The sequence below is a fragment of the Cololabis saira genome, chromosome 14 (genome assembly GCF_033807715.1).
Source record: "Cololabis saira isolate AMF1-May2022 chromosome 14, fColSai1.1, whole genome shotgun sequence".
NCBI lineage: Eukaryota > Metazoa > Chordata > Actinopteri > Beloniformes > Belonidae > Cololabis > Cololabis saira.
In genome coordinates, this window is record NC_084600.1 from 17843372 (window position 1) to 17987550 (window position 144179).

The 144179-nt window shown below is 40.3% G+C and overlaps 1 protein-coding gene across 3 annotated transcripts; it reads right to left on the reverse strand.

Moving 5' to 3' along the window:
- Positions 1-4891: 4891 nt before the first annotated feature.
- Positions 4892-119513, reverse strand: LOC133459752 (roundabout homolog 2-like). 3 transcript variants are annotated; one of them, XM_061740022.1, is made up of 28 exons: positions 118956-119513; positions 111926-112252; positions 58287-58444; positions 58027-58147; positions 57352-57490; positions 53239-53375; positions 50200-50211; positions 49580-49704; positions 46338-46509; positions 43836-44041; positions 41807-41888; positions 41537-41702; positions 40930-41096; positions 40728-40849; positions 36840-37071; positions 23147-23271; positions 22883-23054; positions 21647-21823; positions 18219-18245; positions 18084-18123; positions 16498-16625; positions 15587-15859; positions 14696-14858; positions 13488-13748; positions 12537-12736; positions 9646-9807; positions 9261-9515; positions 4892-6564 (listed from the first exon to the last, which is right to left on the reverse strand). In XM_061740022.1, coding segments are annotated over exons 1-28 (4206 nt in total). In that variant the 5' UTR covers positions 119011-119513; the 3' UTR covers positions 4892-6562. The 3 variants fall into 3 exon arrangements, with proteins under 3 accessions (XP_061596006.1, XP_061596005.1, XP_061596007.1); XM_061740021.1 differs by having other exon boundaries at positions 9261-9518; XM_061740023.1 differs by lacking the exon at positions 50200-50211 and having other exon boundaries at positions 9261-9518.
- Between the last annotated feature and the right edge of the window lie 24666 nt (positions 119514-144179).

Below are 144179 nucleotides of genomic sequence, written 5' to 3' on the forward strand. Positions count from 1 at the left end.
TCATCTGTTTGAGGCCACGTTTACACGTAGCCGGGTATTTACAAAAACGGATATTTTCCCCTCTACGTTTTCATGAAAACGCTGTTAACGTCATGCCAGCCAATCAGAATCCTGGAAAAAACATCAACAAATGACACGTGTAACTTCCAGTTAAGGCTGATTTGTGGTTCCGCGTTACACCAACGCAGAGCCTACGGCGTAGGGTACGCGGCCGGCGACGCACACCGTACGGCGCGCATCGCAGCGTACCCTACGCCGTAGGCTCTGCGTCGATTTAACGCAGGACCATAATTCAGGCTTTACTTCCAAGACGGAACGAGAGTCTTTTATATAGAATATAAAACAGGTAAAATACAAGAAAATATTGACGATGGCCAAACTAATTGTAAACACAGGTCGCACACATGACGCTGGTGAGTTCCTGGTGCATAATGTGACGTTCTGAAGCTTAAATCTCCGTTTTCCTCTGTTTTCCTCCGTTTTCCTCCGTTTTCCTCCGTTTTCCTCCGTTTTCCTCCGTTTTCCTCCGTTTTCCTCTGTTTAGACGCAAACGTGAAAACAGAGTTTTTGAAAATCTCCACTTTGGCCGGAGTTTTCAGAAATTATCGTTTTTGGGGGCTTTGAGCTGCATTTTTGTGTAAACGAACGACCAAAACGCATGAAAACGCCTCAGTTTTTGCTCCGTGTAAACGGGGCCTGAAAGAACCTGAATCATGCAAATGAGCTGATAGGGTCTGTCAACAATGACTAAGTCAAAGATTCTGGCAATGATTAAACACAGTTTTTGAGCAATCCTGCTGCCACAGTCTAGAAAAAGGAATAGATTGGTGTAGTCTTCTGGGAGGATTCAAGAAACTAGAGATGGATTTGGTACTGGGATTTGACAGAAGAACTGAGCTGAGACCTTGAGCGGGGAACAATATTTTCCTTAACTGCCCTCCAGCAGAGACCTCCAGGAGAGGTTACGCCGCTTCTCGTACACGGCACTATGTGTGGTGGCAACGATAAAAAAAGGAGATGAACCATCAGGGTGAACAAGATGAAAATAAATTGGTCACTGAGGGAGCTAAAGGCCAGGAGACCGCTGGCCTTTAGCTTAGCCTCGGGGTATCTGTGCCACAGAGCAGAACCGGCGGTCTCACGTGGGGTGCATGTAGACCACCACACTGTTTGAATGTTGCAATTAGCCAAATGTCATGAGTCAAAAATCCGCCTTTTGATTCAGGGTTACACATAATCATACTGAAAAGGTTGTCCACCACATGTTGGGAAAATTTCATGAAGTGCTGCTGCTCGTGTTCAACAGGGATCTAACAAAGGAAGTGAATAGCTCCCTTTCTTATGGTAATGCCTACATGCAGCCTACTGTGTAATCAGTGTAAAGTCTGATTGTTCAGTACAATACTTCTAAACTTAAGATACATTATAATGAAAGCAGCGAGACTCATATTGAGATATAAAACAGCTTTGTTTGAGATTTTAACTGCAAATAACATTTCAAAATATACTGTGATGCTTTGAAAGAACTGCAGTCAAACACTTCCTGTTTTCTTTGGATGTGTGCCGTTCTCTTTCATGTGTCTACGTCTGATGCAAATAAAAAATAGACGTATGTACCGTATATCCTATTGAAAACTTATTTTTCATCAGTCCATTCTACAAACCCAGTTCCCTCTTCATAGTTTCTTTTTCTTTCAGAAAAATTAAATAACAAACAAATGGTTTCTCAAGGCAGAAAGTTTGAATTTATATATCATATCATCCGAACCCAGAGACTAGCAGACCACCATCCTCAAAGGTGAAGCTGTCTTTTCACATCATTCACATAGAGGGTACAGGTCAGGGTCAGCTACAAAACAGCTCCCTTGCTCCTGACCCCCCTCTACCCAGGTGGTCCAGTCTGAAGAAACAGCATGAATTTTACATGAAGTCTGGGGGTCCAGGCCTCCAGACCTCCAACAATCACACACAGACCTTTAATTTTCATCGTGTTCATTAAGTAAAAATTGCTCTTTCAAAAAAGGGGCCTATAATTTTTCTAAATTTTTTTAGTTTTTATTTGAATCGTATTTACAATCATGTTTTAATGCTTTGTGTTTGGTGTATATTACTGCCAGGAAGAATAAAAAGAAAGGTGCTTTTGCTGCTTTATTGTCATAATAAGCTGTTATTTTTAAGTGGTTGGCTGCAATACTTAAAGAAGTGAACCAGAGGCGAAATTGCTCCCCGAGGGCTAAAAGGTAGCTCAGCAATAAATTTGTTACAGTAAACTGATTTTTCATTGAACCAAAACCACAATCGCCCACAAAGTGAGCACATCTTTCTCCGACCAGTATATTAGGCAATAGCTCTGTAAGACATAAGTGTAGTAATATCAGTGCAAGAAGAGCTCTGTAATTGGGCTCAGAGGGCCCGGCTGTTTGGTTCGTCCTGCAAACAGGGCAAATTAAACAGAGCTACTGGAGAGGTTGGCCTCTGTAACAGAGAACCCAAATTCAGTGGTGATGGGCCGTAGATCAAAACACACAATATTATTTTGTTGTCACGGCACTTCAGGGAACCCAAGTAGCTTGACTATAAGTCTAAATGATCAGTTGCAGTTTAAATCAGCCATATTTTGCATTTTCCATGACTTAATCTACTGCATCCTTATGATTTATATGTATATAAATGTATATATATATGTGTAAACATTAGGAATGGGTGATATTTTACCGTTCAAATAAACCGTCATCGATAAACCGTCAAAAAAATTCCCCACGGTAAGAATTCACGGTCTCACGGTAAAAACGATAAATTCCCGTTGGTGATGTTTTTATGTAAAGTTGATTTATGGAAGGAAGGAAGGAAGGAAGGAAGGAAGGAAGGAAGGAAGGAAGGAAGGGAGGGAGGGAGGGAGGAAGGAGGGAGGGAGGAAGGAAGGAAGGAAGGAAGGAAGGAAGGAAGGAAGGAAGGAAGGAAGGAAGGGAGGGAGGGAGGGAGGGAGGAAGGAAGGAAGGAAGGAAGGAAGGAAGGAAGGAAGGCAGGAAGAAAAGAAGGAAGGAAGAAAAGAAGGAAGCAAGGAAGAAAAGAAGGAAGGAAGGAAGGAAGGAAATGAGCGAGAAAGAAAGAAAGAAATTAGCCTAAAAGGAAAGAAAGAAAGAAAGAAAGAAATTAGCCTAAAAAGAAAGAAAGAAAGAAATTAGCCTAAAAGGAAAGAAAGAAAGAAAGAAAGAAAGAAAGAAAGAAAGAAAGAAAGAAAGAAAGAAAGAAAGAAAGAAAGAAAGAAAGAAAGAAAAATTCCCGTCAACAACGTTTTTGTATTGGTATTTTTTTTATCGTTATCGGGATAAATGCCAGAAATTATCGTGATCAATTTTTTAGTCCATACCGCCCATCCCTAGTAAACATACATAGCCTATATATATTTAGTTATATATATATATATATAGTATATATATATATATACATATGTGGTAAATGTGCTGAAGAATTACTATGATTTTCAGGGTGCTGAGAGCACGTCCTTCTGGAGAGCCTCTCCTACGATTATCTCTCCGTGACGCCTGAGTGCAGAATTTCCCTGAATGGTCAGATTGTGCACACAGCACACATCCACAGGTGCAATAGCTTCAGCAGTCATCTTGGGAGGAGACATTTACGAGTCATGCAACAAGGACTAAATACAATATTCTTCGCATTCATGGTGCTTTTGTTTGCAAAATACCTCCTAAGAAATGTGTTTTTGACTGTGAGGGAAAATTGGCTGATCATGGCTCAGTGGATGCAATTTGATTTTTTCAGAGCAGCAACATAGTAAATGTATTTGTTTTTTCCTGACACTTTATGGAGGACTATGAACAGGCTGCTGGGTTTGCAGAAAGATTCAATTGAAACTTGGTGGCATTCCATCGCTAAAAGCTTACAAGTTATATGTGTGTGCATTTTAGTACACTATGGTATGGCTATGATAATTACAGCCTCTCACACTTGGATGCTTTGACTCCTAAGGATGATAAATAAAGAAATAAATGAATACATTTATTGAAAAGCAGCTCAAGCTGGAGGCAATCAATTGCCCTGATGATCATGTCATTCCCCCAGATCTAAAGCCACTGTCACAGGTGTAAACAGAAACTTATGCAGGTACTTACTGGAAGATGACGTAATTGGCAATATTACACAGTATAGCGCTTACCACACAGACATCTCGGTATAAACTTGGTATTGTGGCTCGTTATGTTATTCATTTTCACATACCCTATTCAATTCTGTCTAAACACATTTTGTAGGATTTGAGATGTTGAGGTCATTACCAGGAAATGTTGAATAAGAAGCATTGTTAGCGCCTTGAAATTGTTGACATGTTGAAAATGTGTGTGTCCAATTAGCAGCAGCAGGTCTAGGTGTTCATGAATCATTAGCTCTGGCCATCGACAAGCCTCCAGGAATCCGAACAATCCAACACTTGGGCTAAATCTGCTCATTTTCAGGATTTTGGTTGTTCATAATAATTTACAGGCTGTGGGAGAATGCGGTGCTACTCTAGAGGTGCCAGAGTTCAAATTAGATGGCTAAAATGGACCATCTTTAGCCCTTATTTCCAATACCGGCATTCTGTACTAATCTCTGTACATTGCACTTTTACAAACTGCACAAAAATCACTTGAAGCTAGCTGGCCTCAGGTTATTGTTTCTGAAACACGGAGCTGGCATGTGGTTCTAAGACAACAATGATGGAATAAAGTTGAATCTGAAACTCTGCATTTCTTTTTTTTTTACCTGAAAAAGTAAGCAATGATAAAGACTGTACATAATTTCAAAACACCACTATATACTTAAGTAGTTTGCTATTAAATGTGTAGAATGGATGCACCATTTTCACATACACGGTTGTGCTTGAAGGCTCCTTTTTAATTGAAAGCATGCCCTATACAATGCAACGTGGACAGTAGCATTTTTAACACAAGCGCAATATATAAAACTGTGTATTGAAAGAAAAGCTTCATGTGGGAAGTGTATTTGTAGCTGGATGTGAAAGCAGTATATGCAAAAATCCACATTATGATTTCATTCACTGCGTAATGTAAAATAAAATACGATTCCCACCCCTAATTTGACCTCTCTCGGCCAATACAAAGAGTGTTGCTGATTTATGAAGAGAAATCTGGTTCATTTTCACACACACATTTTATTTTGCTTTATTTTGGAAAAAAAAAAAAGAAGAGGAAATGCCCCTACTGTAAGTGGCTGTGTATTCCTCGGGGCAAACCAGTCGGTCATGTAAAGATTCTTCAAAGGGTGAGCCATTATAAGAGAAAATAATCAGAACGTAACCTTCCCCACAGTTGTGAGGGCGGCGTGAAGACTTTGCAATTTGAATCTCATAGGCAGGAAATCCTAATTAAAGTCTACACATTGTTGTAAGATAATAGTGTAAATGTAACCATTCAGCAGTGTTGCGACACGTTAGAACAGGACTTGTTTATGTTCGACATCACACATAATTGTTTTAAGTCCTGCATTGTGTTCGTCTGTCTGCAGATAAATTAAGGGCGCTTTAATTAATCTGTCTCCGCCCCCTCCAAGGTGATATTGACTTCCTAAAAGTCACTTTTTATATTCCCATTTCCATTTCCAGTCATATTGTCTCCTGGATATTGCACGATCATCATGTCACTAGAAGTAAGTTGAAAAACCCCACAAAGATGCCATATATTTAGATGATTTTTTTCGGAATGGCAAAGAAGTGTCCGCTGTTTTCTGCCTTTGCTTTGGATAGCACAATTAATGTGTTTGTTTTTTATAAAACATGATTTGGTTATCATTTGCTGAGAACCCTTGTTAGTGTAACGTATAATGAGATTCATAGCATGAAATATGAAACATTGTTAGTTATCATTTGGCATATTAGTTCCAAGCGTGTACCTGTCAGCCAAATATATACTGGACCCTCTGGTTCGGTTGTGGTTAATATACTGTAAATGTCCCTCTTTGCCACCATGATCCTCTTCCTCAGCTCATCTGACCATAAGTTTGTGCTTATTTTCACCAAAACGCTCTGTGCAAAATACACCGATACAGAAGCTTCATCAAAATAAGCTAACAGTTTGAGCATTCATGGGAAATGACTCACGGTAATAAATCACAAAAAGATACAACATCGGGTTTGGCTTGCATAGCAAATGAGAAGAAAGAGAAAAGAACATTAAAAATATATTTACAATTTTTGCAAGTCCTCCTTAATTTCAATGAGTCATTTTGTTGTGTATTTTCTTCTTCATCTCCAGCGCGTGAACCGTTGTACACATGTGACAGAAAACCCAAGCAGACAAAAAAGAAGAAGGTACTGTTTGCTCTTTTGAAGAGGGGGATGAAAATAACACGGTGAGAGTGGCGTCTGTGGCTGTACATGACATTTACAGCTCTGCATTTCATTTAGCATTCTTTTGTTTCTTCCTTTGTTTTATGTCCTCTCCATCTTCTAAACATCGTTCTCGTGGAGAAAAAGAAATCTCATAGCGCTTATAAACACGGTGTCCAGGGACAGGTCACAACTGCAGGGGACGGTGCTTCACACAGACTCTGCAAAAGGGAGACAAAGGAGAAGCAGAAGTGTTTAATCCAGATGAATACTCGCTATCTGCTGATGTCATTCACACCGACTGTTTTATCAGCGATGACAAGTTGCCCTCACCCACATCCATGAAAACCCACCCAGATCATGATAGTACCGCCACACAGGTTTTTTTTAGTGTTTTCCTTTACGCAAACATAAAACCTATATTATAAACTGGAAAGTTCTAGATAAGTCTAATCTTGAAACGTTTTTCCAAGAACCACAAAACAGTTCTTTAGCTAAAATATGCCACCGTGAAAGCAGTTTTTAGTTGCTTAGCAGTTACCCTTGTGGCCCTTGCCATTCATGTGAACCATCCCTGTGGGGAAAGCAAACAATAGTTCACCTGTGGAGTCTAATCTCTACAAGCGAAACAAGCCGAGGCAAGTGTATCCGTACGGCATGTCACACACAGAAACTGCTGTTGTGTTTCACAAAGGTATCAAGACAAAAGAAGAGAAAAATATCAATGACATTACTAAAAACACTGTAAAATCATGAAATACAGATTAAAGTATCGGAAAAGAACACACAAATTCTCAGTGAGCGCTCAAAGGTTTATGAAAATGTGCCGTTTGATCCAGTAATTACATTTCTTTGCTCTTGGGCATCATTATTTGTGATGGTCACCACCAATCCTGCTTCTCCACAACTTTAATAAAAAGGTGCAAAAATCTGTGTGGATCATTGAGATCCCCACTTTCCATGGACTTCTCCAGGCCTATATTTCTAAGGTTCCTTTTTCTCGCAAAAAGTTTATAGATAAATGTTTTCAGTCATTTGAAAGCCCTTTTAGATGAACATTGTTGAGGTTTTTCAATCCGCGTTTAAGTCTCATGTTGGCGCTGAATCCGCACTGCTGAGGGTTTTTAACAACATCCTCTACCGTTTGGACAGCCGTCTCAAACCTGGGATTTACGATGGATTTCAGCCCGGACGTCCATATGACTGAAGCGGTGGAATCTAACCTATGTCAGCAGAGGCAACGGGCAGAGATAAGAAACATTCAAAGGACCGCGTTCACACAGTGATCCAAGCCTTTACTGCAACTGGGCTGGATTACTGTAGTTGTTTGTGAGCTGGTGTTAGGTCAACTGCTGCACACCTTTCAACTGGAACATGTAAACAAAGAGTATATTTCTCTAGTTTTAACCTGACTGCACTGGCTGACCAGGAAATTTCAGAGTTTATTTTTTTAAATTCTTTTATTTGTATTCAAATCTTTGAATAGTTCCTTTTGAGCTACAGCCAGGCACTGCCCCTCCCGGGTCAGCTGACCAGCTGCTCCTGGAGGAGCCGACGACACCGCAAGGGCTCCCAAATTGTGGCATACGTTGGCATCTCACATTAGACAAGCGTCTTCCCTGACTGTTTTTAAACCTGCTCTTTAGACCCATCTCCTTTGCTTGGCTTTTGACCCATAGGGAGATGTTTTCTTGTACTTTTACTAATGCTTTAATTGGTCTCAGACACTTTAATTTATTTGACATACATAAATTGCCTTTATTTCCTTCTAATGTATATTTATTCCCATGCCCAGCACTTTGGTCAGCGGTTGCTGTTCTTCAAGTGCTTTCTAAATAAAGTTGGTTTGGCTCGGTAGCCAGCGCCTTGACTGGACCGCAGGTCTTCAAACAAGCCTGATATACTTAAATATCACTACAAAAATAGTTACAAGCTCTCAGTTAAACCCATCGATATAAATGTTTTGTAACTCTTTCAAACCCGCTCTGCACCAACAACCCTTTTCTGTATTTTCCCCAAAAAACACTATATTTTTGAGGCATTCAGCCCAGCTGGGTGAAGAAAAAATACCTAACAAAACAAAACTATTGTTTTATTAGTGTCAATGAAGAATATGGATTTGTTGGCTTCTCCTAATGCAGCCATATATCCAAAACACCAGATTCCTTCTTGTTTCCATGGAAATAGCAGACACAGAGAACACGGTGCTGGTGATAAACTTGATAACACGGCTTTTTACACATTTACACACAAATATACATTTATTCACCAACTACACATCGAGGAAGGAGGGTTCAGAATATTCAATTTCTATTTAAACTAACACAAAACTTGGCACTTACTAACATCGTTGGTCTTGAACAAGATCCAATTAGACCTTTAGTTCGTGAGGCATCTTTAAAAATGAAAAAGTTGCTGGAGAAAGAGACTTCTGTAGAAGTCTGGAAGTAAGCTGGTTTGTCTGCATATTGAGGGTAAGACAGCTGTAATAGGATCCGCTGCCAGTGCACGCAAAGTTGCATGCAAACTACAGTATATTAGCCGGTATAAGCTGGTAAGGAGGGATTATGCACAACAACGAACCAAACGTGTGTGTCGGAAAATGTTAGGGATTTTCTGATTGTCATAACACTGACTGAAAACATCTTATTCTAATTTCACTTTCATGTTTGTTCAGTTCCAAAGTCCACATAGCAATGCATCACAAACAATATGCAATCTTCAGTGGAGTGCAGTTTTATTCACGGATAAATGTACATAGTTCCTAAAGCTTCACAATGAATGAAGTTAAACTTTTTATGAAATATGCACCAAAGTGTTCAGGGGAAACTTGCATAAAAACACAATATTTATAACTGGATACATCCAGCATGTGTTATTGGTACGCAGACTCATCTTGAAAATGATTAACACTTACAGTGTTCTCTTTTTTCTGTGCCATTAGTGGAGGGATGCCCGTTGTGGGGGAGGTCTGTGCCAGGTCTTTTCTGAGAACCCCTACCAAGGGTGGCCCTGCCGGATGATGCCGTGCCACTCCAAGAAGCCATATGCTGCCTCTCTAGCGTCGACACGGTGACCATGCACTCGTCAGAAGGGTCCGAGGCCGCAGCTGCCCACGAGCTGTGCATGTGGGACCCCATGCCGTGCAGGGACTTCATGGCTGCTGCGGGAGCTGCTGAGTGGTAGATGAGAGAAATTGGAAAACGAACGTAACATGAAGGAGGTCACTCTCTCTGAAATTGCTATAAAAGAGGAGTAATGTTTGATAAACAGAGTCTGGGAGTGTTGAAGTCCAAACTCACCGTCTGTGTTGGTGTCTCTTCGTCTAGGAAGAGTTCCAACGTTGTCTGTGTGAGGTTTGTGGCCGGTGAGTGGTGCCCTCTTGTGTCCGAGGCTATGTGTGCTCGGTGCGCCGTGGTCTGCTGTGCCAAATGTATCTGGCTGGCACTGCTGTGGGGCTTTGCCTATAAAAAGATTTAAAGATAAAAGAGTTTTCCATGGATCCTCCGAACTCAGATCAGCCCAGACAGGCTCAACGAAACACCAGATGTGTCTGGTACAAGGGGAGCAGAAAATACTGTCAGAAGTGAAATCGGAATAATTAAATTCTACACTACGCGTGTCCCTCAACAAAGATGTAAAGATTGTTCACGGCACATTTTCCAGCAAGATTATCTCCTTGATACTTGCAAGTTGGCATCCTGCCTGGAGAATATTCTGGCTGACCGCTTTGATCAGACAGCCTTAAGAACTCTTTTCTTCCTTTGTTACAGCAATGTAAGGATTGTCACATTTGAAGAAATAATAAAAAAAGAGACAGACAGCATGTAGGGAATTATTAACAAATGCGCCATTTAAAGCAGCACTCTTCAGCCGAAATATGCCCCCCCCCGCGGAAATCTTTCTACCGCGATGACAAGGTTCTCGCTGCCTCGGTGCACTTCTGAAACAGTCACTTAGCACATGTGACAGTTAAATATTAAGCGATAACATATTTGCATTGCTAATGTTTGTAAATATCTATATTCACACTGACCTGCGTTCTGCCCCGCATCGGGCTATTAAAAGCACTAAAAACACATATTCAGTCTGAAGCCGTCAACTGCAGCCCATCAAACAAAGGGGCCTAAAAATGGTACACTTCTGCTCCGGTGGGAAAAGCCATCAAGCTCCCTAGTTCTAAAGAAAAGCTTGCAGACAGAAACCTATTTATAAATGCATCAAATCCTAAATGTTAGATGTGTTACTTATGAGTACAGTTCTATTAAGGCTGTTAAAATATTATGATATGGTTTCGACATCTATCCAAGAAGGATTGCATGCAACTTTCATGAGACGGTCTGAAGTTTTCATGAAACAAGTGAATACTCTACCTCTCTACTTCAACCTCTGTGGTTAAAAGACGGTTGTAAAACAGAACTTTGATTGGACAAATCTGCAAAAAGTTAAGCTGATTGTGCCTCTAAACATCCAATAATCCTGTTTTAGCACTTACTTTATGGAATTACTGAATTAAATATTTGCCACATCGGCATCTGTCACCTTTTGCCCATCGACTGGAATAATTTCATCCAGAGGTGATTGCTTTTTTGCCTTGCTACACTTTTCTCGTGCAAGCATCATTTTTGCTATTAAATCGTGTCCTGGAACGATGAACGCGTTTCCTAGCTTGATGTAGCGGGTTGAGGGGCTGCCGACACCTTGGCTACACATTGTGAGAAAATAAAAGCAGTTTTGTCGCCGTTCAGCGATTTGGTTACAGACTTAATTGATCAAATTCTGTCTACGCTTGTTACATTCTGAAAGAGAACCAGTCAAATGTTCGTGCACATTCTTTCATTCAATGTGTCCAAACCTTCAAGACACACAACTTAATGATAACATTTAAAGCAGCACAATGTAACTTTCAGCTTTTGTTGAGTTTGGCGGCTCCTTTGGACAAAAGCGGTAGTGCTTTACCAGAAAGAACACTACATTTCCCATGAGCACCAGCGCGTACTGCCGGAAAACCCCCGTCCCCGTCGCGTGCATTTGTTTTTATAGTGAATGAAATAAGACGGGACAGACTTTCAAAACTACTTTTCTGTTTTCAGCGGTCGTTTGCAGGATGGATAGCAAAGAGGTAATGTATCTATTTTTGGCTAAACAATATAATATGAGTCACCCCTGCCCCCCTGTCCTGTTTCAGTGAGATAATGCACCCCAAATTACAAACACATACGCTAGTCCAACATACTTACTGACAAAATAAAAAAATACTTTATAACCTGTGAATAACTGAATGTTTTGCAGATCAGCCCTACACAATTTTACAGTTCTCAGAAAAAATACTAGAAATGTTCTATACATTTTCTTCACATTGCATTCTTTCCTCTAGTGCTGTCATTCTATTCAATTGTATTATTATTTTATAAAGCTTCCTCATTGCGAATTACACAATTTTATGATCACTATTATGTGATCAACAACACTATGTGTCTGTTGTTGATATTGTCAGTAATTTTAGAATTACCTAAACCACGCCAGCGAGTGAACGCCGGGCCAATGTTTATTCTTGTCCGGGCATTTATTTATTTTTTGTCCAGGCATTTAGCTTTTTACTCTCCCGCTTTCTTTTTTTCGCTTCCTCCAATAAAACTTTTATTTTCTTCGTTTTTTTCCCTTCTTCGGCCATGATACCAGCTTCCACGTCCCGCCCAGCTTTCGTCTCGACTATGAATCGGGAAGGAGGAGGAAGTGACGTATGCCGTAAAGCTTCCTACCATCGTAAAAGGTTCCTACCATGCACCTCCAAGTTACATAGTGCCAGTGAAGGCGATACAGAACCCTCAGACCATGACAGAGGTGTCATTAAACCTGTTGGAAGTTGATGTTCCATCACAATGACTCTGGAAATATTATATTAAGGTGGAAAAGTTACATAGTGCTGCTTTAAATGCTTTCATAAGTGTCTACTGCAGTGTGCCTGTGATTAGAATGCATCATAATATACCTGACGTGACATACATAACACATGCATTAGTTTTTGCATACTCTCTATGTGTTTATATGTTCACATTCATCTATCGATGAATATTCACTTGCAACTGTCTTGCAACTGTCTCTGCAACTTTTTTTCATGAGCTGAATTTCATCCTAGCTGCAATGACGTGGTGGCGGAACAGAAATGTCTTCGGTTAGTCGGGAAGCGTACCTGAGCCCTCAAGGCTATCTGTGCTGTGACCTGGTGTGTATTCAAAGCCACACAGATTCTTTGACACCACTGCATATCTTTCATCCTCCTCTTCCTCCTCGTCCTCTTCGGAAAGGAGAGTGGCTCCCAAGTCAGAGCCCAGTGTACTGGACATGAAGTCCATGGGAGAGTTGGACACGTTGGGACTGGTCTTCATATGCCTAGTCAGATGCGTGGAAACAGCACGTATGAATACACAGTCTTTACTTTCGTTCTTTGAACAAAAAAAGGCATCACAGGTCGGATAATGCGTATGGAAAATGTATGGAAAGAAACTAAATAAGGAATCAGTGGATATTCAGGAAGGAGGAGATGCAATGTGCGGAGACTGTGAATGCCTGCAGTGATTTTCACTGATTACTTTCTCAGCGGTGCTGTGTATTTGACTAACACAATGGAGTTGTAATTGGACTGGATAAAGGATATCTGGATGGGCAGGGCTGTCAGCAACATGCCTGTTATCTCCCGCACAGCTGTCTTCCATGATGGCTCACATCCCACCATAGAGGAGATGCATGCATAATTACCAACTCTATTTACTCATGTCAGAACAGCATGTAAGACTAAACCCAGTCATTACCCTCCAACACGTGTCAGCCCTGACTTATCAAGTTTTCCAATGCTCTGTCAAAGGAGTAATCAATGGAGAAATGTTTTTTTTTTTTTTTTTAATCGCTCTCTCTTGTGAACACCATCCATATAAGATTCTGCACCGTCAGTCATTGATATGCAAGACTAAAACTGCGAGCAGATTAAATGGATAAAACTTCAGGGATCATCACAACTGTGCAAGGCAAACACATTAAATTTGCACTGACTTCAGGCGGTAAAAGGTTTTATTCGTTGTTTATTCAGTGGAGTGTATAGGACACACTAAAACTGCGATGAACAGGAACTCTAGAGGATTCCTACCACGCCTGCTTGGCCACTTCATACTGGTACGCTCTGGTCAGCTCGTCTAAGTGGGCCTGCAAGATGGACTGCATTTCCTCATGGTGACCAGAGCTGAGGGAGGAGGAGGAGGGCTGGCTGAAGGAAGCTGTCGCCGGCGAGGAGGATCTTCCTCTCAGAGGAGGAGTGGGACCCCTCTCCTCCTCGACCTCGTTGTCCAAACTCTGGTGCCGGTAGCCGTGGTGGACCGACATCGGTGGGGCCCAACTGTTGTTGTCATATCTGCCACACAGAGAAAATAACAGCTAAACTTTATACATGCGATTAATTCAATTTCCCTTTGTGACTAATTAAATGCAGAGGAGGGTAGTAACGAGTTACATTTACTCCGTTACATTTACTTGAGTAAGTTTTGGGAAATGTTGTACTTTTAGGAGTAGTTTTGAATCACTATACTTTTTACTTTTACTTGAGTAGATTTGTGAAGAAGAAACTGTTACTCTTACTCCGCTACATTAGGCTACATTGAGCTGTTACTTTTCTTTTATCCCTTTTTTCCGCGTACGCATCAATCTCGTGACATCACTGAGTGATTCTTTGGGAAAAATGTTTGTTTTTGCATCTTTTGTCACATTTACACAGACTCAAACACACACAGAGTTTATATGAGTTCATGGGCTTGTTCTAGTTCTGCCTGGTTAAAAAAGAAAAGTACAAAGGCTTGAAATTTTGTGCTACTTGTGCTTAATTAATTTTTTTGTTCTGTTATTCTTTTATTTTATTATTTATTAAAGTACTTGAATTTACTTTAAGATTATTTTAATTTAAGCTATTTTTTTATTAATGTTAATTTATTTTATTATTTTATTGATTTAATTTCCCTGAAGATGATTATTTTGTACTTTTGTCTGTTTGAATGGTTGTGTTAAAAAAACCGTTACTCAGTACTTGAGTAGTTTTTTCACCAAGTACTTTTTTACTTTTACTCAAGTAATTATTTGGATGGCTACTTTTTACTTCTACTTGAGTCATATTATTCTGAAGTAACAGTACTTTTACTTGAGTACAATTTTTGGCTACTCTACCCACCTCTGATTAAATGTGAGGTTCCTCTGACAGGCAAACAGACATGTACAGCGTAAGCAGCTGCAGCATATTGCAGCCTTTGTGGTCACATGTTGTTTTTTGCATTACAGGGCAAAGATTCAGGAGATCCGAGCGTCTCTTACCCTCCTCCGTGGCTTTCCTGGGGGTACCGGTCAAGGTCGACCTCCGTCCCTGGCAGAGGATGCATGGGAGGTGGAGGCAGCGGCATGTTAGCCCAACATGTTCCGTTTGATTTGGCTGCTTTCGCTCCACCTTTAACCTTCTTTTTCTTCGCCACCTTTGCACCTAATGGTTGAAAAAGGCAGGAGCACATTACGAAAGGAATTCCTGCATTTCCACACAAAAGCTCTGCTTTGAAAGCTTTATCTTCCTGCACAACCTGAATCTTCAAACATATCTCGCACACAATGTTCATTACTTCCTTTTCTTGTGTGCTGACAGCACATTAAAACATTTTCTAAATGTTGACATTTCCTAAATAGGCATCAAAACCTGTGGCAAAAGCTCTTTCAGCTGCTTCCCTACAGCTTCTCCTTTTGCTCTATTTTATCTCTGGCAAATATGACATTTAGCTGAGCACGCAGCCTATTGGCTAAAACCGCAAGCGTGCAGGCAGATATGCCTCCTTGACTTTACAAAATGTATATAAGCTAAATAAATAACTGAGAGCGCTGAGGGATTTTCTGCCATCACTAATCAAATTAAGACAAAGAAATGCGTCACGATTGCGTGACATTTCTGGGCTAGATAAGCTCTCAGGGTAGAATTGTGATGAAGACAGAAGAGTAATTAAGAACATTGCCTGAAGCCACCATTTTAGTGAATATGTAAATAAATCCCTTCCTTTCCACTTTGGTCTTTTCCCGAGCTTAGCTAGCAGTAATTTCACTGACTGGGAGAAATAATGCCTGTTGGTCCACAGAGAGACTCTAAATGTGCATCCAAAACTTGCAGCACACAGCTAGAGAAAAAGATGAAATTGATAGTTTGGTGCATTTTAACTGGGCTCTTACCACCGCCGGGGCGTCTGTCAGTCAGCGAGTAGCCCATGTTTGCTATTTCCTGCTGGGCTTGGAGCGAAGCCTTCCAGCGGGGATCCGGCCTGTCCACGGCCAGCTCGTGGAAGCTGTTGGACTGCAGGATCTGAGTGGTGGCGTAGGGGGTGGGCTGACCACCTCGCGCCGGGCTGCTGTAGCCTCCCTTCCCCATGAAGTCGATGCTGCTGTAGATGGCTCCATCAGACAGCATGGTGCCCGTTTTCTCCACTGCTGCAGACGGCAAGACATCTGAGACAAAGTGGGGATGGAGGTGGACAAGGCAACGTGGAGAGGTAAGCTGACATGAAATTAACGATCTTTAAGGTCATTAACACACCCTGCTGCTCTGGCGCTCTGTATTAGTTAACTACAGGTCTAAAATGGACTTGATATAAATGAAAGTGATCATCAACAACCATAATTAGCATGCAACACTCAGTGGGAGCCCGGTGGATTGTTCACAAGAGGGGATATTCAAACAGCGCTAACCTTCAGCTCTAATGTCTTTCACGCAAAGAGCCCACACTTAACCAAATTATAATCTAACATTAAAACTCTAACACAAAACTATACTTTTAATTGAAAACAACCTTGGGAAATGCATTGCGGCAGGGTATGACAACAAATGAAGGACAAAAATACATCCAAACAGCACAATTTAAGCCAAATATCAGACTTGTCAAATCTAATTAGTAAAATATATCCCTCAAAGGCGTCTTTAATTTGGGCGCATGTGCTTAGCTCATTTGTGTGTGCGTGTGCTGCTTATGTGTGATGTGCTGTCACATTACTTCTCAAAGGATGAGCGTCAAAACTGTCCAACGCGGGCATTGCTAAAGCTGTACTTCGCCCTGATCCCCGCACGGCAGCTTGTTTATGTTCCCTACCTCCTCGGCCAAAGTTGTTCCCGCCCTTCGGACTCCCTAAGCCTCCGTTGGCCGGGAGGCTCGTGGAAGGCCAGGAGTCTGCCAGCCAGGGGAGGCCTGGATCTCCCGCCTTCAAGAGCCCCGGACGGCTGCGAGAGGATGAGAAGGGTGGGGGGAGGCAGAAGAAGAAATCGCATTAAGCATTCAACCTCCCCAGTAACACCATTGCTCGTTTTCGTCCTGCTGCATCAACAACAAACTGATGTGAAAACTCATTCAGCATATTCTCGCCTGTGGAGCAGCCCAGAACATGCAACAATAAACAGAAAGGCATAAAATGGCAAGTCTATAAATCAGACTTCTGGTCTCTTCCCCCTCAACTCAAACATCCCCAACTCTCCCCGGAGAGACAAGGCAGGCCTAAACACACACTAAATCCACTTTAGAGCCTTAGCACAACAGAAATTTACATTTTAAATTGAGAATCATGAACAGCCTCTGGCAGATCAGCTACACTGGAGCGCCATCTCCATGGCAACAGAGACAGCAGAAGCCCATTAGGTAGTTAAGGAAAGCTACCGTGTCATTTTGTCTTTGTGAAATAAAGCAGCGGTGAGTGTACGCTTTGACTTCAAGGTAGGGAAGTTGTGGGCGGCCATTCATGGAGAAGAAGAACAAAGACGGTTCACAGTCTCTTAATATCATCTGCTGAAAAAAATGGCACGGCATTCTGATGTCTGCACATCCAATAAACATAGCCTGCTTGCATGTTTAATGTGGAGCTGCACTGTGGATTTTTTCCACTGAGCTTAGTTCGCCAAGCGCCAGGGGAATTGTTCACAGCTGACACGGCGATGGCTCCAAGGTGTTCAAGCAATTATGTCAATAATTTTCTATTTTAGTTCATAAGTGTATGCACATATTTAGCATGCGTCTCCTCAGAAAAACACGGCGACAACACGGATCCGAAAATACATATGCACACATTCAAAGTGGAAAAACGCACTCATGCAAAAGATTATACTCAGAGGAATACTCTGGTATTATCTGCATCTTGAGAAGGTATACAAATGTGACACAAAGCAATAAAGTAGGCGGATGTGCATTCTGATGATCAGTGGATACTACGCTCTGAGCACTTTTAGCCAAAAGGAAAATCTCAGCATCCCAAGGGCCAGCTCTCTGTCACTTTCTGAGCTGAAGGACCCACAGCCGTGTGCTCGACACTAAGCTTTTTTTAAACAGCACATTCATCACCTCTCCCCTTCTCGTGTGACCTCTCGCTCTGCCTCCGACCTCACACGGGCCGAGAGAGAGCCAGTGAATGAAACAGCTGCCCACCTGCATTAATTGGGTAGCGCTCACTTCAAAAGGAGTGATTAATGATTTCATCAAGCGACCACTAGCGGAAATCATACACCAATACAGTATAAATAGGCAAGGGGAGCGGGTATGCAAATCTCATTCATCATGAGAGAACTCCTCGTTGTGGGGATTACAATGGGCCGGTGCCATCGTAAAGACAGACTGCGCACAGTGTGGGGCCCAAACGTTGGCAGGGAGGCGCCGGCTGCAGGGTTTCTGGCTTTTACGTGCGCTGTTCTCACCTTCCATTTCTGATCAGGCCTCTGTCTCTTTGGAAGGTAACTTGTAGAGAAAAGAGGGAAGAGAGGGAGAGAATTAGACAGATTCTCCAACAATTAACAGCGCCGACATTATAGCGGGTGACGTTGCAGACGTACCTGCTCGAGTGAAAGTGAAGGACTGAACTGCAATTCAAGCAAACACAAGAAACATGTAAGGAGGGAGGTGTAACTATAGATCTCAAGGAAACACATCAAACCAAAGCTATATTGTGACATCATTTGTTTGAACCCTTTAACAACAAGCAGAAGTACAACTAAATAACAGCTCAACTATGTTAAGTGTTAGATTGTTCTTTCATCACCCTCTCTGTCTTGGAATATTAATTATTGCAGTTTCTCCTCTTGTAATACGTCCTTAAAACAATCATGAAGGATAATTAGAGCTTTTTGAATTGTGGAAGCTTGAAATCAACTTTGCCAACCACTCGAGTCATCATTTTTTTTTATTCTGAAAAAATGTATACATGCAATAAGAGGTTGCAAAGGAAGTCCCTTATCACATCTGGAGAATTTCTAGGAGGTTTTTGTCCACAATGTTATAGAAGAGCAGCAGATTTGAGACTTTAGTATGATTCCTTCAACTTCTGATGAGTTGTGTGAACCAGGAACAGCCCAAGGAATCAGTTCTTTTAAGTAAAGCATTTGTGATTTTATTTTAAATGTCGTTGTACCTGTGTAAATAAAAGGTGTGCTCACGAGAATTTTGCAAAATATTCATTCACCAGAAAACCCCCTCAAGTTAACATGAACAATTTTGTGTGTATGTTCTATTTGGAATTCCTGTTTAAGCAATTTGAAGGGTTGTGGTGGTGTCCAACTCTCTACTTCAGGTTGGATGTTCCATTTCAACAGGAAAATAAATGTGGACTTCACTATTATGGACCTCTATTATGGAAAAGACATCACCTTGATATCGCCATATGTCCTTGGTGAAATGACCATATACGTCAGTCCATCAATGGCACCTTCACACATACAGTATGAAGGTTTCCACATCACAGGCACTCATGCACCTCCTTATCGTCATACTGTACAAGTACATGCTGACTTTTGCAGCTTTGTTGATGGCAGCCTGGAGGGCCGTTCTCATCTTTGGTGATGAGAGACACGGAAACAAGCTGAAACGTGGTGGCATTTATGCACACACTGGCTATAGAGTGTGGTTTCCCTCTTATATAATACTCTTTCTGGTCAAATGTCTGGATGCAGCGCTGAACTGTGCTGAATGAGAATCCGCTCCCACGACTCCTGAGCCCATGTTGATATATGGATGACGGTGGCACCTGTTTGTCATGTTATCTTTTCATAATAATATTGAAAAGCATAACCTCAGAGACCAACACAACTGCCCATGGCTGAAAATAATGTGTTCTGAAATATTTACTCCTTTCTGAACTGCAGAAGTCAAGTAGAATGCAGATTTCCGGCTCTGCCATGTCATCACAACTGACTCAATCTGTAATTCACACGGGATCGACGAGAGTGTCGCACCTGTTTCCAAACTGTTTACAAAATGTAAATGTTCAGGTTTGAATTTATTCAGGCACCACCTATTCCATCAGTTCATACACACCTTTTGTACGGAACAGAAATAAATAAGGATCTGTTTGTGCATAAAAAATAATAAATGCATGACAGTGCAGCACTGCACAAGACAGAGCACAATACATTTTAAGATGAAGATGGAAAAACAGTACAGAACGACGGAAGAGCTGGAATCTGCTCTGAAAAAAATACCTGGTTATGTCGCAAGAAACTGATGAGAGCGATAAGAAGGAGCACAGCCACAGGCACGAGCCACTCGGGGAAGACAAGTGTGTATTGTATTTTATTTCTTATGATGAAATCTTAGTATTTTTTCACTGCTTGCCATTTCGGTACAAAAGACATTGAGGATGAACAAGAATCCATTTTATATGCCGATCTTTCTTGATTTTCAGTCAATGTGCTGTTTACTTTCACTGCAAGACACAGCAGTCAGTTTCATCATGCTTCTTCTCCTGCTGCTCTTCTAAGGTTGTTTATTTTAGATGCACTGCTTCAGACTGAAGTTGTAGATAGCCGAAAATGATCTGGTAATATTAGTGCCGGCGCAAGTGGATGTTTTAGTGGTAAGAAGGAGTGAACGTGGCAGAGTGACCGTTTATATGCGGATATTTCCACACACTTTTAATTCAAACGAGTGGATGCTCCGGTCACTGTCCCTGCCAGCGAACCACCTTCACACATTAAAAAATGTACCAACAGGGTCAAAGCTGTCAACGGAGGAGACATCGTGTCCCTCCACCACACCAGTTTCACATGTCCCTGTCTTAACTGTGAGCTCACTAGAACGCGTTTGCTGATTTGCACTTATTTATCTTGCTCTAATTTGCAGTTTATCTTTTGAATATCAGGCGCTTTATTCTCTGTTGTATCAAATGCGGGTTTTACCTCTTTTTGCATTTATTTATCATGTTTGACTGATACATTTTCATTGAAAAGTGATGTTTCTTCAGTGTTCTACATTATTATACCATTCCAATTTCTATGTGAACATTCATATAGCGCTAATCAAGTTTCACTTCGTGTCGTATAGCTTCAAGTTTTGTGAAGTTCGGAGATGCTAGTCAGCTAAATTTAGTTGACGAGCCATCCTTTGTCCTGGAGGATCATGGCTGACTGATAATCAGGTGTTTGCTCGGACTATTATGAGCTGAGATCAGCACGTCTGCATTCTGTGACAGTAGCACGGTACACAGTGTTCAGTGGCTCAACAATTCTTGTTTTTACAGATACTGCATGGAGGCTTCATTGAAAGCTTGGATTACATAAACTCCTTGCCTTTCCATACAAAAATTCTTCTTCTTTGGTACTCTCTACTGGCCTTCACCTTCTTGCCCATTACACTGAGCTCAAGCTGGCAAAAAAACTAAACATTTCTATTGCTATCTGTGAGGAGGGCTCATGATATGACTTGTTTCCATGATAATGATGGGCCATATCAGATCTGCAGACGGCCCCCCCAGAACAAAAGGTGCAATATTCTCAAAATGCTTTGGAATTATACTGCGAAATTTGTTTTGTCCGAGGGGGCCATAATATTAGGATGAGGAAACCCCTCTGCTCTTTTTCCTTACAAAGGAAGATGCACATTTTATTATAATAAATAATCCAGCACACCAGTTTGACTTGTGGTGGATTTAAAGGACATTTCATACCTCAACTGAAACGTACCTCAAATTAATGAGCAAACAACGCCAGCCATGGTCTCATAATGGAAGGGGATGTTAAATTACTTATCTCGCATGAATGCATTAATGTTGAGGTGTGGTGGTGATGGGAGTCAGCACAGCTGATGCACATCACTGCACACTGAATTAAAGTAAATAAGGCCTATTTCCATCCGCGCTGAATATATTTTCCTTTGTTCTGCATTTTTAGCCACCTTAAATGGAGTCACATCTGTGACGACACTAAAGCGCCACTGGGCGGGGGGAAGAACTGCCGCTGACTCGGAACCATATGGATTAATTTTGCTCTACCTGCATAGTTGCTCAGCCCCTTCCTCTTTTTTCTCCTCCAGTACAGCCAGGCACTGAAGCCCATGAGGACAATCCAGCAGGCCCCTCCCAAGCCGGCGATGAAGGCTGGCTGCTTCACCACGTCGGAGATGCTATTGTTGCCTTCCGATCCTGTCATTACATCTTTCAGCTCTGCACCTGGGAGGCACCGCACACACACGAACACACACACACACACAGCAAGCAGGAAATAAACATAACTGATGTGAATGTCTTATAAAAGCCCATATAAATAAATACAAAGTAATTTTGCATTCCAAGTATTGAGTCCAATCAAGACTAAAACCCATTCATTTTAAGGTAATGTCCTTAGGCAACCAATAAAAAATAATGAAATAAATCTATCAAGGTTTTAAAAAAAAGATTGAAATACTGAGTACTGTTTATGCTGTGTAAAAGTAAAAAATCAAGACTGCATGAGCTTCACACATCAGGACACAGACGACCGGGAAAGTCGACAGTAAAAAAAGAAAAAAGAAAGATGCTGTGAAAATCAAATAAATAGAAATAAAGAAATAAATAAAACGGCATCAGTGCATCCAATATAGAGTTAATCAATTCAGCAGTGCACTTATCAACCAGAGCTGCAAGACACGAGATTGACAGAGCAGCTCTGACAGAGTTTGATTTTTCTGTTGCGGCTACTGTGCTGTGAAATTAGATTCACAGTCTCCAGCAGGAACAACCCCAACCCCCCGCACCCTCCCTCCACGCACCCCCCCCAGCCCCCCACCATCATTAAGCTGCAGTCCGCAGGCCTGTTTCCCCTTCTCTATGCATTAAGGGTGTTATTATATATCAGTCAAAAGTCACCGATGAAGAGCATCTGGCCTGGGCTGCCATATTGATTATGGGCTTATATACTCTGGGCATTCTTTGGCTATTTCATAAGATGTGAAAGGCTGATAAGCTCTAACAAAAACACTGTCTACTATGTTAGCACCAGCTGCCCACATATTGAAGAGGATTATTGATATAGCTAACAGTACTTGGCACAATGTTACCACACACTACACTTAATGAATCACTATTGATTTCTCTGCAGACGTCTGCGTTGTAAAGCGCAATCTTCTTTCTTCTAGTGGGATAAATTGATAAATCATTTTTCCAGACCCCTGATCTGCTATATAGCCTTTGATACCCCATTCTGAGGTCATATTATTTGACCCCCTGGCTTGGAGAGAGTAAGTGGATTACCTAAGATGATGAGCTGGGGCTTACTCTGGACCCCCACCCCTGCGCTGGTGCTCGCAGCCACCTCCACACGGTACTGCACCCCCGTCTGCAGGCCCCCGACTACCACCGAACGGATGGTTGCGTCCACAGATTTATTGACATGAAAGCGGGAATCGTTCGCCAAACACCAGATCTGACAGAGACAGATGCAGCACACACAGTCCATTGTTAGGTTGTTTAATGCATGTACATATTCAGTGTTGGGGGAGAAGGCTGAGCTCCTACCTTGTACTCCTGGATGATGCCGTTCTGCTGGTCGGAGGGAGGGGGGTCCCATGACACGCTGATGGAGGTGCTGTTGTGGTTCCCCACTGTCAACACTGTCACTTGCTGAGGAGGAGCACCGGGGGCTGATGGGTCACAAGGGTTATGGGATGAGAGAAAAGATGTACATAAGGAAAAAGACGAACGAAACAACTTAGGATATTGTTTATAATTGAAAAGAAAGTGCCTCATGTTTTTTTATGATGTCAAGGAGGGATTTGTGCCACTCTCTCCCTCAATTCATATTCATCCAGCGAGCCACAAGGTGCTTTCTCAGCTCGCCTGACAGACGGATTCCAGGACACTTTAACTGAGTGGAAGATTCCAATATCTTAATGGCATCCTGTGTGATGCAGATCACACATTTGAGGACCAAACTGTGCTCGTCTAATTGCATAATTGCACAAATGACAACCATTCCGAGCTGATCAGCAAGTTTAGAAATGACGGGAAGTCCCTGTGCCAAGAAATATAAATAAATAAAAAAATAATACATAAAAATGAGATTGTTTACTACCACAAACGTGGAGCCAGAAGCTGCCAAATAAAAACTCCCTTTCTAATAAATGAGCCATTAAATCTCCCAAAATGGCTTGATCACCTCCACGGGCAGATCGAAGATTTAAAAGGAACGAAAAAAGGCAGTGAGAGGGAAACATCATGTTTATGCAACTTAACAAACCATTTCTACGCAGTAAATCAGGCAGCTACGGGATCATACAGTAGTTTTTATCCACATGCTCTCCAATATCAGTTGAATGACAGAACAACACTGAGCCTGATTAAGAGACTTCAAAATGATGGTTGTAACTGCAATGTTTCCATATAGCAAAAAAAAAAGAGGCAAGAAATGTCAACGTTACGGAGTGAGACGAAGGCAGGTGGAGGCATTATCATGTCCAGACTACAGCTGTGAGTTAAATTCTCCAGATGGACTCAGTTCTCTAAACAGCCAACAAGAAGTGCAAACATGTGCAGAGCGTCGCGTGGAAGCAACAGTAAGCCGTGTAGGTAGTGTGTGTATTATCAGATATGATCTAATGAAGCAAGCCCATATGGAGGACTTAGCATCTGGCTCAGTTTATTCACGCATGTCTCTCAGTTATGCGTGTTGATGAAACAAGCCTTCCTAAAAGATGATGCTTTTATTTAAAAAAGACATTTACAACAGAAATTGGAAGTTGGAAAATATTTGACAGCCCAATAGCACACGTATTTAATCAGATATACAAGATGTCTGTTAATCTCTATCGCATTTAACAAATTATTGCTACCAAGTGTGAGGATATCTATATTCAGCCATTTAGACGGTATTGACTTTCTGAGATAACTGTTAAATGGACTCACATTGATGCACTGCGCCAATACTGCGATGACTGTGCAGGAGGGAAAATATCTAATTCAATTGCTTTGCCTTTAAACCTCTTATATAATAACAATAAGTTTGATTTATAGACGCCTTTCCAGCCCTCAAGGACACCGTACATAAGATAGAAACAAACAATAAAATCAAATACAATAAATTGACATACCATGCCACAAACAAAACCATAGTATAGCAGATATAAATCAAGTTAAAATTACACAACTGTAGTCAGGGAGAGAAATCAGTCTCAAACAGAAGGGTTTAAAGAGTGGAAGTGAATTGATATTCTGAGCTCAAGTGGTAATTACAGCATTTGAGTTATAATTTGATAAGAAATTAAATGGAAAACCAAAAAAAAAGGTTAATCTGAGCTGACAAGCTTTACATATTCAGAAGCAAATCTGTCCTGATGCCTCGGGTCTCTTTAAAGAAAACATACAGTAATAAGAAAACGAAAAACAACTTTTCTTACTGCCTTTAAAGCACTTGGATTTTGAAGTTATTATCAAATCTTAGATGATCGCCTTGTTTGGGGCCACATGAGGCTGAAAACAGGATCCATTTTACTTTACAGCGTACTGCCAGACCCAGATCAGAGGGGAATAATCCAGCCTCCTCATGTTTATGTCTGCGTAACTTTATATTGTGCTGCATTCAGTGGGCCTGGGAAGCCGGGAAAGCTATAATACTAGTTTTAACTCATTTTTATGCACCAACATAAAATTATACTGGTGGTAAGCCAGCTCTTGACCAGGGTTAGTTTACAGAATAAATCTCCAAGGCAGATTATTTGACCCTGCTTTCGCGCAACCGACTGTAGATTAAGTTTAACCAGGAAAACTAAAACATCCTGGCTTGGTCCATCAGCCCTCTGGAAGCAGCAGCAACGGAAAACCAATTCTTAACAAAATCCACTGCAATCAGCAGGGAGTGCAGAACCAATGTCCAAAATGCAGGGACAGAAAAAGCTGGCATGTGACACAAGAACGCCTAGGTAGGAAGAAAAGTAAGAACATGGAGGAATAAAATATAAAAAACAAGAAAAAACCCAGGAAACAAAACAGCAACTGGACAAGACGAAGAACAAAACAACAAAGAAGTAGCTATATGAAGAGGTGACAACAGAGAGGACCAACACAGGAAGTTTAAACAAGAAACAATTGGAGAAGCACTTTGACTGTTTGTATGTTGATTTACTTTTTCATCTTCAAACAGAAACAATCTAATAAAGCTGGAATCAAAATCCTGACCATGACAAGGGTTTAACGAATGGCGCGATGAGCAAGTCTGCATACTCAAAACACCAAATCAGGAAATATCTGGAGCGATGGCGTTCGCGTCAACCACCTGGTCACACGCCATAATGACACCTTATGTTGTTTTTATACGTTTCTAATCCATCTTTATGTATAAGGCATGGCGTTTGTTTCATACTTACTAGCTTACTAGGTACTAGTTGGACCCAAATTTAAATATGGAATCACCAGTTCTGGAGGATGTCCAGTTGTGTGTTGAACCAGGAATCTTCCTCCTGTGAGGCAATGGCGATAACCACCAAGCCACTGTGTTCTATTTATTTATTTAGTTAAAATATGGAATTACTTTGTTATTTGCATTTCTAAAAACCCATTCTCAAATACAAATAGCATAAATATGCTAATTAGCCTGCAGGTGACGGGAGAACTTGCAGGCCTTATCAAGCAGTTGCACCTGGCTGATTGACAGGAAACATGGACCCGACAAGACGGCTGTTAGAACAAACAATGAAAAAGCACAAAAAAAAAAAAGCTCCCTTGAGAAGGTAATTGAACACAAGGTGTTGTAAAACTAAGAGTTAGTTGTTTCTGATCAGATGTTTATAAAACCCAGAGCAATTAAAAAGATAATGGGGATGTGAGATTAAAGAAAAGCATTCATGAATTATGGATGATTGAAGGAAAGTGATGATCAGTGATGGATAACAAATCTACATTAGGAAGGAAGACGATTTCAGAACTTTAACGTAGTACAGGGTCCGTGAAAAATGTGAAGACGACTGTCTAAAAGAACAAGTACTTTTCCACAATGACTGATTCTATGAGATTGCATGTCATCTAATGGACCAGGAGAAATAGAGGGTCTGCATTGACGTCACTTTCCCACTGGACCAGCCCCCTTACTCGCACTGAGTGGCAAAACACCAGCAAAAATGCTAACAGCAGATTTTTGGCTTAAATTAAAGGCAGTTGGACTTGACAGTGACCCGTACAGTTACCTGAAGAACCAGTGATCCATGGACATTAATATTTGGCCACGAATCGAGTTTCCTAATATTTATATGTACTTAATTTCTACTCCGGGGAAATACACGAAGCAAAGCTTGAAAGCATAAAAAAGTATTGATGCTTGGTCCTACTTCAAGGCAGGATTTGTTGGAGAAATTAAAGTGATGAGGACACAGAACTTTATGATTTGATGGTTTAACGTTAGCTACCCAAAAATCCAACATTACTTGATACAAAATGGGAATCGCAAATCCACGTTTTGTTGCCTGGAATCCAGTTGTTTCTGCGAATTGCAGCGATCCATTTGTCTCTCTTAAGCCTATTTTTCGGCAGTCTGTAAAACGATAACTCTGATTTCTTGCTAAATCTATGAGTAGAGTCGATCGCACAACAGCTCTTTCCCATTTTAGATGTTTTCCAGTTGCTCAAACTGAAAGTCTACGCTGCCACTCAGTGGGCCTAACCCGCTGTGAAGTCCCATCTGTGACGTCATGCACATTCCCTCTATAGCAGTCATTGACAGTATACAGAGGATGCACCAGTGTTAAAGTGTAAAGTCTTAAACACATATTCCATTTCGCCAATCTGAAGGAAATTCTTCCCGATTGCCAATACACCTTGCCATTGGTGTTCATTAGTATCAAGAGTTTCCATGCAGGTAGTGTAAAATAAATAAATAAATCTGTCTGGGGTTCCACAGGGGTCAGTTCTTGGCCTGCTTCACTTTAATAACACATGCCCCTGCTCTGTGTCAACATAAAGAATGGATGCATACTGTTTTTTACCATTCATGAGGAGATAGACGGTAAACTGTACTGATTATATCAAATGCTAGACGTCCCAAAGACTTTCAGGGCTAAATAGAGATAAGACAAACACTTTTTGTTGGCCCGAATACGAGGAGACAGAAAGTCTGTTTACACATGTCTGTGTTGTCTCCAAAACAGTGAGTAACCCCTCGTTCACACTGAAAGCGTCACGGGAGTCCCGACGCCAGCATCTCACCGCTTGGTGCATTCACTCTGAAAGCATCAGTGCCTGCAGCGGGGCGGGGGTGGGCGGGGTTTCAAGCTGCGCTGCAGAACTGAAGGGAACAGTGGGAACAGCCTACACATCTTCAGTTTCCTATTTCACCATAGATCACACTTTGGGAAGCCTTCTTTATATTTTAGCGTTATTTCCGCGTAGATAAGAGTGAGTTTGATGCTCCTTAACAAGTTTGGTCCGCGGATCAACATCAACCGCCAGAGCCCCTTGCTCCCGGTGAACCATAAATCCGCCTAGGCTGATTTATGGTTCCACGTCACACCAACGCAGAACCTACGGCGTAGGGTACGCGGCGACGCACACCGCACCGCACCATAATTCAGGCGAAGCTGCAGTCTGTGCGGTGAACACTGACACACCGGGTCGGAGCGGATTTAGTCATGATGTTTAACCTGTGTTTTGTGATTAATAAGCACGGGTTTTAATTATTTTTCGTTGGATCAATGTAGCAAATAAAATCGTTCAGACCATCCAGTTCCTCAACCATCAGATACGTGTTTCACATGAGCAGTACAGGCAGTCAAACCAGCAAAATGTCAGTTTGCTGGATGAAATATATTAATTCCTGATAAAATAAGTTTGTTAGTGCACAGCTCTGCTCCTGTACGCATGTGAATCAGTGTACGTTTGTGTCTACATGAAAGTACAATCTGCATTGAGAGTTCTCGCTTCGGGAATCCCGGTCTGTGATTGGACGACACCTCAGCGTCGCCGCTGCTCATTTGCATAAAGTTCAGATTTTTCAACTTTCAAATTGACGTGCCGCCCCCGCCGCCCGACGCTCCTGCCGGTCCCGCCGCCCCCGCCGCCTCTCAACGCCCGTTTTTCATAGACAATGAATGGCAGCCAGACGCCTATGATGCCCGTGACGCTTTCAGTGTGAACGCAGGGTAAGTTAGAAATCTTTGGTGTCATTTAAGATTTTAGTTTTTGACCCATGGGACTTTTTTTCCAACCACAGAAGAAATGTATCAAAGCGTAGAAAATCTCAAAAAGTCTTGCATTCATAGCAAGCAGGTTAGACAAAGGCAGCGCTACCATGGCTGCAGCCTCAGGCACCTGTCTACCCATGTCCTATGTTGTTGGTTTGTTTTTCTTCTTGTTCTCTTTGGATGGGCTGTACTGGAATCGTATATCGATGTGTCGGAACGCTGACTCAATGACAAATAAAAGAACCTTATACCTTATAAGCAGGTTAGACAATTGAAACACTTTGTTTGCAGAATTATAAAAACAATCACTGGGATCAAGTTGACTCATTTCAAAGTTTGTAGTCGAATATGAAAATCTGAATTTATTATTTCAGCACTGAAGCAATGTTGAAAATCTTTCCTCTCAGATTCATAAAGCACTTAAAGGTCGGGCCCATCCATACATCTCTGATCTGCTTATAATACCATCAAGTATCTCAGGTCATGAGGTGCAACCTGCAGGCCTTTTAGCTGTTCCCAGAATTAGATCCAAGTCTGCTGAGGGTGCTTTTCCGTCAGTGCAGTCCAGTTCTCTGAAACAGCTGCCTGAGGCCGGCCATCGTGGTGTCGGACTTCAGACACAAACTCAGAACTTTAACTATCCTCACAGCTCTGCAGCTGAAGACTTTTTGTCTGTTTTTTTTCTCTGATTAGTGAATCTACTACTAATTTTGAGTTAGTGGACATAACAAACACAAAAGCAGAAATGGTAAAAGTGTCCTCTCATGTGATGGATACTGATATTAAGACTGATGAGCTGAACAATGGAGCACTAATTGCTTCCATTATCTGAGGGGAACAAATTTACCCAAAACCGTTCAATTAAAAAAGACTCATAAGCTGCTAAACATACTGCTGCAGGACATGAAACAGTTACATTGAGACACGAGAAATAAAAAAAATACAGTGTGGTTCTATTCCATAGAGGGTGTTTTTTGCTTTTTTGTCCTCACAAACCTCCAGACTCTTGTCCAACACAGCAACATCAATTCTTAGTTCTTATATTTGGATTCTAACAGTGATATCAGCATGGGACTTTGGTACACATCATAACTTACTTTATTTTATCATCAGCCATGCTGGAAAGCCTGAGGCTCCAGTAGATGATTGTGATAGGAGCCACTCCATCCTGCCTCTCACTAACATGTCACTGGAGGGATTATCCTTGATGTACTTTTATATCCTTGATATAGTTGGAAAAATAAGATTCCTTTGATATTTGTAACCCCTGAGATGTCCCTCCTCTGGTAGCGTATTAAGCGACTGCGAGTGGACATTCCCAATCTATGTTTGAGGGATATCGTGTGGATTTCTGATAATTCTGCAGAGTGGCCAATTTCCAGGTTCAAAATAATGGGTAGATCAAACCAGTTCTTCCAGGGATCCCAAACAAATATGGCACGTGTTTCAGTCTGCAAAGAGCTTTATTGATCCTGCGAGGCCATTTTAATTGGGCCCCAAAGAGAATTCTCTCTGTCTGCCTGTTGTATCTCCTGGTTTTAGTCTCTCTTTATTCTCACACTGGGAATAAGATGTTTGATGTCATTGTCTCATCATCCAATAACGACACTTTGGCAGAGGGTTCTCATACATGACTTTCCCCAAGTGCAAGCCATTTCATTTTCTAACTAGTTCAAACATTAGTGAAAACTAAATTAATTAAAGCTGCAAGCAGCGATGAACGGGCCCTCGCACTCACGGCCACCGCCCACCATAAGCATATCAGAAATGACACCACCCACGACTTCCTATGTCAAACCATTCAAAAGTTATAGCAGAAAAAAGGGACAACCAATCAGAAGAAGGGGCGGGGCTAATTCAGGCCAATGAAGCTCAAGGACTCATTACAGAATCCCATGACACCACCCACGACTCTTTATGTCAAAACATTCAAATGTTATAGCAGGAAATAGGGACAACCAATCAGAAGAAGGGGCGGGGCTAATTTTCGCCAATTATGGTCAAGGACTCAATACCGAGTCCGATGACACCACCCACGACTCTTTATGTCAAACCTTTCAAAAGTTATGGGAGAGAAAGGTATTCTAGTGGGCGCTGTTGAGCCGTTAGGCCACGCCCATTAATGCAAACCATGAAATATCAAATGTATCGACAGGCCTGGCTTTTCTTTAAGTTGCGACATGATACAGGTGTGTACCGATTTTCGTTCATGTACGTCAAACCGTATTATGGGGCTTGAGGCGCAAAGTTTTTTCTGTCTGAACCAATCAGATGAAGGGTGGGTGCGCTTTTTGCCGTCTAGCGTCGCCACGGTAACGCTTTTGAAAGAGAAAAGTAATGCGTGGTGTCGGAGGATGGAGACGCACGTTTTGATGTATAACACACCTGGGTGCACGTTATGGTTCGGGCTGAATTAATGACCGAAGAAAGGGCATAAATTGCGCCAAAATTACACGATTAATTCAAAATGTTCAAAATGGCTGACTTCCTGTTCGGTTTCGGCCATGGCGCCAAGAGACTTTCCTTTAAGTTGCGACATGATACAGGTGTGTACCGATTTTTGTGCATGTACGTCAAACCGTATTGTGGGGCTTGAGGCACAAAGTTTTATCTGTATGGACCAATCAGATGAATTGGGGGCGCGCTTTTTGGCGTCTATCATCGCCACGGTAACGCTTTTGACTGAGAAAAGTTATGCACGTTATTGCAGGATGGAGATGCACATTTTGATGTATAACACACCTGGGTGCACGTTACGGTTCTGGCGAAGAAGCGGCTGAAGGAATGGCATAAATTGCGCCAAAATTACATGATTAATTCAAACTGGCCGACTTCCTGTTGGGTTTCGGCCATGGCGCCAGGAGACTTTTCTTTAAGTTGTGCTATGATACAGGTGTGTACCGATAAAGGAAGCTCTGAAAACCTTAACAAACCATGGTTTACTATAGAACTTAGGAAATCCGCAAATTCAAAATTTAATGTCTATGAGTTTTGGTTCAAATATAAATCATTGGTATAGTATGCATAAATGGCTTTATGAGGGTGACACTTCCATTATACATAAAATGTATTTCAAAATGGTTTTCAAAAATGAAAGGACACATGAGTCTATCTTTCTTGAAAAGTTAATTTAATTACTGATACTTATTAAAATATACATTTTGTTAAGGAAATCTATTAATTTTGAGATAAATAACGGTCGCCCCCAATTACTTTTTTAAGGTCGTTGCCCTATTAATGTAGGTTTAAAAACACTAAAATACCTTTGTTTTAAGTTTTCACATATATGCACACTACATTCCAAATGTTTGGAAAATGGCCAAATACATCTTTATTTTAAGTATTTTAAAAATAGGCCTCTCAAAGGCCTTATACATCATTGACCCACAATTGTGATTCAGGCTTAAAGCTCCCCTGCTACACGTCATTCAGGCAGCCAATCAGCACAGAGCCTCATTAACATAGCCCCCCCTCCCCTCAGAATCCCTCATAGACAAGGTTAGAAACGGTAAAAATAAAGACATGGCCCAGAGGCTGAATTTCTCATTTATGTAGAAAAAACCTTCAAAAGCTTGTTTTTAAGACATTCAATGCCTGTTTAAAATATACATTAAATGCCATAATAGGTCACCTTTAAATAATTTTTAAGCAAATGAAGCAACGGTAAATTCTCGCCAAATACAGTAAATTCCAGTTGTCCCTGAACGCACCAGGAGGATAATCGGCTTTTTAGAATTCCGACCGGTCCCTGAATGCACCTCCTCCGCGGCGCGGCGCGGTCCCGACCAGATCTCGGCTGAGGGCCGATAATAATATAATAAAATTGCAAAGCTGCTGTGAAATAAGGTGTAATACATGCACTGTAATTATTTTCTGTATAAAAATTGAATGTAAAAAGACGGGTTTGACTCAAAATCAGTGTGGTTTTATTTAAGTGGTCTCTGTCTCGGTAGAAGACAGAGACATGAAAGACATGGTAAAAAGCGAGCTGCATTACAGACATGCGCCGCCGAAATACATCGGTGAAAACTATTCCACAGGAATATTTCACCATAGATGTCTTAAGACGACTCTACAATTATGCACACAATAAAAAAATACTTACAGATTAGGTTGGGACTCGTGTGAAAACACTGGAGGATTCATGTCGTGTGAGGAACGTCAATACGGTGCGCACGCAACGTTCCCCCGCTCCCCCCCTCCTCCCTCCCCCTCGGCCTCCGCTCCGCTGCAGGAGCCAGCTTGCTTTAAATCCAATGGATTTAAATAAATATTCATTACCAATCGTGCGTTTTACGCACCTTAATGCCAAAAATATATTTTCACATTACAGTAAACAATATTTTTACGAAGTTTACGAAGTTAATTGGACATGGCATGACAAAAATATGATTTTATTGTATATGAATACATTTTTGGAAAAAGAGAGTTACAAAGTTCTTCAAAAGCGATATGTACCAGCGTATGATTTTTTAGTCATGTCGAAATGTATCTAAATCTGACATTTTATTGTCTTAAGACCAAGCCTATGATTTTAAATTATTATTTTACCAAAAAATTCAGAGTGACGTAAAATGGCAGTTCCCTTCAAGTTATGACCACGATACTCAACACAGTTAATAAGGACGCTTATGACAATAATATGTGTCGATTTCATTGTGATTGGATGAATGAAACAGCAATGACAGCACATAATTTGATGAAAAATGTATACCTGACCAAAAGGTGGCGCTATGGAGTTCATCCAAGATTGTCATATCCACTTGTTCAGAATGGAAGCCTGATTACATGTATTGATTTTGGGTCAATTTGGACCAAGTATGTTTAAGTTACAACAACTTTTATGTTCATGGCGAGACACAGAAATTTTACTACCTCTAACGGCAACGCCCTTTGAGAAAAACATACAGTTTTCTCTGTCACTCATCGTCAATGTCTTACCTATTATCTGACCAACTTTGAGATCATTAAACTGATCTCGCTTGGAGCACAGATGCAAACTAGAAGACATGACAATTCCTGGTGCCAACAGGTGGCGCTACAACCGATACTGAATATTCCACCATAGATGTCTTCAGGCTCCGTCTACAATCATGCACATACGTTTTCAACCACATAAAATCATGTATTGCTGAATTACAGCCAATTGATGTTTGATGGCGAGGCTTAAAAATGACCTCAAACTTCGCCGAATCACTACGGTCAAGCCCTCTGCTAAAAACTTAAAAGCTTCGCAATTTAGCGTCGGCCATGTGTCTAGATTGTACAAACCAAGTTGTGAGCCAATTCGATAAAATCTCTAGGAGGAGTTCGTTAAAGTACGAGGCCTAGAAATGATCAGAATTCATCAAAAATGACATTTTCTATTCAAAATGACGGACTTCCTGTGTAACTTAGAACATGGGTCCAAGAGACTTTTTTGTAGGGCTTTGTCTGATATAATAGACACATAAAGGACATTGCTGTAAGTCAAACCATATTATGGGGCTCGTCGAAAAACATAAAATAGGTGGCGCTATAGAGCCCATTCTTGTGAACCCATGCCTGTCGCCCATAAAATACGTAATTTTACGCGACTCTGGAAGCGTGTGCAAAATTTGGTGAGTTTTTGAGCATTTTAAGGCCTCCAAAAAGGCAATTCATTTACGGCGAGAATAATAATAATAATAATAATAATAATAATAATAATAATAAACATCACAGATACAATAGGGTCCTCGCACTTTCAGTGCTCGGGCCCTAAATATACTGTAGGCAACAAACTTCTGGGAATGAATCAAGACTCTGCACGTCATTGCTGACTTTGGAAACAAAGATAACTTTCTACCACTTCAAACAATTCTGTGGGTCACATTAAAGGAGAAGAGATGCTATCCAGCATGTCGATGCATTCATACTCGTCACCCTGACAGATACAAATCTGGTGAAATCATAGCAAGCCCCACACAAGGGCATGCTTTCTCTGTTCATCGTTAGCCTTCTTGGATCCAATGCCTTAAGGGAAAATGCTGGCGTCAAAAGAACCCTAGGTCTATCAGTAGGTGGAGAAAGTAAACTTTCGTTAGCAACTACAAAGACATGAATCAAATCAGTTTTGAGTTAGAATTGTATATGTGTTTTCTAGGAAAATGGTCATTAATGACAGCTTAGAGGACAATGGAGCTACGTCAGAATGAAGCTGAAACTGAGGAGAGATCACCGCCCCTGCTTTTAACACTTGTCTTTTTTGACATAAATATAATTCTTTTCCCACAGTATCACTTTAGTGAAATTACATTTTTGATTCCTGTCAGAAGCTTAAGCAGCAATTTTCTTCTGACATACTGTAGGTGGGTTGGCTTCTAGGCTAACATTAATGGCTGTTTTGCTGCAAAGGTAGATTTTGTTCTAACTCTAAACTGCTATGATTCACTGTGTTTTAGTCTCTCACAAAAGTTTACACTCGTTCCCATCTAATAATCACCTCAAGTTTGATTTAACTGATATTTAAGTTTCCCATACACCCCAACATCATTGGGCCAGTTTGAGCCCAGTCCTGCATAAAGTCCTGATTGTCTTGATCAGATCATTTTATCAGATATTATTGTGGAATGAGGTCTGCTGGAAATCTGCTGGAAGTATGTTTGACCTCCACTGATTTCAACACAATCTCAACAATATCCAATGTGTTGAAAATTTGCAATCAACAACCTTCATGCGTGCAGCAAACCCTGACAACAAACACATACATGATGTGTGTATCGTTGCATCGAGCGTAACAGTCCTCAATATGAAAGCGAGTTTTAGAGTTACACAGATCCTTATTTTATTAGTTCCATTTAAATCCTGAAATATATATCCTGATTAGCACTGGTTGCTCTTGTTGTTATTTCCTGCTTTCAAATTTGATTGAATTTTTGCATTAAAAGTGCAAAAATTGTGAGAAAAAACAAACTTCATCATCCAAATCTTCAAATAATTAAGCTTCATCTGAGCAGGAAGTATCTAATTCCATTTCAACAATAACAATTTAATTGTTTTTTCATTGGTGTCATCACTCCTGGTCAGGTTCTTTTTTCTTTTTTCAATTTGGAAATTTTTTAGATAAAATAAAAATAGTCCCAACACTATTGTGCATATTTACTTTTGCTCGTTTTGTTTCTCGTTTGTTTACACTGAAGTTGCATTTGAATGCAAGACATTTTGCAAGATATTCCTTGTTCGCTGTCAGGACACTGATCACTCGCTCCATGGATAACATCTTTTAGTATGTGGTGCACTGTTTGGTTCATATAGTGACAATTTTATGATTTTAATTGTCGTGTGTTGTCATTGTCAGATTCTGACAATCTTTTAAGATTTGCGGGACGTTTAAAATCATTTACATTTTGGAAAACTGTCACTCTGAAAGTTGTTTCAAATTTGCAGCTCACAAGATACTTGAAAAGAAAACAACGTATTGCGACATAATTATAGTAACTAAAAAGACATAATGGCTTTTGATGCAGTTGTTTTGTAGTGCGGTAATTAAATGTTTTGTTTGTGCCACAAAGAATTAAGTGGAACTGGGGGAAACAGTGAGGACTCCAAGACGTGTTCCCACCCGTAAAGCTTGTTAATAAGTGCGTTAGCAGTGGGGGGCTCATATAATGCACATCTGGATAGAGCTGTGGCAGCAGGGGTCCAGAGAGGAGCGGAGTGGGAGAACTGATCTCAAGTCAGATGTGGTGGGTTTTGCGCTCTTCCTCTTCCCACCAACCTCCAGAGGCAACACATTTTCATAGAAGTCCTGCTGAGCGATCTGGCGGAGCAGTTTTCACACACAGGGGACATGCTACCACAGCAGCAAACGTGTGTGGGAGGGCGGGTGCACTTGAAACGCCATTATCCATTACTATCTAGCCATGAAGCCATTACTAGCGGCAACCAAATATAAAAGTGGGTAGAAACATGACTCAAGAGCATCTGCTCATGCATTAATAACTATGTCTTCCATTCTCTTTGTCATTATGTCTGGGAAATAAAAAATAAAAAAAAAGTCAGGATTGTGAATTAATATCACTTACCTTCTTCCATGGTACGCGCTGTCATGGATTCGCTGTCTGCACCCTGGAACTCATTGAAGTATGGCCGCACTTTAATCTCATAGACAATGCCTTTCTTCAGACCAGAGAGGGTTATGTCCCTCTCTGAGGCAACCTTCAGGTCCTGAATCTGCCACGGTCCTGGAGAGGGCAGCCCTGAAGTCTGCCGGAACAGAACTCGGTAGCCCTGAATGAACTGGGATGGATTTTCCACCTGTGACGATTGGAGAAGAGAGGAAAACTGTGATGTGGGAGGTGACACACATCTGTGCTTTGGATCGGCTTTCGGGTTGGTGCCCTCTGTTAGTGACAACGCTCGCTTAGTTAGTCACACAATTGAATCAGCACCAGAGGAGCCAGAAACCTCTTGTAAGGAGTTGCTGTGCGACTCCAAACCCTCAGCGCAGTCTGGGCTCAAAAAAATTGATTAAAATACTCCCAGTAATGTTCCGTTGCTTCCACTTGGTGTATTTCAGGCAAGAGTAAATTATGTAATGGGAGCAACTCACAGAAATGGATAGTTAACAGAATCAGAAGCAAGAAAATGCTCTTATAAGTGACAGACAGCAGCCATTTATCACTGGCTCAGTCAGATTGTGCTAAAGTGGATCTCTGATCTCCTTCCCTTGTTTGCTGCTTTCAAACACAAAACACATTTATTCAACAGTAATAAATGTATAATAATAACAATAATTATATTGCTAATTTATACTAAACGGGACACTTCCGAGCCTCAGCAGACCAGCAGCTCCTGCTGTCTCTTCATTCCTGTTTCTGTATCCAAACTTCTCACAAGAGCTGCTGGATGTTCCAACTGGTCCTGATTGATATGCACATATCAAAACATATCTGTCTCTCTAGCCTCTGAATCAAAGGAGGCTGCAGCAGAATGCACCCAGTTCTTTCCTCTGATGATAACCAGAGGAAGAGACTGCAAGATTCAACCCACTCCTGTGCAGCTCTTCCCGCAGCAGGAGTGGTACGTGCTGGTGGAAACTCTCTAGCAGCCAGCTCATTGCTGCTTAAGCAATTGTGACCACTAATGTTACAACTATTATTTTTTTTTCTCCTGAATGATTTTGAACCGAAAGATTTACTTCTGTCAATACGTCTCTCATGAATATAACTCTTCAAAAATAGCTTGCACAGAAAGGTGGGAAATTGCAAGTTGATATACCCTCATAATAAGCCAGTAAACACTAAGGGCCTGATTTATTAAAGGTTTGCGTGCGTAAAAACGTGTGCAAAGTTGACATCACCCGCAAACCAATGTGCAAGCTGATCTACTAACAGCGTGCAAAGAGGACTGCACCTCTCAAATGAGCAAAATAGCACACGCTATTCATTTAGTACTTTTGCCCTGATGAATAATCAATATGGGGCGTACCCGCCAGAAATCGCTAAATACTGGGAGGGGAAAATGCAAATATCTCCATTTACCACGCGCAATGAGATTTACCAAGCCTGAAAGTTTTTGCGGGGATTGTGATTGCGTCTGTATTTAATACGTTCGAAAGGAAGGTGCTAATCTGCCCAGCATTACGCAGGGATGCTTGTTGGTGCCTTATTTGAGGACTGGGGTGGGGATGGCTCAACTTGTGGTGAGGATTATCCACATGCAAAAGGAGAAATATTTTATTTGAATGTTAAATCGAGAATTATTCAGCAAAAGGTTGCCACAGGAGGCACATTCATTTTTTTATTTGTGATAATTAATAAATCACGTGTTTTCATGGAGAAAAAAGTGTTTCTTATTGTGCGCCTATACTTGTTCTGCAGTTGTCATACCCCGGTGTTGTGCCGTATTCAGCACCCCTTCCGTGAAAAGCACCCCCTCGTCTGACAAAAATGATATTCTCATTCCGTGTCACGTTCTGTTTAGCGTCCAGTTTTGTGTTAATGATTCATGTTTAAATGCACTCATGGATTCCACAATAGTCATACTTTCCCACAATCACAGTCACAGATAACAAAAATGGGGTAAATGGTTATTGATGTCATTAATTAATAGCCTGCTTACTGTGTTGTCTTCCATAATATTTGTAAATATATATAATATAAACTCCTAAGTATGTGTTTGTGTGAGTGTGTATATATAAATATATTGAAGTGTCAGTGTGTTTTTTCTTGGTCTACTTATCATTGAATACGAGGGGGTGCTTTTCACGGCAGGGGTGCTGAATACGGCACAACAATTTGCCTCTTCCACTAATATCTCTAACTCCAACTCGTCAAATTTCATTTTGAGCTTGCGACTATATCCTGCTTTCCATCCAGACTCTCCATGGCGCAAAGTTTGCGCCGCAAACCGTAAGACACGCAACACCTCATTTAAATACTGAGGTTTGCACCTGTTATCAATTGCGCACGCAATCTTAGTTGATCACCCGCAAAACACACAACAACAGCACGTGCAAACTTTTTCAGTGCACACGCAATTTAGTACTCTTTATTTAGGATCTTAGTAAATCGGGCCCTAAATGTACAGTTCAGGATCAGGAATTTGATTTAATGTCTTAAATGAAGCAAAAAAGTAAGAAATTAGGCCAATGACACTTTCATCTTGCTGTAACAGTTTGTCCAATTAAGACTAATTGACATTCAAAATCTGAAATCCACAAAAGTTCATTTGAACAACTGTTCCCACAGGACAAAGGCACGGCGACCACACAATCAAGCCAAAAGCTATCCATGTCCATAACCCACTTTAACAGAGAAACTTTTCCTGGTTTGGAATGAATGTTCTTCTTCCAAATGGAGACAGATCAAACGTTGTCTGTGTACCTGTTTAGACTGGACAGCGACACAGTTTATCCTGTCACCGCATCCGTCTGAAAACTGCATCACAGAACATGGATGTCACATTGGAAAGGCTGCAATAGTAGTTGAGTACAAGCGCGTCCAAGCTGCACTATGAACCCGCAGCAGCAGGCGTGGGAGACATTTTGCCAACAGACTGAAATAACATTCCCTGGATAGAGCACCGACTCCAAACTGCTTCCAGAAGTTACACACCTAACAGCTAATGGTGATGTATTTGTCCCCAACAGAAAACATTATTCTCCAGTCTTGCTTCACCTCGATCCAGTCTAAATTGATGGGATAGCAGGTGTTTGGAGAAAGAGCGAGTGTACATCCCATCATGCTCTCCTGGTATGTGTGGCAACAATCCAAACCACAGTGACATGCCAATAATAAAGTTCTTACACCGGCTTAGACCAGATTTGTTTCAAATGTTTGGAGGTATGGACAGCAGCACAATGGCTTTAAAGTGAAATGCATTATCCTCCCTTACTATTGTGTTGTAAGTACTCACAGTTACTGTTGTTTTTGTCAGCCTGTTTCAATTTTAGTTTTAGTTTAGTCTTGGGTCAAGCTATCATTTTAGTTTTTATTAGTTTTAGGGTGCTTTCACACCTGTCCCGTTTGGAGCAGTTGTTCCGAAACAGGGAGCGTTTCCCACTAAAGATCGGTTCGTTTGGTAAACAGGACTGTCTCAGAAAATTAGAATATTGTGATAAAGTTCTTTATTTTCTGTAATGCAATTAAAAAAAACAAAAATGTCATACATTCTGGATTCATTACAAATCAACTGAAATATTGCAAGCCTTTTATTATTTTAGTATTGCTGATTATGGCTTACAGTTTAAGATTAAGATTCCCAGAATATTACAATTTTTTGAGATAGGATATTTGAGTTTTTTTAAGCTGTAACATTTTAGCATAGTTTTTCTACGATATTGCATTAAATATTCAATTATCGTTATCGTCACATGACCACTATTTTCGTTGCGTCTTGTTTCGTTTTCCTCAGGTGATAAAGGTTCGTTGATGACCATATTTAGTCATAATTTAAGCAACTTTACTCACAGTCCATGTGACTTGCACTGAAGTGGAGCTAAGGACCACAGGATTATGCATGTTGACCAGGACGTCCCCCAGCTCCTTCTGCACGCGGCGGTGGTCCACTCCCTGAGCTGTGGGACTAATATCTGTCATACAGAAAGAAAATAGGTGCATGTAGGACACGGTCATGACCACTACCACTAAAAAGCCACTCTTATGTCTTTACCTTGAGTCCGAACAGGCTCAGACATGGGACTGGGGTCACCCAGCCCCTGAGCGTTGACCGCCCTGAGGATGAACAGGTACACAGTATTGGGTCGGAGGTCCCTCACCGTGAACTCGGTGGTCTTCACATGGTCAGCCACTGTTTGCCAACTGTTACTCACTGACTGACTGTGAAAGGAATACAAGTATTTAGTCAGAAAAGAAACAAATTGTTTCATTACTCAGAGGAAGATTTGCTCCGGGACACTAGAAGCCCAAAACGACGCGTTGCGCAGTGATGAAATGCCAAAATCACTAATGAAATATTGTGCTTCATATCCTCCACAAAAATGGAGGAAAATAAACCAAAAAAGAGCAAATATTACCTGCAACAATCAAGATCTGTTTAAAATGATCGTTTCTTTCTCAAAAACGATTAAAATTCAAAGTAAAAATCTGACAATATTTCAATTTCTAAGACGTAATAAATCCAGAAAGTTTGTCCCTGAAACTATCTAGACTTACTTGACCCCACCCCACCCCCTCCCCACAGAGACACCCACATCTGTTATTGCCATGAAAGTTCGGGGTCACTAAACGCTGCTCGTGGCCATAGGTCACAGACGTACCCGAAAGCCTCAATGACATACGAGGACACGGGGGAGCCCGCCTCTGGCCCCGGTTCCCATGACAATGAGATGCTACTCTTGGTGACATCGGTGACCTCTGGCTTGGAGGGAGGCCCTGGGAGGGCGGTTGCATTGTGAGACACGAAAGCCATGAGGTCAGTGGAGTCTGAGGAAACAAGACGGACTGAATTAATATCCTCAAAAGCACAAAAATATCGAGCAAAGTTGTGCTTAATTATACACATGCTAATCTTTCATGGAGAAGCAAACCTCCGATATCCAAGTAGGCACTCCATGATGTCTCTCCGCTGGAGCTGGTAGCAATACAGGTGTACAACCCTGAGTCAGACAGCTGAGGAATAATAATCATAATATTATAATTTTGCTTCAATTATTCATACGTTTCACAAACAACCTCAACAATTAGGCTGATTCTACAATTGTACTAATTAGAACGGATGGAAGTTGTCATGTCTTTTAAAGTGCCCCATAAATATTTTCTGAAGATCCCTGTCACAAATGATCCAGCTTTCAGGATGTGCTCTGTTGCTGAGCGTGGCAGCCGCTGTAGCTGTGATCCCATATGGCTCCTACAAGCTCTTACGTCTGGGCTTTTGAAGGAGGTTCGCAGCTCGTAGTACAGTAAAAAAGCATTAACCTCCACTGGCCTGCATTTGGCACCAGAAAGTCGACAGAGTGGATGAGAGGAAAGTTTAACACTGGCCAATGAAAAAAAAAAAAAAAAAAAAGATCCTTGTAAAAGCTTACATTCATTTCCTTAATTGATTTCTTCCAATAATGGTCACACACCATTCCCATATCCATCAGCATTATCATCACCAGTGCTGACACAGGAAACGGGAGATATGACAATGTACTTTATACCGGCAATGCTTTAGGAGCCGGTGACAGCTGAAACGTCTCTCAAGAGAAAGTAGAAGAGTGACACAAGGACAGCACTTTGACAGTTTGGAGGGACACTGTGTATTGCGGATGCTCCATTATAGAAGCCCCTTTAGGCTCCTCTGACTGGTTCCTGTCCTCAAGTCCTTGTGTGTAACTGCTGCCTCAGAGATTCAGGCTAAAAAGCAGCGTTTAACGACTTATAAAAATCAATACTTCCTATTAATCTTTAAAAGCAAACTGAGTGCACTTGTCCCTTTGAATTACATTCAGCTGACATCATCTGACAGTGGAAAAAAAATCATCTTCTTTCACATGCAACACAGGATGCTGCGAAAGGAAGAAGAAAAAAAACAAGACGTCTAGGCTTCTCGTCTGTAGCAGCAGCGGCACTTGGAGTCTTCACTGAGTAGGAAAGCGTGCACTCCACTGCTTCGCTCTCATGTTACTGAAACACTAGGTGGGAAAAAATATGCAGGAGATTCAACTGTCATAGATTGGCTGAAAAAAAGGCAAGATTGAAACCGATCTGATACTCCTCTTTTTTTTTTTAAACCTCAGACCCAAACATAAAGAAATATACCAACATCAGAAAACTGAAGCCATAAAGACAAAAAAAAGTATCCCCATGATTCAACATTCTGTTGCTTCATCAGGCAACATGAGACAGTCCTGATGGCACCTAACTTTTACTGCATTCAAGATATCCATTTGTGGCCAAAACACGACATTTTAGTATACATTTCACTACAGGCAGGTGTTTACAGGAGACTTCTTGTCTTTGATCTGACTGGTCGAAGTTCCCTCTTAATTGACTGCTAACCAGATGTTTCCTCCCATCACCTGCCAAGCATTGTTTTCAAAGTGCCTTGCTTCAGTTTCCAAACTGTTTCTGGAGAGGACTTTCCAGATTGCTCTATGCAACAAACCATCTGGTGCATCAGTTTGCAGGAACTCATAGAATCATTGCACATGAAACTTGATTGCTGTAATAATGTCTTTCCATTCAGGCTTGACAACCTGGAAAGGATGCTTGATGGAACACACTGTTTCTCAGCCAAATGCCTCCTGCTCAACAGTCAGAAAATGATAAAAAATGATAATTTGGGTGCACTTCCATTTTGGATCATCTAAGCTTTCACTGTTGCTGGTAATAATCATATACGGGTTAATTACTGAGGAGCATAGCTGATAGCAAAATATAAATGCGGGCCGATGTGCAGGCATGGATGTTTCAGCAGGGTTAATGATCATATGATTGCCCATAATTGCATATCATCTCTTTTATACAATGCCATCATAAACACATATTAACATATACAGACTGTGTGGATTAATTCTTTATTTGCCAATGTTCCTCATGCTACACGTGTCTGAGGTTGTCGCTATGACCCACCCTGGCATTCTGAATCTGAAGGCTGCCGTGCTCCAGCAAGGAAAAGCGGGGGTCTTTTCCAAGCAGATTTGCCCCGTTCTTTCGCCACGTAACTGTAGGCTCTGGCTCCCCGGACGCCTGGCAGCGAAGTAGGGACGCACCTCCCAGGGCCTGCGATTGGTTGGAAGGGCCCTGCCGAATGATAGGTGGTGGGCGGTCCTTCAGGGCTAAGGATAACCACCAAGGAAAAGGGGTTATTATTCAAATGTATTCCTAACACTGTAATTTTAATGTCATGAAAACAGAAATAAATGATGACTCTTTCTTATTTGTCAGACTTTGTAAAAAAATAAATAGTTGACCTTATCCCAAGGTGTTAATTTGAGACCCTAATAATTACATTAATGGTTGCACATCTAGGCTCTTGGAGTTCACTCTGACGGATTTGTTGTGAGAGCAAGTGACTGTTTTGTGAACCTTTTCCACAGTTGGGGAGGTGTACTCATGGCACCGCATCACACCTTTGAGCTCTAATTACTAGGTGAGGATTAACGATGCTTCACCCGTGGTGCTAATTACCAGAGCTTTTTTACAGCATCCCTCACACATTTGTCCACCCTCTTCCCATGGTGACTCACGGCTGTGCCTCCTTCCTTCAACAGCACCCCCCCACCCCAACACAGACAAAAACTAAACTCTAAATTAGCATGCCAGGGAGAACAACAAGACATTTCTTACAAAGCTTTTTTCTTTTAGGGCATGTTATGTCATCCAGAAAAAAGCGCCTGCAATCAGAAACTGCAATTTCTGGAGTGTTAATTCTCTCTCGCCCCTGTAACTACACCTCACTTCCCATTTCCTCACTGCAGCTCTCCACCTTTATCAGGTGTGTCTACATTTACACACATGTTACTGCCCTTATCTTTCATCACACCTGCCTCAGCACGGTGATCGATACGGCATCTCGAGCATAAAAAGCTGAGAAAAAAGAGGTTCAGCTGAGTGCAGAATAATGTACACTGCTGAAAAACATGGGAGACGTTTGATGTGGAAGATCTATGTTGGGTAGCTGAACAATATCTACTGAGATTTGACCGATATGTGAAAGGCAACAGCATATTTTTTAGGATACCAATAGATTTGTGTATGGTTTGGGTAAGAGAAAGACTGAGGAACATATTACATGTGCTGTACAGCAAGCTGTCATAATCCCAAGTGTTTAGGCAGCAAACAAAAATATGACATCCCAGATTTAGACATAGCTCTGTATGAAATCCAACACACTATCCCCAGTTTTACCATCCAAGGTAATAATAAAATGCCACTTTTTATAGCTGTTTATGGTGTATTGGGGGGACAAGTCCCAAGTTTTGCGCTCGCTGCTGAGTGAACTTGATTTCAGTCTTGATTGGATGAATGCACACACTCCACTGCACCAAGGCTCAGGAAAAGGGCTGAAACTGCCCCGGGTTCTGGTTTGTGCTTTTTGATCTAACATCACAGCAATAGCCATCGTTAGTCAGCGCTGCAGACACATATACGCTCTTTCAAGTTGAAGGAGATTTAAAGCCGTCTGTGACAGAGTGGAACAATATTCCATATCTGAACCTTCACAAACTTTCTCCCATTTGTAGACCCCTCGGTGTACCGTTCCTCCACTCTTAAGCAATGCTAGAAATTGTGCTGCACATGCTTCCAAAACTCCCCTGGGCATCGTGCCAACTCTCTATCCATTTTGTTTATAGCCATCTGTCAAAGGCATTTCTCCCATCCCTCACGTTCTGCACAAAACATTTTGATATTGATCCATCTCCTCTGAGTGACAGAACAGGAGTCATTTCCTCTCCAAAAAACACTTTAACAGATGTTAATTTAATAATGTGTGGGAGAAAAAGCCAAGTAACAAATGGAGAGAGAGGGATAAACAGATCCCATCTGGCAGCAGCTGAGCACTTAATGCTGACATTAAAGCTTTGTTAGAAAACTGTCTCTTCACAAAGAAGACAGTTTTATTTTAGACATTTCCAGTCTTTTCAATCACAGTGAAGGGAAAATGAAAAGGTGCCTGGCTTTTGGGTGACAGGCCTTCGCAGGAAGCTGCGAGTGTGGGCAGATAGTGCCATTATGTGTCTTGCAGAACTGCAAGCTTACAAGCTTGTGTTTGGTGTGACTGTAAATTTCAGGACATCTCATAATATAGAACACAAAAACATTGTCTCTCTGTGATTACGTAAGTTTTTAGTATGTAGAAAAAATAGAGTTTGAGCATGTTACAATTGTTATTTCAAGACACATAATAAAATATTAAATGTTTCCTTAGGTGTGCCACCAACTCTATTTTATCCCATTATTATACATCACTATGCGAAGGAGTGATGGCACATTGCGTTGGAGGTGGATGACAATATTAGGCAATGCAGTCATGAGGAAAGTAAAGCACACAGCAAGAGGAAGCAAGCTCTAGAAGTAAATATTTTTCTGTGAATGAGCATGGTGTGCAAGTGTTTTGGTCTTCTGCCTTACCGTCTGCTACCTCAAGCTGGGCCTTGGCCATGATGCTACCTGCCACAGTGAGGGCTTGGCAGATGTAATACCCTGCATCTGAGCGCTGTACAGATGAGATGGTCAGCTCTCCCTTCACAGACACAGACACGCGGCTGTCCCCTTGTGCAGACTGATTGGGGAACAGAAGGTCCTACAGGGAGTGACATTGTGGAAAAATATAAATAAAATGTCATGTTCTCTCTCTTACTGACAGGCAGACATTCCATCCACAATTTAAAGGGTTCTGATCTTCATTTCCGGCTGCTCTCTCAATATCATTCACAGCAATAATTGAACATTAGCTTATTTTGAACCGAGCCTCTTTCAACCTGAATAATGTGCCTAACAAACATGTCCGTTTACTTTGATTAGTCTTATATACTGTATAATAGGGCTGTTCGATTAATCGATTTTAAATCGTAATCGCGATTATGTAATTAGAACGATGTTAAAACATGAAAATCGTAAAATCGTTTTTTTTTTACCTTGTCTGCACACATATTAATGATTGATACCATATTAATGATTGATGGAAATACCTCTCAATACCTGCGACAAGTGCCCCATTACACACCTCTACCTCCTTCATGGGTTGCATTATTATTTAGCATGCAAAGACCCAGTTTAGTTTAATTAGAAAATGTCTTGTTTTATTTAATTGGAAATATAACTTACTGTATGTTTGCAAGTGCTGATTTGCTGATTTTTTTTTTCCAGAGATAAAACTTTATATTTTATTATATTTTCTAAAACTTTTTTTCAACTTATTTTCCAGGGTTTTGCACTTTATTCATTCATTTTTGGTTTAATAAGAGCAAAGTTTGCACTTAAAGCCCAATGGGGCAAATGTTCAATAAAAAAACAGCATATTTGAAATAATTTCTTTGCCTTTTGTCAATTCACAAAATAATCGTAATTGTAATCGAAAATCGGATTTTGAGAGAAAAAAATCGAGATTTTATTTTTGGGCAAAATCGAACAGCCCTACTGTATAATCTTTCCAGTCAGACACTGGTAGCGCATTCAGATGTAGTGGTAAGCAGAGCAGCCAGACTAGAAGTTTAGACTAAACTAGAAAGTGCTATCTTCATTTCAGTCTATCAAAAACATGCCTCCCTACCTCTCCATAGCCTAGCCAGCCATTCTAAGTCTTTTGGTTTTCGATACTAATGATTAGTCTGGATTTGACTTTAATTTCCTGGGTGCAGCACCAATGGACACAGGAAAACTGCACACAACCTAACAAAATAATGAAGTATGTGACGTAGGCAGAACTACAACCACACTTGTATCAACAGAGACCAACAGGTTCAGGTGTGTCGTGGAGTTGGAACGCTGGCGAATGAACAAACTTCACGATCCAAGGTAGTTTTAGCAATTCTGCAGCCATCTTGGTTTTAAATTGTAGCTCTTTGATGCTTCCATATAGATCACCCCACAAGGCCTACAGTACACTCATCCCATTGTAATTACTGTGGCAGAAAAGAAGGTTTTTATAAAGTCAATGGGTACGGCTGGTTAACCTCCATTATGGATTTACTCTCTATCTCTTAAGTAACGTAGTTTCCCTGATTGTTCACTTAATCGTGACTTCTTGTGCGTATAGTAGAAGTAATGTTTGGGCTCCGTAATTTTGATCATATACATAGGTGGATTTCCATTAGTGGGAGTCCAGGCTAAAATCTAGGAAGCTGGAACAGCATCCACTTCCTTTCCAGCCCATTCAGCTGTTGTATCTCCAGTACAATGTTGGACCTTGGTAAGATTCACTGACCGAGCAATTAAACACTCCCTACCACTTGGTGTCAGTAATGGAACATGTTAGCTATTTGGTACCCAAAATGACATGAAACAAGAAGAAGATGTCAATGAAAAATGTGTTCAGCATTGAAGGAGTTGACCATACGTATACCCAAGCCAGGGTAGGCACTAGGCACGGCCCTGGTAATGGAAACGTGCCAGTCAAGGCCGTGTAAAGCTACCCTGGACTACTGCTAATGGAAACCCAGCTTATGCTGCGTGACTTACAGTGACCATTGAAAGCACAACAGTTGCCACCAAAGCCATTCATCAATGAGAACATTTAGACACTGGAGCAAACACATGTAATACATCAAGGCACAGTAATTCTTCATAACATAACAGAAACCAGCAAAAACAGACTGCTAAAACATTAAGTATACCCTATGAAATCAGTTTGTAAAACCATCTTCATAAGAAATAACTGGAAGTAAAAGTTTTCCGAATGTTATCGATCTCTTTGGGAGTGTTCACAGTTGACATGTTTGGTTAGATTAAAGGGAACTGCTTGGTTGCCCTGTTGGTGTGTTTGACTTGAACTATGTAAACTCTGCCATATGAACCTTGGAGTGCATCAAATAAGCAGACCAAGACCCTTTTGGGCGATGCTTCCAAATGGACCTTAACAACAAATGAAAAGGAACATTGATCTGTCCAGTCAGGCTGTACTATTCCACATTTCTTTGTTGTTGAAAGGTGAATGTGAACACCAACTGAACCAGTGAACCTAAATCAAATGTATCATTTGCTGCTTTGATCTAGACCAATTGTACCCAGGTAGTATTGTGAACACACCCTAACATCACTGTGAGGGATGTGACCCCACTACTCTTTTATAATGTTCAGCTCTAGGAGGTTCCTGACAATAACTTTGGCTTTTTCTAAAGTCAAAAATGTTTTTACTGAAGTATAATTGATACAATTCGATACAATTTCAGCGTGACATCGACAATCAACACTGAAAAGATGACTAATGTATTTAAAACATGCCTTCACTTCCTAAAATCGCAAAAGTTATGTTGTATCCAGTTAGAAAAGTGTCTTGATGTCTGTTTCCAGCTATGTCTGGATGACAGCTTCACCACCACAGTGATAATCCTGTTTGGGATAACCTGCAGTCATGGTCATGAAATTGAGGCATCAGGACTGCGCGCTTCTGCACCCCAGGCAGACCAGCTGATGGGCAGGAAAGGACATTAGCCTCCATTCATTATGTCTAATGACGCTAATGCAGCACATGACATTGTATCTCTCTAAGTGAATTGGTTCGTCAGAGTGGTGCAGATTAATGATAAATGACCACTTCACTGTACACGTGCGAAACAGAACCACATTCTGGTTAGATCCTTTGAGCCTCATCCTAATGCAAATTTTTGCATGGACATGGACAAATGAATTTCTGTCAAAATCAGTATCCTCACCTTGCTATCCTCTCGTTGCCAGAAGACAGTGGGCAGGGGTTTGCCTTTGGTCTCACAGGGAAAGGTAGCGCTTCGCCCTTGAGCCACAATCTGGTCCCGCGGTCGCACCACAAACTGAGGTGCCTCTGAGATTAAAAATGAAATAAAAACATAACACAAAGAACAACACATTGGCTCAAATGTGTTTTAGATTTGGCCTCTTTTGAAAGAAAAGTGCTTGGACTGGATGTCCAGCTGTAAGCTAAAGGGCTTCATGCACTGGGTGCTTGCTATTCAGTGAAGAACTACTCCTTGACTATGTCAGCCATATAAGCCACCCGTTTAATCGCTACCAGGTATATGGATGACACTGACTACTTACAACGCCTCAGTGTCAATTTATATTCAAGTTGTTGAAACTAAGGCACATCAAACATAAGTGGACTTTCATTTTGAGGAAAGTGAATATGTAAATCTGAAGTTTCTACCGAAGACTGCCAGGGGAAGTCAGAGGTTGATCGAAACGATGTAGATGTTCATGTCCAAAATTAGTTTGATGACTGCGCTTGCATACTGAGCATGTGCGTGATTGAAAACATAAAAAGAGCAATGCATGCACAATGGGATCAGCTCTTACTTACCAACGGGGCGAGCTGGTGACACAACAATGGTGTGGGTGACATTGACACGCGACACACAGAGAAGGAAAGCAGAGGAGCAGAACAGAGGGACAGAAAAAGAAAAAGATGAAAATCAGAAATGAATGAGGTGGAGCTGAATTTCCAACCATGAAGTTCAGGAGCAAGGAGGTTAAAGGCTCAGTCACCAAAGCTGGTGATGGCCTAGACCTCGTCTGGATAATACTGGCGGAAAAAGGGAAACTGATGGAAAAAACTTTACCACACAACTTATTAAAAAATAAAATAAAAATAAGACAGTTGCACAGTTGACTGATCTGTTTGTAGGTCAAACAGATTTACTGTAAATGAAACAGTCTAAGTAAGAGCAGTCTAAATAAATGAAATCAAACCAACTCGATATAAAATTGTATTTTTATTTCTTTTATTTTTTTTTACCATAGACCCAAATGAAATGTTAATGGTATGAGATAAGTGATGTACACTGTGAATAATGATGTATTGTGTGTTAATTTAGGTGTTTAGAATACAATATTAGTTGGCACCTGATTATTTGTAAATGAACCGGTGTGAACAATGTTTAACAAAGATGTGTTAAGAGGTTGGGGGCGGGTGGGGGGTGTTTGAACACTAAATCTGAAAATACGTTAGTCTGCGTTTCGGATTTAGATGGCAATATTGCCAAAGTGTTTTCCTCTCCCCACTTTACGTTAGGATGTGTTTGCTGCACCCAAGGGCCTACTTCCCAGCTTACTTGCTTGACGTGAACACTAAAGTACAGAAACGTGCAGTTCTTTAACTGACCACTAGGGGCTTGTTTAAACTGTAAGCCCTGCTCAACTGACTGCCATGTTAATGTCTAACTTTGTAGCAGTAATAAAACTGATTGCAGCTCAGAAAAACAACAGTGTTGGCCTCCAAAGCTAGATTGCACAGCAATGACAACTATATTGGGAGAGGAATATTTATGTACGCCAACTGTTAAAATTATGAGGCCACATATTTTTACATAAGTAGGGGTTGTACTTTTTGAGTTACATCTGCCTTGTAGTTTTACAGCAGTTACGGCTAACTGTCATCACTTTATCAACATACTTATCATTTAAATCTAACATCTGTACTCTGCATTCAAAGCTTCACATTAAGCGCATAATCATTCTTATTTTAAAGATATGGCTTGTTGCGCTATGAATTTTACTAAGGGACCACCGCGTCCAGCTCCAACTGTACCTGAAAGAGTCAAGACTGCTAAATAGCCCCAAGCCTGTGGCCCGTGGCTGAGGACAGAAGTGGCTAACCCCAATCAAAGAAAGCAAGCAAAGGCTAACTGAAGGATTTCCAGCCTGACGGCGTCTGGCTCGTCGGCTGATGGGTCATCAGGTCTAGTGACCTTCACCTTATGCTATTTCAAGATCCTTCCTGGCTAAAATACATTTGACTTCAAACCAACTATACAGTTTTACGTCAGTGTGAGGTCACCCAATTGGATGGGTAATGTCATTGAGGGTTAGTCCAGTTCTCTTCATACAATCTATGGCTGTACTTAAAGGTATTGTGACATGAAAAACAAATTTTTCTTGATTTTTTGTGTTTTGTTGGGTGTCTTGACATCAATTACATCCAAAAAACAACGAACTTTTAACATTCAGTGTATTGTGTGCTTTCTGGGATTTTCCGCATAACTATGCAAAAACGGCGCATGTGGTTTGGTGGCGGGCCGTTACGTAACGGCCCGCTAAATCACCGCCCCCTCCACCCAGCTCCCTGTCTCCTCTCCTCTCCAGTGCACCATAAAGGCTGATTTATGGTTCCGCGTTACACCGACGCAGAGCCTACGGCGTAGGGTTACGCGGCGACGCGCACCGTACGCTGAACCCTACGGCGTAGGCTCTGCGTCGATTTAACGCGGAACCATAAATCAGGCTTAACACTGAGCTGTTTAGAGCTTCTTTTGTTCTAATCACCGGAGGAAAACTGCTAAGAAGACCCGCGGCCACTGACTGGACTTAAGATAAGGGGACACTGCTGCTTGCATGCCTTTATTTTTATGATTGTTTGCTGTGGTTCGCCCTGCTGCTTTTCCGTGCATGCTTCGCCTGTCGCTCCCGGCTTAACTCTCCGACGCCGCAGTGAGCGTATGGCTGGGTTGGAGGAGGTTCGGAGGAGGAGCGGGGCAATGATTGACAGGAAAGGGGGAAATGGAAGCGTTTTTCACGGCGCAAAAAAACACTGTCATAAAAAGCCAGGAAAAGAGTACTAGAGTGAAGTTTTTCTTGTTACACTCTTTTAGACACATTTGAGGGATGTTGGCCAAGACTTTTAATAGTGTTAAAAGCATGTTAAAAATGATGTCACAATACCTTTAAGAAGCGGATAGTCCAAAGGAAACATACATTTTAGATGAGAAACAAATCATGTAAGGGGGGGGCCTGAAGAAAGGTGGACTCCACCCTCTAAAACTCAGATATCAACAGAGGTATAAAGACATGGTTGAAAAAGGTGCTTTCATTCCATAATATCCCTGTGGTATTTTGACAGAGCAATTTACTGTAACTTACACCTTAGTAAATTATATCAATTTTTGTAAAAGACCTATCAAGTCCCCTTTGAAGTGCGTAGGAAGCATGGGGAATATGACTTGCAGTAGCTGCATTTTTGCTTTTACTTTCACAGATCAGCATTAACCATGACACAGCGTCCCTCCATCGATGCGGTGTAAGTATAAATTAATGGGCTGGGTGGAGATTGAGACCCCTCCCTTCCCTCGCTCCCCCCCTCCCTCCCACGAGAGAGGTCATTAAGGTTCACTTAAAGCTGGTTAGATTCTTCATATTTGGAGCCTCACTGGAGCTCTTGAGCAATCAACTGCATCAGCCTATATATGAAAGAAAGGCTCGGGCCCAAGCCCGGTCTTTCAACAGGGGGGCAATAACATTTATACAGAGGGCAATAAAGGGTTGATTGTCTTGTGGTCTGCTTTGGGAGAAACAAAAAAAAAAAGGGAAAGTTATGAGCTTTTCCAGAGAACAAGCAGTAACCCACCTCTGATAGTCAGGTAGGCAGAAGCCTCGGCTTTACCCACGCGGTTTTCTGCTACGCAAGTGAAGGTTCCCTGATCGCTGACTGATGACTTTTTAATTCTCAAGAGGAAGTCCTCTCTTTCATATCTGATGTCATACCTGGTGATAGAAAGAAACAGTGACAGCAAGTCAAGAAAGATCTCAAAATGACTGAATAGAAATTAAAGCTCGGTAATGAAAATACTCATTTTGATGAAGTAGACATGTGGAATAAACTCTAAAAACCGATCTGATGTTTTAGATGGGGAGCGTTTAAAAAATAATGTCATTTTTGATAGAATAACAACAGACTTTCGAAGGCAATTGCCGTGGTGGTAGAAAAAGAAGAGCAATTATCCTGAGATGAAGGCATGGCAAAATGAAAGGTGCTTTCAGCTGGAACCCTGATTGTTCCACTATTTCAATATTCATAGACGAGCCACCCACTGTTGTGTGGGTTGTGAAGTATATGTGTGTGTGTGTGTGTGTGTGTGTGTGTGTGTGTGTGTGAGAGAGAGAGAGAGAGAGAGAGAGAGAGAGAGAGAGAGAGAGAGAGAGAGAGAGAGAGAGAGAGAGAGAGGATCGAGACGGAGAGACAGTATGTGTGTGGGAGAGAGCAAAGAAAAAAAAAGCAGAGGTAGACAAACAGTCTGAGAGTAAGGGAGTGGCACAGTCTGACAAACTGAATTTGATGAATGAGCCGAACAGTAAGACATGACTAATTCATAGAGATGTTCCATGCATCAGAGTGTATCCACCAGTGAAGCAATTGTAAGGCGGCGCTGCAGTTGGAGTGAGAGAAACATCTTGGCAGAGTTTAGATAAGCGCCTCAGAGGGCTTGGGTACGGAACAAGTAGAGGAGCAAGGAGTTGGTCTCTCTCTCTCTCTCTCAGGGGTCCCTTTGGCATGAGAGCTCTTGTGAAATTGTCTAGCGGGCCATACTGTTTCAAAATGGAAGACAAGTCAGGCAGAGAGATGGCACAAGGGGTGAGAAAAAGGCACAGTGGAAATAGATGTTCCGAAAGGGTGTCAGCAGAATATCGATGGGGGTTGAGGGGTCTGTCCAGAGTCTGGTGAGGACTCCATTCACGGCACATCTCTGACCCAGATACGAAAGCTTCCCAGGGGGCTGGTGAGTTTTTGGAAAAGAATGAAAGAAGTGGAAGGAGGGAAGTGAGGTGAGGTGAGTCTAAAAGTAGGACATATTTCTGGAGTCAGGGGGTTGTGAGGTACAGGGCACAACACAGGAAGCAGACAGGCCGCCAGACAGGGAGGCACTCAGTTATTATAATGTAGCAATTAGGGATGGGCGGTATGGACTAAAAAATGTATCACGATCATTTCTGGCATTTATCCCGATAAGGATAAAAATGACGATAAAAAAAATACCAATTCAACTCCACCTTTTTAACTATAAATCTATCTCGCTCTCAGATCCGCCATGTTTGTTACACAAAAACGTCATCAACGGGAATTTATCCTTCTCTCTTTCTTTCTCTTTCTTTCTTTCTTTCTTTCTTTCTTTCTTTCTTTCTTTCTTTCTTTCTTTCTTTCTTTCTTTCTTTCTTTCTTTCTTTCTTTCTTTCTTTCTTTCTTTCTTTCTTTCTTTCTTTCTTTCTTTCTTTTTTCCCTTCCTTCCTTCTTTCCTCCTGCTCTCTCCTTCCTTCTTCCCTTCCTCTTTATTCCCTTCCTTCCTTCTTTCCTCCTGCTCTCTCCTTCCTTCCTTCCTTCTTCTTCCCTCCTGCTCTCTCCTTCCTTCCTTCCTTCCTTCTTCTTCCCTCCTGCTCTCTCCTCCTTCCTTCCTTCCTTCCTTCCTTCCTTCCTTCCTTCCTTCCTTCCTTCCTTCCTTCCTTCCTTCCTTCCTTCCTTCCTTCCTTCCTTCCTTCCTTCCTTCCTTCCTTCCTTCCTTCCTTCCTTCCTTCCTTCCTTCCTTCCTTCACGTACGTTGTGCGTGGATTTAACGCAGAAACATAAATCAGCTTTACACAAAAACGTCATCAACGGGAATTTATCATTTTTACCGCGAGATGACAAATTCTTATCATGAAGAATTTTTTTGACGGTATATCATGAACGGTAAAATATCGCCCATTCCTAGTAGCAATCTTACATATTGCACGGAGAAAGGGTCATCCGGCTTTAATATGCCAGGAAAGACTTGCAACTGTTTTTCAGGGTCCCTTTTCCACAGACTTGACTCACCAGGTTTTGACAATGACATGTTCCATATTTAGTCTTTATGGTTTAGGCAAGTGTGTGCCTCGAGCTGAACAGTCCAAGTATCAAGCATCTGTACTTGTTCAAGAGTGGGAGTAGGACGGAGCAGGAGATTGACAGGACAGATTAGTGCAGTGTCTGTAGTTACAGACACAGAGACACAGCTCTGAATTTACCAATCTACGTTTCAACAATCGTCTATAATGATGAACGATGGGTAGCAAGTAAAAGAATCAGACCACAAATGCAAGCTGTTAAAATGAGCTTTCTTTGAGGGATTGCCTGGGCCAACCCTTATGGATAGTGTGAGAATGTAAGTCATATCTGGAGGCTCTCAGAGTAGAGTCACTTCTGCTCCAGATCACAATGGAGTCGGTTGAGGCAACTTGGGGATCTGTTTAGGATGCCGATGCTACCTTTCGGGGGAATATATTTCATATATGTCTCATTGGAAGAAGGCTTTGAGGCATAGCCAGGACTCAGATAGAATACATTTCCCGGTTGGCTTGGGAATGCCTTAGAGTCCCCCTGCAAGGCTGGAAAAGGTGGCCACGGAGAGGAAGAAAGTGTCTGGGCATGTCTGCTGAAACTGCTGCTCCTCCGTGACCTGGACCCAGATAAGATTATCTAGATATATCTAGAAATGCATGAATTATGAATAAAATGACCCTCAGGACTTAATGTACAGTGTTGGTGCTTACATTCACCCCTCTGCATGGTTCATTCCAATAACGCCATCTCGTATTAGACCAGTATAAGAAGTAAGAAGTACAAATACTGTAGCTTATATAACTTGTCTCACCTGTCAAGGTCACTATCGCTCATAAAAGAGAATCCCATCTCCTGCTGCTTCCACCGGTAGGCTCCAATCCTATGGACGGGGTTGTTAAACTAATCCCCCCCCCACTATATCTTTACGTAAGACTAATGAGTGATTCTTGAACGGAGTCTAAACGCTTAAACTCTCATCAGTTCTCTCATCAGTCACGTCTTTGAAGGTTTCACTGCATGCGACGTGCGACTGAATTAACTTTAGTTATGTCATTGATTTTACAGTCATAATAGTGTGCTGCTCATGACATTCTAAAATATGGGACCGAGCCGGTCCCAGAGTTTGCATGCATGCGTAAACAAAGCCACACCAGCACCAACAGTATGATGCAATCCACTGTAAGACCACATTGAAATGATTTCAGGAATTACCTCATAATTCAATTAACAGTGTTCCAGCTGTAGCAGTCATTGTTTCTCAAGTTATTATGAGACCGTGTGGAGCTGATGAACTGAATTGCCTGATGTTAAAGTCCCTGTGACTGTCTATTTCTCACACTTTCATTGCCTAACTTCAATCAAATGCAGCGCATGTGAAATACAGCTTTCTGTATACTTACATTTATTGCAGAGTGTGGACGGAAGAAACATCACCATCAAATAAAAGCAGAATTTCCAGGAAAGTTGGCATGTTTAGGAAGCGTTTTAACCTTTATTTAACCTTTATTACAAAAAGCACAAGTGCAACCTACTAAAGGATTAGTTCCTCTAATCAAAGATGGGTCGCGGCTCTGCTCTTGGTAGGTAACCTGTACTTCTATTAAAACAGTAGGAAGCCACGCTTTATATTACCCCTGCAAAAAGCAACAGAGCTCTCGTAGTCCGAGCTCTTCTCAGAGTCTACAACACCTGTTCTGTGGTCAGATGAATGTGGTTTCAGCCTTGTTTTGGGAAAAGTATAAATTAATAAAGTATTTTTTTGGTCCGTTTTTTCCCAGCGAAAGTCTCCTGTAAGCAACATTTTGAATTTCCTTTTTGTACACACGTTTAAGTGATAATCCACACACAGACACAAATACCGCACGCACTTCCAGCCACAGCCCTCACCTGCCCCGAGGGATATCCACGTCATCCTTTTTCCAGCGTAGTGCAGGTGGGGGGTCACCGAGGACCTGACACCTAAACTCCACACTCTCGTCGACTAAAGCCACCTGGTTCACGGGCCGCTGCACAAACGCTGGTCGTTCTGAATGTGGGAAGCACAGATGGGATTAGTGATACATATACTTTTCAGTGATTAAATATTGTACGTGCTACTGTGCAGTAAAAGCCAGAGTCAAAATGTTTTATTACTCTTAGGGCTGGGCGATTTTGGACAAAAATAAAATTCCGATTTTTTTCTCTGAAAACCCGATTTTCGATTTCGATTTCGATTTTTTTGGTAAAACTACAAAAGACAATGGAATAAATTGTTTAAAATATTTCATCTTTATTTTTAAAGAAAAATAGCAAACAAATTTCCCTATTGGGAATGAAGTGCAATTGAAAGATACTGTTAATCCTCCTTGAGTTTAGTAAAGTGACAACATTTACCATTTTCTTGACCAAACAAAGATGACTAGACGAGCTCTGTCTGCAATGCAGCCAGCTGCAAAAAAGGAAAATCGATTTTCCGATTTTCCTTTTTTAACATCGATTTTGATTAATAAATCCGATTTAGATTTAAAATCGATTAATCGCACAGCCCTAATTACTCTATTACCGTAATACTGGACTTCTTACCAAACACAGAGAGTTGAGCTTTCTCGCTTTCTCGCTCTCCAACCATGTTAGAGGCCACGCACACATAAATCCCCGAATCACTCTTCTTAGAATTAGAGATAGTCAGCTTTGCTCCACGAACCTGAAGTGGAAAGAAATACAATGATAATTGCAAAAAACTTGTCCAACACAACGTCTGCTACGCTGTGAAAGTTTTGGGGGGCTACATGTACGGTTAGGTCTGTGAATGACAGTAAAAACAGACAAGGGGATCAACACACCGTGATTCTGTCATCCTTGAGGTCGACACGAGTTTTATCTTTCCTCCAAAAGGTGGTAGGTTCAGGATGCCCTCGTGGAGCCTGACACTCGAAATTAGCCGGCTCCCCAACCGCCACCACCACGTCTTGTGGGTTCTGCCGGAAGTCATCACGCAACACTGGAAGATTGGAAAAAAAAGATTGCATTTTTTTTTTTTTTTTTTTTTTACCAAAAGTGAAACAGTATCATGTGATTATCTTGAATTCTCCTTCTAGTTCTGCAGATGCACTATGGGGACCAGAAAAAAACGTATTAGACTGAGTTACCTAACAGAGCTCTGCCATAATTTTCAAATTTAAGACTCAAAAAATGTTTCTCCGTCAGATACACTACACCACGGGACCCTGAGCGTTTCCTCTATCTTTAATAGCACTGTTATTACCCAGAGGGGATGGTTATGAGCTCTTTGTTATAGGCAAATAAGTGTAACCGCGCATGAGACAAAAAATGAAGGCTCAGTAAAACTATAAAACGACAAATGTGGGAGGCCAAGGCATTAGGAGAAAGCTCACATAATCCCAAATCACTCTAAATGTCTTCTCACAACTATGTTGAGGTTAAATCCTAAAAAGGATAAAACGATAAACTGGTAATATGGTTATCGTTATCTTTCCCAACATGCTTTGGTGTGATTTCAGTTTATGTCCCACCATATGTAAATCCTCACGTGCACTCACCTAATAAAGTGTGCAGGGACAGGCAGGAAAATGTTATGTCAGTTGTAAAGTATATGAATATTGACTTGGTTGTGCAAAAGGGGGATTCAAAGACTCATCAAATCAATAAGATTAATTTTCTAATAAATGCAAAGGAAAATAATCAGCAAAAGAACATTAAACATGCTGCAGCGAGACTATAAGCCTTTTATGAGGACATGGCTAGATTATTTTTTTTGTCCCTCATTGATAATAATTTGAATCACTCCTCATTCCCCTACCAATATACGCTTAGCAGCGCAATGTTTCAATTTTGTTTTAGCTCAGATGGTCTAGGCATGGTGGTTAAGTAGCTTTTTATGACACTTAGCAATATTTATCTTTTTGGGGTACCCTCCTTTTCTTTTGAAATATTACTACGTTGAGTGTCTTAGATGCCTCTGCCATAATATCTACTGTAGACCTGTAAGCAAGTTTCATCTTCGTTGATGTGAGACATAAGGGCATAAAGCCGGCGGTTTTTGCCGGTAACAGTGATGGAAGACCACAAGAGCTTGGCAACACTTTGTAAAATGAATCACACATTCCTTCAAATGGCAGTGAAATAGATATTTCAACATGAATAAAAACAACTCCTCCTTCATACTTAGTGACAGCATGTTATAAAACATCTGCAATGCATGTATTTATATGAAACACAAGGTAAAAACCATGAAAAACCACCACAGTTTCAAGCAGGAACCCTAAATTAAGAGCTACCATATCAATATCTGATCAAAACTGAAACAAGGGCACATCTGCTCCTCTCGTCCTGAATTTTGGTGTTGAAAAAGTCTGGAAAAAATGCTGTGGAAGAACGTGGCATGATTTTATAGACCTTTGACCTGTTGAGTGTGTAATTTCATTCCATCGTCATATTATCCTAGCAAACTTGTGTAGTATTTTATCAATATTGTACACGCAGACTCTTGAGAAATGGAGAAAAACATGTTTTCTGAGGTCAGAAAACCTTGGCCTTTGACCTTTCATCATCTAATTCTAATCAGTCCACCTGGGAGTCTCGCGTATGTCTCTGCCAAATTGGCAGAAACGCCCTTAAAACATGTAAAAAAAAAAAAAATCAACTCCATGAGAATTGAAGGGAAACGCAGCATCCAAAAACACAAGGCCTGCAGCTATAACTGTTGCCAGCATGGAGGCATGAAAGCAGAAGTTATGGTTAAGAATAATATTTGATATCCATGCGAGGCGTAAGAGTAAGAGCCCTGCTTGTAATCGCTGCTGTGTTAAAGATAAGCAGCTTGTGGTCGGCTGAACCCCACACTAAAAACAAGCCACTGATGTTTTCAAATCTTATAAGATGCCAGCGTCAACTTTACAGTTAGAAAAGCCGCATTGTGGACTCTCACCAAACTTAGTTTGAAAATATGCAAATGCAAGATGATGAGAATTTTCTGTGAAATTTGCTAGGATAACATTAACAGTGAAAGACTTTTTTTATTTTTTTCTCACAGATAACATACTCAAGTCTGGCTGAGACATTCTTCTGAAACCTTGGGAGAGAAATAATTTAGAATATAGACATCTGCTTTGCTGCAGACACAGGGTCAGACCTTGGTTTTGTGAAAAGAGCTTGTAGCACAGTGTGTGAAAATGTAAAAAGGAAGTACAAGTGACCAGGGTTACTGAGCAGATCCATCCTGCCCTCACAAAGCCTTGCAAAATGCCAAGGGGGTGGATGTAAGGTCTCATTTAGAAGCAAAGGTAAAAACGTTTCAAAATAACTAGTTGATACTGCACGAATGTACAAAAGAAAAAGATTTTATTCTGAACAGCTGCATGAGCTGTTTTTGTCAATGCTAAGAGATCAAAGCTTCAAAACTTCCCAATTCTGTCACAAGTTCAACCCCAAATATAATTTCAAAAGTTCCTCCTTTAAGTAGCCACAGGACTGACTACCTTGTATGCCATCATTGGAAATATTGTTAAAAATAGAAAGTGTAATTTGTATCCTGCAATGACATGTAGCCTCTCAGCACTAATAGCTTATGGCATGTTGTTTTTGTGATAAGTCTCGCTGTAGGCCTGTTTTAAATAATAAAGTGCAGTGTATGACAACAGTCACGACTGAAAATAAAATAAAAGAGTTTTCCCCTCCTCTGTCAAAGAACCCTTGGCTCGTGAATAAAAATTAGCCGCGAACTGTCATTCCTGATTTTCTGTGAGATGAATTAATGAAAAAACCAGTGAGATTAATTATATTTCACTGTAAATGATAGTTAGGAAAACTCAGAGCAGCATACACTGACATGTTGTTCATTTTGCTTTTTATCCTCATTAACGCCATAAGCTATTCTGCTGATATACTGTAGCATGAATCCCAAGTCCCAGGAGACACCTCCAGTGAAAAGGAAATCAGGAAGCAGCCAGCGGCCCTTTGGCCCAGCTGTCAGTCACATTGTGCGCTAAATGAGTCTCGGTTGTAGACACTACTTTGGCACAGGCATATGCCTGGCTGGCTGTCATGTCGTACTCTACGCTTAGTGACCCATCCCATGACGGCACCGCTGCACCCATCCAGGCACGAGACTGGAATCTCGTCCTTGTGTCGATGACGCGTCGGTAACAGTAAAGCTCGCCTCAGGAGACCGTGAAAACGCAGACACAAACAGGAGGATCTGCGAAATAAACATGCTTTATTGCTGACGGGAAGTAAAAAGCCAAGTACAGTGAAAGAGGTTGGGTGAAAAGCAGCAATGTGATGATCAAATGAAGCGGTGAATCCTTTCTGTTGCAAGAATCCCAAAACACAATGGGTTTTAATTAGATGTTAGCCGCTTGCTTTTGCTCCTGCGCTAAAGCGTGCCCAGTCGTCACTAAAAAGAACACTCTCCCTGATCTGTTTGTCCAACTGGACTAAAAAGATTCACCAGACATATACAACAAGAAAACATCTAAAAACATGGAGGATAACAATATTTTAGAAACTAGAAGAAGAGCTGAGGTAAGCTTATCAAAACAAGCCTGTTGTGTGAATAAATGCATCCTTCCGCCGCGACTTTACCACCGTGAGCTTTTCACGCTGATAACGCGAAGGCGGCCTTTCAGTTTACACCGCTACAATGGTACTTTTCCACTAGTACCTACTCGGTCTACTCATCTCAGCTCGGCTTGACTCAACTCGGCCTGGTTCCTTTTCCATAACAATTCAGCACCTGGAGCAGAAGTAGGAGGGTTGGAGTCAGAGCCGCCTGGGAGATTTGCGAGGCACTGTGCGAAATGGCGGGGGGGGGCCCTTGCACAATTTTGGGGGTTTTTCGGGTCGGATTGGGTGTCTATATGCGCAATTTGAACTCTCCAATTAGCAAAATACTGGATACCTTCCCCTGCCTCATCATCATTTGGCTTGCCTCGACGCGGGGCCCCACGGCTGCTTGAGACCCAGTCGGATCGGTGATTTTTGTAACAAATTTATCAAACAAGCCTTTCCGAGAGGCATTAAACTCTTCCATTTTCTTTAGTTTTTTTTCTTTTTTCATCCCCTGATGGAAATTTCCTGATTCTGTCTCGTTCTCTCGACATTGTGTGACAGTTTGTTCCAACTACACCCGTCTGGATCAGAGCACCTTGTGTCTGCGCTTGGTCTGACGCAGTTGTATTGAACAACAGACACGCGCATCATTGCACATATATTTATTGATATGCACAGACTAGTACACATTTAAGTCTGTAATGGAACGTGACTGTTTGTAAGGGAACACTAAACTAAAGATGTAGAACCTGGAGGAGATGATAAATGTGCTGCTGGGTCTGTGGCTTGTGTTCGATATCAAGTTAAAAAATGAGCGTGAGAGAAGCTTCAAGCGGCAACGCTTTTAAATTTTTTTAGTTTGTCTCGGTGCTGCTGAAAAGTCCGTTAGTAGCCACGAGCAGCTATGAAGTGACAGAGCTCCTGGTAGATCTGGTCGTTCCTTATCGCCCGTCTAGATCCCTTTTTAATTCTCTCCTCAGCCACCAGGTTTATGATCATCTGCCCCTCAGAGTTGGATCATGAAGCAGACTTTTGCGCTGCCATTGGCTGTTGAATAAAATGAACAAGAAGCCGCCGTCAATGTCTCTCTTTCACTGATGTCACATCCTGACTCAGACGTCTGACTCCAACCCCCTGACCAATCGGTGGCCTGTAGTGTGATGACATCACAGCCCGACTCAGCCGCTTAGAACCTCGGCAGAGTAGTTACAGAAAAAGTATCTACTCGGCACGTTAGACCCCTAGTGGGAAAGAATCAAACCGAGTGGAGGCGAGCCGAGCCGGGCTGAGTAGTGGCCACACGTGGCCGAGACCACTTTGAAACGTAGTTTGCATAAACAGGTCTCAATGCGTTGCCAAATGGGGGCATTTACACCTGTGATCAGGTCGCTGAGGATGTTTATTAGTAGCTGGTCTGAAACACCCGATTAGTCAGTAAACATCTACCGTTCTGCTCTGGGCTCAGTGTCAGACCTTAATGCGCTACTTCCTGCCGTGTCAGAATGTTCTCGCCGCTTATTTGTCTGATACGTCTGCTCGGGGAACAATAAAATATGAACGGGGGGACGATTCGTTGCTGCGGAGTATCCTGCTGTTCCTCCTGTTTCATGACATGGCAAACCTGCGCCGCCCAGTTATCCTCTCGGTGATTGTTTATTTTAATGATGTAATTTGCAAGCAAAGTCATCGAGATGTCCTAATTTTTCCAGGGGGTAATTAGCTAGCGCCCACAGGTCAGTCTTGTTCCTTTCATTTGTTGAAGAGCTGTGGAGCGTTGCTTTGTCGATTGCTCTCTGGGAGCCTTTCAATTCCTGCTTGGATTTTCCAGTAGAGGCAAAGTGAGATCTGATTGGTTCTCACAGTTAAATCAGTTCACTGTTAGTTACATAACGTTTAGAAGTCTAACTCAAATGAGCATGTGTTTTTCCTAAATGTCACTACTTCATGACCTCTACTTGAATACGGATGTGAGACATTTGCATCTGAGTAAAGTCAGAAATACTGGTTTCCACTTTCATGGGAAATGTACGTAATTACATTCGATCTCAATTTAATGTAAATAGAATCTGCCAGTGAACTACACGGTGGCTGAATCTAAATGGATCTTTTAGGTAAACTAAATGAAACATACTGAATAGTTTCAAAGATTGGATTCAGCCGTTTCTCCTTTTATACTGCTTGCCTTTATCAACCTCGCCAAATTATTCACCTTAGAAATGAAGCATGGCTACGGGTGCACAGGAGCATTTTGATGCACTGGAGTCGCCGTGGGCCCGTAGCTAAAGGTTGCTGCATTAATCATATGGACCTGTGAACTTCAACTCTGTGTTAATCCTGCACAAGCAAATGCATACACTTAATTTAGCATCTTAGATCATGTCATTCTAGGCTTTTGGTCCTGTTTTGCTCCTGTGCACTTTTGTGCTTTTTCACCACTGCAGAATCTGCAAGCTGATTCTGACTGATACCAAGGCTTTCCGGGGGTTTTAGTCAAATTGTTGAAATAAACAGCAACAGAAAACAAATGAGCTTGAGTTTGATTTACATGCAGTGATGCCCTCAGACACGAAAACAACTTTACTCAGTCCTGACAAGGAGCTTCACTAGTGGTTAATCTACACCCACAATGCCGTTCCGGGTCTTCCCGTCCCTTTCCTGTTCTCATTAACCGGCCTGTGCAGATTTATGTGGATGGTGGATGTGATGACATGTGAGGCATGGGATGGTGGTGGAGGTGCTCTAATCGGTTCCAATCTGTTGTTCTCAAATGAGGAACCCCTGTGCAGGCACCGTCCATGTGTAGTCTGTTGTCTAGAGGTAATTATTCCGGATAGCGCCGCCGCCACCGCTGCCTAATGTTGTTTGATTGAGTATTGCTCAATTATTCCAACACGGCATTCAGGGGACTCATCCATTTGCCTGTAGCATTTATCAAATCAGAAAAAGAAATGATTTGTAAATGGGTTCATTTCATGGCACAATGGGTGGCAAAAATATGGGACAAGGTGGAAGTATGCAAATACAAATATATCTATAGGGCCTCATTACATGATTAACAAAGAGGAGAGAAGAGTGTGGGATTGTGCTGATCTTTTCTTCTGTTTTTTTTTTTCCATATTCCTTTCGTGACTTCTCGAGACTCTGCGACAGCACTCGATGACTGAACTCCATTTCATCATTTCGCCATCACATCAAATCCTTAAAGATCCCACTTGAGATCTTGAGGCGTTGTTGCTCAGCCTGCCAACCTTCCCCAGATGACTGAAACGCAGAAGACCATTTCCATTTGGCAGCAAAAACGTGGATGTGAAACAGCCAATTTATTCCTGTACAGTAGGTGATGTTTTAAAACATGCTTCCCGCTCCGCACGGGCGGGGCGTTTATCAGGAAATGCATTATCTCGCACAATTAATGCCTCATATATCAATTAAGCTTTCAAGCGCTGACTGCAAAATCCATCTTCAGACAGGCGAGTCAGCAGAAAACTTATAAGGCAAGAGAAACTATCCCCCCAAAATAACAAGAAGAGGATGAAATTAATAAATAAGTAAAGCAGTGCTGCTTTGTTAGATACCTAAATAATGTATACTTGTGACAATAGAGCATGCCAGTGCTTGCTAGAAAGATAAATGTCACAGTCAGGGGATGACATCAGTTTTTACCATCTTCAAAAACGGTAATATCAACATTCTGTATCGTAATCAGGGAAATTTGTTCATAACTACTTCGGAAGGTCCTTTTTAAGGCAACAATTTGAACCGGAAAGCATTAGATTCTCCAACCTTCCTCCTAACCCACACAAGGCTGCAAGACAAAGGTGGACTACTCCACCGCCCCCTCCCCCACCCCTTTCACTTTTAATTTATAGCTTGCCACACTGAAGGACATCTCATGTCCCCCGTCAATGCATTTTAAGCTTTTTGTGGCACACTCCTCCTTGATTTTTTTTTTATCCTTTGCCAAAAAAATAAATAAATAAAGTTCAGTGCCAACAATGATTTAGAAAGACCTTGTCTCAGGCCACTTGATCTCTGCTTATCGCCACATTGGTAATTTATAGATCTCACTTTAAGTGTCACATACTAAACTCTGGACCCTCAAAATGCACAAATGGCTCGGGCTTCCTCGCAATGAAGCAGCTTAAAACTGACGAGTCCTGACAGTTTTTAAATGGATTGCTACAAATTTGGTACCAATGAACATATGGTGCCCAGAGTCTTGTCTTTATTGCTTTACAGTGTTATGATCATTCTTTCTTTTTGGTTAAGTAAAATATAAACCCTTGCTGGTTGGGGTGATAAGTAAGGGTGTGTGGTCTTATTTTCTCTCCTTCCCACCACATGCAGGTGAAAATTATCTTCGTGTTCTGCTCTTTACTTAAGACTCGGACATGGCAGGCTAATTCACTGACCTATTGATGATTAATGAAAGTTTAAATTTAACAACAACCACCGGGTTTCTAATGTTAATTAAAAGAAAAATGTCTCCCGTGACGGCTTTGCTGTTCGGTTAATAAAAGGCCTTTTCAAACATGAGTTATGTTACAATAATGGCTTCATCAATCTGTTAAAGAGACGGCATTCAGTCATTCCGACATTCCCTCGACAGTGACGGAGAGAGAAACGGTGCAAGTGTGCTGTTTTTCATTTGCGCGGACGATACATCAAGTGTTCTTCGTAAACATATCGCCCTAACAGTTAATATTGTCAAGGGTGCCGCGAGCTGTGTGGACAGAGCCAGCTGAAAACAGTGTCTTCCTCTTCGTGTTTGTGCTAGATGTCTCTACACTTTGTTTTTAATTTCACTTCTGGTTATGAGTATAGCTCAAGAAAATGTTATATAGAACAGAATAGAATAAACGAGAATGCTTTATTGTCCTTGCGTCGTACTGTACAGCAATCCAGTGAAATTAGATGTGCCACCTCTGATCAGTGCGTCGCACGTCTCATTATTGTCACCTCTGCAGCCCACTGTGTCTGTAGGAAGAACAACCTACACCAGTGCGTTTTTCTAAATGTTCTTCAAGTTGAAAGGGATAAGTTAATATCATGAGGTGCATGAGGTGCTAAACATTACACTATAACAGTTTTTAAACCGGAGGGCACAGGATGTCTGATCATTGCTTCAGATAATCTGGTTCCACAATCCAGACAGAACATTTGCTCTCCAGGGTCATCCGACCATTTGAGTCTGATAAATGGAGGCGTTTTATTTCACTATGACTAACGGTCTTTACAGATTTCCGGTCTGTAACTGCTTGTTATTAAAAAACATTCTTTTTAGGATCATTTTGAAATTAGGAAAACTGGTGTTAAAAGATCAAAAAGGAGATGATTATTCATATTTTTGTTTCTTCTAATTTAAATTGTTGCAATGCCTTTTATTTTTAGAGCAGAGTTTCCTGCTGGCGTTCAAGGCTCTGCACGGCCGACATGTTTGCACTACTTTTGTCAGGTTTCAGCCCCGGCAAGTGCTACGCAGGCCGGACATCTCCCGAATGTTCCTGATCTGCACCGCGCTTGAATTTCCAAATATGATGTGTGAGCCACAGGGGGCCCAAGTTTCAGAAGCTAGTTTTGGTATGGCAAATAAAAAGTTGTAGTCGGGGCCAGGCAGGGTCCAAATGCCAAACCAAAGTGAAGAACTGAGCCATAAGCCACACTCACCCTCACTCACCAAGTCAGTGCCGTCAGTTAAAGTCAAATATGAGCTAAAGATCCTGTCTGTGATCCCCAACATCCTTAAAACTCAAGGGGCCCCTTCTTTTTAGGCAGTTATACCTCATTTCTTGTGTTGTTACAATGCAATAAAACGTATTTAAAAAAGCAACACTTTGTTACTCAGTCAAGCTTTAATTCAGTGAGTCTTTTTATTTGGGCTGTTGTCTTTATTTCATTACTCTTATAGTTTGTTATTCAGTCGTGACACTCGCAGCATCAGGAAACATGAGATTAATGCAAAGCAGTGCATGACTGGAAAAGGCCATAAATTAGAACAAAAATGTGAGGAGTAATTCCATTTCTAATCTTACTGCTTCCCAATTATTAATAGGAGCAGAAATCCCTGCAATAATCCAATGCTGGGAGAACACTGGCAAGCATGAAACCGCCGCAACATGATCCCGAGACGCAATTCTCCACGGCGAGAGAAATAAAGGAAGCTTATTTATGAGACCTGCCGACTGGTAGAACTATTTTATGACCAAAGAACACAGAAATTACCGTAAATACGCCACCACTTTGCTCATGGTATAATCTCCATCTTTGGGGAGCTTGACATTACTGACATATTCTTCCACGCATGCCACTTTACTTCCACACGTGACATTACACTACACACACTGGATTCTGTGCAGATCTTCTGGCTTCTGTTCGATAGAAGATGGGGGGAGGCATGTTTAAAAAATACCAGAAATGTAAACATAAATCAGTTTTATTTCCCAATCAGTTTTGACCTATTAATATTTACACTAATTGATGTTGCTCAGGGCATTAATTAATCAAATCAAAAAAATAAAGAAAAACACTTGATTATACAAAGTGTTAAATAAACAAAGTGTGACAGATGGTGGCGGGTGACAAAATAACAAAATTAACTCAGGCAGCGTTCCATTTACTTTGTAGTGCACACACCCGGGTGTGTATTTGTGGGCGAGTAAGCTAACAGTCCACCGAGGGTATTTATATGTTCACGCGGTGGAAACCCACACAAAGAAAACTGTTGTGGTGGAGAAGCACCGCCGAGGCTAAAGTGAATTTGTTAATGAGCAGAGAGGGAAGATGAAGATGCTAACACCTTGTGAGGTTTTGTGTGGAACAGATGGCTACATTTCCATTTGGGAATGGCAGACGCAACGATGAAGTGAGGCGCTGCATGTGGATAAAGCTCACCACATCCAGACGAAACGTGCAGCTTCTAAAGTAAATTCTTAAACAGCAACTCTGCACCTACACAGACAATACTTTGAGCCTGTGGCCAAATGTTATTAGAATGGATATCAGTATATATATATATATATATATATATATATATATATATATATATATATATATATATATATATATATATATATATTCAAACAGTATCAGAAAAGGCATGTACTGTACAGTAAACATGATTTCTTGTGACATCTGTGAACGAGAGTTTGCTGAGGATTCGTTTTCAGATACATAGCCAGCAGGGTTGCGTCAGTTTCTCAATAGCAGTCAAGGATGTCCCATATCTGTCACGTTCAGAAAATACCCACAAACACATACATACATGCACGCACATACAAGCAAAAAACAGCTGCCCACATCCTATATCACCAACTTTGTTGATGACTGCAACCCATCAACAGTGTTCAGGAGGCAGAGACAGAAACCAAGACAGATATGTCGACACGCAGTCAAGGAGGGGGAGGACACAAATCCTGGTTAAGAGGGCTTCTTACGCGGGGGGATTCTGTCTTTATTTTTGCATAAATAAACAACTTAACATGTCTGTGGCCTAAAAAAGTCTTCAGCAATCAGTCAGGACTACAATCAGCCGGGAGATGAGGGGCATTTACTGAACGTCCCCCGGGGCTGAAAGCCTCTCACAGATGTACGTTACCTATTACGCTTCTGCCGCTTCAGCAGTGGGACAAAACATGAGTAGGACCACGTTCACGGAAATATAATGTTGCCCTGCTTGCAGAAGTAGCATTTAATTAGGATGTGATGACGTCATCATCCAAGGAGATTAAGTAAAACAAAAGAGATTTATGTTAAATGAGGGAAACACAGAATCCTCAAAGTCCCATTATAATTACTGATTTATGCATAATCAGATTTGAAGTGGCTAAAAATCCCCAGTATTTAATATGTTCAGCAGTGATTAGGTTGCATAAAGACCAATTATGACCTAATAACATAAATGCGAAAAAAATTAAAACAAACAAAACTGTATGATCAGGGGGTCGAAGGTGACTGACGTCAGCGTTCTCCAGAAGTATAAACAGCTTGCACACCTAGCTTTGCTTTGCTTACAGTAGCTCTTTTTTGGCATCATTAACGTCAAATCCAATTAGAGTCAATACGGAAGTTGGAAACGCATGCTTGTAGAGAACACGCCGATGGCAACGGAAAAATTAGCTGAGTTTTAGATGCGTTTCACTTCCACCGTGACAGTAGCTTCCACAGGCAACATTTTATGACAAAGACTTTTTTTTTTCTTTCCTTCACGCCATTAAATGGGGTCATTTCGCACATATTCTTTTATTCACGACCTATCCTTCCATGGCATGTTTGGATGTGAATTTAAACTTTTACTGTATAATCAAATTAGTTATGCATTCTTTGGCCTTTGAGTTAGGAGCCAGTCAACCGCCGTGATACAGTACGTTCACAATAAACACTCTACTACCGTCACGTTTAATTAACCTCCGTTCCCTTGTCATGTGATGGAAATTAAAGTTGTGGATGGTGTGGGGAGGATCTCCCCTCTTCTCCTTCCCCACATCTGCACTCCCTCATGTCTCACTTGCCTTGCCACTAGTTACTGTAACGGCATTCCCTCAGACCACATCTCCACATCAATAATTAATTACCCCTGTCTCCGTGCATTTCTTCACAGGAGTGCGATGCTCCATCTCTCACACTAACCTATGTAAATCTGCTGCCCCCCCGCTCCCCAGACTCTCAGTCTCATTTCCGGTAAGTACACCTGTAAATCCAGATGCACTCGTGTTTGCAGAACACTGATCAAACATTTGGACGTGGCTTTAGTTCATGATTTTGCATTTATGGATTCTTAATCCCTCGTAATTATTCACAAAGATTTATTTCATTTTATTCATCATTTTCCCTTTTCAGCATCATGAAAAAGAGAGCCTTCACAATTCTGTGGCTGGGAGGCACAAATACCCCGCGTTCATAAACCTTGAGACTGCTCTGGCAGTTATTGGAGGAACACGAGGAGTGAGTAGAAAGAGAAAAACAAGATGAAAGCAAAATATAGAAAAGGTCGATAACATTATTTTTCTCTCAGAGACCATGGATATCGTAGCCCCTTACAGCAATATTGCGGTGATGTACAACATGAGCTGGAAAATGAGTCAGGGATCAGAATCTAGTATTTTATCCGCCTTGCTTCACTAAAGCAGTGCTCGCCAAGGGAAAGAGTGCTTTCTAACAGGCTCTCCTCTTCTCTTTCCGAAATTATGCACGCTGTTGTGTTTCTCAGTCATGATCATTGCCATCATTGCAATGCTGCAGAGGGTGAAAAGAAGCTAAATGGGTTCTCTCACAGACTTTTAAAGGTTAAAAAGGCATAATCTGTTTTTTCCCATCTTCTGTAATCCTAGCAACACATTTTGCTCCCGAGCGATGCTTTACAGGGGTCTTCAATGTAAACATCCTTTAGATGGCTATATAGCATTCCCCATTGCTCTGATTCTTTCTGAATGTGGGATGGTGGAGAGAGAAAAACAAATGCCTGAAATAATCTCTACATCTGCACCACCTATCCTGATCAAACATAGCCCATGGTGGCCGCTAGAGATGGTTACTGAGCTGTGTTTACCACACCATCCTGCTGTTGTTTTTTTTTCCCCTTGCATGGGCACATGCAGATGGGCTGCAATATGTGTATGTTTGGATAGCATATAGATATGTGTGAACGCATTTGAATAAATGCTTGGAGCAATGAAGCGGGGCTCCGCTCCCCCACCGCCGTTGGCAATCGACTCAAAAGAAAACTAATTATTATGGTAATGTTATGTTAACACATTAAAAGGTAATGTATGGTAAGCTTTGTTGCTTTGATTGCACTGATTTGACCTTTGATCTCTAAATGAAAAAATGAACCGAAATGATCAAAGGGACGGGGGTGGTAGTAAAAGTTAGGTCACATGACCTGAGGTGATGGTATGCATCGCTACCGCCTACATTAAAAGCACAGACCATACAGGAATCTGAGAAATTACTTCCTTCACAGCATAAAGACATGTCTGAAGTGTTCATTTGGTGATGATGAATTGATAGCGATGAGTGTACAGTACATGGCTGTTATCCTGGGGTTGGATCGCTGACCTCTGGATGGAGTGCCAGCCTCCCACTCAGGGTCAGTTCCATGTTTGCTCCAGACCATGGAGCAAACATGCATAAAATAATGGATAGATGTGTTGACAAGAAAAACTTTATTTCACTGGTGTTTCCAACTTGACCTACACATCAGGAGGTAAGGTAAACACATCATTTGTCTTTCCTTCGTGGCATTGTGTTAACACACATCTGAATCCTAGGCTGCGTCTGAAATCGCATACTTCCACCCTAATGAGCATGCAAAATGTTATTTACTCAAAAGTGTGCCGAATTTAAGTATACTTTTTAGTATACACATTTTAGTATGGCATTTCGGACGCACCGCTACAGCTCAGATCAGTAAACTCCCAAAACAACCCAGGTCCTCCGAGGGCCCCTATCCAGCATGTTCTTCCACACATCTGATTCAAATGAATGGTCATCATTAGATTGTCATAAAGTTCTACGGTGCGTCTGAAATGCCATACTAAACAGTATATACCGTATTTTCCGCACTATAAGGCGCACTTTCAATGATGATGTATTTTAAAACCTTTTCCATGTATAAGGCGCACCGCATTAGACCAAGGGGTCGGCAACCCGCGGCTCCGGAGCCGCTTGGGAAAAATAAATTACAAAAAAAAAATATTTTATTTGAGTTAGTTCATTAATATTTTAGTTCTAAATTGGAAGATTATTGTGATCTTGACATACTAGATAAATATATTTTATTGTTTTTCGTCGCTCAAAATAAACGCTCAATATTGATCCATATATAAGGCGCACCGGATTATAAGGCGCACGGTCAGCTTTTGAAAAAATTGGCTTTTAAAAAAAAAAAAGGCTTTTAGATGCGCCTTATAGTGCGGAAAATATGGTACTCAAAAAGTATACTTAAGTTTGGCACACTTTTGAGTAAATATCAGTAGTATGCATTAATTCGGACGTACTACTCAGAGTCACACGGCACTTCCAGCCGTTGGGAGGCGGAGTTGTTACCAGTAGCAGCACCGCTCCGCTGTTGGTGACACATTTGTAATTTATGTCAGGGTGTGTTCACGAAGGGAAACATCTAAAACTTGCTGGATAAGGGCCCTCGAGGACCAGGGTTGAACACCACTGATCTAAAACAGGCAGGGCAGTGGCTCTGGAGGACCAGGAATGAGACCACTGTCCCAAAACGTTGGCTTTTATAGAGGTCTATACACCTGCTTATGATCAGTTTAACAAGAGCTGATGATTAGCAACACTTTGCCACAACTTGATGTCTTAAATCCTATAGAAGCAAGGGGCACTTTATATTTCCCTTTTTACCCTTTTAGGTTTCAATTTTCTTGAAATAATAATTACATGACTAAAAAGTTATACATTGTTTGTCTGAAGTTGTGCTTGTACACTGAGGCCCACTATGGTCAGAGGATTTTTATTAGATTTTTACACGATTTTTGCATAACATCACCTGACATTGTGATTTGGGTCTAGTTTTTTTTAAAGATTATTATTTTGGTTGCTGTTGATGATGAGCTTGTTGCAAATTCAATTATCACTATTTAAATGTACATTGTTTATGGCTATATGGATTTATATACATTTTGGTGGAATTTGCTGAACATTTTATTTGAATTTTTTATTGTATTTCTTCATTCAATAAAAATATAGACGAAATCAGCCACATACGATCCAGGTAAATCATCCTGTCACCCACAGTTCCTCCCATTTCCACTCCAGCCCCCGACAAAATGCTCCACGAGCAGCTTAGGAGATTATTCACCCCAAATCTCTGTTAATCACATCCATGCATACCCCCTGGTAAGCTTAAGGCCACCCAGCACATACGCTCTACGTACACACTTTCTGTACGCACTGGAAGTGAGCAGCTGTTGCTTGATAACGTGCTAGATCCAACACGTTCCCAGCATCCCTCTCTCCCTGTCTCTGTGTCCCCGCTCCTAAACTGCTTTGAAGGTACAGCGGTTACTCTTCGGTCGGATGCTTGCTGCTTCGGCCCCCATCTTCCACCAGTTTTCACTTCTAAGTTTGCTTGGGCCGGCTGCTGAACTCCAGATTTCCACCAAATTGCTCAGGTTAAGAGTGCCTGCAGTTTGAAATGAACAGCAGAAGGACCGCGCTTCATCTTCGGAAAATGGCCCCCATGAGAGTGCCATTTAGAATCAGTCCATCCAATCTTCCTGTGAAAGTCCATCATGGTGTGGTGATCAGCTCGCGTATGGCTGAAAAAACTCACCCATATTCATTGAAAACACTCAATGAATAGGGGGTGGGTACCTGTGCAAAGAAATTTAAAGCAAACATCCTTTTCTTTGACACAAACCTCAAAGAGGAGATACAAATTGCTTAATTTATCAACCTCTCTTCACACGACGTGCATTTATGTTTCCAGTTAATCATCCCTCCTTTCATCCTCTGTCACCATTCCTCTGTTTTTTTCAACCTCCATTCATAATTGACATTGCACTGAAACAAAGGAGTCACTGCTTCCAACTCTCAGGCTAGCTCTGTTTCTTCCCATACCTCTGTGGGAGTGGGAGTCATAGCCATCATTCTCCTCCAAATAAGCCCAAACTGTCCATCTCCACCAAGCTAACAGGCCGGCATTGTCCTTGTAGCACAAAGAAAATGTACACAAAGCTCTTCAGAGTAGATCTAATGGCAGGGTCCAAATTAAAACAAACAGGCTCGTTGATTCAAAAGCACAGTTCATTATTTGAGCAGAGTGTGTGGCGCGCTGGTTGACAAAATAACTGTAAATACTGACATGGCTAATCTCAGCGCAGCTGTTAGTATTAGGTCCTTTAATCCTGGTCCAGATCGGCGATGTGCTCACACTGGCTTGGGGACAGATGAGCAACAGCCACCAGCCTGCCAAGTGGGCTAAAGGCAGCAGACTGGCCTGGCGCTCACTTTTCGATATAATAAGCTGTGAATTTGGGAGTCCTGGAGCAGAGCTCCAAACCACACGGTTCTTGCTGTATATCAGCAGCATTTTCACTTCATTTACTGGCTTGTCTGCAATTGCACACCCAGAAATGTCTGCAAAATAGAGTTATCCTTTATTGTTTCAGTGCAACTTCTACATACAGGAAGTCTATTTAATGAAGGGTAAAAATGGACAAATGGCAAAAAGTCCTATTATATATACATTATATAATATATATATTATATATATATATATATATATATATATATATATATATATATATATATATATATATATATATATATATATATATATATATATATATACTGTGTGTATATATATTCCATTACACAAATCTTAATATTATATACATAGTGTATATGTGTTCTTTAACATTTGTGTGGAAGATGGTATTCAAATTCCAAGGATCAAGTCAGTTTTAAAATAAAAAGTCAGCACAGTCTGCACAGAGAATTACTGAATAAGGCAACAAATAAAACTGAGCTGCTCCTACGTTTCCTCTCCATATTGCAACGTCTCCGAAAATCCCTTTAGGTCTGACAGATAAAGCACACGGCTCTGCGAGTAAGCACATGCTACATATGAGACGGATCAGCGCGGTTAGCTCAGATGCTCTCCACAGAAAGATGGATCACACCCATTTGATGTTTGAGTCCCATATTTTAACTGATTTTATCAAATCATATTTGTAGATGTTTTCTCGATCTGTCAATCAGCGTTCTAACGGACCTGCTATCATTCATCCCCAGAGTGCTCCCTCTGATGATTTGCGGTGAACAACGTGGGGATGGTACTCTTCCTTGAGGCAGTGTAATAACCCCTTAAATCATGGCGAAAATGACTGCTTTGAGAGGCTGACTCTGCAGTATGAAATGCTGCACTTCTCTGCTGCTGACACACTGGAGATGGTCTGCAGCAACTTTACTGTTTGATCTGCATACGACGCCATGTGCCAAGCCCAGTTGTCTGTTGTCAGATGAGAAAAGACAGCCTCTGTGTCCCATATCAGTGAAATGTCATAAAGGTAAGGCATGCAGTAAACAACTGACGGATAGATGCACGGACTTAGACGCCAAGCCTTGTTCTCTACATACAGTATAAGATTTAAGAAGACTGGAAGTCAGGTCTCCTCTGGATGGTAACAAGCCCACAAGACATTGTGAGCATCTACCAAGAGAAAGTGCAAACAAAACATACCCCATAATAAGCCTGTTCTTAATTTGACCTAATCTGATCAATATTATGTGTTAAACTGAAATAAATAAAAATAAGTCAATGTTCAATCTAGTTCATTGTTTAACATGGAAATTAAAGAGGAAATTGTTATTAAAATAAACCTTTTCTGTGATTGAGACCATTTATCTGGGGGTCTGAAGTGACTAACAACATAAAAAACCTTTGTTTGGGGCGGCCTGGATCCGAAAATGATGTCCATCAGTGAGCTGCTCAGATTTGCAGGGTACTGTGACATCACAGTCGCAGATCTGAGTAGAATTAACCAGCCTCCTCACCTTAATCTCCACTACACGGGGCAAAAACGTAGGCGTTTTCATGCGTTTTGGCCGTTCGTTTACACGAAAACGCAGCTCAAAGCCCCCAAAAACGATAATTTCTGAAAACTCCGGCCAAAGTGGAAATTTTCAAAAACTCTGTTTTCACGTTTGCGTCTAAACAGAGGAAAACGGAGGAAAACGGAGGAAAATGGAGATTTAAGCTTCAGAACGTCGATTATGCACCAGAAACTCACCAGCGTCATGTGTGCGACCTGTGTTTACAATTAGTTTGGCCACCGTCAATATTTTCTTGTATTTTACCTGTTTTATATTCTAAAGTCACACTTAAAAGTAACTCCACTTCTCTGTCACTCCAAACGGAAAGACTCTCGTTCCGTCTTGGAAGTAAAGCCTGATTTATGGTCCCGCGTTAAATCGACGCAGAGCCTACGGCGTAGGGTACGCGGCGATGCGCGCCGTACGGTGTGCGTCGCCACGTACCCTACGCCGTAGGCTCTGCGTTGGTGTAACGCGGAACCATAAATCAGCCTTAACTGGAAGTTACACGAATACACGTGTCATTTGTTGATGTTTTTTCCAGGATTCTGATTGGCTGGCATGACGTTAACATCGTTTTCATGCGGGTCCGTGTAAACGAGGATATTTTTGAAAACGTAGAGGGGAAAATATCCGTTTTTGTAAATACCCGGCTACGTGTAAACGTGGCCTAAATCCACCGCATCTACTTCTTATGAGGCAGACCTCACAGAAGAAGGGGTGGAGCAGAGCTGAGCAGATGTTGAGCAGGGACAGGTTCACTGTATAGGTGCGGTGTTTTGAAAAAACAAACACCTCTCAAACCATTTCATGAACATTTCAGGAAAATGTCTGACCTTAATGGCATTTTGAAAAGCTCAATTTTTCAAAATATCCAAAATCATTAGACAACTATTTCTTCTCTACTTCAAGGTAATCATTTGGATATTTTGATAAAATACCCTTTTTTCCTCATAACGTCACTCAGTGCTGGTTGGCAATTTTGTTTGAGGGGAGACAATAAAAACGAGTCAGCAGTAGATGCCAAAGGGGGAAGGAATGGAAGGATGAAGAAGGGGTTAATCGATACAAGCGGGCTTTTGCTGCTTAATAAAGCTGGATTCAGTCTGTGCTCTCAACACTACAAGGACTGCACTTATGATTGTTAAGTTGCTCCAATTACTTGGTGGCAGAAGCAGTCAAGAAAAAGCACCATTAACCCCGGCATCAGAAGAAACAGAAAACAGCCGGGTGTTTTCTCTCAGGGAATGTAATTGATGAGACGCTGCAAAACAACACACCCACTGGAGCATCCAGTCCCTCGACAAATTATTACTTGGCTTACAGTATGTGTGGAGTCTACCTGCTTTCTGTTTTCATTTTCAGCGCCTGACTATAACATGGCACATTGTTATTGTATAGAGTGATAGATGCTGAAGTGCATTTGTGTAAAATATCAACTTGTGCTTCATTTTTTTTTTTTTTTACTGGAATATCTGCAGTTTTTTGAAGGGAAGATAAATGTATGTGCATTTCAGCATTTTGCTTTTGCAGGAACCAGTGAAGTGTGTAAACATAGCAGCATTCAAAGCATGCTCAGGAGACAGTCTGGTCCACATGGCAGCAGAGGAATCACATTTCTGACTGACACGCTGAATCCTGAGCAGTCAGACATCACCGACGACTTCCATCCGAGTTCTTTGATTTAAAGGCTCCATGTAGTTCAGATAAACAGGTTCCGTATTCAGATGTTAATATTTATTGAACTCTGTTTCCATTTGGAACCCACAGGACAGGTGTGTGTTAAGAGTAAACTTTGCTAAAAAAAAAAGAAAAAAGTGTTAAAGGAGCACAAGCACTTAGTGGAGACCACTGTCCCTAAACAGCAAGAAGATTTTTGGTTTAAAGTGAGTTTGTGTGTTTTCTCTCTGTCTGTGTTTCCTTTGGGTTCTCTGTTTTCTTACTCAAACCAAAGAAATACATGTCCAGTAACTCAAAATCTCCTGAGCTTGCTTCACACTACACAACTTTGAGTGTTGGCAGATGGATGAGAAGTTCAGACTACATTATTTGGTGTTTTGTAATCATGAGTCTTGAAGATGTTCTGTAATTCATACTTCAAGGCTGATGAACAGTGTTGGAAAACTACTTTTCTCCAGTAGAAAGCTTTTTTCCAGTAGTGAGAAGCATAATTACAGATAACATTTTTAGTAAACATATTCCTGTCACTATGAAATTCAGTAAGTCATTACTATGGCGTCAAATTAATGCCAAATGTATTGTAACTTAAAATCCCAGAATCTGTAGTTAAGAATTCAAGATCTTTAACAGAGCATGCCATTATCTAGCTGGGTTTTTTGCATCGTTTCCCTTCATTTCTAAAACCATTGTCGTTTTCAAACCGTCTTTTTCAGTTGTGCTTTTTTTTTGCGGCTGCAATTTAAAAATGAGTGTCAAAATCAGCGCTGCGTCAATCTAAAGTGGGAAAGCGGGACATAGCCAAGATCTAGTAGCTCATTGGCTACTGAATGACTCAGCTCCTTAGGCTGACGGAAGTAAGTTGTAAATGTCACTAACAAGTTTATCAATGACTAACAATTTTATCATATAAAGAATGGACAGATATTAACAACTTTGTTAGGAAGTGGTAGGTCCCAGACAGAGGCGATTCTAGGGTCTGTTGGGGCCCTAGGCAAAGATTTCTAGGGGGCCCCTTAAACCAGCGTTCATCACCGTTATGTTATAATAAACTGACACCAACGAAAACTTTATGAAATTTATATTTATTTACACACTGCTAATTTACACGCACGACACTGTGTGTAGTTTTTTTTTTTTTTTTTTGACACTGCGTACAGGTGGATGGCCGTGATCATGGGAATGACAACGTGGGGCCCCTTAAGGGAGGTTTCTTACTGGCTACTGAGATGTCATTGATAATTGCCTTACGGTATGTTTGTTTAAGGAGGAGAATGTGGTCATTGCGGTTACCACATTTTGAGATCTGTACAGTAAAAACAGCCTTCAATACTTTTTTTAGTCCTCAAAACCCCTTATAGGAAACACTTTTGTAATAAAAGTAATTATTAAAAAATATATATATATATATATATATATATATTTTTTTTTTTTTTTTTTTGGGCCTCATGGGCCCCAAGCAGTTGCCTGCCTTGCCTGTTCACAAGCTGCGCCCCTGGTCCCAGATGTAGGAGACCAGGAGGCAGGAGTTCCAAAAAAAAACAATGATCTATTAACAAAAAGCGCTGCTGAGCAGGATTGCAAAAACACCAGAACATAAACGTTACAAAGTACAAGAAAACCTGAGCTGAAAACATGGAGGAACAAACAGTACGGACCAGCAGGGAGCCGGGGAAAGACAAGACCAGATATACAGAAGGGATAACGAGACACAGGTGCATGTGATCAGATGGCAGATGGGAAACAGGGAAGTCAAACCAGAACTGAGACACAAAGACACGGGCTTCAAAATAAAACAGGAACTATCGAAACCATAACAAACTTACCGCTGCTTGCAAGGCGCTTCTAGATCTCAGCTAGGTATAAAACTGATGAAGAGAAAAGAAAAGTATGGCCCAGATGGATGACCACAACCTCTGTTAGTTTTTTTAGTTTTCTTGGTTACAGCTCTTGGGTTTTGGTTCTCAGATTTTGGATTTTGATTGGTGATAAATTTGGCGTGGCGAGGCCATACATGTGTTTTGTTGTTGAGAATTAAGTCATTAAGTCAGAATTAAGGTACACAAAGCAGTAATTAGCAAGTTTGCTCGGAAGATGGAGACACACAGAATCTTGTTATTAAATAAAAACTGTTTTTAGGTAACTAGACTCTTTTCAGGACTGTGGCTCTGCAGCTGTCCATGTCTAGCTTTTTGGGATTGTGGTGAAGTTTGTGGTGAAGTTTGTGCTGCGAGAAAGCTGGTGTGGAAATGCATCAGAGGGGAGCACACCTCTGATGTTGTAAATGCAGATTTTTAAGAGATTTATCTATTACGTATTTTGTGTACTTAAAAAAAATGGGTGCTACTGTAACTGATGAAGGATCAAACTTTGTAGAGCTAATTAAAATGAACCCCTCTGCTGAGTCTGCAACATCAGTCGACACCATTGTAAATGAACATGATGGTGCCTACTTTTTTTCTATCACCTCACCACAATCTGCTTCATATAATGCTGGTAACTTTTATGCATTCATGACTAGAACAGCCATGAATTTTTATGAGATGTTCTCATTACATTAACCGTACTTATAAAAACTGTTCTCATAATTAGAATTTATATTACAAATTACCTGAATTTCAGTTTTTACTACCCCTATGTAAATAGGAGCAAGTAGTTAAACCAGTAAAAACAAGAAAATTTGAGTTTTAGTTGATAGAAACTGGTCATACAGAAGTAATTGAGCTAAGTGGACCTGGGTGTGAAACAAATTCTTCCAAAAAAACAAAGAAGTTTATCTCAACTATTATCTTATATGGATGTAAAGCAAGGCCCCGCCTCAAACTCTTCCTTCTTGAAGTCCACTCTTTGTACAGATTTTTAGTTGGTCAAACAAAAAACAACTTAAATTTTTTTTTTTTTCTATCGCTGCAGGTTTTCTTCACAGCAAAGTCCCCCCCATGCCCCGATCTGTCGTTGGCTGTTGCTCTAATGGGGATCCCCTCCAACTCCTCCAAATGTCTCAGCATGCTAGACATGCACCCACCACTGGAGATGTTGATGTTTCAGTGAGGGTCTCTGAGTATTTCTTACACGTAATGATGGAATGCCGACTGTGGACCACCAACTGGTTGCCAATTTGCCTCCTACCAGTAAGCGCGCTCCGAAACCGACAAATAAGGCTGAAAATCGTGTAGTGTGAAAGAAGCTTAAATTGCCTCCAGGTGAGAACATGTTAATTGGTCCATGTGATTTAAGCCCTTAAAAGACTGACAACCCATTCAGAATAAACTGTGTTACATCTTTAAAAAAAATTACTTCCCAATTAAAAAGTCATACCAGCAACCACATTCCTAAAGCATCAGGATAAACAGTCATGTCCAAGTAATCCCCATAGTAAGATCCATGGTCTAAGTGTTATATTGGGCGAGAAAGTGAGAAGAGACCAGCAAAAAAAACATTTGGACTGGCTAAAAAAAGAGCAAACTGTCATCGTATGCACAAACATGTAAGCACTTTTGAGAAAAAACATGACTTTTACATGAAATAAGCCAACAAAGCACTAGGTTGTATAAAGATGTGGACATGTTTATGTGGGTTTTATAATTCATAACAGCTGAGAAACAACTTAGTAAATAACATTTCATTTTCTCCGATTTTCCAGTCCTCTTCACAACATTTTTTGCCTGGCTGCACTCAGATGAAGCTCAGAACCTGAAATTCCCTATCCCCAAAAACGAAATAAAACAATGTCGCAAGAAGCTGGTCTTACTCGTGGGCAATTTGGGAAAGACCCTTATATTATTAAGAAAAACACTTTTAATCATGTAAATGAAGATTAAAAGATTTGGAGTTCTGACTTGCTTTCAATGCACATGAAATACGAGACTTCCAAGTAGGGCTGGGCGATATATCGAGTATACTCGTGGTATCATTCTACTGCGATGTACAAAATGACTATATCGTGAATATTCAAGTATACATTGTCACGCATTTGCTTTTAGCCGTGGGCATTAAATTACAGGCTTTTCGCACTCTCTCGTCTCGTCTCTCCTTCTCAGAGAGATAAAACAAGCGCACCTACTTACATACGTCAGTCAGGTGCGTGCATCATCATACGCCCATGCCCAGCAGAAAGGTAGCGGCAGCAGGTGTCGGCTTTGCTGTCCGGGACCGCCGGTGAGTTACACATAACTTTCTCAAACTCGGCCTGTTTGCGCCGTGAGTTAATCCACACGGTTGCTACGCACGACGGACTCTTTTCAAAGCAAACTGGGATGGTTCAGTAAAGACGGGAGGGGATGTTTTCTCCTCGCACGAAGCGCTGATGCAGCTCCAACTATCCGCTCAGTGCGACACGCGTCTGTGCAGCGCTGAGCCTTTCTCTTCCAGAGCTGAGAAACGTCACCTAGTGTTGCTTAAATGTGGCCACATGAAATCAATCACTATCATCGAAACAAAGTCAAACAAGAATATATGACGTCATATTTCTAAAAGTAAGTGAAAGTGTTGCAAAGTAAAGGAGGAGAGGATGAAACATTGCAGTCCCTACACCTACATTAGTCTGAATATAAAGGTGCTCTAAAGGCCCCTAATGCTCAGAGCAGCTCATCCTGGTAAAACCAGGTAAAACCGGGACCAGAACAGGTTCTTAGCATGTTCTTCAGACGGGGAGTCAGAGAGATGCAACGTGCTCTTTCTGTTTTGAAATTACACTTTCTATGTTTGTGCCACTCACTGCTTAGTATATATCTAGATATCGTGTATCGTGACATGGCCTAAAAATATCGATGTATTAATAAAAGGCCATATCGCCCAGCCCTACTTCCAAGCAGTGGAAGCGGTTAGCGTCATGTTTGAAGGGCTGTGTTTAAAGGCAATAACAAGTAAAAAGTACGATGGTATGGCTTTAAAGAAATAGAGGCGTGCTGGGATTTCAGTCTTTTTGACAACAAAGAAACAAAACCAGTGTGCCTCAGAGATAGCTCCTTTAGCATGTGCTGCCAAGCTAACGTGTTTAACTGCTGAGCATAAGCATCATCCAAACATGTTAACTTGCATTTACTTATTCATACCCTCGCATACGGCATGTGGGGCTGCAGCAGAGGGTTGAGGGCTAAATACTATTGAACCAGTTGTCTGTGTTACAACAACAAAAGCACCAGCTGTTGGCCAGATAAAAACTGGTGCGGGTATCACCAGCATTGCTCTAGTAAAAAGAATGACATATGTCAGGGGTGAAGCCTGGGATTATGGTGACCAGCCATACGAGGCGGAGAAAAAAAGAGAAAGGAACAAAAAGACAAAGGGTAGTGGCTAATCTGTTATATCCAGTGCAGAGAAATGAAAAACAGAGTTAAAACAGGATGCAAATTTGAAACAACAATATAAGCCCATGAGCTACTGTTTGTAAATCCCACTCAAAGTAGACTTTAAGTCCTGTTTGCAGCATTGGAAAAATTTGGTCTCTATTTATAAATGCTACTCATACTGCTCCCATACCTCCTATAACAAGGTGCATTTAGGAATTGTATAAGTCTACACACATACATATATGTTCATACAAGTATGTATAAGGTTATCGTCCTGTGCCGAGTAGGCCTACTGATCCGATTCCAGTACCAAATGTCTGGCATAAAGCTCCTTCATCAGAGTCTCAGATACAGATTTTTCACAGATCCACAGTTTAACTAATCACCAAAATCGGACATTTTTGCTGGCCAACAGGATGATGAATTATACAGTTTTATTCATCATTGCTCTGAGTTTTTTTGCTTTTTTGTTCGGGGAATTTCTGTCATAGAAAAGCAAGCTGAGGAGCTTGCTGGTGTAGTCAGCACTTTCCTTTTGACTTAATAAACTCACGTTTTTTCATGTGATGACCCCTTAAATACTTAAGTTTACGGGTCCTGTTTTGGGCAACAATCGTGCCACCACTTGAAACCGCAGCTTTTCATAATGGGCATCTTTTAGGTTTCCATGAAGGATTTTTCAGCCCCAAACAAACCCATATTGACAGCATAATGCTAATCCTAGACGGCGATCTTATCCAACAACTCGTTGCAAATTTGGCAAAGGGGACTCAAAACAGGAAGTTAAAAGGTCCTATTGTGCGACTTCCTGTGCTGGCATTTAGACTAACAGAGCAATTAGTATTCTGTTAATGAAAATGAAATGGAATCAGATGTCACTGCGACTGGAATCAGATGGATAAAAATACTCATCGATACTGATACCTTCATTTTCAACCCTCGCTGGTGTACACTCACAGTCATCCAGGTCATATTAAAGGTAGTGTCCTTGATTTTGGAGAGCTAGCAAGATTTGAAAGTGGTACCTCCTCTAAGCCCCGCACCCTCCTCCCCCTCCCAGCTTAAATCATGTAAAAACTCTAACCAATCCGTTTCATTCGGTCCGAATGAAACGGATTGGTCCAGGACCAGAGGCTTGCATAAAACCGGCCTCGCTTACAGGTGAATGAGACATGGGGTAGTTTTGTTGAAAATGTGCTGTCTAAAATGTCCTGGAAAACTGGACTCCTGCAAATGCGCGTTCCCCAAAGATTGTGGGGGCGTGGCTTTGGACAGAGCGCTGACGGGAGGAGGAGGAGGGGGCGGGGCTTAGAGGAGGCGCCACTTTCAAATCTTGCTAGCTCTCCAACATCAAGGACACTACCTTTAACTCCTAAAGGCTTGAAACAAGGCGACTGGACATCAGTTTCTTTATTCCTCTCACAGGTATACTTGTATCAGAACAGTTCTAGTTTTAATTGACCATACGATTAAATCGTTAAGTATTCTCAGCCCCACACACTGGCCTAGGAATACCACCGACATTAGGTGTTTAATTGTTAGAATGAAGTTAGAGTGGCATTCTTAGCTAGATCAAAGACATTGCTTTAAAATTATATTGGTTAAACAACGCTATCAGCTGTCCACACAACAAAGATGAGATGTCTGGTTAAGAGATGAAAGCACATATAATGTTTATAGGACATGTATGTCACTCATGGAAACAGTGCATGCTTTTGAAAACTGCAGAGATTTCATCAGTAAGTCCTCTGGGCATTATCCATGGTTATGCTGGGATGCAGTCAGATAGATTACTGCAGAGTCTCCAATATCTGAAGTCACATCTCTGCCCCCATCGGCTTAATGGGCTGAATCCTGAGGGAACTTTCCCTCTTGTGTCGCTATGCTGCAGCATTTCTGGCTCAACAATTGCCTAAAATATGTCAGTATCAAGGTGAGTGAACTTCATAGTCCCTCAAAGAATTTCTAAAGACTTTGATTTATCCTATAAGTGCACGAATCCTCTTTCGGGGCATTCATGAGCTGGAGGTATCTCATCCACCTCGTCAGCCATTTGGCGAAGGTATTAAACTATCCCCCCCTCCTCCTCCTCATCCCCTCAATCCTCAGAGATAGGAGCAAAACATAATCAGCTCAGATAACGAGGCTATCACAGAGGGAAAGGCTTCCATATCTATCATGCTTGAGTTACATCTTTTAAAAAAGGACTACTTTTTCTCACTAGTACATTTTCAATTAGCTGATTCGTCTTCATCCTATGGAAGCTGTCAGAATTATTGCCAAGCAAACAGTACTCCTTTGTTTCCTTATCATTTAATTGATCAGCAGAGTGATGTGTAATAATGAATTGTTTCTGAGCAAATTCATAAATGACAGAGCGCAGCATGTAGTAACAACTTCATTAGCTGAGGTTTGAGGTTTTATCGGAATGAAACGTTCATTACGGTGCTACCTTGTAGGATTATATCTGCAAGCAATCAAACCTGGAGCTATACTTCATGAAAAATGAACATATATTATTGGAACAAAATTACAGCCGGCTATATCCACCTTAGACGATATGTACTCTTATTCTTTATTTGAGCAGTGTGCATGAATTAGTAATAAGCTTAGGGATCCTCTTGCTGCTAAATACCTTAAGTAAGAAGGTATAATTATGTATGAGGAAAGATGGAGGTTGAGAATGTTTTAAAATAATAATAAAGAAAGAAGGTAAGTCAAATGCCACAGAGTAGGATGTAGAGTGAGTGTGTTTGTTGTGGATGGGTGGCTGTATTGTTCCAGTTTTGGTGGGTGTGCTGTTGCGAGCTACATGGCTGAGTTGAGCTGCAGTGCAACTTGCTGTGGCTCACTCTGACAAACCGTCACCCACAGAGAGTTCCCCAACTGTCACATGCCACTGAACCACGGTAAACAACACACACACACACACACGCACACACACACAGCATAGCCATTTTCATTAACAGAACCACTGGCACACTCAGCCCAGCTGGTCCCCGGGTCGACGCTGCTACTGCACATCTGGTGTCAGCGCTCTGTTAGAGGGAGGCCATCTGGTTTACGGGAGGAAGGGAGGGGAGACGGGAACAAGTCAGAAGAGATGGGGGAGACGACGCGTAGAGGACTCTCATCGATACTGAGCCGGTCGCTTCAGGAGCATAAAAACAGACCTGTTTATCAGATGTACTGCAACATATACTCTTAGTGCATTAGTCCTCTTCCGAGTAAGAGGATTAGATGTCAAAGTCAGGTTTTCTAGCTGAGCATTTGGAGCTGATGGCAATGAGCAGATCGCATGTTTAATGGCTCCGACTCTCAACAAAACACACATCTTTTCAACATGAATAATGCTCCCTCCGTCTTGCCCCATGGCTCCCTTAATATTACATAACACATAAAAACATTAATAATTCTTAAGTGAATACTTTGTGACACTGCAGTAAAATTGAATTCCTCTGATGTTCTTGCTGCAGTTTGTTATGTTATTCACAGTTGCAGGCCCTATAACAGTGTTTTTGAGCCTTATAAATGCCTGATGAAAAACAGAAGGTGATGCTGACCCTGGGAAGCTGCAGTTACAGGCCAGTGGAAACCATGTGCAGCATATGCAGGCCTGCACAGACGGGGATGATGCTGATCATCGTGTTCCACGATGTTGCAGATGCACTAATCCAGCTGAAGCTACGAGTTTGAAGCGAGTGAGTACACATGAGGGAAAACTCCCATCAAAATCATCTCCATTACAATCTATTCCCCCCTTCTAATTCTATTATAGACGTTGTGGCGTGTGCTCCATTAAACTGTTTGCTAATTTCTGCTGACCACAGTTTGACCCTAACACCAGTTCAGTCACAGGACACTCATTCGCTTGCATTTCCTTGTGGGAAAAGGTCAGCAAATGGCCATCGAAGCCCATGAAAGTACCAGCAGCATTGCATTTAAACCTTATCTGAAGGCACAGTAACCCGCCCACCCCCCACACACAGACACACAGAATGCCTCCTGCTGCCAGTGGCTGACTGAATCATGCTCTTATTAAACCTTGATCGGAATTCGAGCTAGAGCATTATCCACTTACAGTTATTAATGCTGCGGCTCTCCAGGGAGGACAGGGGAGGCTGCCAGGGGAGGGGTGGGAGGGGGGACGTGAGCGACACATACAGATGTTGCCATCAAAGCTATGACTGGAGGTAGGACGGTTGCCACTGTGACTGGAAGAGACTGTTGTTTATTTTAGTTAGCAGAAAAGTGCTGTTTCTGTTAGACGAGGACAAATGCGCATCCGCGAGGAAAAAAAAAAAAAAAAGTAATCCTATTATCAAACCAATCAGGAAAGTGTTGAGACCTGGAAACAACAACCCTGCACTAGATGCTTGATGAGACATAACAAAATTGCTCCTAAAATCCCAGCCTCGAGGGCGAGAAAAGAAATTGAGATTGTGATTTTTATTTTTCAGAGTACTCAAACCTCAGCATCAGTTAATTAGAAACCCAAAGACATCCCCTCTTTCGGCAGAGTTAATTAAGAATGAGCACAATTACAACCACAATGAAGTGTTGTGTAGGGAAACATAATCGAAAAAGAAGAGCAAAGGAGGAGAAGAAAAAGAAGGAAGTGGAATTAATGGAGTTCATGCTGCATTTACAGTAACCACAGATGGGGAAAAAAAGTAGACATGGGCTGACGGAGCGTCTCTAACGTTCTGTGACAGACACCGCCGTGTCTGCCTCTGCAGAACACGAGAAACTTCACTATGGCGGGGAAACTTGTGGGGCTCAGACAATACAGTAACTTTAAATTGCACAACTGTTTGTAAGGGACTTTTGCTTACAGCAAACAACAACGGTAGACTGGAAACTAAATTACGTTTCTCCCACCCACACAGATTCCTTTTAATTAGCTGGGATTGAATCATTTGTTTTTCCAGTGAAAAATACATCTTAGTAATGCACTGTAACCTACAGCACAGCCATCACTGTTGGAGTAGGGGGATGAATGGGATGGAGGCAAAATGGTGTTAATCTAAGTTTAATGACTAGCTGGTAATTTACACACCTTAATTCATTCACACACACAAACACACACACACACACACACACACACACACACACACACACACACACACACACACACACACACACACACACACACTCACGATAAACCGTCACAAAAAATTCCCAAGAATTTGTCATCTCGAGGTAAAAACGATAAATTCCCATTGATGACGTTTTTGTGTAAAGCCGGATTTAAAGAAAGAAAGAAAGAAAGAAAGAAGAAAGAAAGAAAGAAAGAAAGAAAGAAAGAAAGAAAGAAAGAAAGAAAGAAAGAAAGAAAGAAAGAAAGAAAGAAAGAAAGAAAGAAAGAAAGAAAGAAAGAAAGAAAGAAAGAAAGAAAGAACGAACGAACGAACGAACGAACGAACGAACGAACGAACGAACGAACGAACGAACGAACGAACGAACGAACGAACGAACGAACGAACGAACGAACGAACGAACGAACGAACGAACGAACGAACGAACGAACGAACGAACGAACGAACGAACGAACGAACGAACGAACGAACGAACGAACGAAGAACGAACGAACGAAAGAAATGAGCCTGAAAGAAAGAAAGAAATGAGCCTGAAAGAAAGAAAGAAAGAAAGAAAGAAAGAAAGAAAGGAGCCTGAAAGAAAGAAAGAAAGAAAGAAAGAAAGAAAGAAGAAGAAAGAAAGAAAGAAAGAAAGAAAGAAAGAAAGAAAGGAGCCTGAAAGAAAGAAAGAAAGAAAGAAAGAAAGAAAGAAAGAAAGAAAGAAAGAAAGAAAGAAAGAAAGAAAGAAAGAAAGAAAGAAAGAAAGAAAGAAAGAAAGAAAGAAAGAAAGAAAGAAAGAAAGAAAGAAAGAAAGAAAGAAGAAAGAAAGAAAGAAAGAAGAAGAAGCCTGAAAGAAAGAAAGGAAAGAAAGAAAGGAGCCTGAAAGAAAGAAAGAAAAAATCCGGTTGATGAGTCTTTTGTGTAACAAATATGGCGGATCTAATAGATTTATAGTTAAAAAAGTGGAGTTGAATTGGTATTTTTTTTATCGTTATCGGGATAAATGCCAGAAATTATCGTGATACATTTTTTAGTCCATACCGCCCATCCCTAGTTCATGGGGTATTTCGCATACTGAATGGTAGTTATTTTGTCAAGTAAGATATCTGGAGTGCTTTGGGGAAAAAAATGTCCTTCCCAACGGTTCCAGCAACTTAAGGATTTGCGTTTTCAGCAGCTGTCATTCTACCTAATCCTTAATAGGCCTTCCAAGACTTGCATTATCTGCACGTACATCCACCGAGCCGCATGAATTTCCCTCTCAGGAATGGTATGATACCAGGAAGCTCCGACTGCCTGGACAACGCTGCGATACAAGGATAGTGGTGGCTGTTGAACACACAGGAAAGCAGATAGACAGGGGAGGAGGCGCGCGTGGGGGGGGGCAACAACTGTGGCTGCGATCTGGCTTTGATGAGGAGGCATGAAGGAGGGGAGGCACGCTCTTCGAGGGAAGCAGGTGTGTGAGGAGGTGATAAGAACACCGTGGCTGGCGACACACACACACACACACACACACACACACACACACACACACACACACACATATATGCACACATGTGCAAGCAAATAAACACCACTTAAAGAAACTGTTCACTCAACTTCAGCTGTAAATTTAAAAGGCATCCCTTCAAATACCCGAGACTGGACTGGTGAGGTCTCCGGCTCTTTCTGTTCCCTCATCATGAGATGACAGATGGAGAATTATACAGGAGGTAAAGAAAAAAAGAAAAAAAATTCTGAGCCAAATAAAATGATGAAAAAGGGAAAATGGGAAAAAAAAAGGTTGATTTCAAAAGCTGATATGGTGGCAAATTAAATTCCCTTGTGGAGGAGAGGATGGTGCTTCACTGTAGGTGTTCGTACATGCACACGTAAGCCACACACACACACACACACACACACCTACAGTATATACATTCATTTGCGCGAGTTGAAGTGTCCCTTGGGAGTGCTTTGTAGCAGTACGTGGGACTGAACAGAGAAAAGTAATTTATGGATAAGATATTTGTTTGGCTGGCTTATTTCAGAATCCATTAAGATTAATTAAGTGCTGCTAAATGTGGTGGCTATGGAGTTCAGATTCTGCAGATGCATTCTCACCATCAGCTCACAGTTTTTTTTTTTTTTTTCAAGCTGCTTAACAGCTTCTAATAGCCTGGTTGAAGTCAAACTAGAGTGTTCTAATGGCTGGAAAACAGCAAGAGTGACTGCTGGACTTGTGCACGCTGCACCGTGATTTAGTGACTGAGAACAACTGCGGTGTCAATCTATAATCCAAGGTGTCTGAATGTAAATCCAAAGCCCACATAGTTGCACCTGCTCATGCTTGTTAATCACAATCAGGGAGCGAGGGAGATGTAAAAGAGACAATTAGACACTCTGCCATCAAATATTTTGTTTGTTTTGGCAGAAAGGCAGCATTAACGAGCGAAGGAGATACAGCTAAGCGTGCTCAGATTAATTTACATCCTCCGTTATTTGAAATAAACTTTGCAGGAGTAATTAGCGCCAATCAGGGATAAATTGAGCTAACACAGAAGTAGAAAGATGGTTCTGGAATTGTTCTACTTCAATATTTGTCCAAAGTCCAATTAAAACATCATTTCACTGATTGCTTGTCAGTTTGTTTATAACTGCTAGTGTATTTGCTACACAGGGTGTGCATAATTGCATGTGTGGAGCATGCTCACAGAGAAAAGTCTTCCTATCGGGAATGTCAACACATCCATTTCACAAAAGGAAAAGAAAGAATGCAGTGGTTGTAAAGTACACATAAATATATATATATATATATATATATATATATATATATATATATATATATATATATATATATATATATATACATATATATATATATATATACAGTATATATATATATATATATATATATATATATATATATATATATATATATATATTAGGGCTTGGCGATATGGACCAAAAGTCATACTGTATCTCAATATTTTCTAGCTAAATGGCGATACTCGATATATATCTCGATATTTTTTCTGTGCCTTAATTGGGGTTTCCCCCAAAGCATTATAGCATAGCATCTCTGTTAGCTTCATTTTTTTCTGAGGCAAACCCACACAGGTACCTTTGTTAACAGAGGTATGCACAATATCAAAATGTATAAAACAAATGAAATAAAAAATAAACTGCCTGCATATATAGAATAAAAATGCTTCTTGAATAAAATAAAACAAATATCCCTTTCCTGCATAACAATTAAATTAAAATACACTGTGCAATTAATACAATGTAGACAGTAACAGGCAGACTTTTCCACTGAGGTTGACAGTCTCAAATCTCAAATAAAACATTCAAGTCAATTTGTCACAAAATAAGCTATATCAAAATCATTTTAAAAAAAAAAGTAAAAAAAAAAAAATTTTTTTTTTTTTAAATCGATATAAACGATATTGTCTCGTACCATATCGTGTTTGAAAATATATCGATATATATTAAAATCTCGATATATCGCCCAGCCCTAATATATATATATATATATATATATATATATATATATATATATATATATATATGTGTGTGTGTGTATATGTATGTATATACAGTACATACAGTACATATACAGGACCAAAAATGGATATGTAATTACTGTAACATATTTTAATTTGCTGCAAGTCTCAACATAAAGAACTGTTTGGTCAAATACAACTCACGTAAATGAGGTGAATGCGAGACTCATCCAGGTGCACTCGTAGTTCATGCACTCAGTCCGCAATTACACATTTGGGGGCTGTACACAGTCAGCAACAGCCGACCAGTGCAGCTGATGAAATTTACATCGCACAAGCCTCGCGCTTGCCAGACGCAGAAACCATGAACTGACTCCAACACAGGCATCTAAGTTGCCCGAGGCAAAGCATTCCAGAAAGGATACTGATGGCGCAGACCTCATTACCTCTGATCTTTAAATGAGACTTCAAAATGGACTAAAGATCTGGTGAACAAAGCCTGCTTTGATATGCTTTTCAAATGGATGAAATATATACTGATTTGACCTTACTGAGCTTTTAAAAATCATTGACATTCTGTATAAGGTCACACCTAATTATCTTGAAAACCTTTTTATCATGGCGGATAACGAACTGAAACATGTCCACTCTTAAGTGGCGCAAAATCTGTCAAATTAAAAATAATTACTTTGATTACTTGTCGCTCTAACCTTGTGTTAGGTTGGAAATTATTTGGTTCTGGGAACTAATTCCTTTCAGTCTCCAGCGGTGTAACACACCAGGGTTCAACTTTGTATTTTCAAGCATGTAAAAATCTAACACTGTAAATATTTTAAGAAAATGTAAATTATTTCAATAAAATATGCAAAACAGATGAAAGAACCTGTTCATATTTGATGTTGAATAACATTCTATGAGGATGACTGCACAGGTTCAGACTAGTGTGTACGGTGGGGGATGACAAATGATTATTATCTGAACTAAACCAGAACCAACAGAAAGATTCAACATTTAACTGCAAATTATGGGAATATTTTGCACTTTTTTCTAATGCATTCATTTAAATTCATCTGCAGACTGTAGTTGAACGATGTTTAGTTTGCCTTCAAAAGGATACTTGATTAAAAAGAAAAAAAGGACGTGTATAATTTTTCTCCATTTACTTATTTTCACTTTAGACAGAAAAGCAGACAAAGTGCTTAAAAATTTGGTTTTTAAGTGTTTGAAGGGACACTTAAAGGGACACTAAAGCTACGTTTCCACTAAGCAGTTTGGTACAGTCCGGTATGGTCTGATACGGTATTTTGTGTGTTTCCATTATAAAATGGTCCTATTTAACCGAACCGTACGTACCATTTTTAGGCCCCCGTTGTTTGTAGGTCCATGGAAAAATGGCACGGTACGGTCAGGGCAGAGCTACTGGCGTCACACGATATGTTGATTGGCAGAAAACGTCATTACCCACGATAAAAGCAAGCGTGAAACCAGTGCTAACGTTTGTCAACACTCTTCGCAATCTTCTCTCAAACTGGCATGGATTGTACATACGGAGTACCAAAAGCCAAGCATAACAAAAACAAGCTGCTGGATGACTTCCATTGTTGCTGTTGGTAGTTGACATCTACTATGATGCCATGCTAGGCAGTTGGTCTACACCCCGCATGGGCTGAGATGGTCCGACTTGCAGTTGAAACGCTCATCTGAATTGACTGGACCTTCTTAACTGTACTGAACTGTACCGGACTGTACTGAACCGCTCAATGGAAATGGGGCATAATCGTGCATTCAAATTAAGAAACAGTTAGATAACTGTAAGTAAAGTAACTGGTAGCGTATCTGTTTACATTACCATCTTCAATTGTCACATGTACAGATGTAGCAGTCTTATTTTTTCAGTCACATTTCCGACACTAAACACCTGACTTTGCACATCAATCAATACCTGATACTGATCCAGTGCCACTGATATGTGGACGAGACTGACTTAAACATGACTTTCCTTTGTAAAACAAAATGTAACATGTGCATTATCACATGGATATAAATGTGCTGAATTATTAAATGCAGTGGCAAAAAAAAAGTGGCGTAAAATGTGACCGGATCTTCAATAAAGTCACAATTATCAACAAACGCAACTAAGCTATCAACTAAGCTGACAGTATGGAGCTAGAACAGTCTCATAATTCACAAATGCACAGGACAAGTTTTACAAATGCACGGACCGATTTGCAAATACACACACCGTTTCACACGTGCACAGGACAAGTTTTACAAATGCACAGACCGATTTGCAAATACACACACAGTTTCACACGTGCACAGAACAATTCACACGTGCGTAGGACAAGATACACAAATGTATTTTTGATGCACACACAAATATAACCTGATTTACACATGTTTTTTTGTCTGTGAGCTGCGCTGGATTTGTGTGTGAGTTTTGAGACTCTCCTGACGTGACAAGATCCACACGTAGGTTTTTTTTAACACGGAAGGATCTGCAACCAATCAGATTAAAGGGGCGGATACACCTGCTGTTTGAGCTGCGTTAGCGCTGGTTTGTCGGGCTGATCAACCAGAGCCGTCAGGAGACTGCACTCCAAGTCCTGCCGATGCAGCAGCTGATGAGAAACAGCGGAGATTTTTATATATTTGCTCCGTTTGGTTTCACGAAGTATTACTGTCCCGCTGATTCATCTCAGAACCAGACAAGATACACAAACGTGTGTCAAAACAGCGGTGGCAGATCAACACATTCCCGGTGCAGATAGAGTCATGCATGGGAAGATGCAGCCGTGATGATGCTGGTCGGGGTTTAGTCCACCGATCATCAAACATCTGAGCTGATACAGAGGTTCTTCGGTTATCAGTCGACTGATACCGACGTTACTCCAGATATTTGGGTAAATTAATCTCCTGACATGCGCGTGCTGCTCCACCTGGCCGCTGCTCGTCCCCGCCAGGCAGCGCAGCAGCTCTCTGCTGTCTGTCTGGTTCTGAGATGAATCAGCGGGACAGTAATACTTCGTGAAACCAAACGGAGCAAATATATAAAAATCTCCGCTGTTTTTCATCATCAGTTGCTGCATCGGCAGGACTTGGAGTGCAGTCTCCTGACGGCTCTGGTTGATCAGCCCGACAAACCAGCGCTAACGCAGCTCAAACAGCAGGTGTATCCGCCCCTTTAATCTGATTGGTTGCAGATCCTTCCGTGTTAAAAAAAACCTACGTGTGGATCTTGTCACGTCAGGAGAGTCTCAAAACTCACACAAAAATCCAGCGCAGCTCACAGACAAAAAAACATGTGTAAATCAGGTTATATTTGTGTGTGCATCAAAAATACATTTGTGTATCTTGTCCTACGCACGTGTGAATTGTTCTGTGCACGTGTGAAACTGTGTGTGTATTTGCAAATCGGTCTGTGCATTTGTAAAACTTGTCCTGTGCACGTGTGAAACGGTGTGTGTATTTGCAAATCGGTCCGTGCATTTGTAAAACTTGTCCTGTGCATTTGTGAATTATGAGACTGTTCTAGCTCCATAGACAATGGCTCCCGGGTATAAGGTGTATCAAGGGTTTCACATACTGTAGCTACATGGCTGCTTGCGTTGCAAAGAAAAACTTGCAATCAATGGATCTGCTCCAGTGTCTGACACTCCCCAGCTGTTTAAACAATATTGAGCCAGATATAAAAAGTTAACTTTAGGATTGGTGCATTCATATGCACACATTTGTAAATCACTAAAAGAAAAAAAAAATATTTCTATTATCCAGGTTATGATCTATGTGCCAATCAAAAGCAACTCAACTTTTTGTTTCTTGAAGAATAAAAGTGTGATTTTGAAATGTTTCTTCAGGTTTTAAAATGTAAATGTGGTAATTTAACCACATCTAACATATATCTGATGAGAAGTCCCTGGCATTATTTTTTTTTAGGGTCGTTGAAACCTTGTAGGTAACTCTCAAGAGATGTTTGTTCATTTTGCCCATTCTGCTACCTAAATGAAAAGTGGTGGACCAGAACACAGATAGAACAGAGGTCTCCATCGGATAAATACTATGCTTCCCTCTAAATGCAATTATGGTCTCAAATTAGATTATATGGCTGGATAAAAAGAAAAGTCCACTTGTTGCATTTGGAGTGAAACCTGTTAGATGGCTTCTCATAAGTACCACAGCAGAAATCCATCTTACCAGGATTCATTTAAGACAATGGACTGATTGAAACAGTTGGCGTCCGATTGTGTCAGTTAACAAAGAGTTTTCGGTGTAATGACAGTCAACCAAATTAGTTTTTGAAGGTGTTTGTGCTGCTCCTATTATAGCATCCGCATGGAACAACAGTAGATGTATTTTGACCCAGTGGCCAAGGAAATTCGAAGTCAGCTTTGGAAATAACGCTTCATAGTTCATACACATCAAGTTGGTTTCCTTCTTGGACCAAACAAACTAGACTCAGTAATGTCTTTGCCAGGGGGCAGGATATGTGCATATATTACAAATGGTTGTAATGAACAGAGAAGCAGATGTTAGTATAACTTTAACCATATTAAACAAAAGAAAGGGAAAAAAATGACTTTAGGTGCTTTTTTCTACCTTTGGAGATTCAAAGTTGAAATAAAGGGGCCTTTCAGACAAGAGGTGAAACAACTTCACGGATCTCAAGCAAGTCCAGTTGCTATAGCAAACGTGAGCTATGCAATTTTGCATGTTTGTGGCATAAAATGAAGATTCCATTCACAATTCAACCTGTAGAAATCGCCTTTGTTTAAAAGATTTCAAATAGTTTCTTATCATACTGTTTATGTCGAGACAGCACGGACAACACAGCACGCCAAAATCCAGGCGTTTTACTGAAAATTATATATTTGGAAATCCTGTCCCAATTATATCTGGAAGGCAGAAAAAAAGGTATACATGTAGTCCTGTAAAGAAAATATAAAATCTGTATTATTTTTATTTATTTACAAAATGGAAAGTAAGAGCACTGAAGAAAAATATAAAAATCCAACCAACACTTAAGTATATCACACCCTTTGCCTTCAAAACAGCATGAGTTCTACATTCTCTTGTGTCAACCCTCAACATACCCAACAAGCATGTTGTTAAATACATCATTGAAATCTGCAGAAATGGTGCATTTGGACTCAGCAAATCATACAAATGGAGTCATTTTGTTAATCTCCTCATCCATTTTGCACTCAGCAAGAGGCATACCTCAAAATAGAAATTAATTTTGTTAAGAACCCAAAAGGGGCTGCGTCTGTGTTCACTCCACAAAACAGCAGGAATGGTTGCCACACAGGGCGAGAAAATTAGATACATCATTTCAAAGGACATTTAATAGCACCATAAAGTCAGATTCTATAATAAGTTCATCAAGCTCAAGCACACACATACCTTCTCAAACTCAGTAAGTACAGCACACACATTTTTCACATACACACACATTATATATATATATATATATATATATATATATATATATATATATATATATATATATATATATATATAGGTGCTGCTGCAGCATTTTTCCAAGAACTTATATGAGATTTCATTTTTGCTTCAATGATAAATCCTTCTTCACCAATCTTCAAACTGTAATCTGCTTAAGTGCAACCAAAAGCCAGGAACCTTATCTTCGGCTTCAACACCGTATTGAAAGTGGGATTCCACATTGTGGGAAGCGAGACTGCCATAAAGGACTCGGTGTGAGCGTGTTGCTTAGTAGACGCCAGTGAAGTTAGGTGAGTAAGCCAGATTTAAGCCAAGTGTGCAAAGCTTTTCACAGCAGCTTTCAGAAACATTATGGACTGACTTTACAATATTAGACATTTCAATGTTGTTTACTTGAGCTTTGGTTGGAAGTGTAATAGGAATGAAAAAAAAGGGCAGTCACTCTTGTTGTATACTTTTTTAGTTTTTTGTTTTTTTTGTAGCATCCAGATAGCACCCACAGCCTCAGGTAAGGCTAAAAGATCACTACTGACCGTAAATTGCTTCATTTGCTGGACATGGAGGTGCCTGTTGTCTAAATAGAAATGGATGCAGGTAGGCAATATAAACCAACAACCTGACAGTTTCAGGGGTTTCATGACCTCTCCTGATAACCTCCCCCATCCAACATCCATCACCGGAAATGATGAGGTGTGCTTTGTCTCTATTTTGAAAGCTTTTCTGCACACTCTGACAGAAAGCTGTCAGCTGTGAGGCTGAATGATTTTTCCACCAGCATTCATGGAGAAAATCCTGGCTGAATCCAGAGCTGGCTTTTCTGATGTGTAAAAGTGCGGGAGACAGGCCTAGCAGGTTTAAGCAGATTAATTATGGTGTAGCGAAGACTGTGAAGAAATCTCTCTTCCATAGATACGATATCCACTGACACGGATTTGAGTACTGGCAAATACTGAAAATGTGCACACAAACACCAGTAAGATGCACATACATCCTGCATGTACACACAGAAGAGACTACAGGAGGGCCAAAAGTCTGCCATGGCCCAGACTCATGCAGTAATGATACCCCCCTCTATTCTCTGAATGTGTTTATCCCCACCCGTGTCCTTCTCACTCTCTTTTTGCTTATAACGCATTCACCCTTGTTAGTGCACATGCAAGAAAAATGCTCCTCTATTAGGGTTGATTTTCATTTCCTGTCTCTTTATTGGAACACAGTGCTCAAGTAAACATAGCTGTCCGTAAAGCCAAACAAAATGATATAATATAAGCAAGGGACAGTGGTGAAAGTGGTGCAATTTAAAATTCAAAACAGATAATAAAATGAAAGCTGGTTCTCTGTGAATGTTGGCTCTTTTTGTGAGTGAAAAGCAACTCATCCAAAGTCAAAGCAAAACTTGTTATCCCTGCTACACTTTCCGCGACCACCCATTATCTACCATCTTATCACACTGTGCTGATTGATATTGAAGAAAAGACAAGGGCAAAAAATAGAAGCATCCCCCCGCCCTCCCTGAATCCTCATCACCATCATCATTTTCATCATTACATGAAATATGACCGAGAGCAGAATCCCACAATGCCGTGCAAATGTCGACGTGAGTTAGCATCAAGAAGACACAAGAGATATGCATGCATCATCTGGCCAGGAGAACATCACTTGTGGGGAGACAGCCAGAGGCCCTAAGGAGAAGATGAGGTTGGGGGTGGGGGGGAAAGGGGGCGGGGTGGGGGGAATGGAAGAAAATGGAAAGGAAAGTGAAGAGAGAATAAAGTACAATATTCAGGAAAAGCAGCAAAAGATGAAGTGTGTGGGACATTCGCTGTGGCACAGGCAAGGAAATAATACCAAGAGGCAATCAGGGAAAATGGAGGCATAATATCCAAGCGCTGCATAATCTCCACAGATTCAAGCATAATGCATAATCTCCACAGGTTCAACAATACACCATGTGCCCTAATTCTCAGCCAATTACAAACTGTGTGGCTTTTGGTTTGCGTGTGTACGCGAGTATGGATTTGACTACGTAGGAGGGGTCGGGATGTTGGAGTGAATTTTAAATTTGTAGAGGAAAGGAGGGGGACTTCTCAAGGCAGTTGACAGCTGGGGTCCCCGTGCATGCAGCATCTATCCCCTTTGCCTTCAGTATACTCTAATGCCCTTCACTGACCAGATTAAAGCTCAAATGCCAAACGCACAAAGGCTGGAAACATCTGTTCCGGAACACACTGTCCACCCCCCCAACATTGAGCTCCGTTGGTCACTCCACAGTTCCAGTCCCCATGCGGACAACATCTGCAGCAATGGACTAGTGCACATTAACTACTGGAGCGTGAGACCAAGCTAACACACAAACCACAGGAGCATCATTCTTTACTAACACAATTGCTTTGTGAAACAGTTTGGTGCATTATTCCCATCTCATGAACGGAGTATAAGTGGGCCTCTTTTGCTTTGACATTCATCTTGGGTTTGAAAGGGTTACTGTAAAGAAAAGCTATAAGAGAAACTAGCATATGGGCTTTAAAAGTGACAACACCGGTTGTCTGGGGAGTCTTTTCTAGTATAATGTTTGTCTTCTTTAAGAAGTGCATTTAACCGGTATGGCATATGTTATTGTGCGTCCTGTAAAGTGTATTTAAGTATGAAGTAAAGTCATCACAGATCCTGGAGTTCTCAACATACGTTCTCCATCATCTTTCATTCAGATAAAGCAGTTTTATAGCTGAAGTGGAAGACTTAAGGGTTATCATGGCAAGTCATAAATGGAGCAGCCCAGTGAACACATACATAAACTGGAATAGCCAAGATCCATTCAACAACTAAGAAATCACATGCATACATAAATTCTAGGAAAAAAGCTACCAACTCATCAGGGTTACAAGAATGAAGGACTTCTTTCATTGAATGTTGGAAAAAGCCATCTAGAAAATGGAATGAATAGCAATATTCAAGGAATCTATGAAGAATGTAAATGTAGAGTCAGACGAGGGAGTGTAATGGTAGTAAATGCATCTCCAAGCAGACTACCAAATATAAAGGACAGACAGTGAAAGTAAGAGAGCTGTGTCACCACTTAAGTGCAGCTCACCACAGAGTATATAATAAAATATTGATGATAAAAATAGTCCTACTCTAACTTTGTATTCACTGATCGTCAGGAACTTATTGATGCATTTCACAGCGTAGAATTGTCCATTTAGCCCTTAAAGGCTTGGCTTCTTCTTAAAGACTTCCTATTTCAATATTATCCCAACAGACCACTTTCCTCTCAGACTGAAGGCTCACTTGTGGTAAGAACAGAAGGAAAGCCCTCACTTGAAACCAATTCTATTTGTTTTTAAAACAGAGATATCCTCTCTACCTTTGCATTCAGGCTTAAAACTTAATTTTTCCTTTGATAAAGCTTGTACAGTGTGGTTAGCAGCATCTTGGGTGACCCAGAAGAATCCCTTTAGTTCTTTCTCTAGTTATAAGGGAGTTATTCCTTTCTTCTGTCTCCTCATGCATGCTAAGGTTAAATCAAAGTGAGCTGCATTGTAATATATTGGGTTTCTTATGGATTAAAAAAAAAGAATTAGCATGATATCATTTTAAATTTGGTAAAGACAGTAAAAAATGGATGATAAGCTGAAATTGATTGAAAAACAACTGGAGTATAGATTAACTTAAATGGACTGTATTTAACGCGATTGCATTCAACTTACAAGGTTTAAGGGTAAAGTGCCTTGTAATGAGTCTTGTGAAATGACACTACACAAACAAACTGAATTTAAAATTAACTAAATTGAACAGTAAAGGAAGATGAGGTTCTGATTAGTAAAGCATTTTGTGTAGGATAGTTAGCAGTTATCGTAACCCAATGTCAACCCCTGACATACTGGCCCTGGCTAGGTTATCCAGAGTACTACTCCTTGGCCCGTGCAACATTGTAGGTTCGACCTTTTTTCACACAAACATTCACATTGAAGGATAGAATGTTCTTCACTGCCATATTGCTATTGCACCTTTTACAACTTTAAAGAATGAACTGGTACAGATGCAGGCAGTGACCGGACACATAACACTACTCAATCTTGTCTTGAATATTTATTTCTGGAACAACCCATTCCAGGTAAAAAGCATGAAGAAACAGATGCTCCAGTGAATGGGTTTGGGGGTTCAGTGGATATCATGAATTAATCAGGCTCCCGGATCTTCCCAGTCCATTTTATTCACTCAGGTGTATACCGGAGATGCCTGATGTCAATTTATTGCTACCCTGAGCCTGGCACTCTCAGCTTTTTGTGAATCGGAAGGTAGGGTGGATGGAATGGGTGATGCTTCCATGAAGGAGCGATTTGATGGAGGTGAATGAATAGGTGAAAGGAAGTGTTTGGATGTGACAGTTAGCAGTTATAACAGCCATTTGGCCTAGATTGGGGGGAATGTTGGGTAGGTCACATGAATAATAAACCAACTACAAAGCCGCTTTGACTGGTTGGGGATGCTCTGCACTCTCATCAACCCATCCAGACTGGAGACAAGTGAAGGTAGTGAATACGCATTTGCACAACATTATACCATGTACAGAGAGATACCTTTGTACTATTGTCAAAACCCCTGCTTTTATTCCTAAATTTCTTTATTAGTTAAGCTAGGTGAAGAAGCCCTCTTAGCCACATCAAAGCTTTATGCAAATACATCCCTGGAAGGCGACAATTACAAACTATTATCATTTTGCTGCAACACACATCAAGGCTTTGTCACACCCAGGTTCACACACAATCACACATAAGTAAAAGGCACTTGTGCCTACACATTCACCAAAATATATGAAGCAGGAGTACATGAGCATGCCAAGATTGAGTTTAAATACTGCTAATCTGGTGGTACTTTTCTACGACAGTAATCCATTCATTGCCTCCTCATAATGAAACATGACTTCATATATTAAGAAAATATAGCTTGATGTGGCTCTGTGAAAACAGACGACGGCACTCTGCAACAGCTAGGACAGATGATAGTAGCAATAGGTATCAGTGACTATGGAAAGAAAATGTGAAGACATCATTCAAGGTGTACTAATGCAGAATCTTAAGCCAGCTCCAACTCATCTAGAAAGAAATGTAAAGCTATATTTCAATGTTTAGTGTTGGAACATGACCACATTAAACTCAAGCCAATAATGTTACATGTACTGCATTTGATATAATACCATTCAACAGTGACATGTCCCGAATAAATATGTAATATTTCATATTGAAAACTGTTTTTGTGAAACAAATCCAAATGTGTACAAAACACAATATTAAGAAGGATGCATGCTTCAGGGAAGGTTCATTCCATGTAGGCCACTGGATGTTGTTTTTTGTAATTGGCTGTACTCAAAAGAAGAACCTGAATTAATTTGTATTGCAAGGCCTTCTCTCAGACCAGAGCTGCCTGAGTGTTGAACTCATGGCTCCTTTGACAGTCAACATATTTTTCTCACTCAATGAAAAATCTGCTCGTGGCAGCTAAAATCTTCCCCACAATTTCACTGGAAGATGTACCATCTGTGTGCAGGGCTTGTTTGATAGACAGGAATGCATTTATATTGTATATATTTTTGTTGTAAGAGTTCCCCTCCATCATATGCTGTGGCAGGTGATCGCTAATGGCCTGAAGCAATAGAATAAAATGCAACTGTAAAATTAAATAAAATGCCAACAATGCAGTTTAGGTATAGTATTTTGGAAGTCCATTTCTTCAAAAGGCTAATGAAGATAGAATGAATAGAAATACCTCAGCAGTGCAGGAAAGAAGCATAAGTGCTGTGGAAGGAGATGTTTGATCGTATTTGGTCTATTTAGATGATAGCTGCAACATTTTAATCACAAGTGCACCGCAGGCAGATAGAAAGCTCAGCAATATGGAATGTTATTTTATTTATTTATTTTTGCTTTATATTGTATTTTATTTTTCCTCCATTGTATTTTCACTAGATGCAAAAGAACAAACAAGAGACTACAATATCAGCATTACATATCATCCATCAGCTACTTTACTTTCAAAATGAATGACATTGTCTACTGGAAATCCTTTATTGGCCAACCACCAATTTTGAGATTGGGCTTTCATCTAATGATTTTTCCTCTGGATGAAATTGTCTGTCTGTCTGGGATCCCTACATAGCTAGCAGATACCTAACAGATTATGGGAAGAGGATATCCAGGTCAAGGCTTACTGTCCTGTGTGAATGTTAGTGTTCAAATGCAAAAAATAGAAATGATCAAAGTATATGAAAAAAATGCTATCAACTGACCATAATTTTGAGACTGTGTTTCATGGGGTCTTTGTTGCCATTTGCCCTGTACCCTAAATGTGACAACATTTATTTATCTTTTATATTTATGTGTGTGCAATGCTGCATGAGAGCAAAGAAAAACAAATTCAACCAACCAATAAAACTGAGCCATGTTAAATTGCATGACTTTTTTTATCTTTTCCCAAAAATACAGTAAAAGGTGAATTTGTACAACAAACACATCACTGATTATTTAGTAATAGACACAAATTGAACATGTCACTTGTGAAATTCTGTCCTGATTTGCTGCAAACATACAGCTGCTTGTTAAAAAGCTATTTAACAGCTACATCCATCTTGAGCAGGGTACGCTGAGCTCGTGTGCTCGTTCACGCCAGGCATATGTTTCTTCCAACCAACTGTAAGAAAGTGCACCAGAGCTCTTAAAGGTGTTTGCATGGTCCAATTAACACCAGATGCTAGCCCTTAGCTAACTAACCGTACGTCATAAATCATAGACCTCCAAGGAGAGAGCATGGTCCAGTTAGCACCAGATGCTAGCCCCCTTATCTGACTGTCTTCAGCCAAAAAAGAAGAATCTATATATTAGTTCTGCTTTCCTGAACCGGCCACCAAAGTGTTCAATGTTGCAAAAGAAAAGGCCACATATCTCCTGAAATTTCCCTAAATGCATAAAAGTTTGGGTACTGTTTCATCCATGTCCAAATAATCATGAATAAAAAAACAAACTCAATCATGAATGATAAGACAGAATGAGAAAAATCAATAAAGAAAATTAGTGCACTGAGTCAAAAAAAATATATTAAGATTGTACTGCTGTACTTTGGATACAACTAACTATTAAAGCAAAAATTATGTAATAGTTAGTCATGATTATGGGCCATACTATCATAAAGAGTCAATCAAATAAAGACTTTATAAAAATGAAAACAAACAAACAACAAAGGCTAAAATACAAGGGATTTAGCACAGAATTTTAGTACTTAGGCTAGTGGTTAGTACTGTGACCACGCAGCAAAAAAATACTGGTTGAATTTCAGCTTTCAGTGTGTAGTTGGCCTGTTCTTTCCATGTCTGCAACATTTCCTCCTGATACTCTCTACCCATGAACCAAAAGCATGCATGTTGGGTTTACTAGTGTTGTAGAGTTGACTGTTAGTATGTGTGTGTGTGTGTGTGTGTGTGTGTGTGTGTGTGTGTGTGTGTGTGTGTGTGTGTCTGTATGTCTGTGCATGGCTGTCAGTCAGTGTGTGCTCGTCCTGTTCTGGATTCCTTCCTTGTCAAGGAGGTAACTTGTCTCATGCATGATGACTCCTGGGAAAGATAACCAGAAGTATAAAGCCATCATACCAAATGGATGAGGACTACATTTACTTAATTTACTTAATTAATTTCAATAAATTCAGTTGCATGTTCTGCAGAACAGCTATCAGCTATTTGCAATGGGAAAAATAGACTGAAATAAAAGATAAAAGCTGAAGGGTGTTTCAGTTTTTCCTCTGCTGTCTAATCACATGAACTCAGGAGCTGGCTTGCCTAACTGTACTGTCAACAACAGAAATGAAGATCGGGCCTGATAGTATTGAGCACTCCGAGCTATGTTATATGATTTATACATAAACAGCAAGCTTAGGGGCGCATTAGTGGACGCTTCTGGGTAATTCCTTTTGGTTTGTGTTTAAGTTACTGGTTTTTAAGAGTTGTAGCCCCTTTTAATAGTTATATATTGCTGGTCGGCACACAAGTAATTGATGGCTGATTACAGGCTGCCAAACAACGACAAGATGGATCACTTTGTACTAGTGGGAAGCGTCGCCTTTTTCTATGTGTAATCACCCCCTAAGGATTTTTAAATAATTATACTCTTAGTGAAGGTATACTGACAGCTTTACACATCCATTTTATGTTTGTCCTTGAAGATACTGTTACTTCTGTTCTTGTATGTGTGGTCCAACGGTCATGGTTACATATCAAAAAGTTATCTTCCAAATATATCTTTCAACATTATATACAACTGATTGAACTATATTGAAATTATGATAAAAAAAACACATTGCATTCTAAATTGTGCACTTGGTCAAAGGGGCTGCTAAAGTAACACATAACATAACATCTAGCATAACACATAATTTGTAAAAAAAAAAAAAAAAGAAAAGTAGGCCAGCTATAATAGTCAATATATCAGGTAATAAATACTGAATGCAAAAACAGATTTCATCTCAACAGATGCATAACATAATTTTGGTTTGGACAAATCTGTAGCTGGTAAAGATTTAACTAAAGCTAAACAAGGCAATGAAAGGCTGGTGGACTGGCAGAAGGTGAGTAAAACACTGACAGTCTGCCTGAGAACACAGAATTGGCAGGCAACTTTGGAAGGTGTCACTTGGCAAGAAGCAACTTTCCATTTTTTAAAACACAAGAGAATGCCTCCCAGTGGAACTTTAAGTGATGTGCATTTTCAATGTCTTTCAAAAGTGCTAAGTAGCCACTTCCAGATAGCGTTTCCTGACTGCAACCTCATTTTTTAACACAACAAATCTCTCCACGGTCAATGCATGCTCTTGGACATTTCAACAAAGACAGATGGATACCTTTTAATCAGCTACCAGTGTAGTGCATTCCATGGATAAAAGATCCCATCCATGTCATTTACTTTGGAAGACAAGATTATTTCATGCCAGGAAAAAGCATGGCTTTCACTGTCAGATAGGCTATGATGTTTACCGCAATGCCTAATGGCTCAGAGGAATGTCCATCCTTGAAGAGAGGACTTAGTCACATAGAAGCTGAGAGACACAACACAAGCAGAGATTTTGTCATTGCTGTAGGACAGTGAAAGACAGTTTGGCAGCTCTTCATAGTGGCAGCTATGAATAAATAATAAAAAAAAAATAAATGAAACAAAAAGTCCCAGAATAACCTTAAATAATATTTTTTGGGATTTTGTGTGATTTGGTACTTACTGTTGCTTAATGAACAGACAAACACTGCTTATAGTGTTTGTTATTGATTGGCGCTAGTTAGCATTAGCTGTGTAATTTCTCCAAAGAACAAGATAAAACTCAAGTTTCAATTTGGACTTCACAAAAAGCAACAGTGTCATGTCTTTTCCATACCATGTGTTTATGTTTATACAGTATGTTCAGCAAATGTAGCAGCATGTTTTGTGTACTTCTGTGGATACATGAGCTGCCCGACAGACATTCATGTTTCCTAAGGGTGGCCCCTAATACCTTTGATGACCTGTTGACTTTTCCTCGGGGATGGACTACAGTTATGTTTGATACAAATATTTAAGCCCTGGGGTTTATCCAAATGAAATTGGGTCAGTGGCTACTCGTGTACAGTACACAGTGTACAAGTGGCACATCAGAGGTTTTAGGGGGCAAGTTTTCATCAGTTTTCATCAGTTTGTTTATTGATAAGACCTTGGTTGGAATGTGTGTGACAGGAAAAAAAAAAACCCCATTAAAGGTAGGATAAGAAGCCCTGTGCAATTTATTTTTGTAATGTTCAACACATCTTGTAAGCAGCGTAAACTGTAAAAAAAAATTGTGTTCCACCAAACCACCTGACCACTCTCCGTGTTTTGTGGGTGGTTTGTTTCAAATATCAACAGACATGATGCATTGAGAAAAATAGCTGACCCCACCTTTTAAAGTTGACTTTAAACTGAAATCCTTTCTTTTAAAATATCAAAATGAACCATTTGTCTTAGAGGAGGATGAAACTCTCTAAGTATCCTGTCAAAGATCTACAGGGGGTATTGACAACCCATTTGATTGAAACATCCATCTACTGTAGATTCACCTGAATGCCAATAATTTCAACTCTTTAGTAATAACCCCCGAAGAACTAGTAACTCACACTGGCTATGTGCTATTGGTCTAGGTCAAAGAAACAAATGCAAACATGCAAAATAAGATTTTGCATTTGGTAAACAAATTTAAAAAGGCAGCTTCAATTTGTTAAGATTTCATTTGACATTAAAGTTGCTCGACGGCAATATTTCTATTAGTTTTATTTAAGAGGCCCATTGAGTTTAATCCTTTTACCATACTGCACTAACAAACCTCATCGCAACATTGATTGTTGATTATACAGCTGACTGACTACACTTGTAATTCTTCTGGCACAGTCAAATAGAAGAGCACTCATCTTCTTGAATTCTGTGCTAATGGACACCCTTGCATTAGTCGCCCCATCCGCCTACATCTCCCTTCAACACATCGCTGTTTATTTCTTTCAGTCTCTTCTTAATAGTTTGACGAATCTGTTCTAATTCCATCAGCAGCCACTCACTCTGATGATTAGTGCCAGTCCACTGGTGGCCTGGAGGTTGCACAGTTGTTTGTCGCGTTTGCACAGAAGTCGTGCTCAGCTGCAATGTCTGACTTAGCAGACGTGAAAATGTGAAGAGCTGCCACGGTGGAAGGCCAAGTGTGAATCTACACACCAGCAGGTGATTTCTGATTATTAAAATGACATATTTGGATGTGAGGATCAAGTAACATGCTGCTACACAATGAATTCTGTTTATGAGGCAAAAATACAAGACCTTCTAATAATAAACAGACATGGCCTCATTTCTTGGTTGGGTGATGGCTGATGTTATCATTTGAGCTGAATATGTGCCCAACAACTCTCCTCAGGAAATAGGATTTCAACAAGGGTGAAACTTCCCATTTGTGCCTGATGAACGTCTAGTCGGTACGGTAAATATTCCTCCTTTGCCCTAGGGATCCAATCTTCTTCTTTTCAGCTTCCTTGTTTTGGGTTACTTATTTCAGTCAGAGAACAATAGGTAGAAAAGACCTAATGCAGTCTTCTTCAACTAATGCAAGTTATTGGTTCAATGTAAGGCACTTCTCCCGAAAATCCACCACTACTCGAATACAGCAGGCTGAAAGATTTAATACAAATGAAATAACCATGCAGATGGATTAAAATATCTTAATGCAGTCTCTAAAAACATCAAAGTTGCATTGAACTAAGCCTGAAGTTGGTTGGCTACAAGAAGTGAGCTCGGAAAGCTTTAAAGCTAACATTGGTGATGGCGAGCAATCAAACAAAAGGAGGATAAAGTGATGTAAATATATACAAACCAAAACAACTACATTTCGGCCATATTTTTGCAGGATTTATATCAATTAAAGACATACAATAGGCATGATGAACCATGACTGGAAGAAACTATAATGTCTTAGCATTCCTGTTTTAGCAAAAACTGGTTAATTAATGAGAAACAACTGGTATGAGGTGTGTTATTTGTTTTGCAAACCTGCCAGCTTTAGATCTGTCTGGCATATATGCCCGATTTACATATCTTAAGCTCTGCTGCCATCTTAGACAGCTGAAGTGTTTTGCATCAGATGGAATTAATAATGCCTCATCTCATTTCAGTCACACTAAAATTCACAAGATGCATGAACCATCAAAATTGAGCTTGTGCAGCACAAACATATGCAAGCAGTAGCAGTACCCTTGTTGGTTGGCTACATTTTCTAAATCACTGGTCGAGATACAGTTCTGCGAAACCATTGGAAAATTATGGGTGTGCATGCTCCGAATTGAATGGACCATTTGGAGTTCTACTTGCTGTCATATCAACCTCGCAGCTCTTTTGTTTGCCCACTTGCTCCCACCCGAAGCATTGAATGACAACCTTTGGCTGCAGCTACTTTGGCAGGAACCTGCAGCCCCTAAAAGGGCTGCGAGATTATGCATCCCTGCAGCCATGATATTCTACATCAAACAAAGAATACTGAAGGCTGTCTTGGTCAGAATGTCTTTGACATATATGAGGCTCCAGAAACTCAAGCTTTTGATATTGTCTGCACTTAAGATGACAGCAAACAACATAATATCAGTGTCAGTGGCAGCCATGATCCCGAAACACTAAAGCTGAGAGATATACTTCACCTCATAAGACCAACAACAATCAGGTACCTGAGAGTCTTAGCTTCACCGTGCTCAGATAGCAGGCACATGGCGTTGACTTTGTTGGACATTAGAGTTTGTATAGATCCTATGGTGGAGCCACATGGCTCATGTAACAGCTAAGGACTTCAGAGCAAGTATGATGTGACTTGCCGAAGCAAACATTCATCCCTCAGGATGTCCTCACTCACCGGGATGGAAATACACCCGCATATTTAGCCAAATGCAAGCCAGCGGGTCTCAGGGAAGGCTTCAGTATTTCTACATGCTGCAATGCATCATCCAAGACTCGCATTCTGACAGCATTTCAAGGGACATTAGAGATGCTGTGGGGCTGAGATTAAAGCTTTACTTCATGATATTCTGATTTTGCTCCTGCTAGTTTGGTTCTTCACATCTAAAGGAACGTATATTATTTTTTTCCCTCTGAATATGTTTCAAATACTGATGCAATACTTGTCTTCTGACTGAAAGAAAAATAAAACTGCCAAGTCTACCTCCTACATTAGAAAAGAATCGGAAAATGAACTTAAAAAAATGGTTTACAAATATCTTCCTGAGCCCCAAAATACAAATGAGCTTTATTCTATTTAAAGAAAACCCAAAAATCCCCATAAAATCCCTTCCATGGAGTCATTGTATTCATAAAGTCGACCTCCATTCAGTCAAGGGAATCAGTGAAGCAGCCATAACATTAGTCTCTCGACACTAATGAAGACAGTTTGGGGTCTGTGGTTTCTTTATAAAACAGACCTTTTCACCATCCTCAAATCCAAATGTACCACTTTAAAAGTCTAAATGTGATATACCGTACTGTGTAAATTCTCCTCATAGTAGGAAAATGAGTGCTCAGACACAAGATATTGATGTGTTCCAATATCAAACACCGGAGTGCCTCTTTGTGTTTGTGAACTCGCCTGCTATTTCCTTTGACATGCGCATGTTCCCATGCGGACGTGCATGCATTGTTGATCAAGGGTAAACGCCTGTAAAAGCACAGCCGACATCATCATTAGCCACGATAATTCTTGGACAGTTCAACATTTGAACCAAAAGACCGGAATCACCAGTGAGAGAGATTTAAGTATCTGATGTGGAAATGCTTACTGGACAAAGAGGGATGTGATGCACAAAAAGGCAAGAAGATGTCAGACAATGTTGCAGTTGAGTTATTAGTGTGTTCATGATTCTTGTTTCTGTTTATTGTTCTTTTTTTTTGTCCGGTTGTTTCTTTCCTTGTCCTTGATATCCACATAAAGGCACATATACTGTAGATCCACAGTGGGTGACAAATGACCTAGGTTATACCAGAACTTTAATTCTGACCATGACAACCAAATGTTAGGATGTAACTTCCAAAATTACTGATATTCATCTATTTCTTTAATAAACAAGCATATAGTCAAAGATAATCAACCATTCTGTAAATTTAAAGCTAAACTGTGATCTACTGTGCGCCCGGTATTCCCAATCTGCAAGGGCAGAAAAAAATAGCATGTTTGTATGTGTGCACACATGTATAGGAGTGTGTGCGTCCGAGCATGCGTGCATCTCGTTCATGGCAAGAAATCAGCTCAGTTTAGCACATAATGGAAATGTGAATAGCCCAGAGCTTCTTTCTCCCACACAGGGAGAGATCTGGCTGGGAGCTGGCTGCATCTTTCCAAATCCAAACAGTGAAAGGGAGTTAGCTAGGTTAAAATCCTGCCCTCTTCTCACTTTCTCCCTGGAGCAGTTCACAGCTTTGCCCATACATTACTCAAGCAGGTCATCCAAACAGGTCTCGCTAACAGTCTGAAAAGCATATTCACACACATAAGTGCACACATGCTGAGCGTACACACACTCACACACTCGTAGGTTCAGCTGAAAGGTGGACTTGCCAGTATTATGACAGATGACACCGTCTATGGATCCAGTATTTTGACTGCCCCAACATGTCACGATTAGTCTAACATGAACTCAAGCATTTTCAGGTGCAACATTTGCACGGTTTTACATTTCCATGCACCCCAAAAAGGGTTACCCACATTAGATTTTCTTGTTCAAACGTTATTTCTGTCATCCGCTGTGAGATTTCTTTGACCATGGCATAACCTTTATGGCTACTGGGACATGATGAAGGGTCTGACTTACATGCCACTTCGAGAGAGGCGTTCCGGCTTACAGCTTCTCCCAGGTAGTTCCGGGCCACACACACATAGCTGCCATCATCTGGCTTGCTCCGTCGTCCGTGGACAATACGTAGGAAGAAGAGCGACCCGCTGGGCAGCAGCATACGATGGGAGCGGGGGTTATCCCGGTCCGTCTCCACACGCTCCCCATCTTTATACCATTCCACCGTGGGGGTCGGGCGGCCTTCTGCTTTGCAGTTGAAAGTTGCTGGTTCCCCTTTGGATACGATGAGGTCAGAAGGGTGTTCAACAATGCGAGGGGGGAAGTCTTCTTGGCGAAGACGGGATGCTAAAAAGAAAAAGAGAGTCAAAAGTCCTTGTGAAGTAACAATCAATCGATTTCAATCCCTTCTCATGGAAAAATGAATGAAAACTATTGTATTTTTGCTGATGGACAAGAATACAGATTTTCTTTTTCCCCATGCATGACTTTCAAAAATATTTTACAGTGGGAAGTGTCTTTGTGTGTACATGCGCGATAAACCACTGAGTTTGGATCAAGCACATGTTGTTTCAAGACAAGCCATGATGTTTTCCTAGCCTCCAATATTTTGCTTTCAAAGCAGTACAAAGGATTTTTTTCATGTTCAAATAGCAGTTTCATTTCTACTTGAAGGAATATTGAACTACGTTTTGGAAGTGTCATCTTGCTCTCATGCTGTCCTGTCCCTTAAGTTGGTAAAAACCTGCCAAAGTAACTTTAAACTCCTGTTAATTTTTTTCTGTGGCAACAACTGTGTATCACTTTATGGTACGTTGTCTCACATCTGCAACAACGATACAACCTTGCACAGCTGCAGATAAGATCACGGCTGAGGCGACTAACAGACTAACAGACAGAAGAAAGTAATTACCGAAGACAAAATGAGAGTGACAGAGCAAGACACCAAATAAGAGTACATTTTAGACAGTATTGTCAAAGGAGCTTGACCTCCAGGCCTCAAGGGGGAAACACTGAGCTAAAAACAGTTCCACTTTCCACTTTTTCACGTAAAACATAGATAACTGTTTCAAGTACTGAGTCAGATGAAGTATTACATTGATTCTCCTCCTAGCAATTATTTTGGCTGTTAAAAGTAACAAATACTCTTTCATCACAGTTTCATGAAATACAGAGGCTGTATTCATGCAGTTCTTCTCATTTGAAGTCTTAGATGCATATAAAAATATCCACCATCTGGCAGCACTTCTGGCCACGCATCCTTTCCCTTGTCATCGCTCATATGTTCTCCTTCTTTAGCGGGCTACATGCCATCAACTTCCCAAATTTTACTTTACGTTTTACATTTCATTTAGCATTAATCCAAAGTGTATCCAAACGTTTCCTTCTGCATCTCCTTTAGTGCCCAGCAGTTAAAAAAAATAATATTTACTGTACCACTGAGCCGGAAAAAGATGACTCCTTGATGTTTATATGATTTTATATAAATGCTAAAATTGTTCAACTTTCAATAATCAGGGCAACCATTTATGGTGACTAATCGTCACAGTGTTTGAAAAAGGTGTTACTGCTGAAATACACAGTATATCTAAATAGTTTAACCAAAAAAAAGGTATGTAAGAAAGTTGGACAAATATACGCCTAGGACAAATGTGGCCCCTTGATGTCCCGTTATTTAGAAAGATCTTACCCACGCCACTACCGTCAACCATTTAAAAAGATCTTATCCATCATCAACATCTGTGCTCATTAAACAATAGACCACAGATTGACACAAATGTGACTGATAGAATAAAACCAAGTGTTATGTCATTACAGTCCCCGAATGGAAACTTGATTAGTGTCAGGTTCTTCCTAACCGCGCTGTAGGCTTTGTTAAAACACTGAAGCTACCATATTCGCTTTCACAAACAGGCCCTGCAAAGTCATTACATCTCATTAGCTTTTTCATTAAAGCATTCCATCACACACACTGACATCATCAAACACGTCTCTGTGGGCGCTCAGCAACTGCTACGTTGGATTTTTCGCTTTTTAGTGAAAACTTAACAACAAACAAAGTTTACATTTTCCCATCCTATCATTACTTTGCTATGCATTATATTTAGAATTTTACTCTGCTAGTTGATAGACAGCCTGAAGTGAATAACAAAAGAATGAGTCACTTGGTACTGTGGTGAAAACAATGATGTAATGAGTTTTGAACCACAATATACCAGGGATGTCAAATTCTGCCAATCTTTTCCATTTACAAGTTGTCCAGCCTTAGCTTAATCCAGCAGTGATGGTATCTGGGATCCCACCTCTAAATGTCACCAGAAAATGACGAATGTATGGGAACAGTTTGTTTACACAGGTGACAACATCCCAACACTTGACTGCTTCATATTGTACCAGCACATTATAACATCAGTGTTAAAAATGTCTTTATCTTCTGTAGTGTGCATGCAAGATACCAAGACACTGATGTTTGAGCTGCTTAAACAGACATTTATAAACCGAAGGAATAAATAAGATATAAATACATGAAAGTGATGTTACACAGTATCACATCTTTGAGACTTTAATCGTGACAAATGTACAAATGGCCAAGGCAACCATGACGATTGGCTGCTACACAGCAACCAAAATTAAATTGCAAATGTGAGTAAAATTGATGTGACGTCCATGATGTTAAGAGGTTTGTTGACAAAAAGCATTCCATTATCTGGCAACAACATGCCGAATGTGGCAATGCATTGTGTTTTTAAAAGTGCTTTTAAAAGTCTATGTATAGATCTCTCGGGTATTAACAATTGTTTGGATCCAGAAAAAGGCGCACTAACAAATAAACAAACACGCAGTTTGGAGAGCACAGAGTTTGTCTAATTGGTTTTCTGCTCTGTGGCTCGTGAGACTGGTGCTGTGAGACAACTGAATTCAAATTAGATGATTTAAGTTGTGGGTGGCACATTGGCTCAGTGGTTGGTGCTGTCAGCTAACAAGGAGGAGGTCCAGGAGGTCATGTCACTCTTTTGGCCCTGTTTTCTGCACAGTTCATGCAACATGCAGTCTTTGACCCTGAATGTAAATTAGCAGAGGAAGACCAGCTAGATTGATGCACATATTTTTACCCCTAAATTATATGTGGATAAATAACAGCTTGATTTGGATTAGTGTTGGAAAATTCAATGTTAATTTGGCAACAGTTATAAAGATTCTTAAATAGCCCTGTTCCCGGTACTGGGCACAGATGAAGCCGAGATCAATCAAAGCATTATTATCATCCAACGCATGATACTATTTATACATGCATCACACCAAATGGATGATGAGAAAAATTCTGATTTAATCCAATAGACTATATCAACCTAAGCAAAACATCCTAAAATGAGAACGTGGCATGCCACAGAAAAGCGGATCTGCAGTTACACTCATTAAGGCAGTGGCTGTAATGACGTTTTTAAATTTTTTACAGTAATAAAATAGCAATTTAACACTGTTTTGTGATTTGTTGATGATGCCTGGGTGTGCCATGCTCCAGTATGTGTGTATGTGTGTGTTTGTGTTCTTAATCATTGTTATTAGTCATGGTAATAAAAAATTACAAATTACTACTAATAGTCGGATACAAATAGGAGCCCACAATTAGCTTAACGGATCAGCACGCCCCCTAACATGCCAAACCTCATGATTGTTATACCTAGTCCTGCCAGCAAGTTTTGAAAAGTTCTGAGTCACAAAGATATCTAAGGACATGCACTTAGCGACTATAGCTGATAGCTTTTTTTGGTATATGTTTCACACCATACACTGACAGTTTTCTTAATAGAAAAAATAAATAAATAATTGTGGTGAGGACAGCAATAGGTTCACTTCATAAATGTATCAATAATGCAGATCAGTTAAAGAGTTCTGGAGATATCTCCTTGTGCAATACCCACAGCTGTGGCCATTCCACCTGGGGGCACACAACGCGGGTTCTGAAGACAAACAGTTACAGAGGTGGACACATTTGTTGGTACCCTTCCATTAAAGACAGGAAAACCCACAATGGTCACTGAAATAACTTAACACTGGCAAAAGTAATGGTGTTCAACAGGATTTAGATCAAGGCTCATTGAAGGCCACATCAGAACAGTCCAATTTTTTGGTCTTGGTCACTCTTGGGTGGTTTTAGTTGTGTGTTTTGGGTCATTATGCTGCTGGAGGCTCCATGACCTGCAACTGAGACCCAGCTTTCTGGCACTGGACAGCATATTTTTTCTAGTCTTGATATTTCATTTTCCCCTGTGCAGGCACCCTGTGCCAGATGCAGCGAAGCAGCCCTAGAATATAACTGGGCCTCATCCATGTTTCGCATTAGGTAGTCTTTTCTTTTAATCCTTAATTTTTGTCTCTGTGAAAATAGAACTAATGGGACTTGACAAAAAGCTCCAGTTTCGTCTCATCTGTTCAAAGGACATTCTCCTAGAAGCTTTGTGGCTTATTAATATTCACTTGAACAAATTCCAGCCTTGTGTCCTTAAAAGTTGCTTTCAACAGTGGAGTCCTCCTCAACTATCTTCCATTATGTCCAGTTTGACTCAAATAGCAGCGAATAGTGCATTCTGACACTGATGTACTTTGACCTTGGAGTTTACCCACTATGTCTTTTAAAGTTGTTCTGAGTTCTTTGGTTACCGAATGTGTTATCCATTTCTTCATTTTGTCATCAATCTTCCTCATGGAGTTATATCCAGGCAGGTTTTCTACAGTCCCCTGAACCCAAAACTTTAGAAATTATATTTGAAGCTGTAGTCACATGAATATCAAACTGCTTGGAGATGGTTTTACAACTTTTAATTTTAGAATGATTATCTAAAATTTTCATTCTGATCTCCTCTGACAGCCTTCTCTTTTCTCTGGTCCATATTTAGTGTGGTGCACATCATGATACCAAGCAACAGAGTGACTACTTTTCACCCATTAAATAGTCAGACTGACTGCAAGATTGAAGACTACTGTAATGCTAATTACACGGCATACTATAGTTTAACATGTCATTATGGCCAAATTATTTTCTTGGGGTACCAACTAATTTGTCATGGTTTCAGTCAGTTTCATTAGCTTGTTTGTTTTGAGACACATTATGTTAATTCACAATTCAAAAGCAATATCTGATTTTCATTTCGCTATTGTCATTTATTCTTGCCTTGTAAAATGTGTAATTAATTTTACACTTCTGCTACAATCACATGTGTTACCTTTATTTGCATACAAAATGTATACATACACTATATGCCTTGTGCTTTTTGAAGTATCATTTTAGATGAGGTAATCTCAAAAAAGGGTCTTGTTAGGAAGATGTTAATCGGATGGGCATGTAGAATGTCTTTGTGGACAAAATGTGCCCCTATTTTAGCAGCGACTGCCTCAGACTGTTTAGGCATGAACGTTAGCGCCTCTTTTTCCTCAACATGTATGACTGGGGCTCTATCCATGGTGCTGAAGGGGGAAATCAAGAGCCTGCAGAGGAAAACTGGCTGTAAAAAGCTTTATAAGTCTGGGCTATTCTAATAAAAGTCAATTTAAGTTGACAGCCTTCTGGCAGTAGAGTTCAGAAGAACTCAATTCCGGTTTTTAACTGAAAAATTAATTTGACTGTCAAGCAAAGGGCACTTGTCATTCAAGAATATTCTGTAGTTTGAAAATCAAGCCTGAAATGTCAAGTCACTCCCAAAGACAAATTTGAAATCCACAAGATATAAAACATGTACAAGTAGTTGATATAGAAAGCTCGTCTGTGAATCAAAATATTATTGCAGTCATGTCACTAACTCACAGTTTACCTACTTTGTTTGCCAAAGCAGTCAGTCAGACAAGAGCAAATAGGAATTACTCATGCCTGTTTCTCACAGATGTTTCACAGAATTATGGCAATGAAAATTAATAGGTTGAAATCCTCCCTACACAAGGTAATTACATATATCTGCAGACACAAACTATTGCAACAGCATCACAATTAGCATATGTATGTAAGTTTTTAATATTTGCTCCCACATGTGTGGAAGAGACTGAACAAAACATTAGAAACAAAGGTCAATAGCAATCCAATACAAACCGCAGCCTATTTAATGACCTTACAATTCAATCAACACCTCCCTGACATCATGTCAACAAAAGCTGTGAGCATCATAAGAATGAGATATACAGCAGAGCCAAAGCCTTGCTTTGTTTGGATTCTACTTATACACTGTACATACTAAACTAGAAACGTACTACTTCCAGGGTCTAGGAAACTCTCACATTCACAACCAGCCGAAGTGCCATGAACTGCTAAGAACTGCAGCACATATGCTCCACTGACACACATTTATACTGTGTGCACTGTTGGGGTAACAAAGCAGCACAAAAGTATTCATGGAAGGGACACCACTCCCTTTCAAAAACATTAAATTTGCATGCAAATGCATGTAATTTGTACTGCAGGTTGAGGTTAATGCACCGTATTTGTTCATTCCAGACAAAAGCAGTCAATAGTCAATTTATGGAGCATTTCTAATGTGAAAGGCGCACCAGATATGTTAATCATGGGACATAAACTTATATCCTTTTACAGAGAAAAACTAACCTGAACATTGGAGCGTAAGGTATTTCATAAGGAGAGCTGAAGCAAAGCAAAGTCTAAAAAATGAAAGGTCTGCAACACATTTGAAAATGATACACAAAAAGTTTAGATGACTGAACTAAAACACAGTTTTGTAATGGAACATGCAAGTCTATAAGACTGAATCCTTTTAAGAAATTAGTTCAATTAGAGCATTAATAAATGATCAACTTGTGTTTAACAAAGCCATTAAAGAGTTGGCCCTGCGGCACTATCTTAAATCAGGACTAAATCAACCAACTATGACATGGTATTCATCACAGACACTAATTTAAGAGACACTGTAATGTGCATCCCTCTCTATCGTCTTGGTGCACTTGAGATGGAAAGACAAGAAATATGCTTCAGGACAGATCCCGATCAGTTTGCTATAGAATAATGTGCTGCAGATGATCTCACAATGGATGTAGAGTCTTAACTTACCGTGGGTTTGGGTGTACAGAAGTCCACAGAGAAAGAAATATTGTAAAGGACCCATCCTGGCATATTGGCCTCGTGAGCTATCGGCGCATGAATTCGTCCTCAAGTAAAACAAAAATAAAGAAAAAGAAAATAAAGAAAAGAGTAAAAGGATTTTTTTTAAAGGATATAAAAAAAACGCTCAATGAATCTCCTGGTGAGGATTCGCCGTTTCAAGGTTGTTAACAAAAAAACAATCAAAGCAGTTGTGATCTCAGCCTGGGAGCGAGATTCCTCTCATTCACATGTCCGCGTGTCGTCTCCGCGAGCGCACCGGCGAGCTGGGCTCCGTTTCTGTAGCCGTGAATTCAAACATCACCGACGCCCAATAAGCTCCCTCCAGTCACTGCCGGTTCCATTCCTGGTGACGCCTCAGCGGCTCCGAGGACGGCCGAGCGCAGCCATCCTGGCGCGGGACAAGTTGCGGGTTGAGAGGTGGAGATGATTCAGTCAGAGGTGAGAAGCAGCGCGTCGCGGCGCAGCGCGGCTCCTCCTATCCACTATCCACTATCCAGTATCCAGTATCCAGTCTCCACTCCGCTGCCCTCAGACACACACTACCCGCACAGCAGATCTGCGCACCAAATCCCAGCCGATTACATCGTGGGACAACGTGGTCGTGGGCTATTTTGCATGTTTCTGTTTACTTTAAGTTTAGTTCTTTTTTTTCTTCTTCCATATTTCATGGACAATTTAGAAGTTCCATTGGAGGATTATTGGTGTTACACTGAAAAAAATTAATCTAAGCACATGTAAATATAACATATTTAAATCTGTGATATTAACAATTAAAAATGGAGTTTGTTGCTTTACATGAATACATCTAGTTTTGAACGTAATCTGCATTGGTTCAAAAAACAAGATATTGTGCATTTTTTCCTTAACAAGCAGTATTTATGTAATCCCAGGCAATCTTTTCATTTACACACAAACAACAAGCAATGATCTTGTTGTATTTACCTTTCCTTTAACGTTTAGATGAAACATGCTTTATTTGTTTAAGTAGAACACAACAGTAAAAATATCTTGCTTGATCTACTTTAAAGTAAAGTCAACTTAATTTTGATAAATAAAGTAAACGTAACACAATTAAGTTGACTGTACTTGCAAAATGTATTATTTAGATACAAAAATTTAAGTAGTTTATACAAAGACTAGTCTTTCTTGATCTACATAATAATCTCATGCAAAAAGTTGACTTATTTTTTTTAAGTAGATCAAATATTTGTATTAGTGTACACACTGCACTGAATAGCTATTTCATTCCAGTAGCCTATTTACATGAATATTTTCCTACCATTTTATGAAAATACAGCACAATAATAAACTGCCTCTCAGGTTTGTTATTACACACTGAGTACACCACAGCAAACCAATGAAATCCAAACAAATGTTCTGTTGCAAATCAGTCCCGTGACTAAAGATACTGGAGTCACTCTTCTATTTTATAGATTTGTTCATATGGAGGTAATGTATTCCCTCTTTGTTTTCATTTGTGGTTTTTACAGCAACCAAAGTCTCTGAATTTCATCGAATAGGTTTTTTCAATTCTGCCGAAAAATACATAGAAGTGAGAGAAACAATTTAAACAAAGCCCTTTAGTTTCATTAGATGACATTCTATGCTCATGTTCATGGTTGAAAAAGCCATTACAAAAGGTAGAAAGAATTGGTACTTCATTCCTGCCTACTGCCTGAGGTTCTTATCCCGCCTTGTCGTCAATTCGGCTCAATACTGTCGATAACATTATAAACGCTGTGCCTCACCGTGAGATGAGAATGAGATAGGCTGGATCAGGTGCTATTGATCTAGGAGGTTCAATTGAACCATTTTTGCTACTGCATTGACAGCAGCAGATCGAATAATAATTGTGGACAATAACTAAAATGAGTTTGTATGAAGAGGTGTAAAAAGAGCAAGGACCCTAAAAATGAATGGATCCATCAGACTATGATGGGTTAAAGTGTTTTCCTACTGCTTCTGCTATTTTAACAATTTAGTCCAAATCTTTAAAAGGGTAATAGATGAGAAAATAGATAAGAAAAAAAATTCTGCCCATGGGAGCATATATTCCGGTATCTGAAGTAGCTAGCACAGTGTTCCTCAATTACAGTCCTTGGGGGCCACTCGCCTACATGTTTATTGATTTATTTATTTCAAGGTGTTTCCCTGCTCCAAACCACCTGATTCAAATGGCTCGGCCATTAATAGACTGCATATTTTGATGACAAGTCAGTTGTTTAAGAGCATGGAAACATCTAAATCATGCAAGCCAGTGACCTCCTGAGGGCCAGAGTTGAAGAACACTGCATAACAATGACAAATATCCTTCTCCAAGGAAATTAAATGCATTGGTTGAGAAAACAAATGAACATTTGCAGGTTTAAGCACTGTAGATGTGGTGGTTAGACTGGCTTTTTTCTTCCTTCCATTAAAATACCACTTCCGTTAACATTTTAAGAAATAACTCATTACTTCCAGGAAGTGTGGTCTTTTTCTACCAGTCGTGCACAGTCTGTTCCTACTATCAGAGAAAACCCAACCAAAGTAACTTTGGACTCCTGTCCCCGACTCACATCAACAATAAGTTAACAAGCTTAAAATAGCTGGAAATGTGACTAACAGACTCAAGAAAGTAACGATGGAAGAGAAAACGAGAGTGACAGAGGAAGAGACTGAAAACAGTAAATCTAAAACAGTGTTGCATAAGCAGCTTAACTTCCATGCCTATAGGGACAGTTGCACAGATAAAAATAGCAATAAAAAAAGAATAGCATTTTTGCTCTGAAGCTGGACATTTTAACATTGGAGTCAATGGCTTTTGGAGCCAGCCTCTATCGGTCAGTCAAGCAACTGCAACTTATCTTAGTACTGCATGAGCCTCAATGCAGACATTGGTTTATGTTGCTTATGACATGGCAACCCTATACGACAAGTGCATGTCTTGACAGAGAAACACAACCAGATAGACAGCCAGAGGACCACAGAACATGTGAAGTGACCAGATAAAGTAATAGGACTTTCACATAAATATCAAAGTCTAATGATATTGATGACCCTCATTGTTGATGTATGACATCAGGCTGTACAATTATATGCACTTCTAATGAGAGACAATCAGGATAGAAAATGCAAGTTAATTTGGATGTTCTTTGCAGATGGTAGGGACAGAAGACTTTGAGAGCTAGACAACGCTTCTCATATGAAATTGAAAACAGAATCTAAATGAATATGATTGCTGTTAACAAACTGAGTCATACATTTGCAATAACGCAGACATTCATATTTAAAAATGACAATAAATGAAAAAGTTATCATCAATATTATATGTTTTCCAAAAGAAAGGCAAATAGGGCAAAAGTAATAGGTTTCCATTTTGTGCATACTTCTGAGACAACAGTTCAAGTGAGAGGTCAATGTGGCAAATTTAAAAGCTGTCTATTACAACCTCAAGACGCAATTTAAAATACATAATCTTAATGCTTTAGAGCACATTTTTAATGACCACAGAGCAAACCCACGTCTCGAGGCTGGAGACGGGAGGAAGGTTTAAGTAACAGGAAAGGAGTAAAGTTCAATGTCAGACTGTTTGTTGATTTATATAGTTTTACTTCAGAGATGGATCAATTCCCCTCTTAGTCTCTCATTAGTTATTTTTTACTCAGTTTTAGGAAATCATCATTCATAATAATGATGATATTAATAATAATAGAAAAAGAAACAGCCTGGTGCTCACAAAGCATCAGTAAGTAACAGGGTGAAAGCTGCTTAGTGTTCTTCAGAGTGGCATTCATTTCAACCAGCCCTGTAGTTATCATAAACGTAAAATGGCCATATTATACCCTGAAAAGTGGGCCACTAGCTTAGCCAAACTGATTTTGAAGCTCATCCCACTTGACAGGAAGATACTTGACAGATATGCAAGATCACAATCAAGAGATAATCTATTTTTCAAGCCTCAAAGCAGACCATATAAGGCAAACAACAATTGTTCAGACTAAGTCCAGTATCCTAAACTGGCAGCTATGTACAGTATGATTTTAGGGGTGATGACAAATGCCAAAGTGGTCTTCATTGGTTACACTATTGATTTGATTGGTTAAAGTTTAATCGTAATCTAAAGAAACAGATGCTTCAGTCAATCATGAGTATTTATGAAAGTGAATGCTCTGACCAAAGGGTTTGTAAATACTGTAGTGCCTACCAGATGGTTGTCTGTGACAGTCCATCTGGTATTTCAGGATATTTTAAATCTCCAAACATTATTAACCAAGTAAGTAAGTAAAGAAGAGAAAAGTCACCTTCACAGACAGAAAATATGATTGCAATACATTTCCTTATTTAACTGAAGACAAGTCAATGGCATGAAAAAAACACGATGGAAGAGCATTTGGTACCTGGCATAGGTTCAAACAAGAGATTAACCTATTTAAGGAGATAATTTAATGTTTTACTTTGAAGTTCAACAACACAAGCAAAGCAGATACCACTTTCTTTCATCCCACAGTAAGACAGAAAGGTTTCCAGGCAACGTGGGATCCTGGAACCTATGTGTCACAAACCCAAATCAAAAAGAGTGCTGATTCTCATCAATCTACCTCTGGTCACACACAGGAAGACAGTGTCAAGGTTAGAATTTTTGTCCGCACCATTACCTGCACATAGCAGTGTTTGTTCAAGCCAGGAGAGCTGGAGGTAACAGATGGTGTATGTGACAATGTGTTCAATACCGGGCACAGCCAGCTTTACTGAGAGTGGAGCAGACATGTGTACCGAGCAAAGAGTCCAAACCTGCATTCAAGGGGCAAACCTCTGTTTTAAAGCTGTATTCATTACACACCAGCCACCAGGTTTGTAAATCTTACATACAATGAACATCTGTACAATTCTTAGTTTACTTGTACAGATTCTTTCTTTTCAGACACTGAACCATAAAAATAAATGTCTATTAATTCAATTAATCTCCTTTAAGAGATTGATAATGTATTTTGAATTGAATTGCATTTGAATTTATTTGAATGTTGGAAATACATGCACAATTTAAAAAAATGACATGAAATGTTTGTACCAAAATAGGGATGTGGTGAAGGAAAGCAAGAAGGAGAAACATGAGAACATATGATCCCAATGTTCCCATTTCTAATAAAGAAAGCTTACCCTCTTAAATCCTACAGCAGCAGCAAGGGGGTACTTAGTGGAGCATAAAAGCTACGTGCTGCCTCTCCATGTTTGGTTCTGATTCTGGGGACACAGAGCAGAACCAGAACACCTGAGAGGTCTGGAGGGTTGATATAGCAACAAGTCCCTGGTGTATTTTGGTCCTAAACCATTCAGTGATTTATAAACTAACAGAAGTATTTTAACGTCTCTTTTCTGAGATACAGGGAGCCAGTGCAAAGATCTCAGAACCGGAGGGATGTGGTCCACCCTCTTAGTTCTAGTGAGAGCTGTCTGATTGACTTTTTAAGCAGACCTGTGGACGCTGTTGCAGTAATCAATTTGACTGAAGATAAATGCATGGATGAGTTTTTCAAGAACCTGCTTAGACATTAGTCCTTTGATCCTGAAGATTTTCTTCAAGTGATAGAAGGCAGACTTTGTAATTGTCTTACTGTGGCACTGAAGGTTCAGGTCTGAGTCCATGACTACAGCCAGATTTTGGGTCTTATCGGTGGTTTGAAGCTGTAATACCTCTGTGGTTGCTGTGTGCTGACTTTTAAACGCTCTTCTTTTGGTCCAAAAATAACTATTTCAGTTTTGTTTGTGTTCAACTGAAGGAAATGATGGCACATCCACTCAGCATCTACTCAGCCCTTGTATGTAACTTATGCTGGCGTTTATTATTATCTGAGCCAGAGGAAGCATGTCGATGTTAAATAGGAGGGGTCCTAGGATAGAACCTCTGGGAACTTCACATGTAACGTGTAACCAGTGTTGGGTGTAAGTAACGGGATTACATTCGCCAGTAACGTAGTAATGTAACGCGTTACAGTTGTAATTTGGGTAATCCTGTTATAGTTACTCTAAGACAAAACAAAATACGTTACTTTAGTTACTTTAAGCTTTTCAGCTACTTGTAGAACAGGAGAACAGAAAAGAAAATCAAACTTGCCTTTCATGCGTCTTCACCATGGATCTGTCTTCACGCGTTGCGCAACACTTGTCTGACTTAAGGCTGATTTACGGTCCCGCGTTAAATCGACGCAGATCCTACGGCGTAGGGTACGCGGCGACGCGCACCGTACGGTGTGTCTCGCCGCGTACCCTACGCCGTAGGTGTAACGCAGAGCCATAAATCAGCCCATAACGTGATTTTACGGGACTTGGCGGGATTTTACGTGATCTCACGGGATTTTACGGGATTTTACGGGACTTCTGGTGCTGATCTGGGCACTGCAGTACTGTCTCAGAAAATTTGAATATTGTGATAAAGTTCTTTATTTTCTGTTATGCAATTAAAAAAAAAAAAAAATGTCATACATTCTGGATTCATTACAAATCAACTGAAATGTTGCAAGCCTTTTATTATTTTAATATTGCTGATTATGGCTTACAGTTTAAGATTAAGATTCCCAGAATATTCATATTTTTTGAGATAGGATATTTGAGTTTTCTTAAGCTGTAAGCCATGATCAGCAATATTAAAATAATAAAAGGCTTGCAATATTTCAGTTGATTTGTAATGAATCCAGAATGTATGACATTTTTGTTTTTGTAATTGCATTACAGAAAATCACAATATTCTAATTTTCTGAGACAGTCCTGTATATGTTGTTGATTGGCAATCGAGTTATGGTGCAGCTCAGGTGATATTGCGGAGTAATCCAAAAGTAATGTAACTAGTAATGTAACTAGTTACTTTCAGCAACCAGTAACTAAGTAGTGTAAGGGATTACTTTTTAAAAAAAGTAACTAGTAATATGTAATGGATTACTTTTTTTGAGTAACTACCCCAACACTGCGTGTAACACATAGTAGTCCCTGTCTATTAAGTAAGACTCAAATCAGAGAAGTACTGTGCCAGAAAGTCTGACCCAATTCTCCAGTTGCTCTAGTAATAAAGCATGGTCAAAGGTGTCGAATGCTGCACTGAGGTCCATTAATACGAGCACTGGGGTTGTTCCACAGTCTGTCTTTATGTGGATGTCATTGAACACCTTGACAAGGGCAGTCTTGGTGCTGTGGTGAGCACGAAAACCTGGATGACGTCAAAGTGGTTGGTCAAAGTTAAGGTATTTAACTGTAAAAACACAGCTTTTTCACTGATGAACAGAAGATTTGAGATGGGTCTGTAATGTTGCATTAGCAAGTTGTCCAGATTGTTTTTTTTTTTGTTTTTTTTTTCAACAGTTTCTACCTTTCGCCTGAAATTAGCTGGGATAGGCTCCAGCAGACCCCCGTGACCCTGCAAAGGATAAAGTGGGTATATGCAATGGATGGATGAATAAAGCCAAATCATATGGGAAAAATATGTGGGCAACAGTAAGTACCCCCTTGCTGCTACTGTAGGATTTAAGAGGGTAAGTTGTAGCCTGATGCTGCTAATCATTGGCAGATGTGCAGACATCTATGCCCATCTTGGGGGTTTTGTGGTTTGCAGCATTCAAGTGTGTTAAGGAGAGACAGTTTTAGAGAAGCAATTTTTCTTGCACATTTATCTGTAAAGGTTTATAAAAATGATGTATAAATTATAACATTTAAAGCAATCTTGAATGCCGCTCTCAACAGTAAAGAGGATTATTCATTTGCAGAAAACATTTCTTTTTAAAAACTGTCCCAGACTTCTTAGGAGTGAATGTTCTAACAAATGTACCTGAAGGTCAGACTTTGCAATCAGAAATACAAATAAATACATATTACAGACCTCTTTACTTTAACCAAGTTTTACTTTATTTTAACATGTTAAACATTCAAGTCCAAGTTCATGACAAATGGAAGAAGATATAATGGTTGCAAGAAAAAAAGAGCATTTTAACATGATTTTCTTTTCTTTTAAAAACTGTCTTTGAACAAACCATTTTGGAACAATAGTCAGTAGATCGATGAGACCAAAGTGGAGAATGGCCTTTATGCCCAGTTCTATCTCCAGTGAAAACCAAACACAGCATTTCAGCAGAAACACCTCAAACCCTCAGTCATTAATGGCAGCGGAGAGCTGATGGTCTGGGATTGCTTTGCACCACAGGACCTGGGTACCTTGCATTCCCAGATTCGACCATGATGTCCTCTCTATACCAAAGTTTTCCAGGCCCAATGTAAAGCCATCTATCTGATGGGTGAAAGCTCAGTCAAACGTGTCATGTGTGCCAGTAAATCTATAACAAGATACGTGTAAAATGAAAGAACTGAGGTCTTGAAATGACCTCATCATAGTTCATTTTCAACTCAACTGAAATGCTGTGGTAGGTATTTTCTTTTTGTGAGATAAATAATAACACAGTGAAAAAATCTATCTAATACTAAGTCCACCACAATATGATAGTCTTTTCTTTTCCACACAGAAAGGGAGGGCACTACTTTTGGCATTTGACTGTAGGACATGAGATATATGGGTTCTTACAAACTCTGGTTTATGTGAATCAAATTTTTATTTAAATGCATATTGAAACATTGTAAAACTTTGGAAAAAGCTCCTCAAGTCAGAGTTAAACTTCAGTTGTTTTGTTTGTGGTCTTTTCTTGGCGATGAGTGCGTGCTGCCAATGCTTCACTATCTCTTTTATTCTTCCACAGTGGACACGTCACTTGCTTGGTAGCTTCACGCTCCACAAAACAGCATTGAACTCCTGGCACACCTTGCTCAAGTGGAGAGAAGAGCCCAGTCCTTTTCGAATCCATTTAAATGCTTTCAAGGTAAAAACAAAAAAGGGCAGAAAAAAGAGTCCCCATTCAGCTTCTGAAAGAAGTACTTTTGGGAACACTAGCGAGACATCTTTCTTGTAGTACAAAGACATGGAGGAGAAGGGAAGGGTTTGTGCTTAATCAGGCATGAAGATATTTACACCAGTTGTTTTTCCTCTGGATGAGCACAAGGAAGAAATGGAAAAACAAGAAGAGAAAAGCTGAGAGCAATATGAGGTAGAAACCCCAGGAAGCAGCGTGCGCATAACATTTTCAAAACGGCAGATAATAGACTTCTCCCATGCGTGTAAACATTGCATTTCCATAGAAATGGCCTCTTTTTCACAAATGGCTAGTCATAGATGAAACAGCTATGTGGATTCATTTCTTAATTCTGTTAGATGTGAGTGAAACAGGACCAGTTGTCTGGTTTAAAAAGGACAAAAATAAGTGCCAGTGTGGGACAGTCGAATGCTCAATACTCAATAGCACGTGGTTTATTTGAAGAAGTACATTTTTGTTTCAGCTATGATACAGTTCACACCCCATAACCTGAGGCAGTAAAGCGGTATTAGATACGAGATCATTGATATGTTGTAGCAGGTTACAGGTCAGGTGTTATGCTCAAATTACTTCCTCTTATTTGAAGTTTATTGATTTCAGAAATCTTTAGTGCAAAAAATTACACTACGGATCAGCACTTAAAATAACACAATGTGTCTAAAAGAGGTTTTTACAAGTAGGATGATACATTTTATCATTTACAGTTTCACTGCAATCTATCCAAGCTAGTGTCAGACAATTTTATTTGACACATACCCTTGTCAAGGGATGCTAAAATTCAGTGGAGCTACTTTTCACTTGTCAGTGAAAGGAGAAAAGGGAGGAGCCTTTTTAGGAAATCAGACAGTCCGTCACGTTGAGACAACAACGACAACTCTCCTGTGGAATGGCCTAAAAAAACTCAAAATATTTAGGACCAGTTCAGAACACGCCAACTCTGTTTTCACCTTACTGAGAGGCTCCCCGAATGCTTCTCAGCAAGAAACCCGGGATATATTCCCTAGCAAATGACAAGATTCTCCAAGTGTTCACTTTGTGATGGACACTTCACTCAACTGACAACTCAACTTGCTGACATACTTCCAACTCCAGTGCCTGCAGCCACCAGAGGTGGTATAGTAACGAGTTACATTTACTCCGTTACATTTACTTGAGTAAGTTTTGGGAAATTTTGTACTTTTAGGAGTAGTTTTGAATCACTATACTTTTTACTTTTACTTGAGTAGATTTGTGAAGAAGAAACTGTTACTCTTACTCCGCTACATTAGGCTACATTGAGCTCGTTACTTTTCTTTTATCCGCGTACGCGTCAATCTCATGACATCACTGGTTGATTCTTTGGGAAAAATGTTTGCTTTTGCATGTTTTGTCATATATATCTCAAACACACACAGAGTTTCTATGAGTTCATGGGCTTGTTCTAGTTCTGCCTGGTTAAAAAAGAAAAGTACAAAGGCTTGAAATTTTGTACTACTTGTGCTTAATTTATTTTTTTATTCTCATCATTTTATTTATTTTATTATGTATTAAAGTACTTGAATTTACTTTAAGATTATTTTAATTTAAGCTATTTTTTTCCATCCATCCATCCATTATCTATACCCGCTTTATCCTTCTCAGGGTCACAGGGGTCTGCTGGAGCCTATCCCAGCTATTTTCAGGCGAGAGGCAGCTATTTTTTTTATTAATTTTAATTTATTTTATTATTTTATTGATTTAATTTGCCTGAAGATGATTATTTTGTACTTATGTCTGTTTGAATGGTTGTGTTAAAAACATAAATCAGACGTTACTCAACAGTTACTCAGTACTTGAGTAGTTTTTTCACCAAGTACTTTTTTACTTTTACTCAAGTAATTATTTGGATGACTACGTTTTACTTGTACTTGAGTCATATTATTCTGAAGTAACAGTACTTTTACTTGAGTACAATTTTTGGCTACTCTACCCACCTCTGGCAGCCACTGTCCAGACATGACTCTAGGCAGTGGACTTGCACAGCAGAGTTTCTAAAAGGAAGAACAAAAAGAAAAGGGCAGAGCTTAAAGGGAGCCAAGTCTCCTCTACAAAGCTCTAAGAAGACTGAAATGAATTCATGACCATCCCTTGAGTGTGAAGCACAGGGGAGGATCTGTGATCATTTAGGAATATTTTCCTCCAGACAAAGTTGATTAACTTAAACCAACACTAATATCCCTGCACCTCGAGCTGTCATGTTATACCTCCAGGAACCGACATGACAGGTCCCAACTTCATCACACTGCAAGATAAAGACCTCAAGCAAACCTTGAGGCTGTGCAGAAACTACTCGTAGAAGAGAGGGGTAGTGGATTACAAGTCACTGTACGTTCACCTTAGTCACCCAGTCTTGACGTGATTGTTCTGTGAATGACTTCAGGCTGCACGGAGAGAGACTGCAGCATCCCTTGAAAAGCTCCCCGGTCACTTACAAAAGTGGGATTTCAAAGCTGCTCCAAAGTGATCAAAGCCAAAATATGGCTATTCCAAGGAGTCAAAGGCCGAATATCTTTAACACTGAATGTAATAAATTCTGTGATTTTCACTCAAAGCTGTGCTGCAAAATTGAAAAGGTGGGTACGGAAAAAAAAAAAAAAATACTAAAGATAAATTACATTTAGTACAATGATAAGTTCAGATCTTTTTCATTGTCATCTACTTTAATTTAGTAAGGTAACACGATCCATCCATCTAGAAAGGTTATAGTGTCCTCAGAAAAGGGATCCAATAGCAGCAGTGCATTTTACTGTTGATTGATCAGTTTGAGTAGTGTGTTTGCGCAGATCTCTGGGCAGTGGCCAACACAATAAACGACTTGTGTCAAGTAATTTATGCAGCACAAGGAGGTATCACTTTCCATGTTTAGAGGGCACCTGGAGAAGATTTCAACATTCTCTTTTATTCGTTACCCAGTAGATCACCAGTTATAAGCCAAGCGCACAGTGTGGAAAAAAAAGGGAGATAAAAAGAAGAAGCAGAACAAAAAATGAGTCTGACTCCTTTAATGTTGACTAATGGGATGAGCTTCCTGATGACTGCTACTCGTTCCAGGCAGTATTCTCCTCACTTTCCGCTCATTACTATAGTCAAAAGCTCTGTCGCTATGGGAAACAACAGCCTCCGAGTCACACACAGCTGCTCTGAGCTGTTTTAGTAACTACTGTATAAGGATTCTTTTATTGGTGGCTCACGTGGTTCTTACAATGGTTGTAAAGATCAACAAGTAATATATGTTTAAGACCATTGTGGGACCATTCTTGCCTAATTGCCCACCAAATTCAAGAAAAATGTTTACACTCAGTAACGTTTTCAGAGGTGCTGTTGGTGCATCTTGATCTCAATTCCCATCAATATTCAAATAAATTGAAACATCCAACACCACAAAAAAGCAATTAACTTGACAAATACCTTGAAAATACTCCCATCATGACCAAATATAGGAACAATCTTCAAGGTGTACAGATTTGATTTTCTGTACAGTTGAACAGGGAACACAAAAAAGACATGAACTCAAAGGGTATCATGCTCGTGGTTCGGATCAATGAATTTGTCTACCAGTAGCTGAGTTCAAGTATTGAACCAGCATAACTCAAAAATACGGCATACGAGAGGTTTACACGGATCACTAGATGTAATAACCTTTTCTGACTTACCGACAAGTACATCATATCTCTATATTTTGGAATTATACAATCATAGATTGTGCCTTGGTACAAAAGATGCAATAAACCATGCCATAAATGTAGGTGAAGGATTATATTGCAGTTTTATTCCTGATGATGTCAGAAACAGAGACGTGTGATGGAGCTTAGATTGCAAGTGACGCATGGTTGGTGTGAAAAATTCAATACTCCTTCTCAAAACCTTGGGAAAAAAAGGCTCTATAAAACCAAGGACACTTTGTTGTACTGTGTTGCAGTGTGTGAAAAAATGGTAGGGAGCCCATATTTAAAGAAGCCACACTATCCTGATTTGCTCAGACACTTGTATTGCCTCAAGTCATTTTTGATCCCACCATTGGTCTTTACAAAACAGAAAAATGGGGTTCAAGGACAGCGGATGACACAGCTAATGCAGCGGCAACCCAACAGATCAAATCAGCGGCTGGGATTTGAAATTTAAATTGGCCAAATTAGACGTGAGCATTGTGTACACACCATATCTACATGTCAAAATTAATGACAGAGGATGCACTGCTACAGTGTTATAAAATGAAAAGGTTTCAAGCATTTGGCTGGAAAAAAAAGCTCCAGTATGTCTTGTTTATTGGGCTAATAGCTTTTTTTGATACAATTTCGGACTATCAGACAAAGGATTAGGACTAAAGTCAGAGTCAATCTGCATCCCTACACGCAATAGCAATTGTGGCCACATGAAGTTATGCAATTAACAAGCCAATCAATGAACTAGATTCCAGGCCAAACACATTTTTAAAGAAAAAAATAGGATTAATAAAATAGCTTTTCTTCACTTTTTCTAATTTATTATGAAAAGGTCACTGTTTAGCATTTTGATGGATACACAGTAAGCTATAACAATTTATCAGAATAACTACATCCACAAGCCATAATTTTCAACGTCTTAAACATGTCAGATCCCATCAAAAACCCATAAAAATATTAAAGGCCTGCCCAGAACAGGGCCAGGTGGATTGTGGGTTAGCGTTCGACAAAGCTAGTCAGTTTTAACATGCTACTACCTAAATTATTATGCTTTTGAATTGAACCCACAGTTGCATATCAAGCTGAGCATCAAAGAACTGTCACAAGGACAGATTTAGCTTATCACTCAAACCTGCAGGAAACTGGAAGTATGTGCAGTAATGCCAGTGTTGAAACCTGTGGAGTTGTTAACATCTACATGAAATCAGTCATTTACATACACTATTGATTTCACATCACTCAAAAAGTATTAGTTATTTACTGTAATAAACAAAAGACATCTACAGTACTGAATCCTATCATAATAAAAGCATTTGAAAGGGAGCCAACCCATCCATCCAATTAAGCACTCATCTGGCTTGTGTTGCAATTGTAATTAATTATATGCACTGGAACATTAAAAAAAAAATATGAAGAACATCCTAATCATTTTCACAAGCCACTGACACATGATATTGTGATTCAAAGATGCCAAGAGTTATTGGTGGGGGGTGGTGGTGGTCGGAAATATAATTATTTAGCAAAAGTCAACATCAGTAAGGGCTGAAAAGCTACTATATACATTACATTACTACCCGTGCATGACTGTGAAATGAAATCAAACATCAGAAAATCTAAACACATGTATAAAATTAACTTGGGAAGTTCATTTTCATAAACATAAATAAAGTTCACAAGCTATGTTTAATTTGGTTCCCTATTGTGGCTACATGACAAACAGCAGCTTCCCTAAACACAGGCCCAAAAAGGGCTTGGTGGAAAAATGGCCACAGGACTGGGACCCGGTACACTGCTAAAGGTCTCTGCTCCAGCAGGGGCGCTGCTAGGGATTTGGGGCCCCATGAAAATAATATTTACAGGGCCCCCAACACAGAGTGAAATATTCTGATGCTATTTTACACACAATTATGCATTTTAATGGTATTTTTGACTCGATTTTTGACAGATTTTTGATCATTACCATGTTTGTGAACTGAACCATCCATCCATCCATCCATCCATCCATCCATCGTCCGCCGCTTATCCGTTCCCGGGTCGCGGGGGCAGCAGCCTCAGCAGAGATGCCCAGACTTCCTTCACCCCAGACTATTCCCTCAGCTCTTCCGAGGGGAGTCCGAGGCGTTTCCAGGCCAGCTGAGAGACATAGTCTCTCCAGCGTGTCCTGTGTATGCCCCGGGGTCTCCTCCCGGTGGGACATGCCTGGAACACCTCCCTAGGGAGGAGGGACATGCCTGGAACACCTCCCTAGGGAGGCGTCCAGGAGGATCCGGTACAGATGTCCAAGCCACCTCAGCTGACTCCTCTCAATGTGAAGAAGTAGCGGCTCGACTCCGAGCTCCTCCCAGGTGACCGAACTCCTCACCCTATCTCTAAGGGAGCGTCCAGCCACCCAGGAAACTTATCTCAGTCGCTTGTACCCGCGATCTTGTCCTTTTGGTCACTACCCAAAGTTCATGACCATAGGTGAGGGTAGGGGCGTAGATTGACCGGTAAATCGAGAGCTTCGCCTTTCGACTCAGCTCCTTCTTCACCACGACGGTCCGGTACATCGACCGCATAACTGCGGACGCTGCACCGATCCGTCTGTCAATCTCCCGCTCCATCTTTCCCTCACTCGTGAACAAGACCCCGAGATACTTGAACTCCTCCACCTGAGGCAGGACTTCTCCACCCACCCGGAGAAGGCACGCCACCCTTTCCCAATGGAGAACCATGGCCTCGGTCTTGTAGGTGCTGATTCTCATCCCTGCCGCGTCGCACTTGGCCTCAAACTGCCCCAGCACATGCTGAAGGTCCCGGTCCGATGAAGCCAACAGGACAACATCATCTGCAAAAAGCAGAGACGAAATCCTGAGGTTCCCAGGACTGAACCATTTTACAGAAATAGAGGGCTGGGGGGCTGCAGGTGCTGATGTTTCCAAAACAAATAATGGTAATGTTACCGGGACGTTGAAAATAAAACATCACTGATTACATGTTAGTTAATAACTTAGTGTCATTATTTTTTCTGTATTATCATTTCATCATCATTAGGGGCCTCTCTGGGCCCCCCTCAATCATGGGCCCTAGAATCCGTATCCTTCCCCCTTTTCAACACCCCAGGCTCCAGTCAAATACTCTGATGACAATGGAGGACGCTAGGACAGTGACAGTCTTCCTTCATGTAGGTACAACCATTCAGTGTTGTCATTTTTGTATGTGCGCATGTGTGTAATGAACCTGCTGAAAAAATACGGTGATATAAATATATATTTTATTGCTGGACTTTAATTTAGAGCCAGCAGCCTGCATGAAATTAAATGAAGGTATAAATGAACAAAATGAGTGTGCAGGGTGAGGTATAGGTGTCCTTGTGTTAAAGAAATTATCTTTACACAAATGAATTGTGTTTAAACTGATCTGTGTCAGGTTAAAGCAAATACATGAAAAGAGGGCTCTACTGGCTTTTGTCGATTTCTTTTCACAGCGACTGAGATCAAACTAACATTCATTAACAAAATACTACAGAGTGCATAGTTTTTAAGTGGTCACCTGACTTTAGTCATGTAGGGGTCAAACTCAACCTCTGTGGTTCATGAGGAATTGTTCATATGAAGCCAATCAGCCATTAAAAATCCAATCAAAAACTTTTCACTGCATTTAAAAAAATAAAAAGGAGATAATGGTGTGAATTGTTATTAGATTGAAAGCTCCTTAATATATTGACCTTAACAGTAAATGTCATTGTACATATAAAATTGGACCCTTGTCTACCACCAAATGACAAAAAAGTATAGAGGATCAGTTTATTTGAAGGCCCACAGTTTGTTCATCAACCAATTAATGGTAAATTGTATCAAGGTGATTCTATCCTACGATAAATCTTATGGCCCCTTGCATCTCAACAGCTTTCTGTCCTTTTTGGGGGAAGGTTAAATCAGGTAAGGCATTTTATTTGAGTGGAGAGTTAACAAAAAAAAAGAAGAAGAAGCAGATTCTTTTATCTCATCTGAATTTATGCAACAAACTTGAAACATTTAAAGAGAGGATGTCTTTGCACGTATCAGCAGCTCAGTCAATGAAGCTGAAATCCTGATATGAATCGTTTCTGCCAAAGCATCTAAAGTAATTATTTTAGCTTCATTTTTCATATCTAATGGTGAAAGGAGCTGCAGTGATGTCCTTGTACTGAATGTCAGTAGAGCTTCAACACCACTTTTGTGATTGAGAGTACTGTCTAGTATTGTTAATGTAACATGTCATGCCTAATACTGTACACAACATTAAATCTTGCCTGACTGAATTATTGTAATAAATGAGAGTTTCCATGTAGCTGTTTTCTCTACGTAAGGCTGTTAATGTGGATGTGATGTGTTTTTGTGAACAATAACGTTTTGAGTTTTGAGAGTTTTCGACCAGATTATTTTAAAATTCTTCTGCTTTTATTAGGCCCAATGTTTTGTTACAGCCTTCAAAAATCTGAGTGCTTAAATTAACTTAATGATGGATGTACAAACATGGGATACATTTGAAATCTTCTGCCTTCATTGCCGTCCTGCTCCACAACGATACATGGATACAAATACATACTGTGTGTACACATACAGTATATTTCAAGGGGGTAAAACAATGGCTCAGTGGTTAACGTTGTTGTGTCACAGCTGGAAGCTTTGGTTGGTCGCCTTTTCTGTGTGGATTTGCATGTTTTACTCATGCTTGCGTGGGTTTTCTGCAGGTACTTCTACAGTCCAGAGCATTATATTAGGCTGATTGGTGATTTTACATTGATAGTAGGAGTGAGCGTGAGTGAGTGCTTGTTTATCTCTATGTGACCCTGCAATGGAGTGGAGACCTGTTCAGGGGGTGTCCCAGATTTTTGCCTAAAGACAGCTGGGATAGGCTCTAGCAGACCCCTATTATCCGATGGATGGATGGATGGATGGATGGATGGATGGATGGATGGATGGATGGATTGATGAGCAATGCCTCTCTTTTCAACCAAGGCAGCAAGGCTTTTAATATAGGACAATTGACACTCTTATACACATCTACCAAGACAAATCAATTCTGTCCATCAACTTCATACAATTTACGTGAATTTGTAATTACTGCCACTCCATAATTACATTTTAGTGGGTCTACAAAACAGGATATATGCATATGGCATTTCTAAAAAGACATATTTTCTCTAGACAGCTTGTAAAAGTGTGTGACTTCCCATTTTACCTTGGGAAGTAAGAATATTGCCTCTTTTGGCATTCAGAACCAACAGCCCACATGATGTTCCAGTGATTACTCTTGTCAACAGGCAGAAAAATAAGAGGAGAAAATATGTACCCTGCAATCATTCTAATTTGTAGGTACTGGCATGAGGGAAAGCATTTCGATGTTTTGAAGAACATTTGCACGTGTTGAAAAAGGGCCCTTTCCAGATATATGATGACGGTTCTTCAGACTAAAATGCTGCATTCACATCTGTGGGTCTTTTTGGGTGGTATGGAAAATAATATTGATTTCTTTTTATTTTGTTTTCCTTGACCCCATAATGCCAGATGTATCATATTTAATACATGAATCCTGAGACCTTTGTACCACTCCCTCGGTCAAAAATGGGGGAAAAAAGGGTTATACAAACCAGTACATTATAGAAATTAAATAACCTAATAAAACACTTAAAACCTAATTTATTCATAATGGCAAGTTAAATAAATATTTAGAAATTGTTTGATAAAAAGTTGGAAATGTTTTGTATTTTCAATATATAATTAACACTTCAGATAAAAACACATTTTTGATATTTTTTCTTGTTTTATTTCATATGTCAGGCATTAAAGGGCTAAATAATTGTGACTGTTCTTTTTTTATTCATTGTATTCTTTAAGATCGTGTGTTTCACTGTGATAAATATCTAAATAAATGTTTGGGCAGCAGCTAGTTAGCATCTGCTGTTCATATTAATAAAGTCAAAATTCAAGTTTCCCAAAAACCAAACAAAAAAAATCATCCAATTATTCAATGACAACGCTGTCTGAAACCACATTCTTTCACGCATTAAGGATCATGCCGACTGTGCTGGTCAGCAGGACTGAAGGGGGATTATCTTCAGCTTTGGAGTTGTATATCCAAGACCAATCCATTTCTTCTTTCCTTTTCTGGTTAAATTAGAAACAATTCAGACCTAAATATACTATAGTTTCTAACAGCTGACAAACACCTCAGAGAGTTCCTTAACTACTGGGCTTATTTGTTGGTGTGAACAAAGCTTCTCCCCCTGAAAATATTTTTCTCTTCCTTGACAGTTGTCTTTTTTCTTTTATCTGAGCGTGCCCTGACCTGGAGGTACATTTACTGGGACGTCCATGCTTGGAATGAAATACAGTTGTTTTACAGATTATTCCACCTGTGACTAATCCCTCTCACTGTAAAATGTTAAAACAGCAACTTGTTTGGAAATAATTTCATAACCCTAATGTGCAGGAACAGCCCAGCTTACGTCTTTCTCTCATCACATTGTATAAACTCACCCCTGAATACTCCAGACCATCAAACTGTCAAATCATCTGGTTTTATGGGGATCTGCACAATAACTGATGGTCAGCTCATCAATAGAATAGAACAGAATGTCTTTATTGTCATTTGTACAGGTACAACGAAATTGGATGCAATCTTCTTTAAGGTGCATGGTTTAAAAAAAAAATATATATATTAAAACAACAACTATAAAAATAAATAGTCAAGTCAAGTCAATTTTATTTATAAAGCACATTTCACATTACAAGCATGGACTCAATGTGCTCAAAAATACATAAACAAACAAATAAACAAAATTACAAGTTTACAATAACAGAAATAGATAACGAGTATGACAAGAGAAAAAACAAAAATAACAACCATAATTCCATTTTAACAAAAGTGCGATCACCCAGCCAACCATGAGTTTAGGCAAACGCCTGTGCAAAAAGGTAAGTTTTTAGTCTGTTTTTGAAAGTGAGCACTGTTGGAGCAGACCTTAGTTCCAGCAGCAAGGAATTCCAGAGAGTGTAGTAGTGACTGAAAGCACCATGAGCAGATCTAGTGTGGATTCTAGGAATGATTAGAAGACTCTTATTTGATAGGGATCTGTCCGGAATGTATTCAGTCAGCATGTCAAAAGAAGTACTTTAAAATCTACTCTTTGTTTAACAGGGAGCCAGTGAAGAGAGGATAAAACAGGAGTGATGTGTTCATACCTCCTGGTTTTTGTTAGAATTCTGGCCGCAGCATTTTCAATAAGCTGGAGTTTATGTAACACTTGCTTTGTTAGTCCTGCAAAAAGTGCATTGCAATAATTTAATTTACTGGAGATAAAAGCATGAACCAATTTTTCAGAGTCTGATTGTGACAGAAAGCATCTTACTTTAGATATATTTCTGAGATGATAGAAGGCAGTCCTGGAGACATTAGCTATGTGTTTCTTGAAGTTAAGATCAGCATCTAAAATAACACCCAAGTTTTTGACAAGCTCACAAGGTTTTACTGACAGAGGAGTTAATAGAGGGAGAATATGTTGCCTCAGAGCACTTGGACCAATATAAAGAATCTCGATTTTTTCTTCATTTAGCTGTAAAAACTTTGTTGCCATCCAATACCTGATATCTGTAATGCATTGAATGAGGTCAGTGACTGGGCTCAAATGATTGGCAGTAACAGATACATATAATTGTGTGTCATCAGCATAAGAATGATATTGAATATGATGATGCCGAATGATGGACCCAAGTGGTAACATATACAAATTGAAAAGTAGGGGACCTAGAATTGACCCTTGTGGGACTCCATATTGAATGCTGACATTATCAGATTCATAGCTGCCGACCGAAACAGAGAAAGATCTACCACTTAGATATGAAGAAAACCAGTTAAGAATTGAGCCTCTGAGGCCCAAACACTGTTCAAGGCACTGAAGTAGAATGACATGGTCCACAGTATCAAAAGCTGCACTAAGGTCCAGAAGTAACAGAATAGAGACTTTGTGGTTTTCTGTGTTAATTTTCAGATCATTGATAACTCTGACGAGGGCAGTTTCTGCACTGTGATTTTTTCTAAAACCAGACTGGTAGGCATCAAACAGGCTATTATATGACAGATACCTGTGTAATTGCTGGTAGACAACCTTCTCCAGAATTTTCCCCAGGAATGGAAGGTTTGAAATGGGCCTGTAGTTCTCAACAGTGAATGGATCAAGGTTACTCTTTTTTATCAATGGTGTTATAATAGCATGTTTGAGACCTGAGGGAAAGATTCCAGACTGTAGGGAGGTATTTACAATTTTGACTACATCATCACCAATACAGTTAAAAACATCTTTGAACAGTTTAATCTCTAAAAGGACACAAACCGGAAAACGACATACAGTATTCACCTTTGGCAGGTATTGCACGATTCTATGGCAGGTATTGCACGATTCTATGGCAGGTATTGCACGATTCTATGGCAGGTATTGCACGATTCTATGGCAGGTATTGCACGGTTCGGTCAGTATTGCACATGGAAAAAGTCAGTTTGAGTATTTAGCAGTATTGAGTGTAGTTATGGCTCTGGCATAGAAACTGTTCTTGAGTCTGTTTGTGTGTGATTTCAGTGTCCTGAAACGTCTGCCTGATGGCAACAGTTCAAAGAGTGAGTGTCCGGAGTGAGATGGGTCCTTGATGATTTTTCTCACTTTCCTGAGACACCGGGTGTTGTACAGCTCCTCCAGGGAGGGGAGAGTGCAGCCGATTATTTTTTGGGCTGTGGTGATGACCCCCTGGAGTGCCTTCTTCTCAAGGGGTCTAATACTAATACTAATACTAATACTTGTCTAATACTAACATTCACAATGATCAGGTGATAATGTTTCACTCACAAACTTATGTGCACACCCACTTAGTGAGAGTAAGTATAACTTTTGCACATGACTGTTTAGCATTCATAAAGGTAACGTATCCATCCTACCCTAACTGTGAACAATCACCACATTATTATTCCCCACTTATTCTGTGTGAAGTAGTCGGCTATTTTCTGCTCAATAGTTGTTGATGAACGCATTATCTTACACCAACAGCAGATGTTTCTTCCCTTTCGCGTTCATTTCTGTGTGTGGTGTTTTGGAAATTATGCTGCAATGACACGCCAAGTCATGTCATATATAATCTACACACACTTCTTGCCTTTCGCTTGTCATTTCACACTCTATGGTGTTGATGACTGACAACCTGCCCCGCCTGATCTTAATCTGAAATCTATTCTTAACCATGTGCTGTGGCATATAGCTTTGCAAAAGAAAATGTGAAAGTCTTTAAATGCGCAGCAGACACGTCATTGGAAACAAAAGTGTCTGCCAGTGTGTGCTATTAATACACATTACACTTGTGTTATGCTAATACTGAGGTGTCTCACTGCAAAGAAATGCACAGATATTACTTCGGGTGGTCTAATGGAGGCTGAAGCTGTCAACCTCAACTTATGAAAAAGTGCAGGGTTTTACAATATTCTGGTCCTTCCATAAACACAGCACAACATGAACGGCAACACATGACATATTGCATCTTGTCAATACTTAATTAACAAGAAAAAAAAAATGAAGGAGTTCAATTTTTTGATATATGTTTTTACATTTTTGCAATTATGTACAAGATGCTTGTGTCGCCATCATTTAGCAAGAATGGGGAGTTAGGCGACTGTTTTTTTTTAAATCTTAAAACAATAAATAAAAACAAAACTTTTAAAAGAGAGAGAGAGAAAATGTTCCCTATTTTTCCGAACCAGTGTAACCAGAAGCCACCCTGTTCAAAGACAGTAGTTCCTGGAGAGCTGGAGCCCATTCTAGCTGTAACTAGACCTGAGGTTGGCACAAACTCCTGAGAACTATGGGTTTCTTTTCTCCCTCTGTATGTTCATCTCATTTTGCCTGTGTTTGAATCCATTGATTTTTAAAGTGTCCTATATACATAATCAAATATTAATTTCCTCTAACACGTGACAGTTTTGCTGCAAATCTTTGAGCAGAAATACAGAACAAATTGGAGCCATAAGTTATTTTGTATTTTTTTTACTCATCTGGATGCTTTCATGTATATGCTGCTTTCATGCTTTCATCATGTACATGTACAAATAAAATCATTATATATATATATATATATATATATATATATATATATATATATATATATATATATATATATATATATATATTTATATATATATATATATATATATATATATATATATATATATATATATATATATATATATATATATATATAATGATTTTGACAGATATTTTCGATGTTTCTAGCTGCCTTTAGACTGTGACTGATTCTCTGCTATTGTTTTGAGATTCCAGGAGACGAGAGGAAATCTGATACATAATAGACAATAGCTGGTGTTCTGGAGACAGAAAAAAGATTTAAAGGAATATATTCAACATATTTGCATTCATTCCCAGGAGAGGCGCTGCTCACTGCACATCTAGCAGGGAAATCAGCCTATTCTTAGATCTTTCAGAAAACGATGTGAGATTCATGACAATATCATGGCGTCCTCAGGAAGAAGACAAACTTACCCACTGACATACCCATGACATATTTTATGGAAAAGAAAACCTAACAGATGTTGCTCTTTCTGCACAGGTACTTATTTAGAAATAGATGCATCCATCTTCAGTGTTAAATCTTGATATTGGAAGCTGTATTTGAAGAGCATGTGCAAAGTATTGCACAAACATTAAAATAAGATTGACGTGTCATTGTCATACAGTCCCTATCCCCTGGACTTAAAATGCAACCCACTGACTTTGAAAGCAAGTGTATCAACCTGAAGTGGTAGTTCAAAAGGTTTCATCATCTAGATCAGCAAATAAACGGGTGAAAAGAAAAGGAAAGCGTTGGTCGGCTGCATATTTACAGCAGTCACGTCTGATAAAGATAGGCTAAGATGTTGGTGAGCCTCAAAGCAGCTTACACATAGAGCCCCTGGCAGCAATATATTTTTTTTGTTCCAAAAGCCAAAATCTGTAAGGTTTAGTTAATTCTTCACACATTCAAAATGCCAGACGGAATGAGCAGAAATCCAGCTCCGTTGAAACGCGTCTTCTGCTGCCTGCAGCTTAAGTCGGGAACCTAATATTCAGTAAAAGGAGCTTAATTGGAGAGGAGATACAGACACTTTCATTCCTGGCTGATGGAACCATAAAGCGCCATCCATGTCTTCATAATATTTCAATTTCTTAAAGCGGTATAAACATTTGAACAGTGCAGAACTTCTCAGTATGTATCCCTGACTGCAGTCAACTTGCTAAAAATGAAAACAAAATCATTACATCAAACATCAAAAGTTGTTGAACTGAGGGTGTGAACATTTTCCTGTAGCAAGAAGGAAGCTAATATGACATTCTATGTTTTTAAAAAGGTTTAATCAAAGTTTATTGTGTACTTTTTTTTAGGATATTATCCTATATAAGACATTATTTTAAATTAACATTTAACTGAATGAACCCACTAACATACATGTTAAATTTTAACATGTGCACCTGAAGGAAAAATAAATATTAGTACTTTTTCTTGCTTCAGTCTCAGAAAGGTGTGCTCCTAAAGTTTGGATCAACTATGTTTCATTTACACTCTCTCTCTTTTTTTTCTTTTATAATAGCAGTTGTTTACTCATCTGAAATTCACCAAGGTTCATATCATCATCATCATCATCATCATCATCATCATCAAGTATGTAAATAGATCAGAACAGCCCAGAACTAGGCTGCAGTAAATATAGATCAGTTTGTTTTTTTTTACAGAACAGCCCTCTTGTAAAAGGAATAAGTAATTGTCACTCTAAAATCTACATTCAAGAGCAGTCACAAAAGCAATTTCAGCAAGCAAACACTACTGATAATACGAAACCATCTTAAATAGCACAAAGTCCGAGTTCAGTTACAGTTGGCCAAAAGTGAGCGCTAGCTGTCAGTGTGCTTTCTAACCTGACTTATTTAAAAGCTTCTCCCTGGCTCTTCAATACACACACCTGTACCACAGTAGATGAATGCTGACTTGGACTTACCTCTGGGAACAGCTTCAATTTTGTACCCGCTGACCTGAGTGGTTGTCAACAATGAGCAAATCATTTAAGCATTGTAGGCCCAGGTTATTAACTGCTTTACAGACTAGTAGGGGGCCACAACAGTGGTGACAGTAAAGTCTTCAAATGTAGGTGTCGAAGGAGTTCAGGTTGTCCCACTGTTGCAAATCTGAAAGACAAGAAAACACACAACGGCCACGCAAACATTGGGAATCTGAAAGAGAGAGAGAAATAAACACAAAATAGAAACAGGCATAGACAAAAACAGCAACCATCCCAGGTCTCTAATTGCGCTTTTCCACTAGTACCGACTGAGCCCAATTCGACTCGCCTCGCCTTTGTGCTTTTCCACTAGGGGTCAGGCGGGTCGAGTAGATACTTTTTCTGTAACTATTATTGAGCTTTATTTCGAATATGCAAATTAGAAAGAACAATACTAAAAAGTAAAAAAAAAAATGGAGTACAAATATATATATTTATGTATATAACTATACTGCCGAATGTTCTAAGCGGGCTGAGTTGGCCTCTATCTGACG

Bases quoted from the DNA above. Each gene is read 5' to 3' on its own strand.
- LOC133459752 (XM_061740021.1), bottom strand. From the start codon at position 119,010: ATGGGTCCTTTACAATATTTCTTTCTCTGTGGACTTCTGTACACCCAA. The intron at 46,510-49,579 runs GTGAGGATACTG...CACTCCCTGTAG, and splicing joins GGCAACGAGAGGATAGCAAG to GACCTTCTGTTCCCCAATCA. The intron at 9,519-9,645 runs GTGAGTTTGGAC...TCTACCACTCAG, and splicing joins AAGAGACACCAACACAGACG to CAGCTCCCGCAGCAGCCATG.